The sequence below is a fragment of the Camellia sinensis genome, chromosome 1, assembly GCF_055761805.1.
Source record: "Camellia sinensis isolate YWXY chromosome 1, ASM5576180v1, whole genome shotgun sequence".
Taxonomy (NCBI): domain Eukaryota; kingdom Viridiplantae; phylum Streptophyta; class Magnoliopsida; order Ericales; family Theaceae; genus Camellia; species Camellia sinensis.
Window position 1 is genome coordinate 685,967 of NC_138961.1, and position 144,179 is coordinate 830,145.

Below are 144,179 nucleotides of genomic sequence, written 5' to 3' on the forward strand. Positions count from 1 at the left end.
TGTACAATTGAGCTTCCCTATCCTAAATACAAGACTTAGGTAAGAGAATGCAACTTGATTCTTGCATGGTTTATGTCAAAATTGGAAGTTGAGCCATGAATTAGTTCTAGCATGTTGAAATAGAGCATAATTCATGCATGCATGTTAGTATTGTTGCATTTTGAGGTTGATTACATGGACATTAGTACATGCATGCTCATATTGTTGTTATAGACCATGTTTTCATCTGGTTTTGAAAAGAAATGAGCTCATTTGAACAAGCTTTGGAGCTTTAATTTGGTTTAAAACTCATGCATGACATGTTTGAATGTTGTTCTTGAAGAATGGTTGGAAATTGGATTTGAATTAAACACCCTTGGGCTTTGATTTTCTAAATTGAGTTTTGAAACATGGTATTCTATGTGTTTAAAAGAGTTTTCCAAAAAAATTGGCCCAAGAGGATCGAAGTTTATGCATCTAAGCTTGGTTTTGAACCTGGAGCTCGAATCTGGGATTTCCAGATTTCAGTCGTCTGCTCGAACGGGGAAAGTGCCGCTCGAGCGGGAAAATCGAGCTTCCAGCATCTTGCACTGTTTTACAGTCCGCTCGAGCGGAGTAATGTACGCTCGAGCGGAGACCTTTGTCAGCATGTCCGCTCGAGCGGGGAAACACACGCTCGAGCGGGACCTCTAATTTTCTGAAAATGTTTTTTTGAGCGCATCTTTGTATCCTCATCCCATTCTAGGCATTCTTAGGCCTAGTTTAAGACATCTTAATGAGGATATAGATGTAGAACACACCGAGGCATTAGGGGTTAAGTTATTATCTTTCCCAACTGTGTAGCTTAGTGTGTGTTCGATCTGTTGACTGTGTAGGGTTGACTTCCGAGGAGACGCTCTAGCTTACTATAGCCCAGAACTCTGTGAGTAACATTTGTGTAAAGATATGTTCAAACTGATTATCTCTGAACAATTAAACTGAACTGTTTCTGAACGGTATTGTTAACTGAATGAATGAACGTATGACCTATATTTTGAACTGTATTGTGGCATCCTTAACAACTACTGTTATTGACAACTACTGTTACAGAGATCTCTGTCGGTTCCCATGTTGGAACCACTACTGTTTACTGATATGATGGCCATCATTCACTGTTTGGTCTATTAAGACCCGGTCTATTAAGACCTACTGTACTGTTTAGCTACTGGATGTACCACATATGACTGTTATAATCTGTGAAACTTGGAGCAAAGTGCTGCACGGAACTAAGTGCTACAAAGTGAGCCACCTCTAGAATCTGTGCGAGACACCTCTTGAATCCATAAGAACTGTACTGTTACTGTTACTGTTACTGCTACTGTACTGCTACTGTACTGTTACTGTTACTGCTACTGTACTGCTACTGTACTGTTACTATATTGTTACCGTTACTGCTACTGTACTGACATTGCTACTAGTACTGCTAACGGATGTGCCACGTACGATTACTATGATTTCTAAATGACTGTTACGGCATCAATATGAGCCACAAACTGACTGGCCGATATATTGAATCAATGAACTGTTTAAATATTGAAAAGACATTTATCCTAAACCTCTTTACGTATTATGTTATTCACTGGGCTTTAGCTCACTGCTCATATATATATGTAGGTGTTCAGGCACTGGACCGCTGCTAGGAGCGTCAGGCAAGTTTTTGTTTTGTCAGCCAACCACTGTGCCTCACTGTGAGGTTCTAAGCCGTTCAAGCTTCGGCTTTGGGGTGTTTTAATATTCCCTGTCCGTCCCTGTAACTGTTTTGTTTACTGTATAGACTGTTACTGTACCGTTTAATAGGGATTAGATCCCTGTTCTGAATGATTGTGCATGTATGTGTAGACTGTCACAGCTCATTGGATAATGTTCATTTACTATATTGGCTTCCGCCAGGCCCTGTACTCTGTTTTACTGGTTTACTGTTAGGCAGGCCTTCGGTAATCTCGGATTACTGGCCGGTTACGGTGCTAAACCCATAGGGCCGGGTTTGGGTCGTGACAGAGTGGTATCAGAGCGATATTTAACCACGAGTTATACTGCACACACGTGTCCAAGTGAGCTATAGGATGTCCTAGAAAAGTAATTAGGGCATTGCATGAACATGAGAAGTGTGTGTGGCCATGATTTGAATAAATGTGTTAATGTGTTTAAGTATGCAACTGTCTATGCTTATGATTACCGTATTGTCTATGGTGAAATGAACGCAACCTATATGCATACTTAAAGAAGTAAAGTGGTATAACATGTAATGTGAATGTTAATGCCGAATATGGAGTCTATGTGATTATGGACGTGTGGTAGTAAAGGGTCATGTGACCGTACCTGAGTTGAATTGAAAGCATACACGCGTCTGATATGAAATAAAACGTGAAATCAGTAAGAACCTCTCCTGGATTGATAATCACCCTGTTGTGTGTAAACAAGGGAAAGGGGCGAGGATTGTGAACGAAACTGAATCTTCTGATCTGAGGATTAATAGGCTAGAATGAATGATTGAAGCCTTAATTGAAAATCTGAGATAATAAAGGCAGACATACGTGCCTGCACCAACTGAATATGAACTGATGACACTGATACAGAAACCCAACAAACTGAAACCACCGAAATTTCTGGGAAGTACCGAACCACTGAAAACTGAGGCTTGGGTTCAGAAACTGAGAAAATAGGTGAAGTGTTCTTCGAAAAATACTTTCCCCCAATGCATCCAAGATAGGAAAGTATCTGAGTTTGAACAACTTGAGTAAGGTGATAAGACTGTGGTCGAATACGAGGTAAAATTTACCCCGCTACTTCGATAGGCACCCTACATGTTAGATACTGTCTACCAAAGAATAGAAAAGAATTGAAGGTGGGCGTGACCTAGATGTGTTTGACTGACTTGAAGTGCTAAAACCCAACAAAGCATGTAGATGTCCTGGATAGAGTATTAATGCCTGAGACAACGTAGCAGCATTGAAATATCCAAATCAACATCGTCAACCGAATTAGAAAGAATGAAACGAAAGTAACAGAAAGTGAAAATGACCACTGTGAATGGAAAACCTCGGGCAATAGCCCTGACCAATGATATACCTATCTGTACCGATTGTGGGAAATAACATTGGGGCGTTGCCACCGCCTGTCTGAAACTCGCTTTAGACGTGGACAGGGAGGACACTTGCCTAAATCTTGCCCACGAACTCAACCGAACGACATTGAGTCTAAATCTAGACCCTAGTTCCAGAGAATGCTCGGAACACTGAAATGACTGACGCGGGTATTACCTTAATTATGTGTAATTGCCTATACGAACATTTGTGTGGGAATCGTACATTCCTTAATCCGATAAAGACTGTGAACATACTGACTGAACCAACTGAATTACTGAAATTATGAACCCTATACTATGAGAATTGTCAGGACTTGTGACCAACGAGAGTTTACTGAGTTAGGTCCTTGTATCATATGGCAATAACTGAATGTGAACTATTAAGCATGACCTTTTGAACTGTGCTAGAACTGTTGAACGTGGGAACACCTTATGACTGACTGTAATTCGAGAAATCTGTACAGCTATGATTCGGACTGAACTGTTATATATTGACGGACATCATTAAATGATCAGACCCTTGAACTCGAATTATATACGTGAACTGTTTGTGTGTGGGACTTCTGAAATTAAGAACCCATATTAGCTTGTAAAGATGAACTACTGCGTATGAATTTGCGAATGAATGCTGACATGCTAATTGATTTTAGACTCACACCTATACATATGTTCCCATGCTTGTGATACTATTAGGACTGTCAGGTATGGACTGTGGTTAATGAATCTTTCGAGATTTACTATTTGATGCGAACTATTTACAGCACCGTAACGCCTTATGTTAACAATTACCTATGCTATGAAAACTGTTTGGACTCATGTACATGTTCGCATACCTTTGCTTAAGGATATTACTAGACTGGGTAAACTTATGACTTGCTACCTTAACTATTGTATCTGGGGAAAACTATTTTGTATTGTACATTGAACTTGTGAATCCGTATTGGGAATATTAGTAGACTCTGAAAGTGCACATATATGACTGTACCTTTGCTCGGACTGATTGGTATATAATTTGTTGATAACTTAACCGTTGGGACCATGACTCCAGAATTGTGTGATTGAATAAAGACCCCGACTAATGAACTCTTGACTGTGAATCGTGATTGTGGAAAACTGACATGACTGTTTGAATAGACCTGCGAGCCTATGCTCTAGTGACTGTATGACTGATTTGGAACCCTCGTAGGGCAACTCCCTATTATGTGTCCGAGAATCTCGCGTAATGTATTACTGTATGCCATATGCCTATAAGAAGGATTTATTTGGAAGTTGCTATACTGACTGTGATGTTTACCTCTCGATGTGACTAACTGCATTGCCTGTAAACTTAATGGGAGGAACACGTTGTATATGACTTGTACTGCTTCGATATGAATTATAATGATACCAGACCCTGATGTAAGATTGACAATAAATGGACTCAGACTAATTGCGAAACTACTGACTATGTACTGAAATGACTGGAGTATGAACTTCTGTACCTCATCTGGAAATGATAAGAATGGAACTGCTACCTGATCTGATCTGATAGAACCGCGGGTTGATGGAACCCTTTGTGTAACCAATAGAACTTCTGTTTGATGCTTGTGCTTCGAAGTCTTACTTATTATGATTGGACAGAACTTGCATCTGAAATGACCTAGTCGAACTTTCATCGACTTGAGAAAACTCTTATTGAGAGCTATTACCTGATTTGCTTCCAATATGGGGAAAACTGGGTGCCTGCCATGTGATTAATCACCCGGTATTACCGTATAACTATGAACTTGTTTGATTAGGGAATGATTGTTTTGGCGATTACTGTACTTCAGAACTGATGGGATTTGTTGACAGCAAACTAGTTTTGATTATAAACCTTCACTATCTGGAAGTATATGAAATCAGTATGACTGTTTCCGTATTGATACATAGTATGATCGAATCTGTGAGAACTGAAACTGATGAATAGTATGTGAATGATTACTTCAGAACCCTGCCTACTGTAATGGGAGTAATGTACAAATTCGCCTTATGTTTCCAATAACTCCCAAATGAACTGGACTGACTGTGATGGATTACCGAATTAAGGACAAATTGAACAAAGACCGGATGAATGACTCAGAAGTGAATGAATCGAATCTCTGTAACTTAACGGGGGAAATTACTTATGAAATGAGGCCAGTGCAATCTATAACCCCGATAAGTACTTGATATAAGTAGTGTGATTACCACTACAGTAAAGTTGTGTGCAACTGTATTCATGTTCTGTGTCACGAAATAAGTTTTGTTTTCTGAAATGCTATATGTTGTATACTGATTAAGGGGTCAACCTCTGATATGTATTTGTGACTCTTAATATTATGTGGTATATGTTAGCTGCCCGGTATTGGAGGTTCCTTATGGAACTTATATTTGTCTGCACTCTGTTACCCGTATCGGAGGCCTCGTTACGAGGGCTCAGCTTCTGCTCTGTATCCGAATCTGTTCCTGACTCTAAAACCTGACTAGGTCTAAGACTCCATTATAATTCGGACCCTAATCTCTGTATGCGATTTATGATTCTATTTCTATGCACTGCTAAGATTGAGATTGGGTCATAAAACTGTTATGAATATGATTATGCTCCTGTTAAAGAGTGAAAGCTACTGTTATGTTAGGCGTTATCTCTGTTGCCGTATGTTAACTCGAGTTTAGAGGACTAAACTCTTTATAAGAAGGGGAGACTGTAACAACCCTCACACTGTTTACCGACTAAACACTGTTTACCGACTAATGACTGACTGATTACTGTTAAACTGAATTGATCATGACTGATAATTGAGCTGATTAAAAGTACTGAACTGACTGACTGGAGTCTGGAATTAATTGACTGACCGTATCTGTTTAAATGCATAACCTATCTGTTTGATTGTTTGATTATCTGTTCATGTTTTATGTTTAAACTGCTAATTGAAGGCCTATCGGCGGCCGAATCCAAAATTGATTAGTGTTTTATGATCAACATAATTTATGTAATTTTATGGTATATTCATTGAAAAAGTGATTTGGTTCTAATTTAAAATAAGCTAATTGGCTAAGTTGGACTTATTTACCAAACTAGCCTTGTAGTGGCCCCCTACATCAAACCTTTTGAGGCTTATTACACTTAATGCATTTGATTAAACAACATTTCATCAGCCTTTGTGTTGCCTTAGTCGACCAAAGAAGAGAGTTAGAGAGAGAGAGATTTGTTCTTGTTGATTTAGCTTGAGATCTTGAAGAATTGAAGGAGTTCTGTACAATTGAGCTTCCTTATCCTAAATACAAGACTTAGGTAAGAGAATGCAACTTGATTCTTGCATGGTTTATGTCAAAATTGGAAGTTGAGCCATGAATTAGTTCTAGCATGTTGAAATAGAGCATAATTCATGCATGCATGTTAGTATTGTTGCATTTTGAGGTTGATTACATGGACATTAGTACATGCATGCTCATATTGTTGTTATAGACCATGTTTTCATCTGGTTTTGAAAAGAAATGAGCTCATTTGAACAAGCTTTGGAGCTTTAATTTGGTTTAAAACTCATGCATGACATGCTTGAATGTTGTTCTTGAAGAATGGTTGGAAATTGGGTTTGAATTAAACACCCTTGGGCTTTGATTTTCTAAATTGAGTTTTGAAACATGGTATTCTATGTGTTTAAAAGAGTTTTCCAAAAAAATTGGCCCAAGAGGATCGAAGTTTATGCATCTAAGCTTGGTTTTGAACCTGGAGCTCGAATCTGGGATTTCCAGATTTCAGTCGTCTGCTCGAACGGGGAAAGTGCCGCTCGAGCGGGAAAATCGAGCTCCCAGCATCTTGCACTGTTTTACAGTCCGCTCGAGCGGAGTAATGTACGCTCGAGCGGAGACCTTTGTCAGCATGTCCGCTCGAGCGGGGAAACACACGCTCGAGCGGGACCTCTAATTTTCTGAAAATGTTTTTTTGAGCGCATCTTTGTATCCTCATCCCATTCTAGGCATTCTTAGGCCTAGTTTAAGACATCTTAATGAGGATATAGATGTAGAACACACCGAGGCATTAGGGGTTAAGTTATTATCTTTCCCAACTGTGTAGCTTAGTGTGTGTTCGATCTGTTGACTGTGTAGGGTTGACTTCCGAGGAGACGCTCTAGCTTACTATAGCCCAGAACTCTGTGAGTAACATTTGTGTAAAGATATGTTCAAACTGATTATCTCTGAACAATTAAACTGAACTGTTTCTGAACGGTATTGTTAACTGAATGAATGAACGTATGACCTATATTTTGAACTGTATTGTGGCATCCTTAGCAACTACTGTTATTGACAACTACTGTTACAGAGATCTCTGTCGGTTCCCATGTTGGAACCACTACTGTTTACTGATATGATGGCCATCATTCACTGTTTGGTCTATTAAGACCCGGTCTATTAAGACCTACTGTACTGTTTAGCTACTGGATGTACCACATATGACTGTTATAATCTGTGAAACTTGGAGCAAAGTGCTGCACGGAACTAAGTGCTACAAAGTGAGCCACCTCTAGAATCTGTGCGAGACACCTCTTGAATCCATAAGAACTGTACTGTTACTGTTACTGTTACTGCTACTGTACTGCTACTGTACTGTTACTATATTGTTACCGTTACTGCTACTGTACTGACACTGCTACTAGTACTGCTAACGGATGTGCCACGTACGATTACTATGATTTCTAAATGACTGTTACGGCATCAATATGAGCCACAAACTGACTGGCCGATATATTGAATCAATGAACTGTTTAAATATTGAAAAGACATTCATCCTAAACCTCTTTACGTATTATGTTATTCACTGGGCTTTAGCTCACTGCTCATATATGTATGTAGGTGTTCAGGCACTGGACCGCTGCTAGGAGCGTCAGGCAAGTTTTTGTTTTGTCAGCCAACCACTATGCCTCACTGTGAGGTTCTAAGCCGTTCAAGCTTCGGCTTTGGGGTGTTTTAATATTCCCTGTCCGTCCCTGTAACTGTTTTGTTTACTGTATAGACTGTTACTGTACCGTTTAATAGGGATTAGATCCCTGTTCTGAATGATTGTGCATGTATGTGTAGACTGTCACAGCTCATTGGATATTGTTCATTTACTATATTGGCTTCCGCCAGGCCCTGTACTCTGTTTTACTGGTTTACTGTTAGGCAGGCCTTCGGTAATCTCGGATTACTGGCCGGTTACGGTGCTAAACCCATAGGGCCGGGTTTGGGTCGTGACAGGTAAGTCGGTTTCAATCTAATCCAGGTAAGGAACATTGGCAAGTAGTCAAAAGAATATTCAGGTATTTAATAGGCACTAAAAACTTTAAGTTATGTTTTGGTTTGTGTGATCTAGACATAAAAGGATACACTGACGCGGATTTTGCAGGAGATGTAGATGATAGAAAATCTACTAGTGGTCATGTGTTCTTGTTTGGTGGAACAGCAGTTTCTTGGTTAAGTAAGAAACAGAGTTGTATTGCAAAGTATACTATGGAAGCTGAATACATAGCTTGCAGCGAAGCTGAATACATAGCTTGCAGCACAGCCGTTAGTAATGCGGTCTGGATAAAATGATTTGTTGATAATTTACAATTAGGTATACCTATCAGACCGATCAGTATGTTTTGTGACAACCAGTCTGCCATCTCATTAATAAAAAGTGGAGCAAATAGCTCTAAGAGAAAACATATTGATGTAAGTTACCACTATATTCAGAACATAGTGGAGAGAGGTGAAATAAAAGTCAACTATATACCCTCAGAAGAGATGGTGGCTGACCCTATGACCAAAGGGTTGTCTCTGGAAAAATTCAGAGAACATATAGCTAATATGGGATTGAAAAAAACCTAGCTAGGTGGTTTAGCTACTTATATAATAGCATAGTCGGATGACTCTGGGGACGCCTAGATAACTGATGTTTTGCGACTCTATCTTGCATGGAAACATGTGTTTGGTCAGGTAACAAGATAGAGGAACTGACAAGGTACGGATATCATAATTAGCATGAGATGTAAAGTCCATAATATGCAAAGTGCTAACTAGATGATATTGTCTGCTTGATCAACAAAAAGTTATTGATAAGGTGTGTTAAGGAAAACCTTCAGGAATGGGTCTTAAAGGAAGTACTTAACAATAATTTCAATGCAGGTCGACACATGAAAAATGTGTACGGCTGAAGTCGTCAATGGTGACTGGGTATGGACTATGAACCCATTACTGAAAATTGATGCCGTTTACTTGTTATATAGTGAATTGAAGTCATCTGGAATGTGTTATCAGTGGAAGAACACATTTGTACGGGTGCGGTCAGATTGGAGACAAAAACGTGCGCACGTATGGCCAAGTCACAATCAGACGTCGATCTATGAGGTAATTTCATAGATGAAAGTTGGCATGAGGCAAAATTTTGGTACCAAGGTTAAAAATGCTCAACTCAGGTTTATCATCTTATTATGGTGTGTTCAAGTGGGAGATGATGGAATAAAGAGTGACCACACCATAAATTGGTGTGACTCACTTCACTGAAACTTCTCTCATATGCAGTGTAATAAACCTTCCCGCAAGACATAGAACAATCTGGAAGTAATTTGGTGTTTGAATTTAAACACAAAGAGACACAATGCTTCATAGCATTGTATCTATTCCCATACATCATGATAACTCTTGGCAAAGGTTATCAAAGCACTTATAAATAGTTGGAGATGTAGTTCTTATACTTTACTTCAATCAAAACCCAGAAAACAGTATACATATATAAACATTCCGTTTGCTTCCGGATTGGCTATTTTGTCTTGCGTGATAAACACCCTCACGGGCTAATCGATCATTACTATTGTTCAGTTTATCTTTCAGTATTGAGAGTAAATTATAACCCTAAATAATTTAATTGAATGTACTGAGAAATTAGACGTACTTAATGATTTTTTGAGTGCAAATAGAAACTCCTATCCTGCAATCACAAAATGTCAAAATATTTATAATTTTAATATACTTTTTACATGTTTCAAAACATGTTTATATTAGGGAGATTTGGTGATAGACCCTCGCTGTCTAATTTGTTTTTCAAAGGACAAGAATTATATAGATACTTTCAAAATCCCTTAATATTTTAAAACTTATTTCTTTTACTATACTACCCTCATATCTATTAGCTCTCCTATTAAGCCATCCTCACAGTGTATTGTCAGAGCAAAATTTTATTTTGAATCATAGTAAACTTTACTCTGATTCAAAGTAAAAGTTTACTCTGAAAGTACAATTTTACTTTGAATCAGAGTAAAGTTTACTATGATTCAAAGTAAAATTTTAAATTTTGTACCCTTTCCACTTCCACAAACTGATGACGAACCAGATCTAAGGACTCTGTTGGTGCGCCATTGTTGCCTTTATATCTAAAGCCATCAGATCTGAATCTCTCGCCTTTTAACTTTCTCAAACTCGTTTTCATCGTTTTCCTTCCCAACATGACAACACGAGGAATAGAGTAAAAACATGAGGGTTTGGGCGTAGTGGATCTGAGAAGAGAGAAAGAGATAGAGAGATTTGACGACGCTACAGTGGAGGCGACATCGAGGACGATGGTGAACCGACGGTGAGAACTAACCTTTGGTGGAAAAATCCAACTAGTGATGCACACTCTCTTCTCAACCTCGTCATTGGTGAGAGATCACGAACCGATGATGATAATGATGCAGAAGATTGGGAAGATGGGAGGTTTTGTAGTCATTGCCGGCGGTGGTTGTGGTAGCGGAGGTGAGGTACTCGGCGGAGGATCAACGGCGGCTTCTCGGTCGGGCGATGGGGGAGATTGACTGAGATTAGGAAAAGGAGAGGATATAATAGTCTGATAAAATATTTAAATAATAAGTTTTATTCTTTATACAAGACTTTATAATTATAAGAAGGTTTTGAAAGTATAATTTTTTTCTTGGTCCTTTTAACAATAAAAGGAAGGTAAGAGAGGTTTATAGCCAAATTTTCCTTTATATTATTGTATATACTTTTTAGGGAGATTGACTCATAAATCTTAGATGGATGACTTGTAAACTTTGCAGTCCCAATTGTTTTTTAATAATCTCAGAAGTCTCATTTTGTGGCAACTTACGTTTCTAGCCATAGAGTATGAGATTAAGGTTCATTTATACATTTTGCGTATGTTACGGGGCTGTCACATTTAGAAAAAAGCACTATAGTCTTTTTTGGGCTGTTACATTAGTTTGGCCCACCCACGTCATTTAAGCCACATTTTTGGACCCAAACGTACCCAGTTTACCAAATATTTGGTCCACCTCTATTCGGGTTAGGCAAAACTGTATTGAAGTTCGAAGTTACAGAGGAAACGATCCACATCGGAGTGTTTCATGGGCGATGGTTGAGGGTTACGTACACGGCTAACATCGTTTCTCCGTCATCGGCTAACATCTTTTCTCCGTCATCGGCTGAAATGTGACCACATTCCACTTTAGAGCGAGCAAAATACACCCCCATCGACGCAATTAGTGAACTACATTCAGACTAATTGTGGCAACCTACCTTGATATATTCGATATTATTTGGAACCCAAATTTGCGAGTTTTAGAAATTCCCAAATTTGGTGCACATCCGATTTGGTCTGGAAATCCTTTTGCGATTGTAGATTTGGAAGAGTTTCGTAGTGTGGCGAGCATGTAGGTAAGTCACGTATGCAATATTGAGGCTATCATATTCCCGGATTGGTAGGGGTGTAATTGGTGCGATGTGATTGGCATCAAAACCCACATTGATAAAGGAAATAACCCCCACATCCTACTAAATCAGCGTCCGTTTGAGAAAATACCACAATGGTGATATGGGCTTTTGGCATATGAATTGTGGTTGACACGTTTGGTACCACATGAACATTTGGTTTGCTCAACCAAAACAGTACTTCTTTTGGCAAGGTGCTGCTTTTGGCAATGTACTTCTTTTGGCAATGTGCTGCTATTATGACAAGTATGGTACTATAGTGGTTTGTATTCCATTTTGCGTGAATGATGTGGCAATGTGTGTGGTGTTTTGCAAACTTTTGCGGTTATGTCGTGAAATGTGCTCCTATATGATGTGTCAATATGTCCGTTTAGGTGAATGGCGAGGTTTAATCTTAGTTGTTTTTTGTGTGGTCAGGTTGGTCAGTGAGTGGTAATGTGTGCATACCCATACCCGTCCATTGTCTGGCACAAAAGATTAGCCCCCTCCATCGTCCTTTCCATATCGGAAACGTAGCACTGGGATTTCCATACTTGCCAAAAACATTATCCATAGGAACAAGGATAAAAAAAAGTTACAGAATCCACTCCCAAACACACAAACAGGATCTTGTGGTGAACATTAGCAAAAAAAATAAGACTTCCAAGAGTGTTAAAAATAAGAATAAATTACAAATATAATCCTTAAAATTTGCTTAAAATACAAATTGTCCCCTATATTTTGAAAAATTACAAATAGCCTCCTATTAGAATTTTTTATTTAACAAAATTAACTAAAAAAATGAAATTCATAATTGGTCTCCTATACAATAATAAAATTACCTAAATTATTAATTAAAACATATTTTTAATATCATTAAAAATTATTAATTGACTTGATGATTTATTAATAAAAAGGGCGATTTGTTATGAAATTAAAAATCTCAAGGTGTGGAATATAATTTTCAAAACCACACAGGGCGATTCGTATTTTAATCAAATCTCAAAAGGTATATTTATCATTTATCCTTTCAGTCCAAAACTCCTCCAAATGAGATTTTTCAATAATTTTCCCAACTTTTTTATATATTTCAATATATTTTTTACACATTTTTCAACACTAACGATTGTTTTAGCCTTTTTTATTCTTCAAATGTAATTATTTATTTAAAATCCAAATGATAATAATAATAATAATAATAAAAAATCAATCAATCAATGCAAATACAACGCCAATAACAACAAACAGTTTTTACTTCCTCTTTTTTTTTTTTTTTTCATACAAGAAAAAGAGTTAGATATTAATAACTTACAAACAGAAAAGAAATGGGAAATCCTCATTATACAAAATATTCAAGAACAAATAAAAATTAGAGGCTATTCAGGAAGTCCTCATATCAACTTAAGATAACATGTAATTATCAGTAACACACTTGTTTTAACACCACACACATATCTGTAGAAATTACAGTTCTCTGAAACACAACCAGTCGGACTCCAAAAAAATCTCCTCTATGTTCAAAGAATTAGCGCACTAGATGATCGCTGAAAGTGCAACTACATGAAATCAAGATTGTGACTTCAAGGTGGCACAAAAATGGCATCCTGGCTTTTGTAGGTATTTACATCGAGATGCTCATATAGAGGTCTCAAGAGAGGACCTGTTCAGGTCAACAAGTCTTCACGCCACAACGACCAGCACGTGGGTTTCTACACCAACAGTTTCCTTACTGTATCAAGGACTATGAAAATTTCTTAGGTGATCAACTACATCAGAGGAACAGCTGAGCCGCTGAAAATCAGACCGACGAAGGACATTTGCTTGGATATGGCCAGAGTTGTCTTTATTATCCATATTCATAGTCTTGCCTGAGAAGCTGTGACGCACACGGATTCGGTGACTTCTGGTCTCAGTTGTGCAGCTGCCACGCACTTTGACCACCAATATGACTTCCTTATCTCTGGCATCTTCACACCACCAGTTTCGAGGGACGCCATCGACAAACTCCTCCAGCGTCTGGAAGTCCTCGTGACGAACTGAAATTTCCACAATATGATCTGGTTTGATTATGCCAGCTGCTGGACTGACCTGTTTAGAAGCACAACTAACTGATAAGGCAAATTTAATTTTATATATAGAGATTCCACCTGTTTGGTTTTGTTTTCATTCTGTGGTTGTGGTCCATAATAAAACAAATTCACAGATCTTTGCCTTGACATTGAAGCAATGATGTAAGCTGATCTCAGATTTGGTGTTGAATAAGCAATGAAAATGTTCCAGAGCAAGCTCATATCAGTCAACAAATTTAAATGCATGAAATAAGAGTAACATAGCCTGTCGTGCAAACAGGTTGGCAAAATAATATTGTTGATTTAGAAATTGACTAGGATCAAGGACCAACAATCGGTTCATATAATGATTCGATACTAATTTATATCTAATGATGCACTTGCCAAAAAAATTAATAAAACCTATTTTACCTCCCCATGGTTTGGCCATGGAGCATTTCACCCCCCTTGACATTAAAAAATAGCCAAAAAGCCCTCCTATGGTTATGGCTATTTTGCACTTTACACCTCCCTACATCGTTAGTTCTGTCCAAATTGACAAAAATTGTGCTACATGCGCCTAATTTGAGAATTGACATACATGCTACAATGAAAGAGCATTCATTATCATGTAAAAAGCTGGAAATTACCTCAAGCCATCGAGGAAAGCCAAAAGAACCTCTTGGACGATGATTGGATGCTTGTCCATTCTCCTTGATGGAGGACTGTCCTTCACAAACTATTTCAAATATAGCTTTGTCTTTCACGCATTTATTTGTAATCCGCAAAATGGATGTGTCCTTGTTCTGAAGAATTATGTTGTTTGTACTAACAATAGTTTCTGGAACCTCGCGTAGTTCTTCAAGCATAAACCTGATGTTCTCATTAGATCCAATAATTTCTCCAAACTCTTGTCTCCTTATTGACTCATCTACTCGAGCAATCTCAACGCTAAACACGCAACGGACAGGCTTGTGATCACTGTCTGTCACATCCATGCAAGCCTCATACCTAATAAAAGGACAAGTCATTCCTTGAGAAGGGAGAAAAAAATATAACATATGAAGCAGGGAAACCAGGTATAATAGATAGCAATTGTTACATACCTTCATGCAATGGGAAACCAGGTATAATAGATAGCAATTGTTACAAACATTCATGCAACAATGTTTCATCAGACCCTCATCGAATCACATTCAACCCCCAACCCGACCAGACAAAAGCAAAAAAAAAAAAAAAAAAAAAAAAAAAATGGTGCCCCAAAGCCCCAGGCACATATAATGAACCTCAACAGATATCAAAAACCATCAGATCATCAGACACGTTATTTCTCTAATAAGAAACCACAATTTGCGATCTATATGTAGATGGACGGCTATATTTTCCAGTAAAAGAAACCTGAGGATGAATGACTCACATATGGGAGCATGACCCTATGGCCTTAACAAAGATGGTTGTAGGAGATCATTATTGACTGTAAAAATTGATTTTTATGCTAGGAGTGGGGAGTGGGTACATGTTAGAAATATACATATATGTGTTGGGTTCATGTTTGCACATATGAACCGGTACAGAAACTTACAGTGAAATTGAAGAGACTACAGGACAATCTGAACCACAGGAAGATACTGAAGTTGAGCGGCTATCACGATATAAAATTCTGTCACACCATGCAGGAATGCGTTTCTTTTCACCAGAATCATACCCTAAAAGAAAGAAAGATCGGCAAGATTAGACCCTAAATGAAACAATTTTTTCATCTGATCATAAACTAGTTAGATGAGGTTACAAAAGAATAGACACAAATAAGTTGAAATCGAGTTCAGGAAAAACAAACTGATACAACCAAACTATATTCTCACACAATCTATAGCAAAAGGTACCTGCTAAACCAGCTTGGTGCCTTTCAAATTTGTATGTTGGAGGAAATCTAATTACGGCTTCACGCATTCCTTGAAAGACATTTCCAGCTTTCATTTCTGCTTGCAGTTGATCCCTTTCTCTAAGCCAATCAAAGCATCTTTGAGAAACAAAATCCCTTGCTTCATCATAAGATATACCATCAAGCCGATAGTTGAAGTCACCAAGAAATACAACCATGTCCGCCTGAGATAGCTCAGGTATCCCTTCCACAGAATTGATACCCATGCCCTGCACAAGCATCGAAGCTTTAACTTAAAACAAAATAGAATGAGTTCTCCAACAAGATATCTGCAATACTAATCAAAGTAAAAACATACATTTACACCACAAAGCATTTGAATGGAAGATGAGACTCCAGCTGCAATAAGAAGGACCAATGGCAATCGAGAACGATAAACAAGCCAACATAAATACACTGAACAGGCAAGCAAGCAAGACAAAAACAGGTATGGCACCATACCAGCTGCAGCATTGAAAAGGTTAGATGGCCTACTGAAGATCATTGTTCGATACACATGATCAAAATCAGCATTGCGGCGATTGACAGCTTCCAAGTGTGCAGCAAAGTGACAGTTCACAAAGCACATTATTCGACCATACACTCTCATCCTCAAACCAACAGCTCCCTGGTAGGATGACCTTTAGCCAAATTAATAATATGAATAGAAAAAGATTTAAAAAAACAAAAAAAAAGATGGCACACATTCAAACAGTATTAAGCGCCCTGAAATCATGGAGGTGAACATTTTTATGCCTATAGGGGGGATGGATAGCCAAAACAATCCAACGAATTACCAATTTAAAAATGTGATCAACAGTGGATTATTAAATCAATTAGCCCTTTCTAAAAATAAAAATAAAAAATCAATTAGCCCTTTCTAAAAATAAAAATAAAAAATCAATTAGCCCATTCCAATATATCAATTGAACATTCAATTACAGTAATAAAACAAAGTAGAAAAAGCAACATAACAATATTCATGGAGAACTCTTGGGAGTAACAATCCACGTGAGTAAAAAACTACAGGCCACCCTACCTTGTGAAACAATCTGCTAAACAAGAATTCAAATACAAGACTCGAGTAAGACAACTTAGAACTCAACCTCAGATGCATTTAGTCTAGACATCTTTCTTTCAAGCTCGTAAACTCAAACTCCACTCGCAAGTGGCTGTGACATAGTGCTGGAAATTTGTGTTAATGTATATAATATGATAGTGGTGTTGGTGGCATGTATAGAATATGATAGTGGTAGATAATAAGATAGTGGCATATGATAGTGGTGTTGGTAGCATGTATATAATATGATAGTGGTGTTGGTGGCATGTATAGAATATGATAGTGGTAGATAGTGGTAATATATAATATGTAAGTGGCATATAATGGGTTATAATGATATTTGTAATATCTCCTATATAAAGAGTGTCATTTGGTCTTGTAAGATAAGAAGTTTTGAATATAACAGAAATATATTCCTTCTTCCTCATATTTTCGGAGTTCTTCTTCCTCATATTTTCTAAGTTGGTATCAGAGCAACAAAAAACATAGCAGCCCTAAAACCGTCATAGCCATGTCGGAAGTCACGTCCGAAACCACTTCAACCCCTGCCGCTGTCATTCCGGTGAAAACGTCCAACTCTCACTCTGTCCAAATCACCACCATCCGCCTAAATGGTGATAATTTACTCCGCTGCTCACAATCTGTCCGGATGTATATCCGTGGGCAAGGAAAGATCAGTTACATCACTAGTGACAAGAAGGCTCCTGCTGTTAATGATCCGCTGTTCGATAGTTGGGACGCTGAAAACTCTATGGTTATGACATGGTTGGTCAATTCCATGGAGGAGGATATAAGCTCTAATTACATGTGCTATACTACTGCACAAGAATTGTGGGATAATGTTAGTCAGATGTATTCTGACCTAGGAAATCAATCTCAAGTTTTCGAATTAACTTTGAAGTTGGGAGAGATTCGTCAAGGAGATGATTCCGTCACCAAATATTTCAATTCGTTGAAAAGGTTGGGGCAGGATCTTGACATCTTCAACACATACGAATGGAAATCGGTTGACGACTGCAACCACCACAAGAAAACTGTGGAAGACAGCCGTATTTACAAGTTTCTTGCCGGCCTCAACATTGAGTTCGATGAAGTGCGAGGAAGAATTATTGGCAGACCTCCTCTCCCATCCATTGGCGAAGTATTTGCCGAAGTCAGAAGGGAAGAGAGCCGAAGGAGCGTCATGCTTAAAAAAAAAGGTACTGGTGAATCAATTGAAATTTCTGCTTTAATTAGCGATGCTGCGGCCAACAAGGCTGCAAATTACCAGCGCAGGTTTGATGATAAGCCACGGGTCTGGTGTGATTTTTGCAACAAGCCTCGCCATACACGCGAAACGTGTTGGAAGATCCATGGCAAACTTGTCAACTGGAAAAGCAGCAAACAAGGAGAGAAGAATCGTGGCTTTCCTACCGCTAATGAAACCGATTCAGGTCCCTTCAACAAAGAGCAGATTGATCAACTCTTAAAGCTGATAAAATCCAACTCCTCATCCGGTACTCCTAGTGTTTTGTTGGCACAAACAGGTAGAAATCCTAAAGCCTTCTCTTGCCTAAACTTCTCTCCGTGGATCATAGATTCCGGTGCCTCCGATCACATGACTAGTTTTTCCCATTTATTTAGTACCTATTTCCCTTGTTCTGGTCATGACAAAATCAGAATAGCCGATGGTAGTTTTTCACCTATTGCAGGAAAAGGATTTATTAAACTAACTGAGAAAATTAATCTCAATGCTGTTCTTCACGTCCCCAACTTAGCCTGTAACCTTTTGTCTGTCAGTAAACTATCTAAGGATTCTAATTGTCGTGTTACATTTTTTGAATCCCATTGTGAATTTCAGGACCAGAACTTGGGGATGATGATTGGGCGTGCTAGGATGCTTGAAGGTCTTTACTACTTTGATGAAGTACCTGTTAGTAATAAAAAAGCTCAGAGCTTTAATAGTACTAGTTCAATCTCTGTTCGAGAAAAAATAATGCTATGGCACTATAGGCTAGGACATCCTAGTTTTCTTTATCTGAAACATTTATTTCCAGAATTATTTCAAGGGATTGATTGTTCTTCTTTTCATTGTGAAAGTTGCATTTTTGCAAAATTTCATCGCTCTACTTATTTGCCAAAACCTTACCAGGCTTCCAAACCTTTTTATTTGATTCATAGTGATGTTTGGGGCCCTTCTAAAATCACTACTCTTTCTGGTAAAAGATGGTTTGTTACATTTATTGATGAACATACCCGCTTATGTTGGATTTATTTGATGAATAAAAAATCTGACGTGAAAAATTTATTCACAAATTTTTACAATATGATTGAAAACCAATTTCAAACCAAAATTGGTATTTTACATTCTGATAATGGAACAGAATATTTCAATGAGCAGTTGGGTGAGTTTTTGGAAAAAAAGGAGATTTTTCATCAATCTACATGTCGGGATACCCCTCAACAAAATGGCATTGCAGAACGAAAAAATAAACATCTACTTGAAGTAGCACGTGCTATAATGTTTTACATGCATGTTCCTAAATATTTATGGGGTGAAGCAATTTTAACAGCCTCTTATTTGATAAACAGGATGCCTACAAAGGTGTTAACATACAAAACACCTTTTGATTGTCTCAAAACTTTTTTTCCTGACACGAGGTTGTTTTCTGATTTACCCGCCAAAGTTTTTGGATGTACTGCCTATATTCATGCTCCCAGTCAATTTCGTTCAAAACTTGACCCCCGTGCTATAAAATGTGTTTTTTTGGGTTATTCCTCAAACAAAAAGGGGTATAAGTGTTTCGATCCTCAAACCAAGAAATTTCATGTGAGTATGGATGTGTCATTTGTGGAAACAAAATCCTATTTCCCCAACACTTCTCTTCAGGGGGAGACAAGTGGAGTAGAAGACCGTTTTTGGGATATTTCTATCCCGCTCCCCAATGTCATTTATCCTACACAAACACCACATCTGTCTGATAATGATCACTTAGGAGAACCAAGTTTTATGGTGCCTAGTCAAGAAGATTCTTGTTTAGGGGGAGAAGTACTACAAAATGATCTAAATCCTGAGCTTCAGGTTTATACTAGGAAGCGATTTCATCTGAGGAATAATGACCCGAATGTCCATCCTAATGACCCGAATGTCCACCCGAGTTCTGGCATCGAAATTTTAGGTAATCCTATTCCTTCTATTTCCGACCTTGATGTTCCTATAGCAATTAGGAAAGGTGTCCGAAATTGCATTAAACATCCTATTGCAAATTACCTCTCCTATCAAAGACTGTCTAAAACCCATAGAACTTTCACATCTAGGATTTCACACTTGTTTGTTCCAAGGAATATACAGGAAGCATTGGATGATCCGAATTGGAAATTAGCAGTCATGGAGATGAATGCTTTAAGGAGAAGTGGTACTTGGGAGATAGTTGATCTACCCAAAGACAAGAAAACAGTTGGGTGTAAATGGGTGTTTACGATAAAATGTAACGCAGATGGAAGCGTTGAGAGATACAAGGCGAGACTGGTGGCTAAAGGCTTCACTCAAACTTATGGGATCGACTATCAGGAGACGTTTGCTCCTGTTGGTAAAATAAATTCCATCCGAGTACTGTTATCTCTTGCAGTAAATTCAGATTGGCCTCTACATCAACTTGACATTAAAAATGCATTTCTCAATGGTGATCTTGAAGAGGAGGTGTTCATGAGCCTATCGCCGGGATTTGAGCAGAGACTTGGAAGCGACAGAGTATGCCGATTGAACAAGTCATTATACGGACTCAAACAATCACCAAGAGCGTGGTTTGAACGCTTTGGGAAGGCAGTTATCAGTTGTGGCTTCTCGCAGAGTCAAGCAGATCACACAATATTTTATAAACATTCAAAAAACAGTAAAATTGCAATTTTGATTGTTTATGTTGATGACATCATTTTAACTGGTAATGATGAAGCAGAGTTAGCAGCCCTCAAAGAGAAACTCGCAAAAGAATTTCACATTAAGGATCTGGGAGCCCTCAAGTATTTCCTCGGAATGGAATTTGCAAGATCCAAGGAAGGTATATTCGTTAATCAGAGAAAATATGTTCTTGATCTCCTTGGAGAAACAGGTATGCTTGGTTGTAAGATGGTGGAGACTCCGATCGAGCCTAACTTGAAGTTACAAGCTGCTAAGGCTGAAGAAGTCAAAGAGAGGGAACAATATCAGCGACTTGTAAGGAAATTGATTTACTTGTCTCATACGCGGCCTGATATTGCCTTTGCAGTCAGCATGGTAAGTCAGTTCATGCACTCACCAGGGGCAGAGCACTTTGAGGCCGTTTATAAGATCTTAAGATATTTGAAAGGAACTTCAGGGAGAGGCTTACTGTTCAAGAAACATGGACATCTTCAAGTTGAAGTATACACAGATGCAGACTGGGCAGGAAGTGTTACAGACAGGAGATCAACATCCGGATACTGCTCCTTTGTAGGTGGGAACCTAGTTACATGGCGGAGTAAAAAACAGAATGTGGTAGCTAGAAGTAGTGCAGAAGCAGAGTTCAGAGCTGTTGCCCATGGAATCTGTGAAGTAATGTGGATTAAAAGAATTCTTGAAGAATTAAAGCTTTCTCACCCGACACCTATGAAGGTCTATTGTGACAACAAAGCAGCTATATCTATAGCTCATAATCCAGTTCTACATGATCGCACAAAACATATAGAATTGGATAAACATTTCATCAAGGAGAAAATCAATGCTGGCATAATCTGTATGACCTACCTTCCAACAGGTGAACAATTAGCTGATGTGCTAACGAAGGGACTACACAAGAAGCAATTTGATAAGCTGACTAGCAAACTGGCTATGGAAGATATCTTCAAACCAGCTTGAGGGGGAGTGCTGGAAATTTGTGTTAATGTATATAATATGATAGTGGTGTTGGTGGCATGTATAGAATATGATAGTGGTAGATAATAAGATAGTGGCATATGATAGTGGTGTTGGTGGCATGTATATAATATGATAGTGGTGTTGGTGGCATGTATAGAATATGATAGTGGTAGATAGTGGTAATATATAATATGTAAGGGGCATATAATGGGTTATAATGATGTTTGTAATATCTCCTATATAAGGAGTGTCATTTGGTCTTGTAAGATAAGAAGTTTTGAATATAACAGAAATATATTCCTTCTTCCTCATATTTTCGGAGTTCTTCTTCCTCATATTTTCTAAGTCATAGCTGTCAACCTTCTCTTGTCTAGATATCAGCTCCTTGCGGCTTGTTAGATGTCAAAAAATAACTAATGTATAGTGGATGATCAAAGCGCATTGAAGGATGCGTGGTTTTTAAACACTTAAAAGAAGAGTTTCTGCAAATCAATTTTAATGCACATGGCAAAATAAGTATTCTACGAAATCAATATGAATTAGGTCTCTTAGGTATTTAGAGGGCTTTTGAGAGGTAGGGGCTGCTCTAGTAATATATATATATATGTATTTTCAACTGAAAAACATTAGCCCCTTGTATAGTTTTCCCAAACTAGGTTGTGCACTCACTTCCAAAAGGCTTCGTGTGTGCCTCTCAGGACAGTATTACATGGATTCTTCTATTTTCCCCATAGTACCCATAGCCACCGACTAGGACAAGCGTAAGTGTGTGAGATATGTGCACGACACTTTACCCAATTCAGACACTAGAATCCTCTAATTTTATATAATGATTGAAGGGGGAAAAAAACTCAAATTTGCTAGTTAAAAAATATTTCTTGCCTCTCACATAGATGAGAAATAGAAATTCCATATTCTGTAAATCCTATTTAATTTCCAGCATTTCTAAATAGCTTACATCATCTTATTTAAGAGTGTTATACAATATATAAGTGTTCAAAACATGTCCAATACCCATACCCAACTTTTGAATGCAAATTTTAATATCATATATTTAGGTTCAGGAAGTTTTGACAATTGGATACACACTCACGCCTAATGCTCATACCTGAGTCCATGTAACATACATGCAATCTGCAGACTAAGCACCTCCCCACTCGAGCTCACTTTGAGTAGCTTCTAGAACAGGGCCTCTAGATAAACAAAATTCTAAATCATCGCCACCCTACTTGAGTCAACCAACACCCTGCTCTAGCAGGCTTTGAGCTAGCTTTAAGCCGGACACACTGGTCTCACCTACACTGCTCTGTTTTGTACATTTCTAGTTAAAATATATAGAGACTAGATAGGTCATCCCAGGCCAATTTGACACATTGCCTGACGGCCTTAAGGCCCAACGTAGCCTATTTAGGGCCTTGAATAAAGTAGGCCCAAGAGAACATATTTGGGCTGAGCCCACATTAATTAACATGATGAATAAAATTAAAAATAAATGACAAGTCATTAATATTCTGGAATATTTTATTCATAAATTTTCTAAAGAAGCTAGAGTACAGTGTGAACAGAGCAACCCAGTTGCGTACATTGAACTTGGACATGGAAATACGAAATCATACATATGCTGACGCATACGTATGACATCATCAATGGAAAGAACTTAAAAATCTTCAACAAAACGGACAGCTCTGATCTGTAAACTGGTTTGAAACATCATTCTTAGATCTTCAACTCTGATAAACAAACGGATTTGATGACCTGGAGGCTGTAAACCCCCGATAACTTCACCATGTATGCTGCTAATAGTTCTGTGCAATCCACCAGAAGGATCAGCAACATCATCTGTGTCATGACCCGAACCCGCCCCCATGGGTTAAGGACATAACCGGCCAGTAATCACGAGATTACCTACGACCTCAAACCAAATAAGACATAACTCATCAGAGTAAAGGGGCCAAACGGAAGCAATTTCAACCTTTTGTCCATAGAGCTGTGCTTATATGGCACATCATAACAAACCATACATATATATATATATATGTTAATAACTCACATCAAAATATGTACTAACACAAAGTTCTGTACATATAGGATCATTCAAGTCTAGGTCAGCCAATTAAAACTATATACAAACGTATCCAAAGTCCTCGCCAACATGACAAAATAAAACAAGATAGCAAAAGGGCGAAGACGAGTCTCATGCGTGAGACGCAAGGGCTGACTCTTCAAAACCTTGGTTGTTCTACACAAACTTCACTGGGGCTGGGTTTGGACCTCCCTTGGCTCACCTACGGACACATGAATGAGCGTGAGCAAAAGCCCAGTGAATAATATCAAATAAAGAAGTTATACAAACGGTATTTAGAACAACGTGCTTCAAACGGCCATGGGCCCAATTCGTGTTTCTATCTAGCATATATATATAAATATAGGTCAGGTGACTGCGGTTCCAAACACATCATACGACCTCGGGCCCAATTCATTCGTGTCATACGGCCTCTGGCCCATTCATTTATATCATTCATGTCATACGGCCTCTGGCCCATTTATTCGTATCATTCATGTCAGACTGGCCTTTAGCCCAACCATTCTTCCATCCATATCAAGCTGGCCTTTGGCCCATTCATTCTTTCATTCATGTCAAACTGGCCTTTGGCTCATCCATTCTTTCATTCATGTCAAACTGGCCTTTGGCCCACTCATTCGTGTCAGACTATTTTTCGAGTCAGACTATCATTCGTGTCAGACGGCCTCCGGCCCATTCATTTATAGCAAACGGCCTTAAGCCCAACCATATGGCATAGCAAACATTTGTCCATAATTCAATTCAACAATCTCATAACACTTATAGAGAAATAAGTAATTGGACAAATAACGTACTTGGAAATATCTTTATTAAGCTATTACTCACAGTGATCGGCTAGATGATTTGCCCTGGAGCTCGACCCTACACATTCTATGAACATAATGGGTTACAAACAATTCAATCCGTTCTTAATTCACATAGTCCTCTTTGGGCTTCTTTCTTATTCTTTTAATTCATTCATAAAGCTCAATGCATGCCTAAGAGTACTTAGAAGTGAAAGAGAACGGAAAACGAGACACAGAACACATTTACAAAATTTCAGAAACAGGGTCCCCACTCGAGCGGACCCATTAAGTCTGCAAAAGTACTAGTTGCCTTGTTTTTACGCTCGAGCGTGAACTCGGATGCTCGAGCTGAAGGTTATTCTACATAGCTCTCCCCTCGAGAGTGAATATCCCCGCTCGAGCTGACATCAATGTCTGCAAAATATTCTGGGAGCTCGTATTTTACGCTCGAGCGGCAGTTAACCCACTCGAGCAGACGTCAAGAATTCTAGATTTTCCAGAACTTGTTCTTGAGCTCAAATCCGACCTTCAAAGGTCCAAAACCCACAATTCTGGTTTCAAAACATGCAAATACAATATACATCATGAGTATACAAGCAAGATGAGGTCAATTGCTCAAAATCATGGACCAATTCTTCAAAATAAATCAACATTCCTTTAGTATAATTAAGGCTCATGCATTCAACCCTCATATAAGCTTCATATCTTCCATAATCAAATATGCATGTCAATAATATGGTGCAAATGGTGTTCATTCTCATGAAGCTCAACTAAAACCATGCTTGCATGTATGATTCAACCCACAATCTTTCATAATTCACATGTTACATGCTAGATTATGTAATTTTATAGGAATTCTCTACATGCATGCACACATGCACTTCAATCTCAGCTTAATCAATATGATCTAACTCACCAATTAATCTTCAATTCACAAAACCACAACTCAAACTCATGAATTAAGGGTTAATTACTCACTTAGGAGCTTTAATCTTCCAAGCTTATGCTTAATTCTTTAGTGGGTCTTCAAATCATTCAAGCTTCAAGATCAAACTTCAATTGTTTCCCTCTCTCTCTTTCTAGCCGACCCTCTCTCTCTTTTCTTAGAGTTAAAATCAGCCAAATTGAATAAAAGAGAGGAATTGAGTGAAAGTGGCCCATTTATAAGCTCCTACTCAAACACATTATTTTAATACTAATTAACTGAGCACTATTTCATCAATTTAATCTATTTAATTCGATCCAAATCGATTTTCAATTAAATTTCACCATAGGCTCTAAAAATTATGCCAATCACAATGGCGCAGTCAATTTCGATTTCTGTGGCCGATAGGGCCTTCAATTTAAATTCCAAAGCAGATAATCAAACAGATATTCCTACGGTGAACAGATAGAAATTCAAAACCACATATTTTCACATAAATGGCACACAAAGTCATATTAAACACATAATCACATTCATAATAAGGACCAATTAGCATAATACGGAACAGGGTTATCACAATCTATAACAATGGGCAAACTAAAATGAGTTTTCCTTCTTTCTGGTTGAACATTGTTACCAATAATAACTTCACCAACATGAATAAATCCTCTTCTTTCAATTGGACTTTCCAAATAATTTCCAATAAAACTTAAAGATACGTGTGTCATTAACACGTATTGTCTGCTACCAAAATCGTTTGAAGGATGGACATTAAATTCATAATAATTTGTGTTAATATCAACTGAAGGTATATCAACAAAGAAGGGGAATGTGAATAACTTTTTCATTTTATGATAAAATGAAAAATAATATGGACAATGTAACAAATATATTGTTACACAATTTACAAGTGTACAAATTTTTAAGATGAAAAATTTAATAATTTTCCGGCAACCAAATCGGAGCAATCTTTCAATTTCTTTCAATTCTGATACACCGGAAGCATAATTCCGGTGAGTGATTCAAGGAGGGTGCTTCGAGGCGGGTTGACACATTGCCTGATGGCCTTAAGGCCCAACATAGCCTATTAGGGCCTTGAATAAAGTAGGCCCAATAGAACATATTTGGGCTAAGCCCACATTAATTAACACGATGAACAAAATTAAATAAAATGACAAATCATTAAATTATAATGATTATTTTATTCATGAAGCTTCCAAAGAAGCTAGAGTACAGTGTGAACAGAGCAGCCCAGTTGCGTACATTGAACTTAGACATATAGAGAGAATATCATTAATATGCTGACGCATATTATGATGTAAGCATTACATAAAGAGCATTAACATGTCGAACATGTAACATACATATCAGCTATTAACAGAGACACTTTCTTGATACTCTTCATAACAATAAACAATCGTCCACGATTGTTTAATCGACCTTTCTTTACATATTTATTAATCTTCCGAGGGTCTGTCCCCTGTTACAAAATATAGATCCTTGGATCGCCCCTCCACGTGTTGATGATCCAAGGAAAGATGAAATGACACTCCACTTTAATATCTATATAAGGAGATATTGCTCTATCCCTCTCATTTCATCTGTTGTGCTCTCTCTCCCCTCTTGTTGACATCTCTCTCATTTTTCTGAAATATAATTTCCGGTCAGCGGAAATGGATCACTGGGAAGATCTTCCTTATGATCTTCAAGTTGATATTAAGAGAAAATATTATCACTCTTATGTGAAGGATGCCTTTGAAGAAAAGATGAAAGTTATCAACAATATATGGAAGGAAAAAGATGATATCACTGTTAGCTACTGCGTTATGTCTGAAGTTGCTAAATGTCAGGTTTTGTTTGAAAAACAAAATATTAAGATCCAGATTATTATTGATTGAGAGGGAATGATTTAGTCTGCCCATGAATATGTTTATATTCATTCATGGCACCTGGTTATGGCTCATAGAATATCTTATGAAGATTACAGAGCTGCTCGTTCTGTTGGTGATCTTGCAGAAGGACGTTACTACGTTTACAATGGTGAAGAATGGTGGTGTGTTTCGGATGCTGTCAAGATCCTTGATGAAGATGCTGTGACATTCTTTCTGAATTCTAATGGAGTCTATTGTTTTGATTACGAGACAGTAATAAAAAATGTTAAAGGTTAATCTCATATGTAATGCTTACATCATAATATGCATTAGCATATTAATGATATTCTCCCTATGTCCAAGTTCAATGTACGCAACTGGGTTGCTTAGTTCAATTTGTACTCTAGCTTTTTTAGAAGCTCTATGAATAAAATAAACATTATAATTTAATGACTTGTCATTTTATTTAATTTTATTCATCGTGTTAATTAATGTGGGCTTAGCCCAAATATGTTTTCTTGGGCCTACTTTATTCAAGGCCCTAATAGGCTATGTTGGGCCTTAAGGCCGTTAGACAATGTGTCATCTTTGCGCTTGGGGTTATGTTATCCCAGCCCAAAAAATAAGAATAAAATCTTTACCACATGTACACGTAGACCTATACACCTGAGCTAGACACCTAGCACACATTTTGTCAACAGAATGCCAATGCACTATATCCTGTAACACCCCCAAACTGGTTTTATGAGAAAATATGTATCAAACTATGTGTCAAGGTATCTGCATATGATCTTGATCAAAAAAAAAAAAAAGGTATCTGCATATGATTGTTCACATGCACACATACAAGGCAAACCATCTATGATACAAGTAAAAGGAAGGTAGCAAATTAACAGTAGTCGTTGCTGTTACAATACTTCAAAACAGAACCAGAATTCTTACATTTGCACCTTCTTTTAAGGAGATAAAGCAAAATTAGTTTCCTACATTGGTAGAATACTTTGCCATTTTACCCAGAACATCATTCATAAAGCATAACGGTCATTTAGCATGGCTTGTGTAAAGATATAAACAATCCCCTAGAACACTAAAATAGCAAGGATGCCAAGCATTAGAATGCCTATACAATATCATACTATACCATCATGACATAATGACCAAAAGAGAATCTCCTACGCAATTCTTTTGCTTTTTCATTTTTCTTTTTTCCCAGGAGGGGGTGGGGTTAAGCCTGTAGCATCAGGTTACATGTACTTATGTTATACAAGACAAACATTCAGAATAGACAAAGGCAATCATACCTTATTACCAATTGCACGCCCAAAACCACAAGGAACTGCTGCAACATCAACATCTCCAACATGGCCTCTAATATTGTTTCTGACCCTGAAACATAATTCTTTAAGAATCAAATCTCAGACACTCAACCGAAATAAATTTGATCAATGTGGGCATCCCATACAGTATCATCAGCTTTACTTTTTTCTTTTTTTATTATATAAGTTTTTTTAATTTTATTTTAAGTAATCATACTAAGAAATGCATCTACAGGGGATGCAGCTCTTGTACAAAATAGTCAATGGCCATCAAAGCCCTAAGCCTCAGCAACCATACAAAACCAAAACGAAAGGCCTATACATTTGAAAACTCAAAAGAATGCCTATACACTCCTTACTTCTCAAAGAGTATCAACAAAATCTACAAGTTGACCAATGTTAGGGAACACCCTCTCCAAAGTCCAACTTAGCACTTCAATATATACAATGGCTCCTCAACTCCTCCAAACATCCTCCTTGAACATTTTTTTAAAATAAAATCAAGCAATCAACTTGGTTAATATGGAGAAACTATTATTATCACAAAAAAGATAGAAAAAAAGGATTCGGAAGTATAATAAGGGAAAAAATTGAGGTCAAACAACTTACCCAGAAAACACCCTTATCTTAGATGATTATGAAGATTATGATAAAATAAACTCAAGGTAGAGGGTCAACTGAACCCCCAGGGAATTAGTTAACAGCTTTATTCCCAAATTATATTAGCAGAGAGAGAACCAGAACCAAGATCCTCATAATAATACTCACCAAACAGCAATAAGCAAGCCTGCTAGCTGCCTGGAACCAACACGTTCAAAAGTTGACCCCTCATCCAAAGTTTTCCCTACCATATCCAGCCACCACTGTCCAGCAGAACTCCCCTCAAGACCTACCTGGATTATTAAAATAAATGAAAAATAAATAAATTGATGTACAGAGAAATAAGTAATCCACCAAAATAATAATAAATAAAAAAAAAGATGGAATAAATTATGGAAATCTAGGATTTATATTAATTTGATTCCAAATAACAAACAGGCAACGATAATTGCCAAGAAAGAGCATGGTCACATGAACAAAGAGTATTTTCTTTTGTTATTTTTAAATTTCCATAATAGCCTTTGGATATAAGGACCACGTTGATACATCCTACAATCGTTCCCAACCTTCTATTTTTCCTCACCTAGTGCTTATTTTCCAAGTATAATGATTTTTGGTTGCAGAAAAAGTTAATTATTATGATAAAAAAATTTCAACGTTTTCTATATATTATTAGAGAAGAAATGAAGAGATTTCTTGACGGCAATTTTAGGAGACATGTCCATTAAAATTATGACACGACGATTGGTCCTATGGTCATGATGACTATTTGTAAAATGACATGATATTTAGTCCTAAAGTTGTGTTTTTCACATGTACCAATAAAAGGTTGGTGTGAAAGTGAAGTCTATTTAAAAAAAGGGAGGTGATGGTTAAGAGCTAAGAAGCGTGGACACAGATACGATGCAGACACGGACACGGACACGGACACGGCGATTTCAAAAAAATGAGGGCACGGACATGGAGGGGACATGGTAATAAAATATCTTTCATAAATTTTTATTTGCTATTTGAATTAATATTACATCCACAAACAATCAATATTAACAAAAACTAACTCGATACGTCGACGAACAATCCAAGAAAGAGATCAATGATATTCTTGTTAGGATAAAGCGACGGAGACGTAATGTTCTCGGTGGAGTAGGGAAGTGGCCCTCGCCGGCAAATTCTATTCTTAAGGGGCCCCTCTTTTGCACTCGAAGAGATTAAAGAGGATCGGATTGGGCGTCGCCGGTTATCAATTGTGGAGCGAGGGCAAGGTCTTCGAAGGGCAATCATCCTTGCGGGTTTTGAAGTAGTTTGGTTTGTCGCGAGGCTCCAAAAGGCTTCACGAGATGTCGGTCAGTTGGCCTATCTAGGAAGACTTATTGGGGGCTGTCGGACGGTGGCAGTATGGGTCCGAGGGGAAGAGAATGGTGGGTTGTCGATGCAAATTGTGGCCACAACAGGAAGCAAAAGGGAGCAAATTTTCCTCCCAGATTCCAATTTTGGGGATGGGTGGGAGGGGCTTGCACTGGTTATTTAAGGCTTTGGCTTTAGGGATGGTTGGGCTAAGGCTAGAAGGGTGTTGAAGCGTGAGGTGGTAACAGAGGGAGTGCCCCTAACAAGACTGGTCGACTCTTAGTCAAATGAGCGTAATGACGTGGTGGTTACAGGGGGAGGAGAAGGGGTTTGGCTTCGGTTACTTGATAGGGCCTTGGTGGGAAGGGTGAGAGAGAAAGGTGAGGAGGGGCTAGGGATTTCTTCTATCACCGACTGGGTGCACCGCTGGTGGAGAGCATCGGGGAATGTGGAGGTGTCGAGTGTTGGAGGCTAATACTTCTTGTTCGTCTTCCCCTCGAGGCGAGAAGCAGCGTCGGTGCTGCGACGAAAGTGGACTCTTGCTAGGCGTGATCTTGTTTTGGAATGGTGGTCACCTACTGTTTTCTGTGCCCGACAATAGGCGATGACGTCGGCAAATGGTCAATGGATTCAAGTTCTGGGCTTACCTATTCATCTTCGTGGGCTAGTGACGTATCGAGCCATTGGGAACAGGTGTGGCGGTTTTTGGAGGTGGATGAGACGATGGATCTCCTGGGTTGTGTTCGTTTGAAGGTTCGAGGGTTGTCAAAAGGGCTCCCCACACGGATTTCAGTCTCGTGGGGCTCTTGGCGATTTTCATTGCCTGTCTGGTTAGAGATAGGACTGGTGGTGGAATCTACTTCCCGGACGGCAGTAACGTGGCGTGGGAGTGCGACAACAAAGGACGGCGCAGATTTGGCGCAGCATGATCGATGAATTTGGTAAAGATTTGGGGATCGTCCTACTGTGCAGAGATTTGGGTCCAAGAAATGGGGAAATCCACGTGCTGCATATCAGGGGAAAAGCTCAGCATTTGAAAGGAAGGCCCAGGGAAGTCGGACTTTGGGCTTGGGCCCAGTGGAACATAATGCTATGGTCCAAGCTGAGTCTTTCGAGAGTCAAGTGGGGGAGGGGGCTCAGTTGGGCCTAACTTTGATAAACCCCAAGGATCATTTGGTCCCATTGGCAGTTTCTGAGGTTGGGTTGCATCATGGGCTTAATGGGGCAAGTTCTCATCTAACGGGTTAGGTGATAGATCCCCTAGTGCGACGGATCTTCGAGGTTCTGCATCACGATGTGGGGTTGGGTTCATCGGCTATGGATCAGCTTGCTTGCGTGTCGGGTGAAGTATCAATGAGGAAGTCAGATGTCGTCGGCAACAATGTTTTAAAAACCGGACCGGTGAGTGAACTGGAAAAATGATCGAGTGGACGGGTCACTGGTTCAATCGTCGGGTTGAATTGGAATCGAACCGTGACATCATAAATATATTAAAATTATATTTAAATAAAAATATAAGTAATAAAATTATAAATAAAAAATTTCAATAATCTTAAATATTTCTCTTAATACTTTTTTTATTAAAAAATATAAAAATATATTTAAAAATATTATTAATTTTAATTTTGGAAGAAGAAATCAAATATTCAATATTCCTTCCATATGATTTTAATTCAAATAATTTGATTGAAAGAAGAACAAAAATTTTGGAGGTATATCAAAATTTTAAGTTTCCCTCCAATAAATTTGATTGAATCCCACATAGATTTCTTGAGTTTTTTTGGAAGAATTTTTTTCTTATAAATAGATAGAAGCTTTCACAATAATTTCAAGCTCTCAATGGGATTCCTCACAAGAGGAGACCCTTGAAAGAGAGTTTCCAATTAAATTTTTATTATATATATATAATATATAATATATAATATACATATATATATAACATAAGAAAGAAAGAAAGAAAGGAAAGAAAGAATAAAAAAAGAAAAAAAAAAACAAAAAATTCGTTTTATCAACTCGGTGAACCGGAACCGGGTCGACCGGTTCGGCGGTTCAACTGTCGGTTTTTCCGGTTCTTTCAAAAAAGGCCGGTTTTCCACTATGACCGGTTTAGTGGGTGTATTCGGACCGGAACTCCGACCGGTCGGCAGTTCAACCGGTTGAACCGGCTGGTTCGGTCCGATTTTTAAAACCATGGGTGGCAAGGCCTGGGTCTGGATCTGGATCATCGGAGATGTTAGGTACCTTGAACGCAGTTTTAGGGGTTGCGAAGTAGCTGGAGCAGGTGGTATCGACTTCGGGTCTTTAGCTAGTGGTGCGCCATGAGTTAAATAGTGATGCACCGAAATCTAGGTATCCTCTGGAGGCCGACAGCTGAAGCTTTCGGTCTGAATCTTCATCCTTTGAAGACGAGGAAGTGCCATCTGGATGGAAGCAACGTGGTGGGTTGTCGTGGGTTGATGGGGCTGCTTTTGATACTGAGGAAGGATTGACTCACTTGTTGCCGATGGTGGTACAGCCACTAGGTGTAGAGGTTGGCACACAGGGTCTTTACAAGTCTGAATTTGAAGTTGTCTCACAATGGTGCAGAGCTGGAAAGGAATGGGGTACTTTCGACTGAGGAAGTTTCGGATTGGGTGTTGGAACGAATCAGTGAGGTTAGTCGGTTATTGGGCCTGTCTTTCAAAGGGCATGAGAAGGAAGTGCTGCGTTCATTCTCAATGGTGAAGGAATCGTGACAGAAAAGGACTCCTAGTAAGAAAGGGGTCAAACCAACAGAAACCAGTCGGAAAGGGAACCGGGAGCTTAAGAATCTTGCATGTTCCATTAATTATGAACACGGAGGGTCAAAGGTGGGATATGAATCTCAGAGAACTCGTAGGGGACTACTTATGTTGAAATGAGACTAAAAATTCTTTCTTGGAATGTGAGTAGTTTGAATGATAGGGACAAAAGGATGGCAGTGAAAGCAGTTTTGCGTAGTGCAAAAGCTGATGTGGTATACTTACAAGAGACAAAGATGGAAGTGTTAGGGGAGGTGGTGGTGCGCGATATTTGGGGAGGACGGTTTGTGGAGTGGTTCCACTTGCTAGCTACCGGTATAACAGGAGGGATACTTTTTTGTTGGGATTCCAAGGTAATTTTGAAGGAGGAAAAGGCGGTGGGCAGTTTCTCTATGTCTTGTCTGTTTCGATGTGTGGAGGATCAGTTTCAATGGGTGTTTACTGGGGTGTATGGTCCGATGCAGAATGTCGACCAAGGCGAGTTCTTGGTTGAGTTCGAAAATGTGGCTTTTCGTTGGTCAGAGCCTTGGTGCATGGGGGGTGATTTTAATATGGTGCAGTGGTCGGCAAAAAGGGTGGGGAGCACTAGGGGGTTGCGATGGATGCGGTCTGTTTGTTCCTTTGTTGATGAGATGCAGTTGATTGATTTGCCTCTTCAAGGAGGGAGTTTCACTTGGTCGACTGGGCAGAGTCTGTCGCGGATTGATCGATTTTTGATTTCTGGAGGTTGGAAGGAGCATTTTTCGGATGTTGCTTAGATTCGACTACCTTGCCGAGTGTCGGATCATTGGCCCATTTTACTTGACAGTGGTGGGGTTCGGAGGGGCTGCACTCGGATGGTTTCTTGGAGAGGGTCCGAGGATGGTGGACTAGATACATGGTCATAGGTTCACCTAGTTGTTTGTTGGCTTAAAAATTGAAACTGCTTAAAAGGGATCTGAAAGGATGGAATAAGGAGGTGTTTGGTCGTTTAGAGGGCCAAAAGGCAAAGGTGGTGTCTTTACTCTAGTCCTTGGATGAGATAGAGGTTAATGGGGGCTTGTCGCCTGATGACGTTACAAGCAAGGAGGCAGCCAGACAGGATTATGTTTGTATCTCTCGTATGGAGGAGGTGTGCTTCAGGCAGAAATCCCGGTGTTTGTGGCTAAAAGATGGGGATCGGAATACAAAGTTCTTCCATAGGATGGTGAACGCACATTGTCGGGTGAATCAGATTAACAGGTTGCGGGTGGAGGGTCAAGATCTAGACACAGAAGAGGAGATTGAGGAAGGGATTGTGGCTTTTTATCAACATTTGTTTCGGCAGCAAACAGGGAAGTGGCGGCTAGGGATGGCAGGGGTTCAGTTTGATATGATTTCAGAGGAGGATAGGGCGGCTTTGGAGCGCCCTGTTACGGAGGAAGGGGTGTTTGGGGCTTTACAGGCGATGTGTGGGGATAAGGCGCCAGGTCCGGATGGCTTTACTATGGCATTTTTTCAGCATTGTTGGAGCTTGGTTGAGACGGATGTGATGGCAACTTTGGAGGCTTTCTTTGTATCGAGCCAGTTTGAGAAAAGTTTTAATGCGACTTTCTTGGCTTTGATTCCTAAGAAAGGGGGGGGCAAAGGATATTTGGGATTTTAGGCCTATTAGTCTACTTGGAAGTGTGTATAAGCTTTCAGCTAAAGTCTTCGCAAATAGGCTTCGATGGGTTTTGCAGGCAGTGATGTCTGAGTCCCAAAATGCTTTTGTGGGGGGTTACTAGATTCTGGATGCAGTGTTGGTGGCAAATGAGTTTGGATTCTCAGATTTGACAGTGAAAAGGCTTATAATAATGTTCGGTGGGAGTTTCTTCTATATGTTTTGGAGTGTATGGGTTTTGGAAAGACTTGGTGTCCGTGGATTCAGTTTTGCATTTCTACTGTGCAGATGTCTGTTCAGGTAAATGGTAGAGGCCTTTGTCAAGGGGATCCTCTGTCTCCATTAATGTTTATTTTAGTGATGGCGGCATTGAGTAGATTGGTGGATAGGGCTGTTCTTGAGGGTTTATGCCGTTTGGAGCGACTAACGCACCTGCAGCATTTATGGACCTTATGAACCGGATTTTCAAGACTTATCTTGATGAATTTGTTGTGGTCTTTATCGATGATATTTTGATATATTCAAAGAATAGATTTGAACACGAAACAACATCTGAGAACTGTCTTGCAAACACTTAGAGAAAAAAAATTATTTGCTAAACTTACGAAATGTGAATTTTGGTTGGATGAAGTCGATTTCTTACGGCACGTCATCAACAGAGATGGAATTTCAGTAGACCCACAGAAAATTGAGACAATTGTAAACTGGCCTACACCAACAAATGTGACAGAAGTCTGTATTTTCATGCGCTTAGCCGGGTACTACAGAAGGTTTGTCAAGAATTTCTCAAAAATAGATGTACCTCTTACCCAACTAACACGCAAGGGACAACCATTTGAATGGAATGACGAAAGAGAATCTGCTTTTCATGAACTGAAAATGAGACTTACTTGCCATTGGCCGAATTTGCATATAATAACAGTTTCCACTCTAGCATTGGTATGGCACCATATGAAGCTTTTATGGCCGAAAATGTAGATCTCCGATATGTTGTACTGAAGTTGGGGATAGGGTCTTGCTTGGGCCTGAGCTTATGCAAACAACTACTGATAAAATCAGAATTATTCAGCAAAGGCTTAAGACAGCTCAGAGTCGACAGAAGAGTTATGCAGATGTTAGAGGAAGACCCCTGGAGTATGAGGTTGGTGATCATGTGTTCATCCGCATGAATCCGATGAAAGACCAACTAAGATTTGGTAAAAAGGGTAAACTATCATCCCGCTACATTGGGCCGTTTCAAATTCTAGAGAGACTTGGTCCAGTTGCTTATAGAATTGCTTTATCGCCAAGAATGGAACAAATGCATGATGTGTTTCACGTGTCAATGTTGAGGGGCTACCTCCGAGATCCGTTCCACGTGATTGACTATCACTGAATAGCACTTCATGAAAATATGGAGTACGGGGAATGGCCAGAATGAATTATTGACCGACAAATAAAGCAGCTGAGGAATAAATCCATTCCAATGGTGAAGGTGGAATGGAAAGAACATTATGGTAAGGATGCCACGTGGGAAAAAGAAGAAGAAATGCGGCAGCACTATCCACATTTGTTTCCAACGGAAGGTAACATAAGTTTGGGGGACCAAACTTCCTAAAAGGGGGAAGAATGTGACAACCTTGCTCTGTGTTATGTTAATTAATCTTAATTATGCTTATAATTATGAGCTTGATACGATTTTGAGTGCTAATTATATGATTATTGGTGTTTGTGAATTTATATCTGTTCACCATAGGAAAATCTGTTTAATTTTCTACTATAAAAATTAAATTGAAGGCCGTAGAGGTGACAGAAACCAAAATTGGTCGTATTATTTTGATTAGCATAATTTTTAGAGCCTATGGTGAAATTTAATTGAAAATTGATTTAGATCAAAATAATTAGATTCAATATGATTGAATTAAAGCACAATTACTTAGCCTTAATCAATTTGATTAGGCAAGCCTATATATTGGCCTATATACACTCAAGTTCCTTCCTTTGAACTCATTTGGCTGAGATTACACTCTAGAGAGAGAGAGTGAGCTGATTTTAGAGAGAGAGACAACACAATTTGAAGAATTTAGCTCAAGCTTGGAGAATTGAGGAGAATTAATTCAAGGCTTAATTATATTTAGGAGAATTGGAGCTTTTAGGTGAGCTACCAACCCTTAATTCATGAGTTTAAACTTGTAATTATGTAAATTCCAAGAGAGTTAGTAATCAAGTACAAGATTTGAATAGTGTTTGATGAAATTGAAATTAATATTTCCATGCATGTGAAGAATTACCGTGAATGTGCATGATCATGAAGAATTGAGCACCAAAATTCACATGCTTGCATGATTTTGTTAAACTTATGATTTTGATCATCATTTGCATCGCTTGATATGGAATTAGAGTCTATATTTTACGTGCATGTGTCATCCTTGAAGATATGAAGCTTGGTAGCTTGTGTTATGAAGTTGTCAAGAAGAATGTGAAATGATTTGGGATTTGAACTATGGTTTTGGACAAATTCGACTCAATTTACCCATGTTCTCATGTTGTATAAAGATTTCCATGTTTTTGTATCAAAAATGTGAGTTTTGAGCCTTTGGAATTAAGTTATGAACATCAAACAGAGTTCTGGAAAACCCAGAATTTGACTTTTCCGCTCGAGCGAGGAAAGTGTCGCTCGAGTGTGAAAGTCGAGCTCCCAGAAGTTTTACAAAATCTTACAGATCGCTCGAGCGACCAAAGTGGTGCTCGAGCGAGGACCCTTTTTACTTAGTCTTCCGCTCGAGCGAACGTCGAGCGGGAAATTCACGCAACCAGTACTTTTGCAGACCGCTCGAGGGACGGAAGTTATGCTCGAGTGACCACCCTTATTTTTGAATCTCCGCTCGAGCAAAGGAAGCTACGCTCGAGCGGAGAGCCCTGTTTTAGAAATTTTGAAAAGTCATTTTATGATTCATTTTCCGTTCTTTTTGATTTCTAAGCACTCTTAGGCATGCATTGGACATTCTAAGTGAATTAAAGAGTATGAAAGAAGCCTAAGAACATTATACAAATTAAAGAACGGAATGAATTGAATTATGACCTAATGTGTTATGAATTATGTATGGTCAAGTGCAAGGACGAATCAAGCATCGGAACGCAGTGAGTAATATCTTTAAAAGATATTTTTATGTATACATTGTTTTCTAAATGTTACCTACGTGGTAAATTCCTGACTATGAATTTGTACTATGAATGAGTATCATATTCGCTTGATTCGTAACAAAGTATGTGAAGTGATTGATATATGAACATGAAATGGGCCTAAGGCCGTTTGGTATATTTGACGAGGACATAGATTGGGCCCAAGGCCGTTTGGTATATTTGACGAGGACACGGATTGGGCCCAAGGCCGTTTGGAATGCTTAACAAGATAGACTAAAGGTCATCTTATATGCAAATTGGACCAAAGGTCGTTTCGAATAAAGAATTGATTGGACCAAAGGTCGTTTTGAATATAAATATGGATATGATCACGATCATATGCACATAATTGTGAATATAAGAATGGTGGACCCAAGGTCGTTTAGCAATGTGATATGCAGGGCCAGTGGTCCTTGGTACATGGATCCATTAGACCTAAAGTCGGTGAGTATTGGACCCGAGGTCGTTTTGTATAGATGGACCCAAGGTCGTTTTGTTTTATATATGAGTTGGACTTGAGGTCGTTTTGCATATGGATGTGATGTATTGGACCCGAAATCGTTTTGCTTTATTATGATTTATAAATCTGATGTGAATGAGAATAGTGGTTCAAATGTTTACATTATAAGTATGACTCGTTTATGAACGAAACTCATTCATTAACCTCTTTACTCTGGTATTATTCACTAGGCATTAGCTCACTTTTTATTTATATGTATGTAGGTGACCAGCGGGACGTCCAACCCCAGCCCCAGTGAACGTTGAGAAACCAAGTTTTGTGAGGACAACCAAGGTCGCCTCATGCAGAGGCCTTACTTTTGTTTTACTTTTGTTTTTGTTCTTTTATGGTCAGGTATGACCAACGTTGTGTATAACCTTGGAACTTGGTGTTGAAACTGTAAAATGATCATGGATATATGTAGTACATACGTAACGTAAATATTGCATGGTGTGAGTTATTTCATGTATATGAGAAAATTTTTGATTAAACCACGTATGCACAACTCGTTGGGCAATTCTTGTATGTGATGCTTCCGTAATTTGGCCCCCTATTATTAAATATGGTTGGATTTCTAGCTGAGGGCACAGGTAATCTCATGATCACTGGTCGATTATGACTCTAATCCATAGGGGCAGATTCAGGTCATGACAATAAGAGTCTTATAATATCTAGTTTTAGGTTTAGTATAATGCAAAGAGTTCTAGTTAAATTCTATTAACTTTATCAAAGTTAGGGATATTTGGTAATTTCAAAATTTTCTGAACATAGGCTGTATGGGTTGCCCATGGATCATCTTACTGGTATAGGTCAAGTTATTTAACTGCTCTTTATTTATGGGTCTTGTTTGGTCTTAAATAGGTTTTAGAAGTCAAAAAACTAGTTTCCTGTTTAGGAATCTAAGTACTAGGTGGTGTAGGAATTTTCCAAAGTCTATATAAAGCACTAATGCCTCTAATTCAATAGAGGAAAATGTCTTAGAGAATTTTCTGAAGCTTCTAAAGCTCTTCTATGTATTGTGTGATGCCATCCTAACCCTAGGTGTGATGCCCAAGGATTCTTAGAGTGATTCCTATAATTTTCTTCTCTCTTTTCTTTCTTCGTTTTAATTTTCTGCATCTTAGCCTTTAACATCACCAAACCAGACTTAAACCATCCTTTCCGTCCATTAACACAAACTTTTAATTACTTCTCTCAGCCCTCAGTCCTTGAAACATAAGGAAACCTTATTTTACTGCTCATGGGTACAATTCACAGTGCATTAACATACCCAAAACAGTCCCACAAATCCTGTCTTCTCATTCTCAAAATCCTACCCTTTTTTGATTGAAACATATAATCCCTAAAAGCCTCTATAATGCTACCATCTTTTACCCAGAAACATCAGTTAAAATCAACCTCACAGGCTTAGTTTTCAGCTGCCTTATATCAATTTTGAGTTCTCTGCCAAGAGGGGAGTAATTCCTACTCGTCCTACATCACATACTCTAATGATTACTAGAAATTCAAATAGGTGCAGTGCAAATACATAACTCTTACAAAAGGCACTTGAAGCCTACTAATATTGCCACAATACAGGCCATTAAAATACTTTAAATAAGTAAAAGTACTCTCTTGAAAATTGAAGTGCTCTCTCTCTAAGAAATTGAAACACTAAGAATTGAAGCAGTCTCTTCAAAAGTTAAGCATTCTCTTTCTTGTTGCAATCAACACTATTGTTTTTACTTCAAGACCTTGCAAGCATTCTACTTGTGGCAAAAGAAAGGATGTTCATTTTAACCAAGGGCTTCCTCGATCAGTCCTGACCGACCAGTCTCCACTGCAACATTTGACTTCACAATTGGTCACAACAAAATGAGTGATCAACTTCCTCAATTGACCCCCAACGGTTGAACGTCTCCTCCACTAGTCGCTGCCGATTAGTCAAACGACCCTTCAGCACTGCACAATATTTACCAATCAAACAAGCAATTAAGACATAACCCATTAGGAGCAGATCTCTAACCCTTGTTCCAAAATGTTGATCCACGCTACGAGCAAGGCCTAGATCTCTGCTTAGGATCATTAAAGGACCTATGGCTTGAAGGCTAGAACCATGGGATCGTCATGGTCACTAGGCCCACCCCCTGGAGGTGGCCCCACCTTAACCAATCTCAGAAATAGTGGCTCTGACCAATATGTGATATCTCAAACAATGTACCACATCTACCTCTGTAGACTTATGATAAAATCTCCAATGCTTATCATATCTATCTACCCACTGCAGCCCCCCTGATACATCCCCCAAGGTCTGAACAAGGGCACAGTGGACAGTTGGCAACCTTCTGATTGTCGAACCGATGGATCTATGCCACCTGTCCAGAGGTGACCTGTCCTCCATGATTTTACCCTTCTATAAAAGGGGACCTCCCCCATGCATGCAAACACAAGCTGTTAGGAATTAACTCTTCCTAACCGAGAGCGGTGAGACACGAAATAACAAACAAGAAAGATAAAATGAATTGAAGAAATCACACATACCTAAGAACAAAAGAATTTACATGGTTTACCCTAGAATAGGGCTACGTCCACAGTTGTTGCGGTTTTCACTATGATTAGAAAACAATACAATACAAAAGATGCCCCCCTTCATCTATTTATAAGTGTTGAATGTACAGATGAGAAGGACAAGAAGAAGTTGCAGAACTGAGAGAGAGAGGGAGAAACAGCTATTGTATATTATTGATTCAAAAACATTGGGTTTCCCCTTTACACACAACTATTTATACTAATAAGAATAAGACATAAAGACCAAACTACCCCTAACACCTAACACTTCCCCTCAAGTTGGTCCAAAGATGTCTCTCATGCCCAATTTGCAACAAATAAGGTGAAAGACTTTACTACTGAGACCCTTAGTAAAAACATCCGCCAGTTGATCGTCGGACTTAACAAAAGGCATATATATCACACCCTTATTCAACTTCTTCTTAATGAAATGTCTGTCAATCTCAATATGCTTAGTTCGGTCATGTTGAACAAGATTGTGTGCAATACTAATAGCAGTCTTCTTGTCGCAATACAAAGTCATGGGATCACTGCAATCAAGCCTTATATCACTCAACAATGATTGAAGCCACATTAATTCACATGTTCTATGTGCTATCGCCCTGTATTTAGCTTCAACACTAGATCTGGATACTATCACCTGCTTCTTACTATGCCATGTGACTAGATTAACCCTACAAAAGCATTGTAACCGGAGGTAGAGCGTTTATCATCTATAGAGCCTGCCCAATCTGCATCTATGAACGCTTCCAACCTCAAGTGACCATGATTAAAGAACAAAATTCCTTTTTCAGGAGCAGATTTAAGGTATCTCAAAATGCGATAGACTGCATCCAAATGAGTTACATGAGGATTATGCATAAATTGACTCACTATCCTAACTACATAGGCAATATCTGGATGAGTATGAGATAAATATATCAGTCTTTCCACAAGTCTTTGGTACCTTTCTTTCTCCACAAGCTCACCAACCCCACTACAAAGACGATAATTGGTCTCAATCGGTGAATCAGCTAGTCTGCAGCCTAACATGCCCGTTTCCTCAAAAAGATCTAGAATGTACTTCCTTTGAGAAATGAAGGTGCCTTTATCAAATCTAACAACGTTAATCCCAAGAAAATATCTCAATGGCCCAAGGCCTTTTATCTCAAACTCCTTGGCTAACTGCATCTTAAGATGGGTCACCGCCTCCTCATCATTACTTGTCACAACTATGTCATCTACATATACAATAAGCACTGTTACCTTATGTACATTGCGTTTGACAAACAAGGTGTGATCTGCATTACTTTGTTGATACCCAAATCCCTGCATTGCCATTAGGAATCTACCAAACTAAGCTCTTTACAACGCCTTCTTCAATCTACGAACCTTTCCAACTGTAGACTGAGATGAGAATCCTAGAGGTACATCCATATATACCTCCTCCAAATCCCCTATGAAGAAAAGCATTCTTTACATCTAGTTGTTGCCCCAAATTAGCAACACACGAAAGAATAGCTCGAATGGAATTCATCTTTGCTACCGAGGCAAAAGTTTCTTGATAGTCTATTCTATATGTCTCGGTAAATCCCTTGGCCACTAGTCTTGCTTTGTACCGTTCAATTGTCCCATCTGCGTTGTGCTTAATGGTGAACACCCACTTACACCCGACTAGTTTTTTCCCATTAGGAAGAGATACCAACTCGCATGTGTTATTTTTACTCAAAGCTTACATTGCTTCTACCATAGCTACCTTCCACTTAGGATCATTGATGGCTTCTTTCCAACCCTGCGAAATACACACAGAAGAAAGAGACGAAACAAAAGCACGATATGTAGAAGACAACAAATTATATGACACAAATTTAGAAATAGGGTGTTGAGTACACGCTCTAACCCCCTTTCTGAGAGCAATATGAAGACTCAAATTATCAACAACAGGACTATCAACAACAGGTGTAGAGTCAGTGGAAATTGGGTATGGAACTGGCATAAGAGATGATAATTGACTTGGTGACACAAAGAGAAGTCTGCTCTTTCTGACGCTGTGAATAAGTCTTAAGATTAGCTCTGTCCAAACGACCACCGATATCTGACTCCTCATCAACAGAACTCTTAGGCTCTTCCTCACCACAAATAACAGCCCGCTGATTAGGAAGGAAAAAAGACAACTCATACTGATATGATGTCGTCTCATCCGCAATCTCATCTATACCACTCTCCCCCTGAGGAGATAGCGGAGGACAAAGAAAAAACGATTCAGATTCACAGAAGGTGACATCCATACTAACATACAGCTTATGAGTGTGAGGGTCATAGCATTTGCAGCCCTTCTAAGTAGCAGAATAACTAAGAAAGACACACCGGACAGCCTTAGGATCAAGCTTCCCACGAGTACGAGATTGAAGATGAACAAAATAGACACTACCAAAAACCCAAAGTGGAAGGGAAAAAGTGAGATATGTCACAAGAAGAAGCTCAAGAGGAATTTGGAAGTGAAGGACACTAGAGGGCATACGGTTAATAAGGAAAGCCGCAGTAAGAACAGCATCCCCCTAAAAAGACTTAGGAACATTTATGGTAAACAAGAGAGAGCGAGCAACCTCAAGGAGGCGGCCATTCTTGTGTTTAGCAACTCTATTCTATTCAGGAGTGCCAACACAACTAGTCTGATAAAGAATGCCATGCTCCTCGAGGTATTCTCTGAAAGCTCCATTAACATATTTAGTTCTATTATCACTCTAAAGAATTTTGATAGTAGTATTGAAGAGATTGAATACCATTTTATGAAAACTTTTGAAGCACGAGAAAACTTCATTTTTAGTGCGAAGTAAATGAATCCAAGTCACACGGGAATGACAATCAATAAATGTGACAAACCACCAATAACTAGAGATAGAAACCACAGGGGAAGGACCCATACATCGGGTATGAATAAGTATAAAAGGAAAAGTACTTCGTTTACTAATTGAAGGATAACGAGTACGTTTATGCTTAGCAAGCTCACAAGCATCACAAACAAAGTTATTCCTAGGACAATCTCGAACTAATGAAGGAAAAAGTTTCTCTAAATTATTAAAGGAAGGATGCCCCAAACGGCGATGCCACTGATGAAGAAGATGAAGGGAGGAGCCAGAAGTGCATTGAAGAGCTTGAGAGGATAAAGTTGATGCAGGAGGAATGGCATCCAAAAAGTACAGTCCACCTTGTGCTCTACCATTGCCAATCATTTTCCTCGTAGCCAGTTCCTGAAAGACACAATGAGTCGAAAAAAAGGTTGCAGAGCAATTGAGAGCAGTAGTAAGGTTACTAACAGAAAGTAAGTTAGTGGAAAAATTAGGAACATGAAGAACAGATGAAAGCGAAAGTAAAGAGATGCAATGAACATAACCCTTGCCGGAGATAGAAGATTAAGTGCCATCAGCCACTCTAATCTCGCCCAAAACTAGGTGAATAAGAATGGAAAAAAACTAGAAGTACTCGTCATGTGATTGGTAGCACCGGAATCAATGATCCAAGGAGACGACGGAGAGGTACTAAGTGCACTAGTAGAAATACTTGTGTGGCAAAGTTGAAAGAGGCAGAAGAGGAAAGAGCTAAGGTAGATGAAAAATTAAATCGAGCCATCAAATATCTGAGAGTGTGAAGCTCATCCTGAGAAATAGAACCAGCATCATCCGAGGCACTATCAGTAGTCTCAAAAACATGTGCTTGAGGACGAACACCACGACCACAACCTCGAGTAAGCCAACCATGCAACTTCTAACAGTATTCTTTATCATGTTTATCTTTCCCACAATAATCACACTTCAACCAGTCTTGATCAACCAATGGACTCTTACTACCACCCTGAAGCTAACAAGGCAGAGTATCACGTGACTTGGGGGTGACAACCATCGCTGACCGATCCTAAACAGGGACATACACCATAGCACTATGACGACTCTCCTCCTGCTGAACCAGTGCATAAGCCTTACGCAATGTGGGAAACGGAGAGTGACCCAACACCTAAACCTGTATCTGATCATATTCCAAATTCAGGCCAGGAAGAAAGTCATACACCCGCTCCTTCTCCACGGCCTGCTGAAACATAGTGGCATCCGTGGAGCTAACTGGTTGGAAACTCTGGTAGTAATCTAGCTCCTGCCATAAACCACTCAACTCAGCATAGTAGACTGCCAGAGAGCGATCCTTCTGATACAAGCCCCTAATCTTTTTTCTCAATTCATAGGCCTGTGCATCATTACCCTGTTGAGAATACATCTGAGATGCAGCTATCCAGATCTTGTGAGCGGTATCTATCAAGAGAAAAGTCCTACTAATGGTAGGTTCCATAGAATTGATCAGCCAAGTCATTACTAAAGCATTCTCAGAAATCCATTGAGCAGATAAAGCACTATCCTTAGTAGGTTGCTTAGTACTACCGGTAATTTAGCAAGTCAAAAGCCGGGCGGCAATAGCAAGACTGGAGGAGCAGGACCAAACCAAGTAATTGGTGCCATTAAGCTTGACCGAACTAATTTGGAGAGAAGGACTATCACTAAGAGTCATACCACGATTCAAGCCACTCTCCTCCTTGTCCTTAGAGTATTGACCCTCGCTTTTAGCCATGAGATAAGAGAAAGATGGTGCAGAAACACAAGTAGGATATCAAACAAGTCTTGAAAACACCTAACCAGCACAACAAAGCACCTTCTAAGGTTGAAACAGTGCAAAATAATCCCAGAATAAAGTAACCAGATCAACTAGGAGCCCAAACACTGAAGTAGATCATCCAAAACTCAGGAAAAAGTCAAGGCAGGCCAAAATACATCAAAACAGGGACAGCAAACCCCTCTAGAGGGTCAGTCGGCTCCCCAGGATGTGAGGGTAAGGGAAAAAAATCAATCAAAAAGGGTTCAAATAGTGACTTTCAAAAAATACCTAGTTTTGACGAAAAATCAAAAAAATTGGAAAACACAATCAATAATAACAAAAAAATCAAAAGGAGATTATAGGATGTATACCCATTAATTTTCAAGCATATTGTAAATTCTTTTTTTTTTTTTTCTTTTTTTTTTTTATGAGAACGTACTAGGATACAAGAACGAGGGAAGGAGAGGAACAATCTTTAAGGAGGAAGATATTACTCTGATACCACGCTGAATGTATAGATGAGAAGGAGAAGAAGAAGTTGCAGAACCGAGAGAGAGAGAGAGAGGGAGAAACAGCTATTGTATATTATTGATTAAAAAACATATGGTTTCCCCCTTATACAACTATTTATACTAATAAGAATAAGACATAAAGACCAAACTACCCCTACCACTTAACAATAAGCATAGAATTGGTGTAATACGGAAGCAACGGAAAATTACCAAAGTACCAAAAAAAATACAAGCTAGGGGGCAAACCCTCCATTGGACCTAGGGCTTAGTGAACAATACTTATCAGGCTCCACAAGACCCAACACAAGCAAGCTTCGTCTCTCCTTTGGCAAGCTTAGCAGCATTCTCCAATACCACCCTCTCCCTATCCAAGGCTGTCTTGTCTCTCTTCTCCTCCACCTCTAGTGGTCCCTCGCCAGGTTGCCTATCATCTTAGATCCACCTCAGGTGATCCCTCTGTCCATAGTTGGAAACCATTTGCACACCAATTTGAATAGAATTGATGGCAGCAAATTACATATATATAAAAAAATAAATAAAAACTCACATTGTAGCGCACCTCCAAATCCACTAAAATTGTTTTCTTTATACCTTCAAAATCCTTTTTCTTTTTTTTACTGTTTTGCTCATTTGTTGAAAAGCCCCATGCTCACATCTGTGTCTAAATCAACACGTAGATGAACTGTAGTCATAGTGTGCGCCACAAACCATAGGAAATGAGAAGATGAATAGTAAACAGATGATGAATCCTAGAACAGTTATCCTATTCTCCTAGCAAAATATTTACAGAACTGGGTTTTATCACCAGAATGTCCTGAAGGAGATGAAAAGATTGGAAAACAAAGAACATGAGTTTATGTTGTAAGAAGAGACATGATTGCTAAGGTTTTAAATCAGGATATGGCCTTAGACATAGCCACCTGGAGAGGGATTGATGTAAGGCAACTACAAGCAAGCAGCTTGGGTTGAGGTATTCTTGTGCTCATCAAATTTTGTAAGACTTCTTAATTCCTTAGGAAAACAAATATGGAAGGCAGAGCACTAATGCATGAAGAGCAGGGGAAAGACCCAAAAAAAAGAAGAAAAAAAGGGGGGGGAGGGGATTGTAAGTTTAGAAGAAAAGAGATTAGGGTATGATTGTGATATCATTCTCTTTTATATTAATGAAGATTAATTACAATAGAATAATTACAATAGAATAATAACCCAACTAATAATATATTATTCTAACACTCCTCCTTAAGCTGGTGTGAAGATATCTCTCATGCCCAGCTTGCCTACAATGTTATGCAATGACTTACTCTCACCCTTGGTGAGGATGTCAGCGAGTTGTTCACTAGACTGCACAAATGGAGCAAGTATTGTGCCATTAGTGAGTTTTTCCTTAATAAAATGGCAATCAATCTCAATATGTTTTGACCTGTCATGTTAAACCAGATTGTGAGTGATGTTGAAGGCAGCCTTATTATCACAGTATAATCGCATGGAGTCTGTCTGATCAATACGTAGATCACTCAACAATAACTTGATCCATAAGAGCTCACACACCCTTTGTGTCATAGCTTTAAACTCAACTTCTGCCCTTGACCTGGTAACCACATTCTATTTCTTACTCCTCCAAGTGACTAAGTTGCCTCTAACAAAGGTGCAATACCCCAAAGTCGAACTCCTATCAGTTATTGATCCAGCCCAGTCAGCATTTGCATAGGCTTTCACACGAAGATGATCATGCTTTGAAAAATAAAGACCCTTACCACGAGTAGACTTCAAGTACCTCAAAATTCTTATGACAGTCTCGAAGTAAATCTGATGAGGAGCATGCATAAACTTGCTAACCACACTGACAGAAACATCAATATCAAGACGGGAGTCAGATAGGTAGATGTGCTTACCCACTAAACGCTGATAGCTCCCCTTATCAACAGTTGCTCCTCCTTCATCATTCCCCAATTTCTGATTGGGTTCCAGTGGAGTGTCATCAATAGGTCAAGCACATACTTCCTCTATGAGATAAATATCCCATCCTTTAAGCGAGCAACTTCAATTCCCAGAAAATACTTCCAGCTCCCCAAGTCTTTGATTTCAAACTCACTTACTAAATATTTCTTCAACAGAGGTATTTTCTCACTATCATCACCTGTAAGAACTATGTCATCCACATAAACAATGATCGTTGTAGTCTTACCATGTGAGGAATGTTTCACAAAAAAAGTGTGATCTACCTGACTCTGTTCGAAGTCATATTTAAGCATAACCTGAGTGAATCTCTCAAACCAAGCCCTTGGCGACTATTTGAGACCATAGAATGACTTCCAAAGCCGCCATACTTTACCCTTTGTTTGATGATCCTCAAAATCAGGAGGAATGTCCATATATACCTCATCTTCGAGGTCACCATGAAGAAAGGTATTCTTTACATCAAACTGATGAAGTGGCCAATCTAGATTAGCTGCTAGAAAGAGTACTCTGACTACATTCATCTTAGCCACGGGTGCAAAGTTCTCCTGATAGTCAACGCCATATGTCTGAGTGAACCCTTTTGCCACAAATCTAGCCTTGTAACGCTCAATAGAACCATCCACTTTGTGTTTCACAGTATACACCCATTTGCATTCCACAGGTCATTTGCCCTTAGGTAACTCAGTCAATGCCCAAGTGTCATTCTTCCTAAGTGCTTTCATTTCCTCAATCATGGCAAGTTTCCACTCAGAGGTAGCAAGCACATCCTGAAAATGATTAGGAATGCCAACAGAAGAAATACTTGACACAAAAGCTCTATATAAGGACGACAAATGAGAGTAGGACACAAAATTTGAGACAAGATGTTGAGTATAAGATCTTACACTCTTTCTCTTGGCAATAGGAACATCAAGATCAATAGGAGTATCAAGATCAGTGGACTTAAGAGATTCAAAGTTACCTGAACTCTCATAAGAAGCAAGGGATAGCAGTGGGTGAGCAGAAGTAGTCTCTTGTATTCAATTAACTTTCTGTCTGTTTTTGTCCCTGACATAAACTTGCCCTTCCCTATCCTTGGTGACATTAGGTTCTGTAGTCCCAGTAAGAGGTGGTGGTACAAGAACAACTAGTTCCACCATAGAAATCACAAGAATAACTTCATAGGCTGAGGCCATCTCTATGGGTATAGTAATGCAGAGCGGTCAGTAGAGACAGGTAACATCATAGCAGACCGACGACTCTTCTCATTCTGTACAGAGGCAAATGCCTTCTTAAGTGAAGGAAGAGTGTCCATACCTAGAACTCGACTCCGAACCGGATCATACTCCACATTAAGACTTGCCAGAAACTAGAAGGCCCGTTCCTATGCAATGAATTCCTATATCCGACTGAATCAGTAGTATAAATAAGCTAATAGTCCTGCAGGTGATCAAGGCAAGTCCAGCCGTTGGTGAGGAAGGTGAAGTACTAGAGAACAGTTTACTCCCCCTGAACAGAGCTCTCAATAGAGCGGCACAACTAAATGCCTATGAGAAACTCCCTTTGCGAGAATAGGTGGCAGCCACAGCATCCCAAATATCCTGGGCAGTTTCCATAGACAAGTAGCCCTCACCAATGTCTGGTACCATCAAATGAATAAGCCAACTCATGATCAAAGAGTTGGTAATCTCCCATTGGTCATAACCCGGGTCAGTGGTACTGGGTCCTTGTATCCTGCCATCAACATACCCTATCTTCCCTTTGCTATTCAAAAACATAGTCAAACTTTGCGACCACGCTAGATAGTTCTAACCATTAAATAGAGAGGTGGTGATTTTAAAACTAGGGTTGGGGTTATCAGTCATAGTAGTAGGTATAATGGAACTCTCACTATGAGGTGTCTAAGACGTAGCAGACCACTGGTAGAATCTACCATGGATACTGGACGACCAAACCCGCAACAAAGCTAGTGCCAATCACAAACCCGGAACGTAGAGGAATACAAGCACAAAAGTAACTAGAAAAACATAAAGAATTAAGAATATAGTTTTCTTTTTTTTAGGTCAAATGTGTTTAAAAGATATTTAAGAAACAAACATTACAGATGGAAGACGAAGTCCAACAGAGGTTGTTGACAAAAGTAGAGGGCCAAGGAGGCCAGAAGGACTGCCGATGAGCGAAGAAGGCCAGAGGGACTGCCGATAGGGCCCCAGAAGGCCAGAGGGACTGCCAACAGACCCCTAGAAGAGTCGCGAGACGGCCGTCCAAGCCTAATAGGCTGTTAGGGAGCCCAGGAGAAGAGCCGAAGACCTGGGCAAGGGGGTCGGAGCTTTGGATCGATTGTAGGTGGCTGGGTGAGGAGCTGATTGGACTGTCAGAGCTTTGGGTCAACTGTAGGTGGCTAGGTGAGGTGCCGACTGGATTGTGGAAGAGAAAGGACTGTAACAATAAGGATAACCTTTGGTCTAACCCACCACCACGAAATGGATTGGATCTAATATCACAAAGCATGGCCCCACTGAATTGGGGAAATGAAGCATTAGTGCTCTCATTTCCACCTCTATACATACTGCTAGTGCCCAAATAGCCAAGAACATCCTCAACACACTTATCAAATCTGTAATCAGAGTGTCCATGTCATCATATGCCTGTGGTATATGTTTCCAAGTGAAATGCTTAATTTTCAGTTAAAAATTGGTTTGCTCTGATATATTAATTTCAACTTTACATACAATCTAGTATGTCAAAGATACGCAGATGTCATTAATGAATGTGTTCACACAAATCGCACTTCCAACTACATAGGAATGCTTGTGATGCATGAAAAAAAAAAATTCATTCCCCTGGAAAGTTTCATTTAATGATATTTAAACTTAAAAAAAGCTTCTCAGGCCAACATTATGTCTATAGAGTCAGCTATTTATCAAAAAAATGATGTCAGCAAATATACATGGCTTAGAAACTATGAAGATATCTTACAGTTTCTTTTGCTGCAGACATTGCTAGGAAACCAGCACCCATTTCGACTTCCTGCAATCCAACAACAACAATGCCAACATCTGCAGCTGCAGAACCTAACCAGGAAATAAGTGAATCATGAGAGACTCTTCCTTGTCCAACATTCCAAGTACCGGCCAATATTTTCAGATTTTCAATCCTAGTATATAGAAATTCTTTGCCAGCTAATTCTGAACGTAATATGCTATCAAGAGGTCCTGGAGATGTGACGTTCCATCCACGTATACCACCATGGTTAGCCAAGGTGAAAACGTAACCAGCCCCAACAGCCATATCTATTACAGGACTGTCGTGAGCTACCCAGTCTCCAAGTAAATTGCCATCGAGATCCAATATGTTGACGGTGCCACTCACATAACCTACCCATATTCGAGACCCAAATGTACTTAAGCATTGAACAGCAACAGAATGGTACTGAAATTCTTGCAAACGATTTCCATTTCCATCCCACTGCACAAGCATTCCATTTGAACACCCAATCCAAATCATTCCATCAATTGTTGTGATTAGTGCTTCAGTTCTCCGATTATCATCTCCAAATGCTCCCTTGACAGCAACTCGACGAACAGCATCAGCAGCTCCCATTATAGCATTACGTGAGCGCTGAAAGAAACTGAAAGAACTTTGTGGTCGCTTCATTTTCACATCATCTTCCATTGTGGGATCCTGTACTAATGATATATTCTCAATCTGACCATCTATGTTGAACACTTTCAGTAACTCTCTAGTACGAGAATCCCTGCAGGAATAAAAACTCTTACACTGATTCAAACACATGTATGATATATAAGGATCAGCATAGGAAGATAGTAACAAATAACAACGAAAGTATTTAAAATTGCAGATGCTAGAAAGCATACACAAAAGGAGGACATCTAAGAATAAACATAAGCCTAATAAACAAAGTGGATTATATGGGAGGAACCATTTGTGCAACAAGAACACTGATGGCTCTATGAATCATATTTATAAATGCTTCAAAATAACACAGTTTATGCATAAATGATAAAATTGAAGATTATATGCATTTCAATTACGTGGAATACAATAATGACATTCCATTGCCATATCCATACATGCGTCTAGGCACGCAAGTACATAGGCAACCATAATGGTATGCATTTATGTGAACTGGAAGAGTATAAATTCCCTAAAAAAAGAAATTACAATTCCATGCAGAACTTCAAATAGAATGTGAAAAATATATAAAAACTGCACACATCGAACTACGACTGGTTGTTTCCCTGGCCCAAAAAGCTGTCATCCGTAGAAGGGTAATCAAAACGATTCTGAAGAAGCTTTGGTTACTACATGAATAATTAGATAACCATATGTTGGGATCATTGGATTGCACTCAAATCAATATATCTAAATCCATACATGTAACCTGATGAAAGGAAATGAAGACTGTGCAAGGAACTTTGATGTTTTTCCTACCCTGCAATTCAACTTGCAAAAATGGTGAAGGCAGAAGAGTATATGATGTCTCAAACACTAAAATAGATAAACAATAACTTTTTCATGAACATGCACCTAATTTATGATCAAATTTGCAAGCACTCGGAACAAACAACACCAAAAAATTATGCTAACATTCCTAAAAATGCTGCAAGCTGGTTTTGAAACCAAAAGAACATATTCCATGACATTAAGTAGTAGTCACAACATCAGTAGCAGTTACAACATCAACAATAGTAGTTACAACAACAACAACAAATGTTGCCCTGACAAAAATCGAAGTCATAACATCAGGAGTTACAACAGTACCAGTAGTTACAACTTGGAAGTGGTTACAACTTACAAAAAAAAATCAACTATCAATAAAGCAAGGTTGGAATCGTTATCTTTTGTGGATTTAACTACTATAACTGTTCATAACCCATGAACCATTCCAACAGCATGAAAAATCAACTTACATCTTCATAGAAAATTTCTAAAGCAAACATAATATCCAAGAAACTAAACACTTGATGCAACAATTCTTTATAATTAAATTTCAACTGAAAATTATCCACAGTGAAGACTTACCACAATGCAAATGAAAGATATCCTGCACACCACACTTTGGCTCCAGCATTATCAGACAACATATACTTAACATCTGAAGTAAAAATATTACAGGCACCATTCATAGTGACTTGGCTCCTAAGGTCAATATATGATCTCTCCACTATTAGTGCAGCCATGTGCCTTTCTTCCACTGTTAGAGAAAGAGATTTTTCAGTGGACTCCCATGGCCAAATCTTGATCACACCCCCCTCAGAACCCGACCATAGATCCCCTGGACCAAAGTGAAGGTCAGAAAAGGGTAAAAACATAATCTGCATGCATAAAAGTTCCATTAGGATGTTTCCCTTGTGTTTCACTAAATCATATTAACAGTAGCACACCACTATCAAATTTAGAAATGAAGAAATCCAGTTTAGATTTGCAACATATCCTAGGAAAATAGAACCAACAATAATTTACAATAAAAATAAGTTATAGGCTTTAATCTAAGTAACCGCCAAGGGTAGCAAAGAAGACAAGCAAATTAGATTACTTCTGTTTGAAGACAAAGAATTCCCATAGGAAGAGATTTAGGGAAAAAATCATCTCCTTGTTTTACTTCAAGCATTATGCTGTCCTTGTAATGAATTTGACCGCTTGGATCAACAGCAGGCTACCCAACCTTTTTGATGGATGTTCTTTTGGGTGCCCAAGCCATTTAGGAATTGGAATTATATGTAGGGTTGAATAGACAACATATATTTTGTTCTCCAATTTGGTGGGGTAGGGCTTTGTCTGATGCTGAAGTCAGAGCTGTTCTATAAGGTCCTTGAAGCTTTGACTTCATAGCTCCGTCATTGCTTGAGAGAAGGCAATTCATAGGTAATGGTTGGTCTGATGAAGCTCAATCTCTGGATCAGTTCTCAACTTTAAAGGTTTGGTGACATTAGATGGAATCTAGATTGGCCAATGAAAATGCAGACTTGGCCAAGAATGGGGAGGGGCTTGCTCAGTTGTACCTATGATAGATAACTAACTAATTAGTTTTTAAGAAAACTCCTTAAGGAAGTAATTAGTTTTTAATTACTTTACATTAGCAGTTAGCCATCATCCCTCTCCTCTCTCTTTCTGTCCTTTTATCATTAATTACTATAATTTCTTGTTGAATAAATGCTTATACACATCTTTTACTCTCGTTATGCTACTTGATTTCAACCTTTCTAGCATGCGTAATTGATAAGTGCTTGAATGTTTACATTTAAGCCCCCTAAAGTGCATTTGTTAAGTTTTCAAGTCTAATTACTTGATGTATTCTAATGCATTTTTACTTTTTGTAGGTGTTTGAGCTCATGATGCTAAAATGCTATTAATTTGGAGATTTTGAAAGCTTGATGGAATATGCTTTGAAGTCCAATGAAGTCAAGGAATGAAGTGTTGAAAGTTGAAAAAGAGTAAACAAATCTCCCTATTGTGCTCGAGTACAAAATCTAAGTGTTTGAGCACTTAAGTTGTTGAGGAGAAAAAGAATTTGCGTCTATGTGCTCGAGCACAGAAACGATATGCTCAAGCACAACCTATTACAAATTTTATTATTTTTAGGGTTGTTTTTAGCACATACATAAGGGAAGCTAGTAGCATTTTTTGAAAGGGGGATTTGGGGCCTCGAGTATTGAGGAGGCACAAAAGAGAAGAAAGAGGGAAATCCAAAGAGCTTTCCATGAAGATTCAACCAAAGCTTTGGCTCCCTCTACCATGAGCAACTAGACTCTCCATCGTAGGGTTTGACATGGACTAGTATAGCAAATAGAGATATGAATCTCTTTAATTTGACTAACGAAATGGCCTTGGGTGGAGAAGCAGGATTCATGCAGCTGATCCCATTTGATAGGACTTAAGACTTGGTTTGGTTTGGTTTGGTTATGATTGTATAACATTTATAGATTTTTGTTAAATTTATTATGTTATTTTATTTTATATTGAGGGTATTATTGTTATAGTAACATTAATGTTTCTAATATAAATATGTGTTGGGTGAGGGTTTTTCATTATGACCTAATAACCTATTCTCTATATTATCTGCTCTTCTCTTCTCTCTCTCTCTTTTCTCTCCAACCCTAAACCTAATTTCTTTAACTTTATACTTTTAACTTGGTATCAGAGCACTTCGATCTTATAATAATTTGTTTGGTTAAAGTTAGAAATTTTCACAAAGTGACCTAGACATCAGTATCTGTACGAACGCCAGGACCAGGCAGACACATGATTTGATACGTCTCCTCCTCCTAGTAATTTTGGTGATTTTTGTGAAATTTTTTGGGGGCTATTTGATGCCTAGCTTGATTTTTTGAAGTATTTTCAAAATATATTAGTGGTATTTTGCAATATGCTTCTGGAAGCTTTCCTTGTGATCTTTCTTCATTGTAATCTATCCTATGGGTGCCGACTAGTCCATTCTCTGAGATTTTTTTGACGATTTGAGGCTTTTGGATGTGTTTTTTCAACCTGCTGCTATGTCGTTATAGTTGTGGGTGGTTCACCCATTTGATTTTTTGCTTCTCTCAGCCTCTGTGGGTGCCGATTGGACCTTAGAAGGTCTTTTTAGACGTTGTTTTGAGGTTTTGTGGTCCTTTAAATCTTTGTTTGAAGCTCTCCATTTGTGGTTGTCACTATTTTTGCTTCAGTTCCTCTTATTTGCTCTTATGGCTGAAGAAAAACACCCTACAATCCTTAAGGATGATGACTTACCTAAATAAGTCTCCATTATTTGGTTTGGACACATGCTGTGAAAGTGTTTCTTCATGGTAAAAGGAAACACAAATACCTCTCCAATCTTCCTCCTCCTGCTGAAAACAAGGCTTATGATGATTGGTTAAGTGAGGATTCAGTTGTGATGGGATGGCTCTAGCATAGTTTGGAACCCCATGTTGCCACTACCGTTGAGTTTTGTGAGACTTCTAAGCAGATTTGGGACTCTCTTGCCATCTTTTTCTCATCAGGGTAATGTTTCCCATGTATATGAGTCGTATGAGAGGATATTTGCCACTAAGCAGTCTAGTCAACCATTGTCTAAATATTACAGCACCCTTAAGAATATGTGGGATCAACTCTTGCAACATCGTCCCTTTACTACTGATGTAGCACAACAGAAGCGTTATGGGGAAGAGTTTATGATTGTCTCATCACTTCCTAGCTTGGTTTTTGATTTGCGGGGTTTTAAGGATCAAATACTTGCAAGTGAGACCTTGCTTACCGCTACTAATGCCTACTCCTGCTTATTACGTTCATCCCTTAGCCAAAGCACTTGTACCTCCACAGCTTCTGCTTCTGCTTTGCTTTGGTTTCTAGTAATGGTGGTCGTGGTCTTTCTCGTGGTGTTTTTCGCGGTGGATCTAGTAATCGTGGCTCTAATAGTTCTCGTGGCACTCTGTCTCGTGGTGGAGGTTCTTACAATGCTCCTCAAGGGGGTGGTTCTCATGGTGGTGGTGGTTTCTCCTCTCGTGGTGATAGGAAATGTGATCATTGTGGTTCCACTAGCCATACTGAACCTTGGTACTGGAAGAAGTATGGAAAACCCGATTATGTACATCTGGTTGTAGATGAAGTTCCTTCTCAGCAGATACCTTCTTCTCAATGGGCTTCTTCGTCTGATTCACGTGATGCACTCACTACTCATATTAGCGAGCTGACTGAGCTTGTTCATTCCTTTCGTGCTGCTCTCCCTACATCCTCTACTACTACCTTGGCTAGTTTAGGTAATATTGCATATCTGGCCACCTCTCCTCAACCTGGTTCCTAGATTCTAGTGCTAGTTCTCATATGTCTGGTAATCCGTCTCTTTTCATTGGTTTACACTTTGTTACACATAATATTGTTCTTGTTGATAGGTCTTCTTGACCTGTTAGTGGGAAGAGTAGTCTTCATCCTACTGAGTCTTTTTCTCTACCCTCTAGTCTTTATGTTCCTAATTTTCCCTTTAATTTGCTCTCTGTTAGTCAATTGACTAAGGTTTTACATTATTCCATAACTTTTTCTCCTACCTCTTGTGTCTTGCAAGATGTCTAGACCAAGAAGATGATTAGTTTGGGGCATGAGAAGGACAACTTATACTATTTGGATCCTAATTGCTCTCCTCCCAGCACTTCCTCCGCATTAAGTGTTACTATCTCTCCTCTTCAATGGCATTTTGGCTTGGGTCATCCTTATTTGGCCAAGCTTAAGTTAGCCATATCTGGATTAAGTCATGCATCAAAGCTTGAGTGTGAAACTTGTCAGTTTGGGAAACATCATCGTAGTTCTTTTCCTAGTCGTGAGTCCACATCTTTTGATGAAGTCCACACAGACATATGGAGACCTTCTTGTACTCCCACTGTTAATGATTTTTTTTATTTTGTTATTTTCGTTGATGATTTTTCTCGAATGACATGGCTGTTTTTAATAAAACAGAGGTCTGATTTACCTCGAGTTATTTTGCGATTCTATAATGAAATTGTTACTCAGTTTGGAAACATATTAAAGTTTTTCATTTTGATAATGCTTTAGAATACATGCAATCCATTGTCACCTCCTTTTGTGTTGATCATGGTATTATTCATCAGACAAGTTGTGCTCACTCCTCTCAACAAAATGGTGTGGTGGAGAGGAAACATCGTCATTTATGGATGTTGCTCGTACTTTGTTGTTTAACATGTATGTTCCCAAACAGTTTTGGAGTGATGCAGTTCTCACTGCTTGCTCCCTTATCAATCGTATGCCCTCTGTGGTCTTGCATAATCAGTCCCTTTTTCCATTTTATACCATACCCGTTTCCCTTTTCCCTTGTCTCCTCGTATTTTTGGTTGTTTTGCCTTTATTCATGACCTAGATCCTAGTCAGGATAAGTTATCTGCTCAGGCTCATAAATGTGTTTTTTTAGGGTACTCTCACACCCAAAAAGGGTACCGGCGTTATCATCCTGAGTCTTTTTGTTATTTTGTAGTGTTGATGTCACCTTCTTTGAGTCCACCCCTACTATTCTTCCTCTGGTGCGCAGTTCTCATCGGACCTCATCTCTTGTCGTGAGGGGGCGCTCTCTTGCCCTGCTCCTACTCTTCCGTTGCCCCTGACATCATCCACCTCTTCTCCTTCTTCCTCTTCTCCCCCAGTCGCTCTTTCTCCACCTCCCTCGTCTCCTTTACAGGTGTATCGGCAATGTCAAACTCAACATGTTGTTTCTTATGGCCTGACTGATTCATCTTCTTTGCAAGAGGTCCCTGCTCCTCCTCCGCCACCATCCTCTGATGATCTGCCTATTGCCTTGCGCCGAGGTAAACGCACTTGTACCCAACATCCTATTCAAAATGTTCTCTTATTCTCGAGTTTCTCCTTACTTACATTCCTTTGTTTGTAGTTTGTCTTCCATTTCCATTCTATCTTCTTATCAGCAGCCTTATCTATGTCTGGATGGAAACTTGCTATGGATGAGGAATGAGTGCACTTCACACTAATTAGACTTGGGAGCTTGTGCCTCTCCCATCTGGGAAGCCTACGATTAGTTGTCGCTGGATTTACAATGTTAAGTATCTTCCTGATAGTCTTGTTGAGCGCCTTAAGGCTCGTTTCGTTGCCAAAAGGTACACACAAACTTGTGGTGTTGATTACTTAGAGACTTTTTTGCTTGTGGCCCGTCTTAATTCTATTTGGATCCTTCTTTCTGTTGTTGTTAGTCGTTCTTGGCTCCTTTACTAGCTTGATATAAAAAATGCCTTTCTGCATGGGGATCTACAAGAGGAAGTCTATATGGATCAACCCCCTAGCTATGTTGTTCCTGGTAGTGAGCATCTTGTTTGTCGGTTGCGGAAGGGTCTATATGGTCTCAAACAATCTCTTCATGCTTGGTTTGATCGCTTTAGTACAGCTGATTTAGCCTATGGTTTTTAGCGTTCTACCTATGATCACTCCATATTTGTCCGCCATTCTTTTGTTAGCATTATTGTCTTGATTGTTTATGTAGATGACATTATCCTCTTTGGTAGTAACTCTTTTGGGATTGTTGATTTAAAGCACTATTTAAGTCAGCACTTTCACACTAAGGATTTGGGTCATCTTCCTTATTTTCTTGGCATTGAGGCTGCTCGCTCTTCCCAGGATATTTTCCTCTCCCAACGAAAGTATGTCCTTCATCTTCTCTCCGAGACCGGTCTCTTAGGTGCTCGTACGGTTGATACCCCTATGGATTCTTCTGTTAAGCTAGACAGTGAGCATAGGGACTTTTTTCTCATGTTGGCCCCTACCGTCGCTTGGTTGGGAAGTTAATTTATCTTACTGTTACTCGTCCTGATATCACTTATGCTGTGGGGTTTGGTTAGTCAGTTTATGCATGGCCCTTGCCATCCTCACTTTGATGTTGTATGTCATATTTACATTATCTGAAGGATGCACCAAGTCGTGGTCTACTTTATCGCCCTTCTACATCCTCGACTATCACCAATTGGACTGGTAGTCATATTGACCGTCATACTAATTCTGACTATTGTACCTTTGTTGGTGATAACCTAGTTGCTTGGCGGAGGAAGAAGCAGAATGCTGTGGCACATTCCAGTGCCGAGACTGAGTACCGTGCTATAACACATATAGCTTCTGAGATGTTATAGGTTCGCTCCCTTCTCCATGATTTTGGTGTTTCCGTTGCCACTCCTATGCCCATGTGTTATGATAATCATGCTACTATTTGCATTGCTAACAATCCTGTGTTCCATGACTGCACCAAACACATTGAAGTTGACTGTCATTTCATTCGCGATTTGTTACTACGGAAACAGTTGACAACTCCTTATGTTCGCACTGACGACCAATTAGGTGACATCCTCACCAAGCCTTTACCTCGTGTTTCGTTTCTTCAGTTGTCTACCAAGCTGGGCACGTTTGACCTCTCTGCTCTAGCTTGAGGGATCATGTTAGATTTATTATGTTATTTTATATTGAGGGCATTATTGTTATAGTAACATTAATGTTTCTAATATAAATGAAGACAGCTATTGGTACCTACCTAAATCCTTTGGACCCCCATTTCTTTAAGCCCTCGCCCTAAACCCTCAATTTCAATAAGATTTCTTTAAGTACTTCACTTAATACCAAATTTATCCTTATTCATAATATTATCACACCCAAGGGCACATCCACCTAATTTTGCAACCATCTCTCCTCCTTTTGATGACCATTCATCTCCCGTTGAAAAGAACGTCAACGGTCATTGCATCAATAAACACCATTGCCTTAGTGAAGAATATTGCATCGACGGTCCATCATTGAAATTCTCGTCAACTCTTAACAAAAGGAGGAATCGACTTGACGGTCTCCAAAGAATACCATCAGAAAACTCGTCAAAAATTCCTGTCTACCACTGCAGAAAACTCGTCGAGAATTCCTCTAAGGTAAAATCCTCACGAAACACACAATCTAGTGTTGAAGATACAAAAAATCAAACCGTTCGGCACACTAGTACCAACTATCTGCATTATTGTTCGGAACCAATATATTGAACTAAATGTTTGTGTTCAGTACTGTGTTACCGAACATAATATTAATAGTCAGCAAATCAATACCAAACAACTCGAACAAAACTACAACGATTGAAAACAACTGAGAATGTTAATGCAAGACACATAAGCTTAACAGTGGAACGCCAACCTCATCAAAATTGTTGACATCGTCCTCCATTGCTCTACAAAGTGAAATAACTAATGAAGAGTAATACATTGGACTTGAAAAAAGCTTTCTAGTTCAAGGTTTATGGTTTAGAAGGGTTTATGATGGTGATGAAGAGGAGACATTCAGGGTTTAAGATGGTTATGAAGAATAACAGGTTTAGGGTTTATATTGGTTGGTTATGAAGAGTAACAGGTTTAGGGTTTAGAAAGGTGGAATACATATAGCTGGGGGTGGGGGTGGGTGTACAATATTGTAGAGTGTGTTAGTTCTTATTTGGTAGGTGAGTGTTCCTTTAAATGATGTATTTTAATGTAATTTTATTTCAGGGTATAATTGTAATAAAAAAAAAATTAGAAATTGAAGAGTCCAAAGAATTTAGGTAGGTACTAATAGTAGCACTCATATAAATATGTGTTGGGGGAGGGTTTTTCATTATGACCCAATAACCTATTCTCTATGTTATCTGTTCTTCTCTTCTCTCTCTCTTTTCTCTCCAACCCTAACCCTAACCCTAATTTCTTGAACTTTATACTTTTAACTATTTTCAATACAAGTTCTTTTTTCTAATTCGTATGTATTTAATTTCTATGATTTTAAATACATAGTTATACACGGTATTTCTCTACATATATTAAAATTGTCGTGTGAGTCATACGTAAGGAAGACAAAGCATGCCAATGACCGTAGTTTAGCGTAGATGCTTTGTGCCAACCGATGATGATTTATGCTAGTGATTTGACTGTATAAATATTCTTGAAAATGTTATTGGGGCTTATAGTCACAATACATCATTATCATCATAATAGTGATTTTTCATAAAGTGAATCAATAAACCCTAGTTAGGAGATTGGTGGTGAATCCAACAACCTTAAGCTTATCACTTCCATATTTCAATTTTATACTGCTTTTATTTATTTTTAGTTTTTAATTAATTTAGTTATCACCATATGAACAATCTTTGTTGAATTCATTTAGGAATTATTCTGAAAATAATGCACACTTAGCCTCTTTATCCCCGTTGGAACGATACCTGGTCTTAACTGCCATTCTAAAGAGTAATAGCTTCTACTTGGTTTTTAATATTTATTTTTGGTGTGAGAAACAACCCATCAAATTTTGTGTGTAACTCCATTTGCTTTAAGTCAAAATTGATTCATGTTTATTATCATAAATTCATGTTCAGTAGTTCACTTATTTTACATAGTGGAAAATCCAATACAAAAGGCCCAATTCAACCAGCATTAGTACATTACATTCCAATAGTCAAAAATAGAAAAAATAAAACAGCAACCAGAACGTTGTTGTTATTATTATTTTGATAAGTAAAAGGTAATTGCTGGCCAGCTCCCACCGCTTCACCCTCTAAACCTCAGCCTCATTCCGATCTTCATAATTTATGGAGCACTCAATTCTTCTTAATTCCGTCTCCTTCCAAGAGGAAGACATTCCTTCTCTCTGATTCTTCCCAACCATTAGAGCATATTGCCACAATCTTTTGTCAGTTTCCTCAGGTAACTTCTCTGCTTCTGCCTCAGAAACAAGATATGAAACCCCAACAAACTGCTAACACTTTTCATGTTCTGCTTGTTCCATTCTGACCACTTGATGGCGAACATGGAAGGGAGAAAAATGGCAACTCTAGAATTTCACTTGGAGCACATTTAGGACATCATAGATATAAGTTTTGAAATAATTTTGAATATTTATTTGTAATTATTTTAATTTAGTATGCTTTTGGACAATTTTTATGTCATTGTAGTAGGTCTTAGTAGTTAGGATTACTATGGTAATTAAAATTCCTATTCAGCTAAAAGATTAAAATCCTAATTTCTCACCCCACCTACTCCTTCCCCAACACCATTGGTGCCACTTCACTACCATCCCTCCCCTCCTTCCACCACTCACTGCTGTTTGTATGCTAATGAAGCTACTTAACTTTGAGACCTTAGCTTGTAAATCATACATTTATATAATATTTTTTGTTTGGCAAGTGATGCTATCTTTTATTTTGTGAGGAAGATGTGTGTGGAATGGTACTCACGTTTGTGGAATCATACATTTACATATTCAATGATTATCAAATACGAAGATCAACATACGAATCTACAGTGGTTCGACTACTTACGTATAAGCACTTGTGTTGAAGGTTTGAAGCCACACTCGCTCAAAATCATGAAATACTCCACAGAGAAATCTCTTGATCTACAACTGTGTTGAAGGTTTGAAGTCACTCACTTTTTTTTTTTATCAACAACAAAGGACTTTATTGATAAATCAAAAAAAGGAAACGAGGATGAGGCTTCCTCGTACAAAAAGACAATGAGAGTACAAAGAGCAAAACCCTAGAAAGATAATCTCAAGCAAAAGCCTACATATCTCACACTGCCAACCAATCTCTATCTAACAAAAAAAGTGGGACTCCATTAAATAGAGAATTCCCCAAACCCAAAAAGAAGTTAAGTGACATTATCCTACAAACAATCCAACTCCTGGAACTTATCTTCAAACAAACTCGCATTTCTTTCCATCCATAAAACCCAAAAAATTGCAAAGACAACACAAGACCATAGCATTTTGGCTCTCTTCGACCCTTTGAATGTGCGAAAGTCAACTAGGAGGCATGTGCGCACTCCTTTTTTAGGCTACCCATATAACATTCCCCCAAAAAAACAATCTGTGCCATAAATTCAAAGCAACTAGACAATGCAAAAATAAATGATCCACGGATTCTCCATTCTTACGACACATAATGCACCATTGAGGATTTAGAAAGCGATTAGGTCTGTTTCTGCAATGTATCATTTGTCAAAATGCCTTTATGAACCAAGGCCCACATGAACACCTTCACCTTTAGAGCAGCACAAGCCTTCCAAATTCTTTTGCAAAAAGAAAATTGAGGAACATGAGGATTATCAATGATTTTATCAAAAAAAGACTTACAAGAAAATATCCCGAATGAATAAAGAACCCAAACCCTCTTGTCCTTCAAAAGAGGAGCCAAAGAAAAACGATCAATTCTGGACAACAAAGAAGTCAACAATGAAGCCTCCCTATCATTAAGATTCCTAGAAAAATCAAAATTTCAAAAAACTGGAGCCACAAGTGGACAAGCTATGGAAGCAATAGAAGAATTATGAGATCAAGCCACTCTATGGAGATGTGAAAAATCAGAAGCAAAAGAAGATTGACTTATCTAAACATCCTCCCAAAATCGAACAAGTTCCCCATTACCCACCCTTACAGAAAGATGACGATAGATTTGAGAAATTAATTTCCAAGGAACACAACAGTTACCCCTTAGAACCACCCATAAATCTCTGCCATTGTCTTGAGTCCCACACTTGCTTCTAATAATCAAATGCCATAATGAATCACTCTCAAGTGAAAATCTCCATAACCCCTTGCCAAGAAAGTCCATGTTCCTAGTCAAAATGTTACCGATAGCCAAACCTCCCTTCTCCTTAGGTAATGAAACTAAATCCCAATTCACCAGGTGATCCTTCTTCCTCTCATCTTTTCCCTCCCAAAGAAAATTTCTCATCAACTTTGCTAGTGACCTTGCCACCTTAACTGGAATCTTGAATAAAGATGAGAAATAAATAGGAATATCACTCAAAACAGTCTTAAGCAAAGTGTATCTACCCCTGCGTGACAACAAAGCCTTACTCCACCCTTCCAATCTCTTGCCAATCTTCTCCATAACTGGATTCTAAAAAGCTTCACTTCTAGGATTACCTCCCAATGAAAGACCCAAATACTTAAATGGAAGTAACTTTATACCACATCTTAAAAGTGTCACCCTATTCTAAAGCTAATCTTGCTGCATATTAATGCACACCACACTACTTTTCTCTAAATTAACCTTAAGCCTTGAGATTACCCCAAAAAGTCTCAAAATGGAAAAAAGATTAACTATCTGACTTTCACCCCTAAAGAAAAAAAATATGATATCATCCACATATTGTAAATGTGTCACACTAACTCTATCCCTCCCCACCTCCAATCCAGCAAAAAGACCTTCTTTAGCTCTATCAACTATCTTTCCCAATACGTCAGCCACCAAAGTAAAAAGAAAATGAGATAGTGGGTCCTCTTGTCGTAACCCTCGTGAAGTCCTAAAACAATCCCCTAGTTTATCATTAACTAAAACTGACATATTGCAAGTCAACAAACATCCCCTAATCCAAGATCTCCACCACCCACCATAACCCTTCTTGTCCATTACAAAATCCAAAAATTGCCAATCCACATGATCATATGTCTTCTCAAAATTCACAATAAAAATAAGTCCCTCCTTCCCTAGGCTTCTATATTCCTCCACTACTTTATTTGCCACTAAGGTTACATCTAAGATTTGTCTTCCTTTCACAAAAGCCTCTTGCGCCATAGACACAGTCTCCCCCAAAGAAATCCTTAGTCGTTTTGATAAAACCTTCCCTAAAATTTTATAAAGTGATGTGACCAAATTGATGGCCTAAAATCTCAAATTCTTACAACATTCACTTTCTTAGGAATTAAACAAATGAATACAAAAAGGAGTTAGATTCACTCTTATTTCGTGATTGTGAAGTTGTTGGCATGACAAAGCTATTATGGGCCTATATTGGTCGACCAACCTACGTAGTCTAGTCACCAATTGAACCGAAAATAATCTAGGCCGACAACCACCTATGTTGGTCGATCAAGCTAACCAACATAGCCTGTCTTCTTGGTCCTAGCCTCATTGAGATTCGTCCTTCTCCTTCATTTCAGTGAAGCTTGTCCTTTAACTTCTCCCATGAATCTTTCAGCTTTCCTGGGACTCCAAGCTTGCCAATGTGCATCCAACGTCAGTGATATAGGTTCCTACTTAAAGTTGCAGTACTGAAAATGCCATCGTATGCTAATCCTAGCACTAACGCTGCTCATTTATGACAGTCCTAAGTACTTATCCATTAAGTAATCTCCTTAGCTCCCTGGCTATCAAGTACATAAATGCTTGGGAAGGCATACATTGGATTCTGGCTTTTTCTTGTAAAGTAATACATCATAACTAGGAACAAAAGAATTAAACAAGATCCATTTTATGTCTTATTTCTTGTATTTTTCATTTTTGTCTTTTTAGCTCTTTTTTAAGCAACTTCTTTTATTCTTGTTTCCTTTATTTTTTTTTAGGGGGGAGAGGGGCTATGAGTTATGAGCCTGTTGCCACAAATGAATGAAGAATTAAATGTTTTAACAAATCACTAATTCTTCAAATGGCTTAGTAAGATAAAACTAGCATAAGCTACCAAATGAATATATATTTTCTTGGAAAATGTCATTCTAATCAATACATATTCAAGGAACAGCACGAAATAAAAATATCCCACCTTGCACATCAATGAACTGTAGTTGCTGTAGGATTACAGACAATTGAAATGCATATAACTACAAAAAAAATGAATTCTGCATAGCAAGACACATATTTAGATACATTCACGAGTGCGTTTTTGTTCATATTAATGCATGTCAACCATATGATATCTACTGTTGTGTTTTGCCAGTACTTAAGCAGAACATAACCGAAGTGAAGGCGGTAGTAACCGTGGAGAAGCAGAAGCATGTTCACTGCTTAATAAGGAATTTTAAGGAAAGGATGCCAAAAATCATAAAATTTAAAGAATATTACCATAGGAAGTCATAATAATGGATAGAACAGGGGTGCGATGAGCCTGCCATGAAAGAGTCTCCCTGAAAGAAGTGGCGTCTAGTGGCTGGTCCATCTTCCAGGACCTAATTCGACCATCCCTGTGCCCACTCCACACCACTCTATTCGCAGCATCCGTAATCAGGCAGATGGTTGGGGAAGTGTGGTAGGATTCATAAAAAGGGGCGGACTCCTCATCTCCACTGGGGGGAGTCATTCCAAATCCAAATCCAATTCCAATGGGATCATAGAGTTGCGATAAATTCCAGAACCTGACTCCGGAATCGGAGCCAGCCCACAATTGAGTGTCTGTAGAGTGTAGAGTCCTGAGAAAGCAGCCAATTTGGGGGGTCTCCCTGAGCCTGAGGGGGTGAGGCCTCAACTCGAGGCTGGGGGGTCGGCCTGGATGGACTGCTGCTCGAAGTGGAAGCTTGAAGATTCCAGTTCCTCCGCCGCTAGCCACGAACTCCGGCAGAGATCGAATTTCTGAGTTGTTAGGATCATTATGATTTTTATCGTCTGGGGAGGATAGTTTGCGGTCCAAGAACTGAATCATGTAATCAAGGCGCTTGCCGGCACTCTGGACGGTGACATTCTCAAGACCACAGCCGCCGCCGCTGCCGGTAGAGTAGAAGTCATCGTCGTCGTCGGATGAGGAGGAGCCATAGAATCGATCGAATATCTTAAGAGGGGTGCGAGTAGCAGTGTTATTGTTAGGAGGAGGATCCTCCCCCTCGTCCAGGCTGAATCCCTTCAGTTGGATGTATGGTTGTTGTTCCTCTTTGTCGTCGTCGTTTTCTTCTTCATGGAGGTTTGCTGAGACTCCCAATTTGGCATCAATAGGACGAGGGGGAGGGGAGCTCAGCGACGCGAAAAAGTCTCCGTCATCGTCTTCGATCCGCCTTGCCATGTTCGAGAGAATCTAGAGAGAAGAGAGAGAGGATATAGACTGTAGTATAGAGAGAGAATTGGGGGGAGGAAGAGGAAGAGAAACCGGGCGGGCTGGTCGTGTTCGGATTGTGGGAATTCAGACAGAGAGTCAGCTTCTAAATCTTTTGTGTTTGACCTTTTTTATATTTTTTGTTGTAATTTTGTTCCTCCCAGTTTTATCCGAAGGGGTGTGGCAAGGTCATGAGGCAGATTCCACTCTCCCAGGCCAGTCAACTGGGCCACAGTACATGTATAGAACGCATCTTTTAGGCTGAGACAGATGGTATCCAGCGTTGGGGGTGTTTGGTGAGTAAAAAAATAGCCTAGTTTAGGTTAAAATTCACAAAAAGATAAAATAGGTTAAAATAGTTAATAAGATAAAATATTACTTCAAACTCATAATCATTTCATTTTTTCTCTCACAAATATCATATCCAACCATAAAAAAATCCAATCATCTTTCCAAACACAAAAATTTTAGCCTACTAAAATAGCCAAAAACTAAAATAGCCTATTAAAATAGCAACTTCCCAAACGAAGCCATTAGAAGTGGGAGTTCGAATTTCATCTGGATATATAATTGAGTGGAGTATGAGTTTGAATTCCGTCTGTATAAATGATTGAATAGTCTTATTATGTAGCACTATTTAAGGTGATTTCATGTCATCTCTCTACAATTAGACATGTTTTGTATATATAGTTGAGTGGCTTTGTTATGTAGTATCATTTACAGAAAAATCTCAAGTCAATCTTATGTGATTAGACCTATTATGCCAAATTTATACTTTCTCATTTTTGAATGACTAATGCGAGGTGTATTCTTACATATTTTGTATAGGCTAATCACAACTTAACATGTGACATGTAAAGAATAATTTGAGGAGTTAATGCAAGTCTCTAATCAGCGACAGATACGTGACAGTTCATATTGGTAATGATGGGTCTACGTAGCATGGAAGCAATTAGAAGATTCGAGGTGACATGGCCCAAGGGTCACTCACAATTCAAAGTCAAATTCAAGAGGGAAGCCCAACTGTAAGGAAGGTGTAGTAGAAGCAGATTGTTCAAGGCCATAACCAATGATTGTGGAGGGGCATTTCGACGGTTAGAAGTCCACTTCAACAGTTATCATTGGAGAGTATAAATAGAAGAGGAGGCTAACAGAAGAAGGCCCAGACTCAGATCCAGAAACCAGTTATTTACTTCATATTTTCTTTCTAGTTCTTTATATTTCCAGCTCTTCAATTCTTGTACTGCGCTTCAGTTCCGATGAGTAGTTTCAAGTAGTTTGTTGCGGTGAATCTCTTCGTGACTGGGTCATTTCATTGTAAGTTCTTGTTTATTCAATGAAATTCAGTTTCTAAACTGCTTTTGTACTTGTCATTACTTATAAGTTTCTCTTAAGCAAGCCACTAGTAAAAGTTCTCTTCATTGAGGCTGAAAAAATTTCAACACAATCATCTGATAATTGGTTAACAATTAAAATTATGTAAGGACTTATTGATCTTTACTGACACGCTTAAAATTATATAATTAATCTTCGAAAGTCAAAAAAGCCAACATATATTTTTGGCACGCCCAGTGAGACCTTAAAAATGGCTAGATGTAGAGTAAGAGGAGAAAATGAATGCCTGAAAGAGGGTGTGGAAGGATAATGCAATATCACATCCTAACCCAGAGGATAATGCATTATCACATCCTATGGACGCACCTGTCTCATCAGATCCTCCACAAATGGTCGAACAAACCAACACTTTAGAATATGCAACACATGTCCAACATACTAGATAGGGCTATGAAACTAGACCTTCAATTGTTCCTTCTACCCAACCAATGAATCCATTGGGAGGTTTAGTAGATGCTATGAGACAACAACTAATGTATACAATGGAAATATGGGCCACATCCTTTTTGGATCAAATGAACTCTTATCAATTATCGTACGACAGGCTGAAAAAAACATGAATTGTCTTCAGCATAGATTGACTCGAGATAAACAGCCTATGCAAAATAATAGACAAACTAATGGTCAGACTAGTAATCAAAATCATGAGAGGTCATCACCCATGCCTCAGTCATGGTATGAAGCTCCTTCGAGACCGTTGGTAAATCAAAATGTACCATTACCTACTAGTGAAACCATACAAATTGGTGAATCTTGGCCAACACAAAAGAATGGCATGAGGATGTTTTCAAATCCCATGTTTGAAACCATACCTGGCACACGGGGATTCACTAATCCTGTATTTGAATTTACACTCGGGGGATTGGAAGGGCTTTGTAACGACCCCAAAATGCGTATAAGGAATTATTTTTATTTACCTATGGGTTAATGTGCTTCAATTTAATTATATCTGTTCGAATTGAAGAATTATCTGTTGAGTTACGACTTTAAAACTGGAATTGACGACCTTTATGGGTTTAGAAATCGGAATTGAGTACATAGATATGTTAATGGGAATTTTTAGAGCTATTTGGGAAAATTAATTGGAAATTTATTTCGTCAGATTCGTTAAGGTATGTTTGGGTGGTTAACTTTGCACTGCAAATTGAAGGCCTTAGAGGCTTCAGAAACTAGAACGGAGTTCATATTTATGATCAGCATAATTTTTAGAGTCATCTGAGAAGTTTAATTGAAATTTGATTTTATGCGATTCGTAAAGGCATGTTTGGCCCTCCCTACTTGTGGAGAGCTTTTATATATATATATATATATGTCATATGAGTTGTTGAACTCATAAAGTGGAGTCCAAAAATATCTAAGGGAGGGGGGAGAGAACCGTGAGTGAGAGAAGAGAGACAAAGCTTCTCTAAGAGAGAACTCAACATCCATGAGAGTTTGAAGCTAAATGGAAGAGATTAAAGAGAGAGGAAGAAGATCATCCATGGAAGCTTGGGAAATTGAAGAAAGCTAAGAGAAAGACAAAGATTGAACAGAGGTATGGAAGTCTACCTTAAATTCTTATGTTTAATGCATTACTTTCATGAAGGTAGAGTGATATTGGAAGATTTGAAACCCATTTGAGTTAGGGTTCTACGTATGTATTTAATTGAACTCAATTTAAGAAGTGAGACCTTGGGTTCTATGATTTTGGTTACGATTGGAACTCAACCTTATAAATACCATATGAATGAACCCTAGATTGTCCATAGAATAAGGTTATGTAAAGATCAAGTGTGTTGTGAGTTACAATTTGGGAACTTGCAAATTATGAAAGATAAAGCATTGATCTTGAACTTGAGGCAAAGATGATTTGTTTAAAATGGAATTACACTTGAATGATGATAGTTTATCTTGTTGTGGGACAATTTTACTTGTTTTTGGGTGATTTGAGTTGGAAACCAAGCTTAGAAATGGAAAGAGCAAGATTCAGAGCAAACAACATTTTCGGACAGCAAAACTGACCCAGAGCCACACATGCGGCAGAGCTTCCAGCACGTGCGGCAGTCCATTTTCAGATTCTTCTAAAAAAGCACGTGATCCCGCACGTGCAGCAATTCTCGCATGTGCGGCCCTGTTTCCCGCAGGTGTGGGAGAGCTCTGTTCAGCCAACTTCGAATAAGCATATCTCTTGCATCCGAACTCCGTTTTGAGTGATTTTTGAGCCTAAATTCAAGCCCTGAAAGTCTAGTTTCCAATGGTGGTGGTCTCACTCCCACATTTTCAGTACACAAATAGTTATTCCCAAATCAGTGACGATTGTTCACTTTCTGTCTACCAGTTTTATACCATTTCTCCTTCTAAACCATTTTCCTTTCGACTCCTCCTATTTTCCTAGACACGGATTATCAACTATTGAGGACTAATGAGTTTAGAACCACCATGACTAATTGATTAAAGAACAAAAAAGAGATTGATTATATCCTTATATTATGCTATGTGCATTGTGTTGTAGGTCAAGACGAGGACATCGTCCCATTGCTACAGAAGCCCATCACTGTGAGTAATAATAGTGTAACGATATGTTTTATTTACTTCTTGTGGTTATGACTATTATATCGTGGCTTGTAAATAGCATATACTATGGATATTATGCTTTAGTTGAATTAATGGACATGATTGAACGATGGCATTGATATGGGCCTAAGGCTGTTCTGTATTACATGTGGACCCAAGGCCGTTCTGTATTATATGTGGGCCTAAGGCCGTTCTGTATTACATGTGGGCCCGAGGCCGTTCTGTATTATATGTGGACCCGAGGCCGTTCTGTATCATATGTGGGCCCAAGGCTGTTCAATATTACATGTGGGCCTGAGGCCGTTCCGGAATACAATCATGGATAGGACCTACGTATGGTTTAATATATGTATATTATATTCCTCAAGGTTATGCTCATTCACTTCACCTTCTTACATTGGTATTATTCACTGAGCCTTGCTCACTCTATTTTATGTATCTTATGTAGGTGAACCATCGGGGATTGACACTAGAATTGTATTGAGATCTACCTGTCTGCCAAATCACCTGGGGTACGCCTTCGTGTTGAGGCCTTAATTTTGATTACCGGGAGTTATGAAATTTACGGAGTCTTATATAAAAGTGTGTGTGAAATCTGTATAATTCTGTGATTATTGTAAATGTGGGGACGTAATTAAAGAATTACATTATTCTAAATTTTCATGTATGCGCAAGCTCAATGGGCATTTTATCTATGTTGATATTGCTTCTGCTTAAGGCCTCGTATTTGGATAAATATTGTTTTAAAATTCTATTTTGAGACCTAAGTACAGGCCGATCATGGGCCAAACTTGAGGGGCGAGTTTGGGTCGTGACAGGTTTCCTACGGTTGGAAGAGAAACAACACATGTTTCTCCTTCTGTAGCACCTTTCGCATGACAGGTTCCGAGAGGTCAGCTATGCCTTCAATAATAACCAATACAACAAGGACAACCACTCATGAATGTACCCATATATGGACCAAGAGGTCCTTAGGCACATGGAGTTCCTCCAAACCCTATGTTTGTTCCTCTAGTAGTGGTCCAACCAGCACAAAACATGGTTCCTAAGGATCAAATTGCTGATATTGTTAGAGGGATATGTGAACCTATGGCTTGGGGGGTCCAGACTCCCGTATACAGAAAATCTTACCCAGAATGGGTGGATAGGGTACATGAATACCCAATGGAATTTAGAATACCAGATTTTGCCCTTTTTTATGGAAATGGAAACCAGTCAATGGTGGAACACATTGCTAGGTTTACAGGCCAGTATGATGAGTTCGCCAATAATGATTACATGAAACTGAGACTTTTTCCAAACTCTCTAATTGGGGCAGCCTTCGTATAGTATATAAACCTTGCACCTTGCTTTATCCAAACTTGGCAACAAATGGAGGATGTATTTCACGTCCAATTTTTCCAAACAGAACCTAAGGTTTCTATGGCAGACTTGGCAATATTGAGCCAAAGGCCTGACGAGAAGGCTATTCAGTTTATTGCCAGATTCAGAAGGGCACAAAACAAATGTAGGGTCATACTACCTGAGCCTGAATTTGTAAGATTGGCCCAAAATGGGTTGGAATTTAGGCTTCGAAAGAAGTTTGATACAACTGAGTTTCGAGACTTCGTCGAATTGACCTATAAAGTTTCTAGAATGAAACATTATTTAAAAAAAAAAGGATCGAAGCAGTGCATCCTATAAGACCTATTATAAGGACCCTAACTAATTAATGCAGCAGAGATCATAGGAAAAAAACCTATGACTTGTGAAACATTAATTCAGAAAAACACTACAATCGACCAACTGTTTAAAAAAGAAAGACCTTCATAGAAAATATTTTTTTGACATAACAAAAGAAGATGACATTTTTGATAATTTGCTTGTAGCACATTTCTTAAAGTTACCAAAGGGAGTTAAGATCCTCACTCCTGAAGGACTTCAAGGAAAATTGTACTGTAAATGGCACAATTCTTGGTTTTACTCAACTAAAAACTACATTATTTTTTAAGATAGGATCCAAGAACAAATTTGGAAGGGAAGGCTGAAGTTTCCAACCAAAACTGAAAAGGCCATGGGAATTGACACTAACCCATTTCTAGAGATTAGAGAGGCAACACTAATGTTGGCATACCAGATTTCCAGAACCTCTCTTTGAAAGAATTAGAAGAAGTCAATGTGCAGATACATGTTGCTAGCCAGGCTGCCTTCAAGAAGGACACAAGAAATTCACCAGCCAGTAGACAAAGATTTGTAGGCCAGAGGGATGGCTCCAGTGAAGAAACATTGGATAATGACTCCTTGAAGCAGTTGTAATGCAGAGGATGTGTCCCAAATGCAAGTTGAGTTACAAATGGCTAATGGGATTCCCAATTGATGGGAAACAGTGTTACAAAGATGTGTAGAAAGATCGAAAGCCAACCAGCACCTACAACAGAAAGCCATATTCGACTGTTCCTAGACAACATTCATCCTCGATCGGCTCACCAAACACTAGGATGCAATCAAAGGGTAAGAGGCCTCTACATGAAACCAGACCACCTAACTACGACAAGGTGGACAACCAACCTGAGAGAATGCCTAAATTTGGTGCAAGACATGGGACCAGGACTAATGATTAGCCCTCGAAGACTGCTTCGAAGACAGGGACAACAAACCCAGCAACTAGAGTAGTGGGCTCATGGGTCCCTGGGGTTCCAGAGTGGTTTGTCACGCAGAACAAACCTAAGATGATGCCTACCCAGAGAAAGACTTTTAGAGATAAGGGGAGGATGATCAAACCTCCTTTAGTGGCTCCAAATAATTAGGTGCTGCTCAGAGACCCAAAGACAAGAGAACCAGATATGATTCTTGTAATCTCTAAGTCCCAAAAGAGGAAGATCCAGTGAAGATAAACCCAGTATCAAAGGGATCTAAAAGAGAATGGAGAGACTACTGCCTTGGTACAGTTAAAAGGCCAGATAGAAGAAGGAGAAGGTTCGAAGTCTGGTCTGAAAATCAAAAGGAGTGCCAACAGAGAACAATTAGACAAAGTTCATGTAGAACTAAGAGCCAAAGAGAAATCCAATCTAGCAGGCCTCGAAAAGGCCTTAATGGAAAGTGATGATGAGATAGATGAAGAGATTGAATTAGGCCAAGATAAGGTATTGGCTGAAGATGAAATGTTCGAAGCTTTCATGGCTGAATAAACCTTCATGGTTGATAAGCTAGCAAAGGTAGATCATTAACAAACTGCTTCAAAGGAACCTACTAGCATTGAGGTGCCAGAATGCAGTATGAAGTATGCCTTCCAAGCATTAGAGAAAACCAATATAAACAGAGAGTAAACACAGCCAGTAGTATAGTTTGGCTCATTCCTTTCAATGCCAGTTAATATGGCTTATGTGCTGCCTCAGGAGTTCCAAGCTGAGGAGGAGAACCAAGAAGGACGAAAGAATTATCCCATTCTAGTTTCTAATAAGGATTCACAAACCAGCATGGTTCATGAAGAATCTGAGGTAGCTATGCCCAGGGAAACTGATGAGGAGAGTGAGGAGGTGAACATTAATCTCTCATACCCTTTTGAGTGCCTTACAATATCCATGACACAACATGTTAAGCCCCTGTACATTAAGGCTTATTTTGATGGGATACAAATGAATAGAGTGTTAGTGGATAATGGGGCAGTAGTGAACCTGCTTCCAAGGTCATCCTTGAAGAAGTTGGGGTAGAGAACCCCTAGGTTGATCCCAACACGCACAACCATTACTGGTTTTGCTGGAGACAAGCAGATGAGTCAAGGCATTTTACCTATCAACTTGAGTGTGGAAACCAGAGACTGTATGATAACATTCTTTGTTATAGACAACAATGCCAAGTATAATGCTTTGCTTGGCAAGGATTGGATCCACACAAACAAATGTGTGCCTTCTTCTTTACATCAGAAGATAATGATAGCATTATGCAATGTGGAAACAGAGGAGATCAATGCAGATCCACAACCCTTTATTGCTTGTGTAGATTTTGCAGAGGCCAAGCTATTAACTAAACGGGTGGTACCACTCAGTGGGCTGAGGAAGTCTGATGTAATAGTCGAAGTGACAGTTGATGAGGAAGTAGTACACCTGAAGCATCTATTACATGAGAGTGCTGCTAAGGAGTTCATCACCAAGAATGACAACGATGCCTGGTTGTAGACAAAAAGATCTAGACCAAGAATTGGCTTTAATCAAATTTTCAACATTGGACATAGAGTTAATAATCCAGAACGTGCAGGAAAAAGAGAGAAGCCATGATGATTGGTTGCAGTCAGGAGCAACAAAAGGCCAGACCTTTGGCTCTTGGTAAGTACTGTGCATTGGATATTGAAATAAAAGTCCAATAAATACAAGAAGAAAAGGCTTTGTGGACAGATTTTATCTATGAAGAAGAGAGTAGGGATATTGAACCAGAAAGGATAGAGGTAGAACCAAATGAAAATGTTTCTTGGAAGATAGAAGAAGTCAATGGGGAAGCATTAGTGAGTGCCCAAGTGCAAGATCCCTTGGAAGAAGTTAACCTAGGTGAAAGTTTAGCACAACAACCTACCTACATCAGTGCTTGGTTGAATCCTATTGATAGGAACCAGTCGTTGGTTGTCTTAAAACAATATAAGGATTGTCTTGCTTGGTCATATAATGAATTACCTAGGTTGGACAGATCATTAGTGAAACATAGGCTCCCAATGAAGCCTAATTTCAAGCCACACAAATAGAAACCAAGACGGATAAGCCCTGAAGTGGTTCAAAAAGTGAAAGAGGAGATTGTTAGGATCTTTAAAGCAGGCTTCATTAAAATAGCTAGGTATGTTAAATGGTTGTCTAATATTGTGCCTGTGGTAAAAAAAAATGGCAAAATGAAGGTATGCATCGATTTTAGAAACTTGAATTTAGCAACTTTAAAAGATGAATACCTCATGCCTATAGTTGATTTATTGGTGGATAGTTCAGCAGGACATAAGATTTTGTCTATGATGGATGGGTATTCTGGTTACAACCAGATCTGCATAGTAGAGGATGATGTCCACAAGACAGTTTTTAGGTGCCCTAGAAACATTGGCACCTTCAAATGGGTTAAGATGCCATTTGGATTGAAGAATGCTAGAGCAACATATCAGAGGGCTATGAACACTATTTTCCATGATCTCATTGGAGGATACTTAGAATGCTACATTGATGATATTGTTGTGAAATCTCAATCTATGGAAGAACATCTGGTTTACTTGACAGCAGCCTTCGAAAGAATAAGAGAATTCAAGCTAAAACTCAATTCTCTCAAATGTGTTTTTTGTGTATCAGCTGGAAACTTCTTGGAATATGTAGTACGCAAGAAGGGAATACAGTTTGATCAGAACAAAGCCAATGCCATCATTGAGGCCAAATCTCCATCAAGTAAGAAAAAATTGCAGAAATTTCTTGGTTAGGTTAATTTCCTCTGAAGGTTTATTTCTAACACTGCAGGTAAACTAAAGTATTTTCTTCTTTGTTAAAGTTCAAAAGTGAAAAAGAATTTGTGTGGACAGCTAAGCACCAAGCTGCTTTCAAAAGAATCAAAGCCTACTTGGCCAAGCCTCTAGTGTTGATGCTACCAAAGAGAGATAAACCCTTAAAGTTATACATTATTGCAGCAAAAGATTCAGTGAGAGTTTTTTTTAGCTCAGGACAATGACGAAGGTAAGGAACAAGCAGTTTATTACCTTAGTAGGTTTTTAAATTCTTGTGAATGTAAATACTCAGCTGTAGAAAAGCTGTGTTTAGCACTATACTTTGCAACAATGAAATTAAGATATTATCTTTTGCCTATTGTTGTCGTGGTAATTGCAACCACAAATTTGGTTAAATACTTGTTATCTAGACCTATGCTAAGATGAAGAATTGGTAAATTGATATTATATAGCGATCCCGGTTTTCCCTCCATTGGTTATTGTATTCCGGACTCGGTTCCGTGGATGTTTGTTGTTGTATATGTTGTATTTCCATCCTTTAATTCTTTGCATTTGAGTTTTGGGATATGTTGAGCAGGTTTATAACAGGTTGGGTATGTTTTGAAACAAATTGTTGCTGCCCAGTTTTTGGTGTCTTCGCTTGAGCGAGGCTTTTTTCGTTCGAGCGACCTCTGTGTTTTAGTTCCTTCGCTCGAGCCAAGGTTCCTTCACTCGAGCGAGATTTGAGTGGTGTGTCTGTTGGCTCGAGCAAGCATTCTTGCGCTCGAGCGTGCGTCTGCGTCTAATTTTGGACCTGAAGGTTATGTTTCTTGGCTCGAGCGAGCGAGGACTATGTTTTGGGTTTCTTCGCTCGAGCGAGCATTCTTGTGCTCGAGCGTGCTTCTGGGTTGCAGACCTGAAGCTTCGTGTTGTTGGCTCGAGCGACGCTTTCTGCGCTCGAGCGAGGTTTCTTTGTGTCTGGTCGCTCGAGCGACCGCTTCTTCGTTCGAGCGAGGCTCGATTATATCAGATCGCAGCAGCAGTCTTCACTCTCACTTTTTGATTTCCTTTTCTTCTCAAACCCTAGATCGACTATCTCTCTCTCTACAATACACCTTCTCTCTACAAATACCCTTGGTTCTTGGGTGTGTCTACCCTAGTCCCTTTGTAAAAAGTGTGGAGCTTGGTGTGGGCTACTTTTTGATCCGAAAAACATTGGGTTTGGAGCATCTTGAGTTTTCTTCATCTTCTCCATTGAGTCTCTTTATTTGAGGTAGGGATACCCTACTCCTTCTTATGAGTTTTGACATAGATTTTAGTCATTTTGTATAAATGGTGGATTATGGGAATTTTGGGAAAGTTAGGGTTTGTTTTGAAGTTATAAAAAGGGGGTTTTCAATTGTTAAACTCCATGTGTATGTGAGATCTTGGAAAATGGGATTATTGTTGTTAAGTTAATGAAATTGAGCCTTAGGGTTGATATTTGAAAAATGGGGAAAATGCCCTAATAAATGTGATAAATTAATTTGAATAATTAATTTGGGGAAATATGAAATTGAGTTGAAAATCATGAAATTGGGAAATTATGAGATTGAATGGTGTAGTTGGATTGATTAATCACTCACCTATGAAAATGTTGATAATTTATCTCTTTGATGAATTTATTATCTGTTTAGAGATAATTGCTCTGGGCTATCGGTGGAGGATAGTCTTGATTGTTGTAGACACTGTATGTTGATTAGGGAAAACTGAAACTAATCAAATGGTTAAGTCATTGAATATGACGGTTGAATTAACACATTGAATATGTGCTTGAATTGATCATTGTATATGATAGAGTGTTTAAATACATTGCATATGTATCTTGTTTGGGAGGAGACAGGGGATGCACTCCATGATTTGGGAGGAGATAGGGGATGTACTCTCAAACTTGTTTGGGAGAAGATAGAGGATGGACTCCATTGATAACTAAGTTGGCCGGAGTGTCCAGGGTGAAAGTCCTGAAATCCTAATTACGTTTGCATAACGTAGATAATCGAAGTAATGAAAGTGTTTTAATATGAGTTGTAGTCATTTGAATTGTGGATAATGGAAGCGTTTTAATATGAGTTGTAGTCTCATTTAACTATTTGGCTAGATAATGAGCCATGTTTATGAATTTAAATTGGATAAGTAAAGTAAGGTGAAATGAAACACGGGTGTATTTGTCATGGAACTGGGATGTGTTGTAAATTGGTTTACAAGTGTTAACCATTTATCGAATGCTAATGTTTTAGTTATTTCTCATACTTGGTTTAGTATATCTCTACTGGGCTTTGACTCACCCTTTATGAGACATCATTTTCAGGTACAGATGGTATGCCACCTCCAAGGATGTAGCTTGGGAGGCTTAGAGGCTGAAAGATCTTTTTGTTGTTATCTTTTTGTGTTACATGTAAATCAAACCAAAGACTTATTTTGTATAAAGAGTTAGGACTCTTCTTTTGTTGAACCCAAGTGTTGACTTGGAAAGTTGTAAGCCCGTAGGGCATTTACTTTTGTTGTCAATATGTAATACTTTTGTACTTAATACTCTGATAGATAGAAATATGCTTTATTCTCTTATGTCTATGGACGTCATGAATGTTGGGTTTATATGTATTATTTTGAGGGCGTTACAACATGGTATCAGAGCGTACCAGGTTTGAATACTTTGGGTACGTGGGAAGTGGTTAGTACCACAATGGGTTTGTCTCGCTTGTTAGAGGCTTAGATGTAATGTCATGTACTTATGTGATAACATGTTTATGTGACTATATGGGTATGGGATTTAGTTTCTAGGATGTTGATTGGATCCTTGGGTTTCTAGGAGTCCTGTTCGAAAAGCACTTGATCAATGCTGTTTCTAACTGGAACTCTAGCAACGCCTCGGGACTGTCATTATCTGGAAATGAAATTCGTAAGTGCTTATGTGAGTATGTGCTTATGTGGAATGAATTATTGTTGTCCAGTGTATTAGGACGCGAGTGAAATAGCTTCGGCATATTTGTGAATATGCTAATGTTCTTCGTTACCTTTATTAGGATGTCAGGACGAGGATGTGGTGGTAAGCGTGGTAGGCCTAGGAGGCAGGAGATGCTTATACCAGATGAGATTCCGGTGCAGCAAGAGGGTGTTGGCTAGGCCAAAATGGCCGAGCTAGTGGGTCAGCAGGCCATGGACTGAGGGAATCCATGGACATTCTCAGAGCTGAGAATCAAGTCCAGGCCCATGTTGCTGAGACAGGGCCTTCTTTTTTGAAAAGGGAGTTTTTCCGGTCTATTCCAGATGAGTTTTTAGGGGATCCCAAAGAGCCACTTAAGGCTGATGAGTGGCTTGAGTAGATGACAAAGACGTTTGAGATGCTTGGCATTGAAGACGGAGGCTTGAGGGTGACCTTGGCGTCCTTCCAGCTGAAGGGGGATACAGGTCAGTGGTGGAAGTTTACACGCGGGCGTATTAGAGCGACTTGGGAGGCTTTTGTAGATGCTTTCCAGGAAACGTTTTTGCCTCCCATTGTTAGGGAGAAGTTGAGCGATCAATTCTGTCAGCTCAAGCAGTTAAATACATCAGTGGCTGAGTTTGAGGCTGCATTTACCAGTCTATCGAGGTTCGCACTGGAGTTGGTGGCGTCTGAGGAACGCCATTGCCTTGAGTTTAAGAAGAAATTGAGGACCGGACTCTAATTTCGAGTGGTCGGGTCCATGACCAGGGAGTATGGGCGCCTTGTGCAGGCCGCAACCTATGTTGAGACTATCATGCAGGCTGAGGAGGAGAGGATGAGGGACTCCAAGAGGAGTCAGGAAGGTTAGGGGGATGGTAGAAGGCAGAGGGGTTCTAACCCTCAGCAGTCCCATGGTGCATTTGCGAGATCTACCTTTCCAGTTCTGAGTTCAGGCTCTGGGAGAGGCAGTCAGGGAGACCTTACTTGTTACAAATGTGGTCAGCAGGGCCACAAGTCTCCAGCTTGCCCACAGAGGGGAGGAGGGCAGAGAGCAACTTCATCTTCGGCTCGTCCTCAGAGCCAGAGTCAGGGCAGAGGTCAGCCGCTCTCTTGTTACTAGTGTGGTCAGGCGGGGCACCTAAAAAGGTTTTGCCCACAGTTGAGTGGCACATTTGGTGCATCTGGTTTGAGGCAGACATAGGGCCATCAGCCAGCTCAGTCAGTTCAGGCCTCGAGGGCCAACCAGGGAGCCTCTTCGGCTCAGTCTGTGCAGCAGTCTTATGCTCCAAGAGGTGAGCAGGTAGATCAGAGACCTTCTGGGCATATGTATGCTGTTACCGCGCAGGATCTTGTACCGGCTCCATCTGTTATGAGAAGTACCTTTTTGTTTTGCAACTCGGTTGCTAATGTGTTGATTGATATTGGTGCATCCCATTTCTTTATATCTGCTGCATTTGCATCTGTTTTGGGGTTGGAGTTGGCACAGTTAGCATCTCATATTTGTGTTGTATCACCTGTTAGGGGTGAATTGATTTTGAAGCAAGGATGTAGAGGGTGTGATATCGAGGTTGCCGATCGCCAGCTTCCATTTTCTTTTATAGTTATGGCTATGTCGGGTTTTGATGTGATATTGGGTATGGATTGGTTATCGTCATACCAGGCTGTTATTGATTGCTACCGCCAGAGGGTCACTGTATGTACCTTGAGTGGGGATTGTTTTCATTTCTTGGGAGATCGGTTTGGTAGAGTTTTACTACCAGTGTATGATCCGCGAGGGCGGAGTGAGCTTAGTTGCCTTCTCGCTAGCTGTATAAGTAGTGAGTGTGATGAGACCCAGGCTGCATGGCCAAGAGTGGTTTGTGAGTATTCGGATGTTTTTCCCGAGAATCTTGTTAGTTTACCACCTCATCAAGAGATCAAGTTCTCTATTGACTTAATGCCTGGCACGACACCGATTTCTATGGCACCGTATCGTTTTGCCCCAGCCGAGTTGAGTGAGTTGAAGATTCAACTCCAAGAGTTGCTAGATAAGGGCTTTATCTACCCTAGTACTTCGCCGTAGGGAGCACCGACCCTCTTTGCTAAAAAGAAAGATGGGACTTTGAGACTTTATATCAATTACTGAAAGTTGAATCGGCTACGGTTAAGAACAAATACCCTATGCCTCGTATAGATGATCTGTTTGAGCAGTTAAAAGGGTCCTGTTGTTTCTCTAAGATAGACTTGAGATCGGGTTACCGTCAGTTGAGGGTCAGGGAGGAGGATATCCCGAAGACAACATTCCGTACACGGTATGGCCATTATGAGTTTCTGGTGATGCCTTTTGGGCTCACCAATGCACCGGCAGTGTTTATGGACTTGATGAACCGAATATTCCGAGAGTTCTTAGATCGTTTTGTGGTCGTCTTCGTAGACGACATTCTGATTTAATCACCTTCTGAAGAGGAGCACGAGGAACACTTGAGAGTGGTGCTTGAGTTGCTTAGAGCCCATAAGCTGTATGCCAAGTTTGGGAAGTGTGAGTTCTGGCTAAGAGAAGTTAAGTTCTTAGGCCATGTAGTCTCTGGGGAAGGGGTGTCCGTTGATGCATCCAAGATAGAGGCAGTGCAAGATTGGGCACAACCTAAGAGTGTTTGTGAGATCCGCAGTTTTCTGGGATTGGCCGGGTATTATCGTCGGTTTGTGAAAGATTTCTCCAGGCTAGTTTTGCCTTTGACTAGGTTGACGCGGAAAGGGGTGAAGTTTGTATGGAGTGAGATTTGTGAAAAGTCGTTCCAGGAACATAAGGTTAGACTTACCACCGCTCCAGTTTTGATTATTTCGGAGAGGGGTTTAGGTTGTGCAGTATATTGTGATGCTTCACGAGAGGGTTTGGGTTATGTGTTGATGCAAGAGGGGAAAGTGGTAGCCTATGGCTCACGTCAGTTGAAAACACATGAGAGAAACTACCCTACATATGACCTACAGTTAGCAGCTGTGATTTTTTCCTTGAAGATTTGGAGGCACTACCTTTATAGTGAGAGATTCGAGGTGTTCTCGGATCATAAGAGTTTGAAGTATCTGTTTACACAGAAAGACTTGAACTTGAGGCAGAGGAGGTGGATAGAGTTTATTGTGGATTATGACTTCGAGTTGCATTACCATCCGGGGAAGGCCAATGTTGTGGCCGATGCCCTTACTAGGAAATCCATCAGTGATGTAGCTTGTATAGCCATTTGGGAGTGGGAAATGTTGGGTGCACTTGGCAAGTTTGATTTGCTTCTGGGTGAATATGTTGAGTCTGCGGCCTTGTTTTCTGTAGTTGTGCAGCCTACACTTGTGAATCAAGTGTTAGAGGCACAGAGAAATGATCTTGAGGTAGAATCCCTCCGGGAGAAGATCTCCAGTGGGAAGGTTGAGAAGGGTTTGACTATGTATCCCAACCTGAGTGTGAGGTACCGAGATCGTTTGTTTGTGCCGGAGTCTTGCCGAGAGGAAGTACTCCGAGAGTTCCACCATTCACGCCTTGCGGTGCATCCGGGAGGCACTAAGATGTATCGTGATTTGAGTTGCCAGTTTTGGTGGGGAGGGATGAAGAAAGATGTGGCAGTTTTTGTATCTAAGTGCCTTATTTGTCAGCAAGTGAAGGCCGAGCATCAGAGGCCAGCAGGTTTGTTACAATCCTTGCCTATAGCCGTGTGGAAGTGGGAGCATGTCACGATGGACTTCGTTGTAGGTCTTCCGAGGACTCAACGGAGTAGTGATGCTATTTGGGTGGTCGTAGACCTGTTTACTTAGTCGGCGCACTTTATCCCTATGCGCGTGAGAGATTCGGTACATCACCTTGCCGACTTGTATATTCGGGACATAGTGAGGTTGCACGGAGTCCTAGTGTCGATCGTCTCAGATAGAGATCCACGTTTTACTGCTAGGTTATGGCAGAGTTTGTAGAGTGCCTTGGGCACTAGATTGACCTTTAGCACGACTTATCATCCTCAGACTGATGGGCAGTTCGAGCGTACTATTCAGATCCTTGAGGATATGCTTCGAAGCTATGTCCTCAACTTTAGTGGGTCGTGGGAGAGGCACTTGCCCTTAGTGGAGTTTGCCTACAACAACAGTTTCCAATTGAGTATTGGTATGGCACCATTCGAGGCCTTATATGGCCAACCGTGTAGGTCTCCAGTGTGTTGGGCCGAGGTGGGTGATGCACCTTTGTTGGGCCCGGAGTTGGTGCGAGAAACGACAAAGAAAGTTAAGCTTATCCGTAAGAGGCTAGTTACAGCCCAGAGTCACCAAAAGAGTTATGCCGACCGTCGGAGGAGGCCTTTGGCATTTGAGACAGGTGATCACGTCTTTCTAAAAATATCACCTAGGCGGGGTTTAATAAGGTTTGGGAAGAGTGGGAAGTTGTCCCCTCGGTTTATTGGCTCTTTTGAGATCCTTGAGAGGATTGGCGAGGTTGCCTACCGTTTAGCTTTGCGACCGCAGTTGTCCGGAGTGCATGACGTGTTTCATGTTAGTATGCTTCAGAAATACGAGCCGGATCCATCACATGTATTGGATTGGACCGACTTAGAGGTTGATGAGGATGCCTCGTATGAGGAGAGACCGATGAGGGTCTTGGATAGTCGAGAACAAGTCTTGTGAGACAAGACGATTCCCTTGGTAAAAGTACTGTAGAAACATCACGGGGTGAAGGAAGCCACTTAGGAACGCGAGTTGGAGGTCCGTGAGAAATATCCAGACTTATTTATTAATGTTTAATCATGTATTGGAAACTTTGTTTTGTTGATAAACTCTAAGAACATTGTATATGTTTTAGTTTATGGAAATATTGTAATGGTTGAGTACGCCTTGAAAATAAAAGTTTAATTTAACATTGCATATGTTGAATGTGTTGTAGAAAAGCAAATATATCATTAACATTGAATATGTTATGGAATTGTGAAGCATGTGTATTGGGAATTGTTGAATTTTGAAGAAATGCATGTTGATAGTGCATGTTGTAACATATATTGTAAATTGCCTCTTGATAGGAGATGGGATGACCGGTAATGGGTCAGGATGTGGAATGTTGAATTGTAATATTGTTGAGAGTTGAAAAATCACAATTTTGAAACTTATAACTAATTTCGGGGACGAAATTCCTTAAGGGGGGAGGTTATAGCAATCCCGATTTTCCCTTCATTGGTTATTGTATTCCGGACTCGGTTCCGTGGATGTCTATTGTTGTATATGTTGTATTTCCGTCCTTTAATTCTTTGCATTTGAGTTTTGGGATATGTTGAGCAGGTTTGTAACAGGTTGGGTGTGTTTTGAAACAAATTGTTGCTGCCCAGTTTTTGGTGTCTTCGCTCGAGCGAGGCTTTTGACGCTCGAGCGAGCTCTGTGTTTTAGTTCCTTCGCTCGAGCCAAGGTTCCTTCACTCGAGCGAGATTTGAGTGGTGTGTCTGTTGGCTCGAGCGAGCATTCTTGCGCTCGAGTGTGCGTCTGCGTCTAATTTTGGACTTGAAGGTTGTGTTTCTTGGCTTGAGCGAGCGAGGACTATGTTTTGGGTTTCTTCGCTCAAGCGAGCATTCTTGCGCTCGAGAGACCTGAGGCTTCGTGTTATTGGCTCGAGTGACGCTTTCTGTGCTCAAGCGAGGTTTCTTTGTGTCTGGTCGCTCGAGCGACCACTTCTTCGCTCGAGCGAGGCGCGATTATTTCAGATCGCAGCGACAGTCTTCTCTCTCATTTTTTGTTTTCCTTTTCTTCTCAAACCCTAGATCGGCTGTCTCTCTCTCTACAATACACCTTCTCTCTACAAATACCCTTGGTTTTTGGGTGTGTCTACCCTAGTCCCTTTGTAAAAAGTGTGGAGCTTGGTGTGGGCTACTTTTTGATGCGAAAAACATTGGGTTTAGAGCATCTTGAGTTTTCTTCATCTTCTCCATTGAGTCTCTTCATTTGAGGTAGGGATACCTTACTTCTTCTTATGAGTTTTGACATAGATTTTAGTCATTTTGTATAAATGGTGGATTATGGGAATTTTGGGAAAGTTAGGGTTTGTTTTGAAGTTATAAAAAGGGGGTTTTCAATTGTTAAACTCCATGTTTATGTGAGATCTTGGAAAATGGAATTATTGTTGTTAAGTTGATGAAATTGAGCCTTAGGGTTGATATTTGCAAAAGAGGGAAAATGCCCTAATTAATGTGATAAATTAATTTGAAGAATTAATTTGGGGAAATATGAAATTGAGTTGAAAATCATGAAATTGGGAAATTATGAGATTGAATGGTGTAGTTGGATTGATTAACCACTCACCTATGAAAATGTTGATAATTTATCTCTTTGATGAATTTATTATCTGTTTAGAGATAACTGCTTTGGGCTATCGGTGGAGGATAGTCTTGATTGTTGTAGACACTGTATGTTGATTAGGGAAAACTGAAACTAATCAGATGGTTAAGTCATTGAATATGACGGTTGAATTAACACATTGAATATGTGCTTGGATTGGTCATTGTATATGATAGAGTGTTTAAATACATTGCATATGTATCTTGTTTGGGAGGAGATTGGGGATGTACTCCATGGTTTGGGAGGAGATAGGGGATGTACTCTCAAACCTGTTTGGGAGAAGATAGAGGATGGACTCCATTGATAACTAAGTTGGCCGGAGTGTCCAGGGTGAAAGTTCTAAAATCCTAATTACGTTTGCATAACGTAGATAATCGAAGTAATGGAAGTGTTTTAATATGAGTTGTAGTCTCATTTAACTATTTGGCTAGATAATGAGCCATGTTTATGAATTTAAATTGGATAAGTAAAGTAAGGTGAAATGAAACACGGGTGTATTTGTCATGGAACTGGGATGTGTTTTAAATTAGTTTACAAGTGTTAACCATTTATCAAATGCTGATGTTTTAGTTATTTCTAATACTTGGTTTAGTATATCTCTACTGGGCTTTGGCTCACCCTTTATGGGACATCATTTTCAGGTACAGATGGTATGCCACCTCCAAGGATGTAGCTTGGGAGGCTTAGAGGCTGAAAGATCTTTTTGTTGTTATCTTTTTGTATTACATGTAAATCAAGTCAAGGGCTTATTTTGTATAAAAAGTTATGACTCTTCTTTTGTTGAACCCAAGTGTTGACTTGAAAAGTTGTAAGCCCGTAGGGCATTTACTTTTGTTGTCAACATGTAATACTTTTGTATTTAATACTCTGATAAATAGAAATATGCTTTATTCTCTTATGTCTATGGACGTCATGAATGTTGGGTTTATATGTATTATTTTGAGGGCGTTACATATTAGTTTTATCATAGTTTTATCTAGAATATATTCCCCAAAAGGCAGTAAAAGGACAGGTCTTGGCTAATTTTTTGGCAGACCATTTATGTCAAATAGAAAGCCAAGAGATAATGGATCTTTGTATGGTTTGTGAGAACTCATATTTAATTATTCTTAAAAGAAAATAAATAAATTAATTAATTAATTTTACCTATAATCTATTTAAAATATATATCTATATAATAAAGCAGGATGATTTTTGAATTTGTCCTACACACATTTGTCCTACTAGGATATTTGGACGGCTCAAATCTATTCAAACTATAAAACAACGGCTGAGATATTTTTTTCAAAAAATATCCCACATGTACATTTTCTATTTTCCTACTTATTTCTCTTACTTTTTCCTTTTCTCACCCATCCTTCTATGATCCCACCTTCTTCTGTCTTTTCTTTTTAAATTTTTTTTTTATTTTCTCCCATTTTTTTCCCCTCTATTTGTTTATTTTTTTTTTATTTTCTCCATTTTGTTCACTTATTTTTATTCATATTATATGAAAAAATCTGCGATTCTAGAATTAGGAGCCAGATTTTATTTTGTATAGTGGAGATTAAATTAATGAATTTTATAGTCCACAAATTAAGTGAACTTGAATAATTAATTATTGTTTTTAAATATATTGAATACCTGATAGATTTCATAAATTTAGACCTCATATAATCTTCAATATCTATATAATAAAGCAGGATGGTTTTTGAATTTGTTTTATACACATTTGTCCTACTAGGACAACTCAGATCTATTCTAATTATAAAATAACGGCTGAGGTATATTTTTTAAAAAATATCCTACATGTAGACTTTCGATTTTTCCGCTTCTCTCTCTTACTTTTTTTCTTTTCTCACCCATTTTCCCATGATCCCATAATCCCACATTCCTCCATCTCTTTCTTTTTTTTCTTTTTTTTTTTAATTTTCTCCCATTTTTATTTTTCTCTCTATTTGTTGATTTTTTTATTTTCTCCATTTTGTTCATTTATTTTTATTCATATTATATGGAAAAGTCTGCGATTCCAGAATTAAGAGACAGATTTTACTATGTGCAGTGGAGATTAAATTAATGAATTTTATAGTCTACAAATTAAATGAATTTGAACAATTAATTGTTGTATTTAAATATATTAAATACCTGATAGATTTCATAAATTTAGGCCTCATATAATCTTCAATACCTATATAATAAAGCAGGATGGTTTTTGAATCTTTAACATATTTTTGTCCAACTAGGACATTTAAATCTCTCAGATCTGTTCAAATTAAAAAACAATGGCCGAGATATATTTTTCAAAAAATGTACTACATGTACATTTTCCACTTTCTCGCTTCTCTCTCTTACTTTTTCCTTTTCTTACCCATCCTTCCATGATCCCATGATCCCACATTCCTCCCTCTTTTCTTTTTATTTTTTTATTTTCTCCCGTTTTTTATTGTAATCTTTATTTGTTTATTTTTTTTATTTTCTCATTTTTGTTCAATATATTTTACACATATTTTCATACAATGTATGTATGCCCATAAAACACTAGGACATTACGGGCATCTATACAATTTCCATATAATTATATAAGTAAAAGCAATATTGTATGTATGCCCCTGAAAATTTTATGTATGTCAGACACATCTATCTATCTAGTTATATATTATATAAGCAAAAGTAAGTTTTCGTGAGAAGTTTTGTGAGAACTCCAAAATTTTATAATGAATTTTTGATTTTATCAAATTAAAAAATAAATTTAAATAGTGTTAGGATTACAATTATATTCTAATCCTAACATTATTTACACCGTGCCTTCAGGCACGGACATACACTAGTTAATGTATAAGTTAGTTTTAAATTAACCCAATTCAATCACTAACAAAGACTTTATTAAGAATAATAATTTTGTAGATGTTCAATATTTATTGTTTATAAATTATTTTAATAAGGGTTCAACATGATAATTATCTTTGCTAAATAACTTAGTTAAAAACCTTAGTGTGTTAATTTTAATAAACCCAAAAAATAAACAAATAAATTAAATAAGATAAAACAATATATATATATATTGTGGGGATATATTTTTTGAGTACCAACACGTGGCCAAGGTGACGCCGACGTGTCAGCCGAGGTGCCACGTGTCCTGGTCATGACGCCGAGGTGATCTCGGTTAGACCGAGATTATCTCTGAAGATATCAGAATCCGAGATAAGCGGATAAGGTACAAGAATCCTAGAATGAGGAAGGACTTTAGCATGGATAAAGAAAACACTCTTAGGGAGTTTATCTTTATCTCTTAGAGAGTCCAGGATAAACACTGAGCAGAAGTCTATTGGAGCTAGGCTTCTAGAGGGACTATGATTGAGTTAACTATAAAAGAAAGGCACCCCCGATGGGTCTAAGGTACGCAATTTATATTCTGAACAGTGAGTTTAGCACTATTGATTATCTTTGAGAGATATACTGACTTGATCATCGGAGTGCCCCCGGGTGAACGAACCACCGTCGGAATCTTCTCTTTCTGTTGCAGGTCAGACAGGTGCCATTTATTCTGCCAGTGCTCTCCAGCTGAATACTGAGTTGGCAGTGTGGTCGAAAAATCACTCACACAATTTGGCGCCGTCTGTGGGAAAGAAAGGAGAATAGATGGCCAGCGACGGACAGAAGGATAAGGTTGGGGACGAAATCCCTGCTGGGAGTGAAAAACACGTTGACCCAAACGTGGAGGAAGATGGTCGCAATGAGGAGACTCAGAACCAGAATCACGGCGAGAAAGACGTCGGCCAGAATGGCGACGTGCCAAAGAAACCAGATTGAAGCGGATACTACAACGAGGACGACCTCCAAGTATGGAAGGCTAGATGCCTGCGGAGGGACGAAGAGGTGAAAGAGATGGCAAATAAGTTGGCAGACCTGCAATCGGTCGTCAATTTTATGATGCAAAATAATGTCATGCAACCACCATTCCTGCTACAGGACACGCCGATTCCAGCGGCCAATGCCCAGAAGGGAGGGCATAAACCAATCCCAATAGCCCCTCAGCACACCAGAAGCGAAAAACACTCTCACCGGCCTTCCAGGGAGGTTGGGTGAGGAGAGTCGAGGAGAGAAGAGTCACGAAGGACACATCGCACTAAAGAAGCAGACCCCAGAGAACATCGGCATGTTTAAGGGCAGAAGTTATGCTTCGATACAACTCATGGAGAAAGGTCGAAGAGGGCTCACAATGAAGCTGAGAGCAGTGCACCTAAAAGACTGAAATCAGGAGATAGTCGAACTCCTGGGCGGACAAAGGAGGACTTGAGAGATTACCTTAAGAGGAAGCAACAAAATGCCGATGCCGAGGTAACCTTCCCTGATAAGCTGAGAACACCATTCTCAGTGGAGCTAGACAAATTTGAGGCTCCAAAGAGATTCAGTATGCTGAGGTTTCAAATATACGACGGTAAGTCGGACCCCAACTTTCACGTTGGATTGTACCTAAATTCGATGGCATTATATAGTGGGAACGAGTTGTTGCTCTGCAAAGTGTTCCCCTCGTCTTTTGGGGAGATTGCATTAGATTGGTTCCACAAACTGCCGAAGGAAAGTGTGAAGACCTGAGAAGGCTTGGCCGAGATATTCGTGGCCAGGTTCGTGACAAACAAACTACAACCATTGAGGGTGGACGCGTTGATGGCTCTAAGAATCAGTAAGGATAAAGGCCTTAGGGCCTACGCAAAAAGATACTATGAGGTGTTCAACCGAATACCTGAATGCAACCAAGAGGTGTCGGTCGTGTCTTTTAAGAATGGCCTGAAAGATGATTGCGCTCTACAAAAGTTATTGGCAAAGACATTGCCAAAAAGCATGGAAGAGCTCATGGCTAGAATTAAGAAGTATGCCAGAGCTAAGGAAGATACGTCGGGGACAAAGGAGACAAAATAAGAAAAAAGAAACAGCTCGCCGAAGCAAGGCTGAGGTAACAATGGATCCAGCAAGCAAGAGGTAGGACTGGGGGCTACACAGGCAGTTACAACTGTGTTCCGAATCCCGATTCACAAAGTCCTGGACAAAATTCGGAGCCAACCCTATTTTAGAGCACCAGCGAGGGCACTAGGAGAGTTTATGGGAATAAACCTTGGCAGACATTGTGCTTACCATAATGAAGATGGGTACATGACTCAAGGTTGTGGAGCCCTGAAAACACACTTAGAAGACCTGGTGAGGCAAGGCCATCTGAGAGACCTTGTCGATGAGGCCAGGACAAGAGAAGAACAAGCAAGACTGCCTCAGGCACCAGCAGCCCCGCCTCCCCCAGCACAACAACCTCAGGCAGGAGGACCTCGGGTAATTAATGTAATTCACTCAAAGGTCAACGAGAACGAAATTAGGGGGGAGACTCAGAAGGTAAAGCACTTGCAGCATGTCTACCAAGTTGGGGAGAAGAGACATGGGGCAGAGGAGTGCCAGGACCAGTAGTATCCTTTACGGAAGCCGACCTTGAGCTGGTGCAACATCCATATAACGATGCCTTGGTAGTATCTCTCCAGGTTGGGGAATGCCAAGTGAAGCGCATCTTGATTGACCAAAGCAGTTCTTGTGACATTATGTATGTCAGGTGTTACAAAGAGCTTGGCCTTCACCCAGACTATATGGAGCAATCCAACGGCCTAATGGTCGGGTTTAATGTAACGCTGACATGGCCACTGGGAGCAGTAAGCTTAGATGTGCAGGCTGGCACGAAGAAGATAAAAACGGAGTTCACCATAATCGACACGCCCTTCCCTTACAATATCATCTTGGGAAGGCCGTGGTTGCATGTGATGGGGGCTGTTCCCTCAACATTGCATCAACTATTGCGGTTTCCAGCAGAACATGGGATATAGGAGATCAGAGGAGATCAGCTGCAGGCAAAGAATTGCTCCATGGCAGCAATGAAATCCACCTGCAGCATACGAGAACCAGAGAACGCAAAGATCGAAGACGAGGACGTGGAAGTCCTAGAGGATATCGGCAAAGAGCCAGCCGAGAAAAGTGAAGAAGCACTAAAGAAAATCCTCGTCTAGGAGGGGGATGAAGAACGCTTCTTTCTTTTCGGTTCGGGCTTAGCTGAAGAAGAGGAAAAAAAAAAAGAAAGTTGGGGGCGTTCCTGAGAGCAAATATTGAGGTGTTTGCCGAAGTAAATAAATATAGTTTTGCTCTTTTGTCATTTGCTAAAGTAAATAAATAAAGTTTTAGTGTGATTTATTCGTTTATACACTTGTGACTGATAAAGATACATAACGTTATTTCTAGAATACATGTAAAATGAGAACCCAAGTGGAACTTAGGTTCACATTAGGGGGCAGAGAGTTGGAAAGCGGTTCTAACACTTGTTGAAACTTGAGAAAAGTTTATAAGTTGAAGTTAAACCGAGCTTATGTTTAACACTTGTTGAAACTTGAGAAAAGTTTACAAGTTGAAGTTAAACCGGGATTATGTTTAACACTTGTTGAAACTTAAAAAGTTTACAAGTTGAAGTTAAACCGAGATTATGTTTAACACTTGTTGAAATTTGAGAAAAGTTTACAAGTTGAAGTTAAACCGAGATTATGTTTAACAGTTGTTGAAACTTAAAAAGTTTACAAGTTGAAGTTAAACTGAGATTATGTTTAACACTTGTTGAAACTTGAGAAAAGTTTACAAGTTGAAGTTAAACCGAGGTTATGTTTTAACACTTGTTGAAACTTAAAAAGTTTACAAGTTGAAGTTAAACCGAGATTATGTTTAACACTTGTTGAAACTTAAAAAGTTTACAAGTTGAAGTTAAACCAAGATTATGTTTAACACTTGTTGAAACTTGAAAAAAGTTTACAAGTTGAAGTTAAACCGAGATTATGTTTAACACTTGTTGAAACTTAAAAAGTTTACAAGTTGAAGTTAAACCGAGATTATGTTTAACACTTGTTGAAACTTGAGAAAAGTTTACAAGTTGAAGTTAAACCGAGATTATGTTTAACACTTGTTGAAACTTAAAAAGTTTACAAGTTGAAGTTAAACCGAGATTATGTTTAACACTTGTTGAAACTTGAGAAAAGTTTACAAGTTGAAGTTAAACCGAGATTATGTTTAACACTTGTTGAAACTTAAAAAGTTTACAAGTTGAAGTTAAACCGAGATTATATTTAACAGTTGTTGAAACTTAAAAAGTTTACAAGTTGAAGTTAAACCGAGATTATGTTTAACACTTGTTGAAACTTGAGAAAAGTTTACAAGTTGAAGTTAAACTGAGATTATGTTTAACACTTGTTGAAACTTAAAAAGTTTACAAGTTGAAGTTAAACCGAGATTATGTTTAACACTTGTTGAAACTTGAGAAAAGTTTACAAGTTGAAGTTAAACTGAGATTATGTTTAACGCTTGCTGAAACCTAGAAAGTTTACAAGTTGAAGTTAGACTAAGGTTAAACACTTGTTGAAATTTTATGAAAAATTTACAAGCTGAAACCAAGGTTATGCTTAGAAAGGTACTTGGGTACTTGCCGAGGTAAATCATCAGTTTGTATAACCGAGGTGTGTCACCCCGAGAAGGTTGCACAAAGATTAAAGTATTTATTCAAGATATGCAAAATAGTCTAAGTATGGAATCATACAAGGATAGTAAAGAGAAGGCAAACATACAAACGTTCAAAACAAAAAAGTTGTATTTATAAGAAGGCACTTCGGCCATATGAAGAACTTACACTGTTTCAAAAGAAAGACAAAAGTACAGAGCACAGAAGAAAGAGAAAAACATAAAATTAAGATTCTTCAGCACCATTAGCAGGCTGGGTTTGGACTTCGGAGGACTGCTGAGAAGACATCTCGGCAGCCTTCTCAGCCGCAAGCTCGGTGTCAATTTCTTGAAGGGTTAGATCGAGGCTCTTGTCGGCAAGGGGCACGTCCGATGACGCCTTCTCAGGAGTGGCATCCTTGGGGACTTCCTCACCCTCCTCATCTTGAGTCAAGTCCAGGACTTGCTCGTTCAGAGAAGGGGACTTGGTCCCGGCAGCCTCCTTTGATTTCCTCACCAAGGTCTCCTCCTTGGACTCAGATTCATCGTCGGATTGAGTTAGAGTTGGAGGGAACGGAAGAGGAATGACGTCGGCATTCCTGAGGGGCGAGTCCTCGGGGACTTCAAGCTTTTTTAGAAGAGATATCCAACCCAGGGTGAAACCCTTGTTGCATGCCTGCTTCACTTGCTTTTCATAGTCAGCCGTGACATCGGCCACCCCCTCGTTGTACCCCTTCTGATCGGCCTTCTTCAGCTCAGCGTCTTTGGTGGCTAAGGCATCCTGAAGTTCTTTTTGGGCTTGGGCCATCTTTTCCTTAAACTCTTTCCTCTGGGCCTTAAGAATCTTGTTAATGGCCTCAGCAGCACTTGCTTTTTCATCGGCATCGTCCTTAGCTTTGATGGCAGCCTCGGCCTAGTCTTCCAACTTCTTCATTTTGATTATAAGCTTTTGTTGGCCTTTTGCAGACTGGCAACTTCTCTTTTCCTATCGGCCAGTTCTTTTCGGTTCTTAAAGGATTGTATTGAGAAGGAATGAGCATGTTGGATGACCTGAAAGTGAACAAAACAAAACTTATTAGAAAATTTTCTAAGTACAAGAAAGAAAGAAAAATGACCAAATAAAGACACTCACTTGGACAGAGCGCTGGGGCATCAGAACATAGTTTTCATATTCGCTCAGCTCGGCGTTCCGGTCGAGATCGCCAGGAAGGAGCAGAGCGGTACTAAGGGCAACGCCGACGTTTATGTCATCGGCACTATCGCTAGCCCTAATTGGCTTATCCTCCAGTGTGATTTGGGGGGCCCAGGGGGCATCGTGCTTCAGAGACCCCAAGGTGGTTGTATCGGATGACCTCAGCCTCTTTGATCGGGTAGATTTGGATGGTTGGCCCTCGGCAGGCCTCTTTTCGGTGGCAGAATGGGACTTGTCGCTCTCAGCCAATTTGAAAATTGGCAAGGTATCCTCAGTATCAACCTGAGTCACCTTTGCCTTCGGCTGGGCCTTCTTAATTCTTTTTTGCTTTTGCCTTGGCTGAGGCTGGATTTGTGCTGGCTGAACGTCAACGTCGGTAGGGATGCTGGCTAAGAGGTCTTTGGCAACTGCTTTTTGGCGGCCCATTTCAGCAGCAAAAATTGTTCGGGGTCGTCGACAACGCTGGGATATTGGGATCAGATATGGAGCCGAAGTTGATGGCTGATCTGCTAGGTCAGAAGTTGATCCTTGATCTGGCCGAGATGTGGAGGCAGCTTGAGGAGTTGTAGCGGAAGGCGGAGTAAGGCTTTTCTTATTCTTCTTGGGGACGTCGAGAAGAGCTGACTTGTAGGTAGAAATGAAATTGAGTAGAAGAGGGCCTTCTGTTTGTGAACTGGCAGATCCAATAACTTCTTCAAGTTTTTACTGAGAAAGAAAGACTGGCGGAAGCCCTTTGGTGGCTTAGGAAGAGCTGTAGGAAAAACAAACATTAGAGTGAACAAAGTATTGAAGACTTTAAAACAAACAAGTTAGTATGAACATAGGGTTCTTACCATTGCCCTCTACAAAAACTGATCGAAGAAGAGGGTAGAGATGAAGGTCCTTGTTTGAAGCGAACTCCCAGTTCCCCGAGGTAATGAAATAGTCATCCCCAGCTCCCTTGTTGGAGTCATGGAGGTCGACAACAATTTTGTACTCTGTGGACCTTGGCTTAAGGTAGTAAACATAGCCTGTATCTTTTTTAAGGCCACACATGGTGTAGCAATATTGGATATCGACTAAGGTAATCCTAGCATCTTCTTGTTTGGCTAAGGCTATTATGCCATTTATGACTCGATAGGAGTTGATGGCAAGCTGCATTGGGTTCAACTTATAATAGTGAATGATCTTACGAAAAAGGATATTAAGTGGGAGCCGAAGTCCACACACGATGAAAGCTACAACAGGGAGGGGCATGGAATCGGCTGTGGGCATGATAGAGTCATCCTCCCCAGCCAACCTCAGATGGACGTCGGCAGGGATGTCAAACTCACACCTAAAGTGATCTAACTTGGTCGGGGTGTCTACCCTATGTTTCCACATACCCATGCTATCGGCTTAACTAGGAGAAACTGGGTTTCAGAAAGAAGGTGTTTTAAAAAGGGTTATTGGGACCTCGGCAAAAACCTAAAAATTTATGGGGTAAGAAATTGTGGTGATCGTTTCGGTTTTTCCTAAGAAAAGTGGATTCTACAAACAAACCCCAAACTTAAATCTATGGAAACGAAGATTGAAGGCACGAATCTGGAAAATAGAAAAACAAGAATGCGCTTCAGAATCAAGAACAAAGATGGACTATCAAGAACAAAGTAAGTACAAAGGGTATAAGGCCAAGAACAGTGGCAAGAATGCAGGAAAATTGTGAGCAGTACGTGTATTCAAGACATGGGCAAGGGCAAAGTCGTGAAATAAACACATTCAGATATATGATTCGCAAATCGAATGTTTGAATAAAGCAGAAATGGCAACGAGTAATGGAAAGCATCAAGAACTAAAATTAGGAGAAATAGTAAAGTCACCAAAGAAAAGAAGCCGGTATTGAGTTTGCCGAAGTCTGACGAACGGTAGCTGCGAAAAAGATTAGTAAGAACCTCGCCGGAGAAGGTGGACGAAGCAGGTTGCAGGGCTTTGGAAGCTTGAACAATGGAAGATTTGGAAGGAAAAAACTAGAGAGAGAGAGAGCTTCAGAAACAATGTAAAGTGAAGAGACAGAAGAAGAAAAAGTTTTGTTAAAACTTGAAACGACGGCAAAAAGAAAACAATTAATGCGCCTAAAATGGTGTATGCGTCAGACGGCGCATACAGGTGCGAGACGAATTACAAGCGCGTACGGAGAATGATCAAGTAAAAAGAAGACGCGTGGCTGAAACGGTTGAGTTATTTTGCATGACAGCTCATACGCGTGAAGGAGATCTTGGAATCTTTAAACCTTAAAGAGACATGTTGGCCTATATGATGATCTCGGCTGAGAGACTTTAAACCGATGAATTGATAGGAAGTTTTGGTATAGGTTCCATCACCTCAGAATGCCGAGACAATAGAACCTAGGGGGCAGTTGTGGGGATATATTTTCTGAGTACCAATACGTGGCCAAGGTGATGCCGGCGTGTCAGCCGAGATGCCACGTGTCCTGGTCATGACGCCGAGGTGATCTCGGTTAGACCGAGGTTATCTCCGAAGATATCAGAATCCGAGATAAGTAGATAAGGCACAAGAGTCCTAGAATGAGGAAGGACTTTAGCATGGATAAGGATAACATTCTTAGGGAGTTTATCTTTATCTCTTGGAGAGTCCAGGATAAACACTGAGCAAAAGTCCATTAAAGGTAGGCTTCTAGGGGGACTAGGATTGAGTTAACTATAAAAGAAAGGCACCCCTGAGGGGTCTAAGGTACGCAATTTATATTCTGAATAGTGAGTTTAGCACTATTGATTATCTTTGACAGATATACTGACTTGATCGTCGGAGTGCCCCCGGGTGGACGAACCACCGCCGGAATCTTCTCTTTCTGTTGTAGGTCAGACAAGTGCCATCTATTCTGCCAGTGCTCTCCAGCTGAATACTGAGTTGGCAGTGTGGTCGAAAAATCACTCACACAAATATATATAGAAGATTTCGGTAGATTACCCAACACTTGGTTTACATGTATGTTAAGTAGAGTATAGCTCCTCATTGCAAACTTTGGAATTTGAAGATTTGATAGGACTCTCCTCATTGCAAACTTTGGAATTTGAAGATTTGATAGGACTCTCCTCATTGCAAACTTTGGAATTTGAAGATTTGATAGGACTCCACAAAATGATTAGAAAAGAAAAGGAGAGGGAGGGAGAGAGAGAGAGAGAGAGAGGGCTTAGCTGTTTCATCTCTATATATACATATGTATGTTTGCTCCTCTGGATGAGTGAGGAGAAAAGAAGGAAAAAGAATTTAGCTAAGTAGTAGGAGAAAAAGAAGAGGGGGAGGTCAAGGAAGCTAAATTTCTACCATTTCATCATCTTATTTCAATCCTACAACTAAGTAAGAAAACCCTCTCAGCCCTCTCATTTTTTTTAAGTGTTGAAATTTTCAGATTATATTCATAGGGTAAAATGACTAAACTTGTAGATAAAATTTTATTTATAATTGTATGTAAATTTATTATTTGTATATCAAATATTTAGAGATATTGGTAGTCTTAAAATCAAGATAATATTGTGAAATTTGAACTTGCATGTGTAGTTTATGCCATTTAAAAGATTATGGAAGATTTTACTTGGCCTTTAAATTTGCTAGAAAGTTTTACGAATTTTTAGACAATTTTATACTCAAAATTTGGAGATTATTTCTTCTACAAAGTTCTTGAGAATGATATCTAGTTCATTCACGAATTTTTGCAACAATTATTGAGTTTTGTACAAATTTATACAAATTTTTAACTAAATTTGGAACTGTAAGACAAATTTTACTCTATGTTGGAAAAGTCATTTAAAATTCTATATTAAACCAAATCTGGTAATTTCTAAATAAAAATTTAAATTTGAGAAGTCGAGTTTCATAATAAATTTTTAGTTTATGGAATTGAGTTATAAATTTAAGTATGGAATTAATTTAGGAAAATGTGATAAATCTGTGTCATGAACTTTCTTGGAATTTTTCAGAATTGTTTATAATTTATTTTTGGAAAATGCTTTCTGAAAAATGACCATAACATGTTTATTGAGTGTTCTGTTGATTTATATAAATTTTAGAGTCGTGTAAGTAATTTATTTATAATTTTAATTACGAACTATATACTCTGAAATTTCTAGGCAGGTTTAAGATCATTACTTCAATTATTTATTTGGATGAAAATTAATTGTTGTGTTGGTCTAATTCATTAAATATTGTAAATTAGTAATCCATGTATGGGTGTATTCTGGTTTATTTAATATTGTACTAGTTTAATCTTGTAAATTAAAAATCCATGCATGTATGTGATTATGATTTATTTATTTTTATATCCAAATTATTATTTCATACCATGATTTAAATTAATTGTTTATTTAAATTTTGTACATTGATTTATTATTGTGTGACCTGTGTAATATTTTATGTTTGAAATTTTAATGAGTTGGCATATCATTATTGGTGACTAAAATTTGAATTATTGTGAATTCGACAAATAAATAAACATGAAATTGAACCGATGATACATTAAAATTTAAAAGTGATGGGGTGAGCCCGGTTTAGAAACTCGTGCAAGTGCGTTGCAAACCCTAACATGGCACGGGAAGATATTTCGGCTCTTATCGGTGTAGGCGATATAAGGTTAGTGGTGCAGGTGTCACAACATAGACCGTTTCCTTAGGACAGACCGTGATGTCACAATTCGGGTATGTAACCCTGGTGCGTGGGCATCATTGGTAGTTACAGCAAGTAACAATATTTGACCAAAGGGGAGTCAGAATTGCCCGTGGCCATTGCTTAGTGGTTGAGTGGAAATAGTGCTCCGCGGGGAGTTACTTAAACTTATCTAATGAACTAAATCTCTGTGAATTTAAAAGAAAAGTTGGCATTTTCCTTAGGATGAAATACTGCTTCTGCTTGTCATTGTTCTTATTATCTATTGTTATTAATTCAACTGATAGCATTCCTGTTGTGATTACTAAATGTTGCTTGTTATTCTTGTTACTACATAGTATCCATTAATTGTGAGTATTATTATCGGGTTGGGTATTTGCGGGTTGTAGTATCTTGTTGAGCTCGTCGTTCATTGGCATTCCCGTTGCCCTGGCATTTATGCCAGGTACCCAAAAAACTGAAGGAAACACCAAGGCCTTGCAAGGTGATATCCAACCTTGGTTAGCTTGAAGAGTGCCCAAGTTCCATGAACTTTTTTTTTTTTGTTCTAAGTTTTCAAGATTTTTTTTTTAGTTTTCTTTTATATTTGTGTTTTTTTTTTTTGGGTACTAAGACTAAGTTTTAAGATTTTAGTAGAGCTGTAATTAAAGAACCTTTAATTTATGGGTTGTAATTAGTGGATGCTGGTAATATTGGTGGCAACGTTAATAAGGAGTTCTTAATTAAGAAAATTGGTTTTTAAGTTTTAAATCTTATTATGATGTCCTTAAAATTTGGGGCGCCACATGGTTAATGTTGAGCTGTGGCAAATGTAATTCGATGGATCAAAAACCAATGGTCTAGTTAGGATTGGTGTTGTGATTAAGTCACCACAAGGGATAGAAACCACACATGGTTTCAGAATTGATGAAGCTACATATTCGAACAACCAAGCTAAGTATAAAGCTTTGGTAATAGAACTTGAGATACTTATTGGATTACAGACTCACGCAGTTAATATATTTCGAGATTCTTAATTGGTAATCAACTAAGTAAAAGGAATTTTTAAATGTCAGAGTGTAAGTATGTTACCATATTATGTTGTTGCATTGCATTTGGAGACATCCAAGTAGACATAAGTCAAGCGACATATTAAAAGTTAAAGCCACCTTTGGCTAAAAGGGGTATCATGGTAGAAGTTAACTAGAATAACTTTGAAGAGCATGATTGGAGACATCTAATCATCCAATATTTAACTGGTCCTTCTTTTAAGGTCATCAAAAAAATTAAATTGTAGTCAATGCAATTTATAGTATATGGGAATGCTCTTTACAAAAGGGGGACAGATGGGCTGTTATTAGAACGTCTAGAGCCAAAAGAGGCACTGACTGCTTTGGCTGAGGTACATGAAGGCATTTGTGGTGTCATGACCCAAACCCACCCCTATAGGTTTAGTGTCGTAACCGGCCAGTAATCCGTAGATTACCTACGGCTTCAAAGACAAACTTTCAAAATATTTAATTTTATCAGGGCTTGAAGAGGAAGCAAAACAAAAATGATTATGTCCATCGAGCTGTGCGTACATGATCAACTGCAATGATTAAAACATTCTTAACACACTTTTATATATACATGTACGAAGACATATTTTATATCATATCTCACACACTACGTAAAGGACTTCTAACCAAGTACAAAAATTATCCCAAGCTTGACAAAACAAAACAGAACAAAGCCTCTACATAGAGGCACTCTTGGGTGGCTTAACAAAGAGGCGAACTCCTGGGCAAATTCTAATGTTGATCCTCCAATTGCTCACCTACACCTACATATATATAAATAAATAGTGAGCTAACGCCCAGCGAATAATACAAAAGTAAAGAGGTTATATGAATGAGATCCGTAATTAAGTAAATCACATTAATACATATTACATGTAAATCAAAATTAGAACGATCTCAAGTCCAATCTATCATACTCAAGGCATATCAGAGGGGCAAAACGACCTCGGGTCAAAGTTCTCATTCATACAGAAAAACCTCAGGTCTAAAATACTCATTCATACAGAACGACCTTGGGTCCGAAATACTTGTCCAATGATATTACAGAACAGCCTCGGGCCCAATCATAATACAGAACGACCTCAGGTCTATCATTTCTATATTCTTATCTATGCGCATGTTTATACTGAACGACCTCAGGTCCATCATTTCCATATTCATATCTATGTTCATATTTATACTCGTGATCATCATCACATTCGTATTTAACGGCCTTAGGCCTATTTCGTGCCCTTGACACACATATCAGATGGTCTTAGGCCCTTTTCATATCCTTACAGAAGGACCTTTGGTTCATGTAATCAAATATTCAGAACGACCTTTAGGCCCATTTCATATTCATTCAGAACGACCTCCGGTCCATTTAGATGATTTCATACTTATCAATTTCATTATAGTCTTACACAATTAGACGAATAGAATGCTCATTCATAATTCGAATTCACAAGTCCACAACACTTACACATGAGCAGTATTTAAAAATAGCATATATGAACATATCTTTACTAAAGTATTACTCACAGTGTTCAGATGTCTGGCTCACCCTTGTAGTTGACCCTACACAATTCATAATTCAGATAGAAATCGGGTCACAATATAATTCATTCCATTCTTAATTTGTTTAATTCTCTTAGGCTTCTTTCTTACTCTTTTAATTCATTTATAATGCTTAATATATGCCTAAGAGTGCTTAGAAATAAAAGAGAACGAAAATCAGAGCATGCAACAGCTTTTAAAACCTTTTTGAAATAGGGTTCCTCGCTGTAGACACTCAATGAATTTAAAATCCAATTAGAATCTCAAGATACAAAAGCATATCTTAGCGCACAGAAGGTGATGCCTAAGTTGATGAATGAGATCATGGAGGCCCAGAAGCACGATCAAGAGGTAGCCTATATCAAGGGACGTCTGGAATCAGGAGAACCAATGCTCGATTGGGTAATTCACCCCGATGGGAGTTTAAGATACCAAGGTAGATTGTTTGTACCAAGTGACGAGTTACTTAGAGAAAAGGTACTCAAGGAATGTCATCATTCTGCATTTGTAGTACATCCCGGAGGGACTAAAATGTACCAAGATTTGAAGAGGCAGTATTGGTGGAATGGAATGAAGAAGGAGGTGGCTAAATTTGTAGCAAAATGTCTAACATGCCAACAAGTGAAGGCAGAACATCAAAAACCAGGAGAAATGTTGCAATCTCTACCAATAGCCGAATGGAAGTGGGAGTATGTGGCGATGGACTTTGTGACAGGATTGCCTAAGACACCTAGAAGGCGCGATACTATATGGGTAATAGTGGATCGCCTCACCAAGTCAGCACATTTCTTATCTTATAAGATAACCGACACTTTAGAGTCTATATGCAGGCTCTACGTTGGGGAGATCATTCGACTACATGGAATTTCGATATCTATTTTGTCAGATCATGATCCATGGTTCACCTCTCGATTTTGGGGGAGTTTGCAGGAAGCCCTTGGTATTGAGTTATGTTTTAGTACCGCCTTTCACCCGCAAACAGATGGACAATCTGAACGCACCATCCAGACACTCGAAGATATGTTGAGAGCTTGCACAATGGATTTTCAAGGAAGTTGGGAATGACATCTACCTTTAATTGAATTCTCTTATAACAACAGTTTTCAAGCTAGCATTGGTATGGCGCCTTTTGAAGCATTATATGGACGACCTTGTAAATCGCCGATTTGTTGGACTGAAGTGGGTGATGCAAATCTGATAGGACCCGGACTTGTTCTAGAAACTACTGAGAAGGTCAAATTGATCCGACAACGGTTAAAGACTGCTCAAGACCGTCAAAAGAATTATGCAGACAGGAGGAGAAGGCCATTGATGTTTGAAATAGGCAGTCACGTGTTCCTAAAGGTGCAACCTAGACGTGGAGTCGTACGTTTTAGAAGAAAGGAGAAGCTATCACCACGATATATTGGGCCTTTTGAGGTACTGGAAAGGGTGGGCGAAGTGGCATACAGACTAGCTCTACCCCCGCAGTTAACAGGGATACACAACGTCTTCCATGTATCTATGTTGAGAAAATAAATCGCCGACCTGTCACACGTCCTCAAATGGGAAGAAATTAGTCTTGACAAAGATGTTACATTTAAAGAAGGACCGGTAGCAATACAAGATAGTTGAGAGAAGATCCTTAGAGGCACAACGGTTTACTTGGTAAAAGTGCTATGGCGTTATCGAGGAATTGAGGAATCTACTTGGGAACGCCAGGATTGGGTGAAGGCAAACTACCCTGAACTTTTTGAAGGCAGTATGTAGTTGAATTTCGGGGACAAAATTGTTTTAAGGGAGATAGGTTGTGAAGCCCCTGAAAAATGTATTCTCTTTAAAAACCCTTATGTTTGAATTATTTCCTTAAAGCCCCTCAGTTTCTTGAATTTTTTCGAATCTTGTCGGTTAACATTTTTTTTTTATCGAAACAGGAATATCCTAGCCGAATTAGGTTCCTTAGCCTAATTTAATTTAATTCTACATAAGTAAGATTCCAATACATAAGTTTAATTCCAAGCCCTCACTTCTTTTATTAATTTCAAGAATTGCCCCAAAACTAATACATGTACTCTTATACTATAGGTACCATCAAATCAATTTGAGATATATATATACACATTGGGAAATGTGTCCATAGTACCTATATTGAATAAAAAAAAAATTCCCCATCTCCCTTTCTCATGGCCGGCCAACCTAGGAGAATGTGAGGGGCCTATTTTCAAGAATTGTAATTATGATATTCTAGAAACCCTAGCACCTAGTACCCCTAAATCTAGGGTTGTGTTCCCAACACTAGTTTCATTCCAACTAGAGGCCAACTAGATATTGCCTAATCACATGATTAAGTTCCCTAATCACTTCCTATTCCATTAGACTCCAAGTAAATCCAAACTTTTCAATCCAATTCCAACTAGTGGGCCTTTATGTCTTTTTACACCAAAATTGCCTATAAATACAACCACCCCCCTAGCATGGCATACACAAACAACACACACTCACATACATTTGGCCTAGAGGAGAGAAAGGAGAGCAAGAGAGAAGTCTTGAGAGGGAGAGGAAGGAAGAGGAGAGCAATCTTGTTCAAGCCTAGCAAGTAAGCCACAACATAACCCTCTCTTTCATTTTCCTTTTTCAAATACATGCTCTTAAGGGTTCTAAACATTGTTTTTAGATGTGTTATTAATGATTTCCTTGTGTTAAAAATGATAAGAGTTGAACCATGATTCTACCTCTCTTGTAGTTTCCCTCATTTCGGTACAAAACTATCTTTTTCATACCAATCTCTCAAACTTTCCAAAGGCACACCTTCAAGCAAATTTTCTGAGTTTAATATATGTTATTTAGCATGTTTTCATCACAAAATAAATGAAAATTTTCCCTTAGTGGATCTCTTTTCTCACAAATCTTCTTGTTTTGGGTATTGTGCCTTAAGAATCTGTTTTCACAGCCAACTTTCAAAATTTCTATAAAAATGTAGAAAATTATTCTGGACCTCTATTTTATGTCAAAATCTTCCTTAAGGAGTTATCTTTCAACTAAAATTGCTTTTATTGAAAAACGGTGAGCGGTTTGTAATAAAATCAAATTTTCGTAACGGTCGACGAATCTGGATAGCGCTGGAGTGTTTCTTAAATAACTAAAAATCTAGAAAAGCTATCCCATTTCCGAAATATGTTCTGGAAAATAGATTAAATGCTCTACTAGCCATAGGAAGGCCGAGTCCGGTAAAAATTTAAAATAGCCCTTTTCATTATAATCCTTAAGTGATATTGAATCTGGAAATTCTGTTGTGCATGGGTGTTTTATGCTCTTGTGTTCATTAAAATGCTTATTAGCATATGATCCTATCTTGGCATGATATTGTATGTGTTATGGTTATGTTCTTTATCTTCTTCATCTTATGATGCATGCTTATGTGGATATTATTATCTTGTTAAGTTGATCTAACCTTGATTTAAAACATTTAACTCCATGGAAAACTTAATTGGGATGGTATTGGGTTTTTGATCACTTGAGTAATGAAAAGATGATAATATGTGATGTATGGATTGTTGGGATGCGTTCCCTATTTGGAATTTAAAATCTTGCGCAAGTGGTTTTCGGAACCCTTGAACGGAGCGGTTGTATTCGGACCCTATGTGGTTTGGTGTGAGGAGGGATTGGGTAAGGCCCATTATTACCGTCTCTTTTGAGGCCCTACGGTTGGCGCTGCGCGGTACATAACCATTGGTAGGCATCCGAGGTAAGGTCTGCAACAAAGCAACAAAAGAGGGGGCATACCGAATAATCCGCGTCCGATTCTTGTGGTTGGGAGGACGAAATCTCTTTGGGAGATTTCTAGTTTACTAACATCTAACCTTGTAACCCTTTATTTATTTAGTTGAGTATCATGCTTTACTACTTGCTGTCATATTGTGATTATGTATTGGATTGGGGAAAAAGGGACGTGGTGTGTGTGCGTTTATTGGGCATTCAAAGCTCACGGCGTATCATGCCAGGTGCCGAAGAGGAGCTTATAGCTGGAGACGACGAGCCTGAAACCTTCAAAGACTTTTGGCTATCTTAGAAAAGTTAGAAATTTCCCTTTTGATATTTTGTAAGACTCATATGAAGATTTAAATTTTCTTTTGGGATGTAATGTAATGGAACAAGTTTTTGAAATTAAGGATAATCGTGGTTATTATGTACTTATATTCTATATATATATGTATACACCTTATCGTTGCTTATGAGACCTTGTGTCAATACCTTTTAAGATCTGTCAAAAGGGTAGTGTGCTGCCTAAGAAAGTCGGACTTAGAAGGGAGGCTAATTTGACTCCTCCGGCGATCTAAGATCTTGCTTGGTTATTGATCATAGGACTCATTAGTGACTCTCCCTTGACTGCAACCAATAGTGTAGACTCGGGGCGTCACACTTCATATCAAGCCCAATTCCAAACTCGCAATATCAAAAACATGAGTTAAACTTTCACAATATAACCTCAAAACTTGGGTTCATACATGGCTTGTCTAAAACACACAAACTCTTAATTAATCAAGAAAATATGATCAATTTTAAATCATTTACATCAAAAATCCTTTAATTTACAAATTAAGCTCATCGTTCATAAACCCATAAATTTCCAAAGCTTAATTCTTATTTCATCAAAACATGAAATCAATTATTAGAAATCCATGATGCATGTACAATTAGAGTATTAAAACTTGTAGAATTTGTCAATGCATGTAGAAATTAGACTCAATTCATGCATGATATTCCAAAATCAAACTCAAAATAATTAATTTCTAAATTAAATTTCATAAATTTGAACCTAACTCCATTGCATGGTTCAAATCTTCAATACATCATTGTTGCATGTAATTTATAAAATACAATTCAATAATAATTCTCAAAATTAAACTCAAACTTAACAAATTTAAATAATCAAAACTCATTTTCTTCAACCTAATTTGATTTTACATGCAAAACCCAATCTCTATCCATTTATATAATTGATCTACAAATCTTCATTTTTAATCCTCTCAAAATCCATCTTGAATCAATTTATGTCTATGTGGGGATGTGGTTTGGAAATACTCTTTTGATCCTGGAGAACGCTCGTGATCCTCTTCTGGTCACCTGAAAAAGAATAAACACTCTGGTCGGGAGTGTCGGAATTAGCACTCCGACGGACAAGTTAGAATCCACACTCAAGAATGCTTGTATTCTAAGTTAAGCACAACAATTCTCACCTGCCTTTCTTAATTTGTTGTTCCTTTATTTATACTTGTTTCCTGGGCCTTGTGGCCAGGCCCACTTGTCACTCATGATCCTCTTATTTACTCGGCTCCATAGTTCAGTATCTATTCGGCTTATCTATTATATTCGGCATCCTTATCGTGTAGGATAGAGCTGTGTAAAATCTGTCTTCTATAGTATGCTTCTGATTATTCCAATTATCCGGCTCCCAAATTGCCCCCCAAACACCTCGCTAGCATCAGTTAGTCAGCGTGTTTCGCTAGAAGTCAAAAATTCGGCAGTTAATCTTCTTCCCAATGCGTGTCAGAATGCGTACGTGTTTTTTTGGTCACTGTGACGCTTTCCCGCCCCATTCATGCTTCTCTCGCATTTATTACGATTTGAAACTTAAGTCCCTTCGAAAACATACTTTTTCGAATATTTGAACCTCCTGGACTGCCAGTCGGTATCTCTTCTTTGACGCGTTTTCTGCAACTTCTATCCGTTCTCTCCTTGTCTCCTTTGCCTTTCGTAAGTTTTCTTCTCTTCTCCTTGCAATCCTATTTTTCGCTTTTATTTTTGATTTAGAATATCTTTGAGTCCTTACTAGAATGGCTAAGCATTTGAAAGACCTCCTTTCCGAGGGTCGACTTTCTGGGTTCCAAAGACATTTTTCTATCCTTGAGGATGTCCATCTTTCACTGGTAACGGACAATACCCTTGATATGGAGAGGGACGACCAAAACACAATCGTTTTCCCTCTCCTGTCTATTGCGGAGGGCGGAGTTCGCTTTCCCCTACACCCATTTCTCAGGGCCGTCCTCCGCTATTAGAGTTTGATTCCTTCATAACCGAATGTGAATTTTTTCCGAATTGTAATGGGAATCGTAGAGTTGAACTGGAATCTCAGGATCAACCTTGGCATTCCAGCAATTCGGCACTGTTATGCTTTAGCCAAATCCTCCGGTCGGCTCGGGCGTTACGTTCTCAGGGCCAAGGACACCGACCATCACTTGGTAACGATGTTTGCCAGCTCTGGCAAACAAGTTGACTATGTAATGGTCAATGTCCGAGGCAACTAGGAGTTCGGCGAAAGCGAAGATCGCCTAGACCCTATTCCCAGATGAAGGGGTGAACTAGGTCGTCGTATAACTCCTTGTTTGTTGATCTTTCTTTTATGCGGCTTTTTCTCCAAACCTTAACCTTTGTTCTTGGAGGCAATAAGTTGAAGAGGATTTTTACCTTGGCTGACGACGCAGTCCTTGCAGAAATTAAAACTGCACTAAAGTACTTTGGTCGTCCAAACGTACAAAGGCAAGGGAGGGCTGCCCATACTCTCCTGCGGTACGAGCCTACCTACACTACATTTTCAGCCGCGGACGACATCCCAATCCCAACCGGCGAGCAACACCTTACGGCTCTTGTCTTCCCCAGTTTCAAGATTCTTAGGCAAATAGGTCTCGAAGCTTCTGATTCGGAGCAAGGCTTAGAGCCGGTTGTCAAGGTAGATGCCGAATTAACGAGGGTGTTCGCCGCCGAGGTCGAAGAGGTCGACGAAGCTCTGAATTCAGCGTTTGAGGCAGCCGGTCTTAACCAGCCTAACTCACCATCCACTTCGAGTCGGGCGAAGTTTTCCTTCGGAGATATTTTTACAAACTTGGGAGACCTTCCCGGCACTTTTTCAGAAGGCATGGCTGGGGAGAATCTCACGCAGATGGCGAGAAAGAGAAATGCCGAGCGAATGGCCGCTTGAAAGAAAGCCGAGGCCACTCATTTTGAGCCTGCCCCGGTTGAATCTTTACAACTGGAGAAGAAACGGCGCAAGTAGTTGTGGCCGAGACGGAGGGGGTTGAACAGCAAGTTACGGAAGAACGGGTGGTTTCAGAAGAGCGGGGCGAAAAACGTTCCGCCGAGGGAGAGGCTGGCTCGAAAGATAGCCCTGCTGACAAACAGCCTCGCTTAGTTTAATTTCAATTTATCCGAACAAGTAAATCGATTCATGAAGCGGCTCTCAGGCCGAATAGATTGATGAATCTGCCCTTGCCCCAGCTGGTTCATGAATTTCAAACGCCGAATCACACAATATTGATGAGTTGATTCATGAAGCGGCTGCGACACACAGGCCGAATAGATTGATGAATCTGCCCTTGCCCCAGCTGGTTCATGAATTTCAAACGCCAAATAACACAATATTGATGAGTCGATTCATAAAGCGGCTGCGGCTCTTAGGCCGAATAGATTGATGAATCTGCCCTTGCCCCAGCTGGTTCATGAATTTCAAACGCCGAATCACACAATATTGATGAGTCGATTCATGAAGCAACTGCGGCATTCAGGTTGAATAGATTGATGAATCTGCCCTTGCCCCAGCTGGTTCATGAATTTCAAATGCCGAATCACACAATATTGATGAGTCAATTCATGAAGCGGCTGCGGCACTCAGGCCGAATAGATTGATGAATCTGCCCTTGCCCCCGCTGGTTCATGAATTTCAAACGCCGAATCACACAATATTGATAAGTCGATTCGTAAAGCGGCTGTGGCACTCAAGTCGAATAGATTGATAAATCTACCTTTTCCTTAGCTGCTTCATGAATTTGCCCTTGCGGAAGTTAAGACTGCCTAAATCATTATTTGATGGGGGTACGACTCGGTTGGCTTCGGGCTGTTGAGGTTTCGATATTAGTGAGATTGCCTTGGAGGCGCTGCCCTTGTAGGGAATCAATGAATGAAGGTCCTATTTAAGTGCTCAGTGAGCAACTCAGTCCAGGTCGTTGACGAAGGATAAACAAGCGCGAATGTCGAATAGACTCTTCTTTAACAGCAAAAGGGAAGCGAGGATGCTAGTTGAGCTGGGAGGAGACATGAATTGAAGTCTCGGGAGGTAGGATTTGAAGGGATCGGGAGAGACGTCAATCTCTTTGTCATCAAAGTAGGTCGCCCAGGAGGGACAAGAAGCCACAGGGCAAATCCCCGCAACTCCATTCTGGAAGGGAGCCCGGTGAGAACCCATGCCCATTGAGTTTTGCAGTCTTCGTGGGGAATAGGCCCATGACAGATGCGGACTTGATCATTCGAGATTCAAGTGTGGCAGTCGAATTTGCTCGATAGATTTTTCCTCTCGAGGTCCAGCAGTCGATGGGAGGTCGACAGGACTTCGAAGTGTTTCGTGAAGGCATTCACAGTGCAGTGAAGGGCCTCTATACCGCCTACAAAATCGGCATGCATCTCCGTGCTTCCCGTCGAGAAATAGAGAAGAGGGACGAACGCATCCGAAGTTTGGAGGCTCGCGTAGAAGCGGCTGAGCGTGAGCTAAGGAAGATCGAGGTCGTTCAGGCACAACCTGTCGGACAGGCTAACCCAATCGTCGAAGAAAGGGTCACCCAGCGGCTTATCAGTACCGCGCTCGCTGATCGCGATACGACGAGCATGTTCGCGATGGAATCCGCAAAGGGGAGGGCCTATGAAAAAGGCTTCCACGATGGCCGGAAAGTAGGGATACAGAAGACCAAGAAAAAGCTCGTTGAGGAAGTTTGTCGATGCGAAAATCGTGGATTTAAGCATGGTTGGATTAAGGCACTTCAGGCCGACGAAGCTCTTCGAGCAGTAGGGGTCGATTCGGCATTGCCACTATACCAACGTAACCATTTTCCATTTTCCGCCTTTGAAGTCGAACAGAGTGAGGATGAGGGCGACGCCGTATAAAAAATATTCAATGTAACGTTCGAACACAGATCGCGTTCATAATTATGTAATTTTTGCCTGATTGAATAAAACGTTCTATTTTAAATGTTTCATTGTAATTTTCATTCAGCACACACGTGTTTTCATGCATTTCATTGTATAAACATTGACCGACTCGAATCAACTAGGCGTTTTAATTCTGAACGGTTATATGCCGGCTTGTCATGAGCATTCTTCACTAAATATATTTTTGGCGTGTCACGCAAGGTCAATTGCGCCGATGAGGTTCTGAATTCGGAGGCTTAACCGGCCCAAAGGTGTTGTGCACTAGGGGCTCCGAATCCGAAGACAGACTGTCATGACCCAAACCCGCCCCTTTAGGTTTAGCATCGTAACCGACCAGTAATCCTTAGATTACCGAACGCCTCTAAACAGATTAACAAAATTAAGGGGCTAGCGGAAGCTAATACATAAATATAGTTGTCCAATGAGCTGTGTTGACTTATATGAAACGGAATATTTAAAAACTTTATATACATAATCAAAAGTCATTCATACATTATACCCACACACATTAAAGTATCTTAAGTATAGCCAACAGAACAACCGAGTCGTATATAGACAGAAACAACATAACTTAAACACTTGAGACACTCTAGGAACCTCCACGTGAGGCACAATGGTTGGCTGACAACAGAACATAGATCCAAACAAAAGTCTTCAGGCTCGATCTCCAGAATGCCCACTTATACATATATATACACACAGTGAGCTAAAGCCCAGTGAATAACATCAATGTAAAGAGGTTAGTAAACGAAATCCGAACATGTCATAAGCATAAAACAGATCATAGCATAATCATTCTCGTATCATAACATAATAATGGTACATCCCATAGAACACATCACATAACGTCTTCCGACTAGAGTAATCGGTTCCGGATATCGATTAAATACATATCAGCACAATGAAGTGGCTAACGAGATCTTGTAATCACATGAATGTCATGGACCTGCATTAACATGCCGTCCCCCATGACTTGGGACTATCTATGGATGCCATAATAGATTTCAAACATGGAACATTTGTTCACGAAAACAGATATCATTTCAGAAATGGTAACTTATCATAGTTCAGTTGAAACATAATTCATATGAACGTATCTTTACAATAACGTTACTCACAGTGATTCTCGCAAACAGTCAATCAATCTCCAGACGTTGACCTATAGACACAAAAGCACATAACACAAACATATCTTATCATTACACATTCAGGTGGCCATTACGGCTTAGCTTTCATTACAATAGCTCATATTCTTTCTTATCACATTTCTTAAAACACACTCTTATAAACTCTTAACTTAGTACATTCTTTCTCTTAGTGTGTTTCTAATCCATAACCTCATTACCATGGCTTAATTAAGGCTTAGGAATGCCTAAGATGCAATGAGGATGCCAAAATGGTTTGGAAAACACTTAGTCAAATTTTCTGAAAATGAGGTCCCCGCTCGAGCGTAGATTTCCTCGCTCGAGCAAACATGCAAAATGCGGGTGGTCGGTCGAGTGCGGATTCCTTCCCTCGAGCGATCTGCAAAGATATGAAACTTCTGGGAGCTTGCAATTCACGCTCAAATGGACTTTAGGTCGCTCGAGTGGAAGTGCACACACAAAGAGTGGTCGCTCGAGCGTGAATTCCTACGCTCGAGCGTGGATGCAAATTCTGGAATTTCCAGATTGCACCTCCAAGCTCAAAATTCGAATCTCAATCTTCAAAACACATCTCTTGGGCCCCAAAGCTTGAGATAACATAGAAAACTTGTAAAACATGATGAATTAAGGATTATTTCATAAAATCATGGCCCAAGAGTTTGCCAAAAGCTTACAATTTCAACTTAAACTTTAAGAATGTTCATGAACACAACATGCATGGATTTTCTTGATCTTGAGCTTCTCAAAACATGATCAAATACCACAAAACAACTTGAAACTTGAAGATTTCCCATAATTAAGATGAATATCAAACATGCATGAGAAAATTCTTGGGAATCATGCTCAATTTGTAAAAAAATAGACATGCATGCAAAACTTTCAAACTCTTCTCTTCCAAACTCATGAAACTAGCAAATTGAGTTCATAAACTCCATGCATGAGGGAAATCCTTTTCAAAACATGAACTTAAGTGAAGGAACATGATATTTCAAACATGGATGATATGAATCATGTTCAAAATGATGAAATTAAACTAAACTAAGCATGCATGTATGAATTAACTCTTGTAGACACCCCATTTTTGACCGTCCTCAAGACTTGGGCGTCATCGTTTGAACACTCGGTGATTATCCTTGTTTGTGTTCGTCTTGAGTTCCCGGAGGTCTCGACTACGCGTCTTGCCTCAGGACCTCTCGACTTGACTGTTTTGTGTTCGGTTTTGCACCAAACACTTGTGTTTTTGCTTTGGAGAGCAGGGAATGGCTTATTGGCCGTCCCCACACTCCACCGGCCGTGGCTTGAGGCCACCGGCTGTGTTTTGTTTCCACCGGCCAAATGTTTGGCCGGCCGGCACTATAGGTGGTCGACCGGCCATCTATTTTGGCCAAATTGCATTTTTGGCTGGCCAACCACTGTTTATCTGCTTTTGCAGATATTTTCATGCCAGCTGTGATAGCTGGCATACACTCTGCTCCCCTCCATACACGTGTATGAAGGGATTTCCCTCTTATCTAGCTTGCTTTGGAAGCTTTACAAGATTGGATTGTCTATAAGAGGGAACCTCTCCTCCCTCCTCCAGGTTAGAAAAATATTTCCAGAGAGACCTCTGATATTAGGGTTAGGGTTTGTATCTATTCTATCTCTATATCTCTCTCTTTCTTTGCCTTGTGTGTGTTTTAGTCTTACTATTGCACACAAACACCTAGTCTTACACCTTTTCTTGGTTACTGAGGGGCCAGAGGTCTGTTCTTGGTGTTCTTGGGTGGTTTTGAGCTCAAAGAAGCAGCTGGTCCACCATTTGTGAAGAGGGTCTTCAAGGGTAACATTCTTACTTTTTTTACCCCATTTTTGCATAGCTTTTTCGACTACCTTGCAACTGTTTTTAGACTCAGTGTATAACATATAAAAGTTTTTTTTTTGCCTACTCTAAATAGTTGGTTAAGAGTTTTTTTGAGCTTTGAGGTTGTTTGACCCCTCTTAAGCCTTGTTAGGCTCCATTTTTGTGCATTTTGGGTGAGCTCCGGGGCCATTGTGTTTGGGCCTTGTAGACACCCCATTTTTGACCGACCTTAAGACTCAGATGTCACTGATTGAGCGCTTGGTGATGTTGCATAATGTGCTCGTTCAGAAGTTTCAGAGTTGCGGCCGTGAGCCCTGCCTCCGGACTTCCGAACCCTCTTCTGTGCCTTGTCTCGGTTTGCGAACCAGACTCGGTTTTCTTTGTTTCTTTTCCTGAGGGGAGGGAGAGGTCCAGTAGACCATCTCTCAGTGGCCGTGGGCTGCATTTTGTGGCCGTAGGCCATTTTGCCCATTTCGGAGTCCGGTTTTCGGTTTTTCGGGACCGTTGGCCGTGTGCCTCAGTTCGGGACCGCCTAACCACCTCCGTTTGTTCTAATTTTTGACATACATCTTATTTAATCCCTTTTGAGGGACACTGGGGTCTGAGAAACCCACTTCGTGGCCGAACGCCACTTTCGATGCTTAACAGCCCATTTTCAGGACCTCGAACTGCGCGTTTTGGTCCCCGAGCATTCGTTTTGCAACGGTTTTCGTTCATTTTTGGCAGGTACCTCTGTTTTATCACGAGAGAGGTCACTGAAGGGTGGGAGGCCAGCAATTGTTGCAGCAACCAGTTATACATCCTCCGACGCCCTCCGGCGCCCGTTTTTCGCACTTCCGGGCTAATGTTGAACACCTTGGGCCCATTTTCTTGAACTTTGAACCACATATTTGTGATGTACACACATGGGAGGACCCTAAAAAATGGTGGCCGACCATTAATGTTACTTGACCCTTTTGACCCCCTCTTTCCGGGCTAATGTTGAACCCCTTGGACCCTTTTTCTCGAACTTTGAACCACATATTTGTGATGTACACACATGAGAGGACCCTAAAAGTTGGTGGCCGGCCAGTAATTCCACCTGACCCTTTTGAACCCCTCTTTCCGAGCTAATGTTGAACCCCTTGGACCCACTTTCTTGGACTTTTAACCACAGGGTTGTGTTGTATACAGATAGGAGGACACCATCGGTTAGTGGCCGGCCACTAAATCTGATTGACCCTTTTGACCCCTAGCCGGCCGGCTAGGGGGTGTAGCCGGCCGGCCACCTGCAGCAAAAGTAATAGGCCGGCCGAGCTCCTTGCACTATGCACTTTACAGCTGTGGAGCTTTATCCCCCAGAAAATATCAATATCCGGGGGATATTTTGTGGGGGAAAGTTGCTCTCCTTTTCCCCCACCTTTACACCCCCTTTTTGGCCCTTATAACCAGCTAGTGGCTTCACTTGTAGGGGTTAGAAAAATTGCTCTTCAAGCTTCCATACACAAAGCCATCTTTATCCCTCTCATTTCCTTGAAAATTCAAGTCCCTAATCACCATTTCTTCTACACCACCAAGCTCTACCACCACCACCTCATTTCTAGCAACAAGGAAGGCTTCTCAAAGGCTAAAGGAGCTGCAAATTGATCCAAGAAGCAACAAAAGCTTTGATCTTCAAGGGTGAGTAACACTTCTCATCTTTTGACCCTTTTTCTTGATCCATTTGTAAGCCCCACATGATTTTTGTTTCAAGCTCCGGCCCTAACTGAAAAGGGCCCTCTTTTGAGCTCATCTTTACTTTTCATTAAGAGCTCAACCCTGTTTGAGCCCTCCATGATGCACTTGCTTCATTGATCCTCTTATATGTCATAATCTTGCATGCTATTTTTGGCCCATGAGTAATCTGTTTTTGAGCATGTTGTAAACTGATATTAGGCTTTTTTTGAGCCCCTCTTCAACATTGAAGAAGGGCTCAACACCATTTGGGACTTCCATGTTGTACTTACCTTTTTACTCCTCTTTTGGTCACATTTTTGCATGCAATGGCAGCCTACCATGATTTTGTTTTTGGCCATTTTACAGTTCTGAAAAAGTGCTTATTTTGGTCCATTCTTCATATTTCATTTAGGTCCTTTCATGGTTTGGGACCTCCATATGCCACTTCATGTTATATCTCTCTTTTATTCCCCATTCTTGCATGTTTAGTTAACCTATCATGCTTTTGTTTTTGGCCATTTTACAGTTCTGGAAATAGTCCTATTTTGGCCCATTCTACATGTTTTATTAAGGGTCTTTGGCTGTTTGGTGAATATTTTGCATACCTCATGTTATAGCCACTTTTAAGCCTCATTTTGCATCACATTTCTATCATGTTTGTATACTGATTTTGGGGCTGCCATATACTGTAAATATTCATATTTTTGGTCCCTCTTCAATGTTGTAGAAGGAAATTTTTCAGTTTGGGTTTTGCTTATATCACTTGCTTCATTACCCCTCTCTTGGCCCCTATTCTTGCATGCTATTTTTACCATACCTATGCTTGCTGTTTGGCCATGTTTATAACTGTGAAAGTGCCTTTTTTGGGACTTTCTAGCTTCTGTCTTTGCATTGCATGTCCATATTGTGCATGTTTGGCATAGCTATAGGCCATTTCGGGTGCCTAAATTCGCATTTCGGGACAATTCCTTGCATTTAGTGTCATTTCGCCTCATTTCGGGACTGTTTTCCCCCATATTTTAGTGCTGAAATTCTATTACCATGTTTGCATATCATTTCCCATGTCATTACATCGCATTCTATCATTGCCTCGGTTTGCGTGCCCGTGTGCACGCATTTCGAGGCACTTCATTTTCATCATTCGACATCCTATGTGAGTGTGGTTGAGGCTCACTCATGTTGGTATAAGCCCATATTTCATTTTCATAGCATTTACATCGCATTCTATCATTGCCTCGGTTTGCGTGCCCGTGTGCACGCATTTCGAGGCACTTCATTTTCATCATTCGGCATCCTATGTGAGTGTGGCTGAGGCTCACTCATGTTGGTATAAGCCCATATTTCATTTTCATATCATTTACATCGCATTCTATCATTGTCTCGATTTGCGTGCCCGTGTGCATTCATTTCGAGGCACTCCATTTTCATTCATCGGCATCCTATGTGAGTGTGGCTGAGGCTCACTCATGTTGGTATAAGCCCATATTTCATTTTCATATCATTTACATCGCATTCTATCATTGCCTCGGTTTGCGTGTCCGTGTGCACGCATTTCGAGGCACTTCATTTTCATCATTCGGCATCCTATGTCAGTGTGGCTGAGGCTCACTCATGTTGGTATAAGCCCATATTTCATTTTCATATCATTTACATCGCATTCTATCATTGCCTCGGTTTGCGTGCCAGTGTGCACGCATTTCGAGGCACTTCATTTTCATCATTCGGCATCCTATGTGAGTGTGGCTGAGGCTCACTCATGTTGGTATAAGCCCATATTTCATTTTCATATCATTTACATCGCATTCTATCATTGCCTCGGTTTGCGTGCCCGTATGCACGCATTTCGAGGCACTTCATTTTCATCATTCGGCATCCTATGTGAGTGTGGCTGAGGCTCACTCATGTTGGTATAAGCCCATATTTCATTTTTATATCATTTACATCGCATTCTATCATTGCCTCGGTTTGTGTGCCCGTGTGCACGCATTTCGAGGCACTCCATTTTCATTCATCGGCATCCTATGTGAGTGTGGCTGAGGCTCACTCATGTTCGTATAAGCCCATATTTCATTTTCATATCATTTACATCGCATTCTTCCATCACCTCGGTTTGCGTGCCCGTGTGCACGTATTTCGAGGCACTCCATTTTCATCCACGCATTTCGAGGTACTTCATTTTTATCCGCCGACATCCTATGTGAGTGTGGCTGAGGCTCACTCATGTTGGTATAAGCCCACATCATCATTTCATGCCATTCGCATTGTGTATGCCATCGCCTCGGTTTGCGTGCCCGTGTGCACGCATTTTGAGGCACCTCTTTTTTCATTCATCGGCATCCTATGTGAGTGTGGCTGAGGCTCACTCATGTTGGTATAAGTCCATATCATGTTTTCATGTCATTACATCGCATTCCGCCATCGCCTCGATTTGCGTGCCCGTGTGCACGCATTTCGAGGCACTTCATTTTTCAGCCACCGGCTTCTTATGTGAGTGTGGCTGAGGCTCTCTCATGTTAGTATAAGTCCATATTACTTTCTCCATGCCATTTTAGACACTTGCATTGCATTCTGTCATTTTCTCGATTTGCGTGCCGGTGTGCACGCACTTCGAGGCATCTCACTTTCATAGCATGGTGTATGTTAGGATTGTATCTTAGTCGCATTTCATGCATGTCATGCATATTGCATCATGTTCGGAATAGGAGTTAGCCCGGGCACGGGAAACGAGGTGCGTTTCGTACTTCGAGTGACGGAATGTGTCTCAATTCCCCAGTCACCGACACTCCGGATTATCCATGATGGAGTTAGGTTTTAGCTGTAGTTTCATGTGCATTCATCCTATATTGAGTTGTGCATTTCGACTCCTCGGCCATCATGCCTTGGTATGCGTGATTGGTGGCACGAGGATCGAGACATACATACATTTGTGAAAATACATTGCTATGCCCCTTTTCTGCTCTCTGTTGCAGCAAAATCAGGAATCAGCAACTTTTCGGGACTTGGCACGCTTTTCAAGAATAACAGGTGTAAACAGAGGCTAATTGGGGCATTCCGGTGGATTTCTGCGCAAGACAACCCGGACATGCATCATCCATCAGAAGCAAGGCAGTCCCTGGCTTGCATGCCAGTTTTATTTATTTTCTTAGTTAATTTGTTAATTAATTAGGATTTTGTAATATTTTGGACTGTAATATTCTTTTATTCGGGACTGTATATTTATTCGGACCCTCTGCGCGAGGGCACAACTGTAATAAGTGTGCGTGAGTGTGATGTATGTCTTCCAACCCCACGTCTTTCTCCCTTTTATTTATCCGCTTATGATGGTTAGATTAGGGCATATTTAAATTAGCATACAGTATGACAGCATGTTTGCATTCATTCATCTGTATTGCATGCACCGGGCTCGGCGCATCATACTAACTGCATTGTACTTTCAATTTCAAAGTTGAATACATGATAGTTGTAACATTTCATATGCCATCTTAGAATAGCCAAGCCTGCTATAATTGCATTTTGCATGTGTTGCATTAGGCATTTCTATATAGTTAGGATCATGCATGATTTCTAATGAATTCCTATTTTGGCTTGGAGTACTCGGTAAGCTTTATGCTTTAGCATCCTTGCATGCGTGTGAGTGACTGCCATGAATAGCATGCTTACCATGAGGCTATGTGCTTATCTGATATAACTGCCTGAATGCCTGTGGGTGAAGGTTGAGTTACTTAAATTGGAATAAATCATCAAATGTTTTAAAGCCTACTTGCGGGTAGCAAACCATTTTCAAAAACAAACATGAAATGTTTCGTTCCAATTCAGGCGACCCGGTCTATATTTGTATGCTGTGCGCATCACATAGTAACCTAGGCTAATAAACCGGAATAAGAACTCACAATGTTTTCAAAAATTGATATCATGGTTAGTAGAGGCCGGCCTATGACCAGGCGAGCGGGGGTGCTCACGAAGTGACCTTCCCTAATCGTACCCAAGTTCCCGAGCCGAGGCAACTTTGGTGATGACGGACACGTGGCCTTTCGGCACCGAGTCAGGGTTTCCTAAATTTCCCAAAATAAAATATTTAGGTGGCGACTCTGTATCTGGCAAAGCAGTCCATGTTTGGTACTTCTTTCGAAAAATCTGTTTTTTCTTAAAACGATTTGCCGGATTTGGACTCTTTGGTTCAGACTTAGAACCGTGACTAACGAAAGTCGAGTCCGAGCTGTAGCGAGGTCCCCCCGCGGGCTTGTCTACAGTTTCTGGCGACTCTGCTGGGGATTTGGAGAACTTGACTCGAACTCGTGATATCTTTTTTTGACTACGCTTGTGTGTTTCTTTGCATTGCATTTGCATTGGTGCGCCTAGGACACCGTGTTTGCCATCTGCTATTCCTGAACGGTTTGCCGGAGGCTTGTCTTGTCAAGGCATGACCATAAGGCTGACCGGTTGTGGGCTCTGCCAGTATGGGAACACAAACCCCGGTTTTACCGGGGCACCCTCTTTGACCATTCGACCTAGTGCATATTCGGATCCATAGTGACCATTCCAAATTAGGACAGGTTGCTTACCCGTTTATAGGTTGTTTGAAACCGCTGCGTGCGTAGTGAAACCCTAGCTCCTGACAAAATAGGACAGGGAAACCCTCCCCCAACATAGGGGTGTTTTGGCCCTCACTTATCTGTTATGTGCTTTAGAGTGCGTCTCTACAGGAATGCATGTATCAGTATATGAGTTTGGGTATCAAGCCTGCGGGCATCAGTTCAGTATTGACAGTATCAGGCCTGCGGGCATCAGATTAGTATATGAGTTTGAGTATCAGGCCTGCGGGTATCAGTTCAGTATTGTCAACATCAGGCCTGCGGGCATCAGTTCAGTATTATGGGTATCAGGCCTGCGGGCATCAGCCAGTATTTGAGAATTAGTTATCTGCGGATATCAGATTCTGTTTTAGGGGACAGTGACACAGGGATAATAATCAGTGTTTGAGGACAGTGTGTTATTCAGCTTATTGACTGTGTGTTGATTATGCCCGACTGTGTGTCATGCATTTTATTTTAAGCTGTTATGCTGTCCGTTTATCTGTTTATTTATTTCCATTTCGCTTTATTTATCTTTTGCTAGGTCAGTTTTAGCACAATTGCTTCCAACCCAGCAGGCATTCCCCAAGCACTTTGGACACGAGGTCGTCGACTCCATCGATCTGAGGATCTAATCGACGGACAGCCAGTGTTCCATTCTCTACCTCCTGTTACCAGAAGGAGGCAGAAAAAGCGCAGTGTATCTTAACAGAGAGCACCAGAACAGTGGTTTCCCCCATCAGTGGACAGTCAGATTGAGATCCCCATTGAGACAGATCTGCCAGTAGTTCAGATAGATCAAAACAGTATGACGGCACCAACAGGAGTTGAGGAAATGATGCGCCAAATGCAGGAAACCATGCGGGCCATGCAGCAGGATGCCGTTCGCCGAGATGAACTCGCTAAGCAGCAGGCCGAAATTATGACCCAGCAAGCTGAGCTGATTACCAGACTGCAACAACAGAATACAGCATCTGCTTCACACCAAATTCCTCCTCCGGCAGGGGCCCCATTACCTGAGCAGACACCTGCTGTTCAGAACGCTCCTCCAAACACCCAGAATACTGTGCCGACTATCCAAAATCTGCAAGAGGACACAAATCTTCCAACGGGGCCAGCTCCGCCCCCGCTTCCACCACAACTGTCCAAGGTCCATACACCCAATCACCCGGACTCTCCATTCGAGGTCGAGGTTGATCATACGGCTCTGAAATTGAGCAAACTGGAGAAGCTCTTCAAGAAATCCCAAGGGGTCAAGGCTATGCCGGATATCGAAGATGGATATACCGAGGAGGCCGTAACACTCCCCGATAGGTTCAAAATGCCACAAATCGACCGCTTTGACGGGACCGACGACCCCATGGTCCATATCCGACTGTTTGCAGACATCTTGCGGCCAATGGGCCTAACACGACCACAGAAGCTTTTATTATTCGGCCGAACCCTGTCGGGTGTGGCCTCTCATTGCTACGCAAAGTTACAAGATGAAGTGAAGAAGAATTGGGATGAAATGGCTGAGGCCTTTGTCGCGCAATATTCATACAACACTCAGATCGAGATCACAACCCGTGATCTCGAAACGACAAGGCAAGAGCCCAAGGAAACTTTCTCGGACTTTGTGATCCGATGGAGGGCAAAGGCGTCAATGATGACTTTAAGGCCCACTGACAAAGATCAAATCCGGATGATTGTGTGCAATCTCCACCCAAAGTTGATGCAGAGAATGATTGTAGTCCCCTTCCCTACTTTCGCAGATTTACATGAGATGGGGGTGCAAATTGAAGATGCAATGAAACAAGGTCTGTTTGACCACGACAGAGAACAACCGAGGAGGACGTTCAACCGTAACAACAATGCGGGCCCGAGTGGCGCTGCAAATACGAGAGCCTCGGAAGTTAGTATGGTCACCACCACTCCCCCTCCCCCTCCAAGGCCCATGACTGCCACACCCTTCTCCGGCGCGTCCGGAAGCAACACACAAACCAACAGATTCCAACCACGAGGCCAAAGAACCTTTACCCCACTATATATGCCCCTGACCAAAGTTCTGGGAATATTGATCAGAAAAAATCATTTAAAACCCCTGGAGCCAAAGCCATTACCAAATCCACTCCCCCCCTCTTATGACCCAGCAAAATACTGTGCGTATCACCAATAACATGGTCACGACACCGACCGTTGTTACAGATTGCGTCATGAGATCCAAGATCTTATTGACAAACAGGTGATCGCGCCTCCTGATAAACCCAATGTCACAACCAACCCTCTCCCACCACATAACCAACCTCCCCCTCCCAAAAGAATTAATTTTATCCAGACTGGGGTCGCATCTTACGATCCTAGCATCTATATTACGCCCACCCACCTACCCAAGCCGGAGGTGCTCCTTCCTGATTGCACTGACTTCTTGTGCATGGTGGACATCTCTAAAACCCAACCAGAACCGCTGGTGGTGACCGTCGAAGACAGGGCAGGGCAGATTTTGGGAGAGAATGAGATTGTTGAATCTGAGACTGGACAGAGTTTTACTAGGGGAGCCTATGATCCAAGCAAGTACATCCTATCAACGAGCCGAATTGGGCTAAGTGTAGAATTGCCAGAGACATGAGAGCTATGCATGATCCGGGGGGATGGATCTGGGCTATGGGCAGATGATCTGACAACCGTAGAGGAGGACTTTGCCAACTTGCAATTTCTCGATGACCAGGAACTGGGGGATGCGTCAATCAACTGGTATGATTATGAGGGATCAGCAGAGGCCACTGGATGGCTCGAGGATCAACCAGATGCAGTGGGGGAAGCCCAACCAGAACAGAGCCCGGCAGGGGCGGAAGTATCAGTTGTGGCCGGAATGGCCGAAAGTCAAGTTGTATCGCTGGAGAGCGCCGGTGCTAAGAATTCCGCTCGAGACATGGGCATTATGGATACGAGAAATGTTGAACAAACAGCTGTACTGATGCAGCTGGAACGAGAAAAGTTTGAGGAGGCTGAGAGAATTAGAAAAGCTAAAAGCCCTGAGGGGACTGAAAGTGCTGCGTGCACGAAGATAGAGAATGCTGCGAGCATGTTGACAGGGAGCACTGCAAGTGCAACTAAACCGGAGCCAGACAGGTGTCTGTTGGCTGCCGATGGAATGTGGTGGGAAGACGATGACTTATATCTTGCCCACAGGGATGAAGACTGGGGAAATAATCAACCGGATGACACTTGGTACCTCGATGAGGTTGACCATATGACAAGAAGTGGGCGGTACTTCAAACCCCCACACCTGGACCAACCCGAGGCATCCGGGAAGGATAGAGAAGTGGAGAAACAGAAGGAGAAGCAGATTGAAGATGAAGCTGTGTTGAAACAGTTAAAAAAGATACAAGCAGACATCTCCATTTGGGGACTGCTAATGGCATCACGAGTACACAGAGAAGCTGTCCTATTTGCTATGGACAAGTCCAAACTCTCCATAGACACCACGCCTGAACAGCTGGTTGGGCTGGTTTTTCCGGGAGGAGGTTCCCCGGCATTAACCTTTTCGGACAAGGAGCTACCGCCTGAGGGCACAAGTCATAACAAACCTCTCTATATCTCTGTGGAATGTAGAGATAAGTGGATACCGGTGGTACTTGTTGATACCGGGTCTGCAATTAATGTCTGCCCAACCAGAACGGCATATGCAATCGGGTTAAAACCCGCGGACTTCGTCCCAACTACCCAAGTGATCAGAGCATACGACAATACCAGCAGAGAAGTGATGGGGACAGTTAAAATTCAAACCAAGGTTGGTCCAGGACAACACAACATTGAATTTCATATCTTGGATGTTCCCGCAACCTTTAACCTACTTTTGGGGCGACCGTGGTTGCACCAGGTCAAAGCAGTCTCTTCCACTCTACATCAGATGCTAAAGTACCCTCACGGGAAAGGGGTAGCGATCGTTTTTGGGAATTCATCAATCCATCCGCCGCTGGAGGTGTCCACACCTGTCTTGGAGATCGAGCACGGCACGGAGGATGTGTTTTTGTCGGGGTTCACTTTGGCGGAGGCCCGAATTGTACAGAATGTCATGGCTGTGAATGAAGGTATGTACGTTAGTGCTCAATCTATCTACCTCATGAACAAGCTAAAACATACTCCCGGGATGGGATTAGGGAGAAGCGGCCGGAAGGGCGTCTCAGCGTTGGCCGAAGTGCCACACAACCCTCACGCCTTTGGACTGGGTTATCTGCCTACCAAAGAAGACTGGGTGAGAAAAGGAAAAGAAATGGCCGGAAGGGCCAGGGCAAAGAAGGCCGGGAAGCCATTTGAATTAATGCACAGGCCCATCTGGGGTACCCTAAACGGACGCTTCGTCCGGGAGGGGGAAGATTTTCCGTTCTGCGGCTTCCCGGAGCCATGGCTAAACGCGGAGGGGACGCGCGTGCCTGGTTTTGAAATCTTCTTCGACATACAATTATCTGGGGATGACGTTGCCGAAGCGCAGACAGACCCACCAACTGAGGTTGAGCAATGTGAAGCAGTGGATCCTGAGGGCACAGAGCTTGAAATGGGGGTAGCACTGGCGAGTCTGCTATCAGATCCTCCGATCGGCCAAGAGTGCTTGGGGGATAACTCTCCAGTTTCTGTGATTGGAGATGAAATAGCTGCGGGCTTTCCAGCGCCGATCTTGGATGCATCTATCGCACATTCTCTCATCTGGCAATATGAAGAAGGCTTTTTATCTAGCAGCTCCGGGTCAGATAGTGAGCCGGAATCTAATTCTACCGAATCTTATGCGTCAGAATCAGATTCCAGCTCGACTGAGTCTGAGTCCGGTATTCCTGGGGGTGATAACCCGGATGCCACAATCCTGTCTAGGTCGTCATTTTCATTTTCTTTTGAGTCTGTTGTAACAGAGGAATCTGACGGCTTGGAAATATTTAATGAGAATGATGTGGATGTGGTTTCTGAGTATTTTTCTGTGCCTTTGATTTATTGCTTAAATCAGGATTTTCAAAATTTTGATAAAAACGACGAGGAAGAAATTCCTCCGGTTTTACAACGATTAATTGATCAAGAGCAGGAAAGATTTGTTAAACCTTTAATGGATGAAATCACTACTGTGAATGTTGGTACTGAGAAGGACCCGCGGCTGGTCCAGATCGGGTCCACGTTGTCTTCAGAGGAGCGCGAGCGCTTAGTCGCTTTATTAAAAGATTTCAAAGATGTTTTCGCGTGGTCCTACGAAGACATGCCTGGAATCGATCCTGAGATTGTACAGCACCGGATCCCTCTTGATCCCGAGGCCCGCCCTGTCAAACAGAAACTCAGAAGGATTCGCCCGGATTGGGCTCTCAAAATTAAAGAAGAGGTCACCAAGCAAATTGACGCAGGGTTCCTGCTGGTATCTGAATATCCAACTTGGTTAGCCAACATTGTTCCGGTGCCAAAGAAGGATGGCAGAATTCGAGTCTGTGTAGAGTTCAGAGATTTGAACAGGGCCAGTCCGAAGGACGACTTCTCCTTGCCGCACATTGATGAATTGGTGGATTTTACGGCAGGACACGCCTTGCTTTCGTTTATGAATGGTTTCTCAGGCTATAATCAGATAGTAATGGCACCCGAAGATCGGGAGAAGACTGCGTTCACTACCCCGTGGGGGACATATTGTTATAGAGTGATGCCATTCGGGTTGAAAAATGATGGAGCTACGTATCAACGGGCAGCAACTACAATATTGCATGATATGATCCATAAAGAGGTCGAGGTGTATGTGGACGACATGATTGTCAAGTCCAAAGATAGAGAGGGCCACTACACCGCCTTACAAAAATTCTTTCAAAGGATCAAAGAGTTTCGGCTGCGACTGAATCCCCAGAAATGCACGTTTGGTGTTACAGCAGGGAAGATGCTAGGGTTTCTGATTACACAAAGGGGCATCGAGGTCGACCCTTCCAAAATCAAGGCCATCTTAGAAATGCCACCACCAAGGACTGAAAAGGAGGTGCGAGGCTTTCTGGGTAAAATGCAATTCATAAGACGGTTTATTTCTAAATTAACCTTGACTTGTGAACCACTTTTTGGTCTCCTGAAGAAAGAAAAGAAATTCCAATGGGACGGCCGATGTCAAGCAGCTTTTGAGCAGATCAAAGAGTATCTACAGAACCCACCCGTGTTGTCACCACCAGAGCCGGGGAGACCGTTGATATTGTACCTTTCGGTAACTGAGACTACCATGGGCTGCATGCTCGCGCAGGAGTCAGAAGACAAAGTGGAAAGGGCCATATACTATCTGAGCAAAAAGATGCTGGATTACGAAACCCGCTATACACCGCTGGAGAAGGCTTGTTTGGCCTTGGTATGGGCAACCAAGAAGCTGCGGCACTACCTATTAGCCCACTCTGTATTGTTGGTTTCGCGTTTGGATCCCATCAAATATCTTTTCGAGAAACCAGCACTTACGGGTAGGCTAGCTCGTTGGCTGCTGTTGCTCTCCGAATTTGATTTGAAGTATGTAACGCGCAAGTCAGTAAAAGGGAGAGCGGTAGCGGAATTCCTTACCGACCACCCGGTTGAGGGGGATGAAGCGGTTGAGTATCTATTCCCAGATGAAGCCATTCTGCACGTCAAAGATGAAACTTGGACGATGTACTTTGACGGAGTGTCAAACCAGTATGGGTATGGGATAGGGGTGTTGCTGATAGTGCCTGACGATTCCCGTATCCCTTTAGCATTCAAGCTCCAGTTCAAAGTCTCGAACAATGAGGCAGAGTATGAGGCATGTATTGCCGGCCTGGAAGCAACCCTAGAATTAGGGGCAAGACGGTTGGACGTCATTGGGGACTCGAACCTTGTTGTGTCTCAAGCAAAAGGAGATTGGAAAGTCAAGGAGGAAAGGATGATAATCTACCACCAAACCTTGGATTTGTTAATTCCTCGGTTTGAGAAGCTAAATTTCACCCACCTCGTAAGAGAGAACAACAGGTTTGCAGATTCATTAGCAACTCTATCTTCTATGATAGACATCCCGTCCGGAGTCCGAATGCGTCCAGTCATTATTGATCAAAAGTTTACGCCAGCATACGAGTCGATTTCTGCCATAGATGAGGTTCAAGACGGCAACCCCTGGTATTACGACATCTGGAACTTCTTGGAAAAGGAGACATATCCACTAGGGGCAAATGCCAAGGATAAGAGGGCCATCAGAAGGATGGCTGCTCAGTTTATCATCTGCGGGGGTAAGTTGTACAAAAGGGGTCATCTGGGGATGCATAAGCTCTGTGTAGAAGCTGAAAAGTCGAAACGCCTGATGGAAGCCATCCATGGGGGGGAGTGCGGTGCACACATGAATGGAGTAATGCTGGCCAGAAAGATCCTCAGACAGGGCTACTACTGGTCAACCATGGAGGAGGATTGTATTAGTTTTGTTCGGCGATGCCACAAGTGTCAAATCCATGCAAATCGCATGAACATCCCGCCGTCAAAGCTTTACAACATGACTTCACCATGGCCTTTTTCGGTCTGGGGAATTGATGTGATCGGAGCTGTTACCCCGAAGGGGTCAAACGGGCATGAGTTTATCCTAGTAGCGATAGATTATTTCACAAAGTGGGTCGAGGCCCAATCATACGCGGTGTTGAAGGCGTCGCACGTCGCAAAGTTCATTAGAAACAACATCATCTGTCGCTACGGGGTGCCAAACGAGATAATTTCAGATAATGGTTCCCATTTCAAGAAAGAAGTGATAGACTTGTTGGAGAAATACAATGTGGCTTTCCATAAGTCATCTATATACCGACCGCAGACCAACGGAGCGGTTGAGGCCGCCAACAAGAATATCAAGCATATACTGCAGAAGATGGTGGGAACCTATCGGGATTGGCCAGACAAGCTTCCATTTGCTCTGTGGGGCTACAGGACTTCAATCAGAACTTCTACTGGAGCAACTCCATATTCATTGGTCTATGGAATGGAGGCTGTTCTACCCATTGAGATTGAGGTTCCGTCGTTACGAGTATTGGCTGAATGCCAGATAGCCGAAGCAGATTGGCAGCAAAGCAGATTCGAAGAACTCATGCTCTTTGATGAAAGAAGACTGAAATCACTGTACCACATCCAAGGCTATCAACGCAGAATTGCCCGGGCTTTCAACAAGAAGGTTAAGTCCAGGAATCTGAAAGAAGGAGATTTGGTACTCAAAGACAACCGAGCTCCCATCCACGACCCAAGGGGCAAGTTCAAACCCAATTGGACTGGTCCTTACATTATCAAAGCTATCTGGTCAGGTGGAGCTGTGGTTCTGATGGATCTAGATGGCTTGGAGTTCTCACAACCGATCAATATGGACAAGTTGAAGAAATACTATCCTTGAGAGGCTCGCTAGGCCGAAAACCCGAAAGGGCGACCTAGGCAAAAGTCAGAGCACAAAAAATTAGAAAATATAAAAACTGAGCTCGCAAGGTTGAAAACCCGCAAAGGGCGGCCTTGGCAAAAGTTAGAGCGCAAAAGGAGAGTGAAAATACTCGAGTGAATCTGGGCCTGAACTACGTAAGGCTTGATTCCCATCTTTGGGATACGTAGGCAGCTTCACATCGAAGTTCAGCCATAAACTTTTCCCCGATCAACTCTGTCCATTTCGATCATCTCAGTCATCTTTATCCATCAGCATTTATCGCGATCTCCGGTACAGTGCTGTTCAAACTAGGGGCAACTTTCCGTTGCCGCGACGGTGCAAAGTTACTTAGACTAGGGGCAACTTTCCGTTGCTATGAAGTGCCGCATTGTTCTTCAGACTAGGGGCAACTTTCCAGTTGCAGGGATCTGGGGTTGTGCATCTCAGTGACAGATCTTCAGCGTGCCCAGTTCTGATCCACATCGAAAATAGTTTTGAAAAGTTTTAATAAAAGTTGACTTTGTTCAAATCAATCTTTTTACGACTAAGACCATTTTTGGACCAAAAGCGGAAAATTTTCAGTACCACAACCTTCAATTTCACTGATTTCAAAATAGAGTTCTCCTGCTCTTGCATTACAATCGAGGTTGCTTTTTTAGTACATTCATAACGAAAACTTGAAAATGCTAAATAAGCAATAAATTTGGGGCATAGTTGAATCAAGTATCTCTGCGTCCCCTCCCAGAGCTGGACGAAGCATCTGATGCCAAGCTAGGCCCAACCTGTGCCTCCTCATTGAGCCAATCCAAGCACTCATCGGACAGAGTGCAACTGAAAGTGGAAGCAGGGGCCAGGAGCTCTCTAGTCCTCCATGCTGTGGCATATCGGGCAAGCTGTGCACCCCGGATCGGGAAAGCGGCTGGGTACTCAATCCCCTCCGGTGGGCAGATCTGATCATGACCAAACTGACGCAGAAACCGGAACGGAAAATAGAATACGCAGTGGGTTAGACCAATCAATTGGATCCCAATCAGCCGGGACATACTATAGCTCATTGCCGGGAGGTTGAGCCAAGGACAACGCCAAGCAATGCCGTCTGCGGACAAGTTGCATATCCAATCGAACCACCACCTTTCGTCAAGAGCATTGACTAGGCGCTGCCGAAAGAAGTAGCCTCGAGCTGAATAGGCTGGGCAAGAGTCCACAACCTGCAACTTATCTATTAACCATACCTAGGGAAGGGATGGAAAATGAGAGAATAAAGAACAGAGAGATGTACGATGAGAGAAAAGTAAGACAAGGGTTTTGTGAGAAAAACCGAGCCTGAGGGTCGAGTGATGTGAGCAAATATATATGTGAGGTCGGGTGGGAAACATTACCTACAGCAGCAGTGGACTCCCGGCGAACCTAGTCGCCTCCCGGCGATAGACAGAATCTAAGCCCATCAGTGTCTCGGCCAAGGTCATGGCAATACAGCTCTTCCCTTCTCTCAAGCCTTGGGCGACTTCAATCAGGCGAATGCTAGCCCCGCCGAAGCCCGAGGAAAGCAGAAAGTGAGACAACAAACATAAGCAGAGGGCGTGTTGCCGGAAACCCTGCCAATAATGGTTGCTGCGGTCACCGGCGTCAGAAAAACGATGGATCAAGCCGAGGATGTCCAGTTCCCCACTGCAGATCAGAGATCGAGCGTCATGCACCGTAAGCCCACACATCCGCCCTAAAGCCTGAGCATGGCCAAAACGGAGCTGGGGCAAGATCACTTCAGAGCATTCAAACTCCATCAAAACCTAAAAATCTTCGAAAGTGGGTCTCTTGGCCGCCAAAACTAAAAACATGCGTCACTGGATTCCAGAACCTTGCCGCGGCATGGAGAAAAGGGAGCTGTAGCGGAGTACGGCTCAGCGTGAATAGTGCATTCAAGCCGAAACCCCGGAAATTCAGCTTTTTCGAGCCATCTAGAGAAGAGATCCAAGATGTGACATTTTCTGCGAGAAATGCCTCCATCTTTGTCTAAAACTAAGATGAAATGAATGTTCCCGAAGTTGAGGCTTTTATAGAAGGAAAAACACTATTCACGGGGACACATGTCAAAAACCAGGTGGCTGCAGGACTGAGTGGCCGGCCGGCCACCTTTTCTGGCTGGCCAGCCATTTACTTTTTACAAAACTGGCCGGCCAGCTGTCTCTCTCCACAAAAATGGCCGGCCGGCTCCCAAAGGTGGCCGGCAATGCTGCAGTATATCCCCTTGGCCCTATTTTACCCTTTGAGGAAAGTTTCAAGCATTCCCATGCAACGGGAGAGTCAAAGGCCTTCATTTCGGATGCGTTCCGGTGCCCAGATCGTTCAGAAGTACACTCTGTTGTTGCCAAGTTTTGTTTATCAAGTTGTTGTTTTGATTATCGAGTTGTTGTTTTGCTTATCGAGTTGTTTGTCGAGCGGACGTGTTTCGTGTTTTTGAGTCATTGCGCTCTGTTTAAGCAATCTTTGTTTAAATCTTGTTTATTTGCGTTGTCAACGTTGTTGCATTTTGTTTATCAAGTTGTAAACTTGCTAAAGGTTCTGTTATATCTTAGTAGGTTGAGTTGCTTAGTTTGTTGCGTCGGTTCACTACCTGACTTGGTGATTACACAATGTGCACTCCCATTCAAATTCATTCTTTTCTTGTGCGAAATAAAATGATGCGATACGATGCTAAAAGTTTAAAATACAAACACCTTTTCAAAAGCTATTTCATTCCATCATGCTTTACAACAAACAAAGGTACAAGTTTTACAAAAAATAAAACTGCCTAACAATGTGCAAAGTGCTACAAACTACTAGCAAAAAGAAAAATAAAGCAGGAAACAACAGCATCAAAGTCCTCGGGAACGGGAACGAGAAGCACTCCTCATCCTCTTCTGCGGGACAACCTCTGCACCATCATCATCATCTGGGTCAGAGCTGTCATCCTCAGGATCCCCCTCAGCCTCACCTCTGTTCCCCGAACCAAAACCGGAGCCCCCCTCCTCAGCAGATGTCTCTGACTGACGATCGGTAGCCTCCTCCTCCTCCTCCTCATCAGGCTCCACCTCTACAACGTGAGCCCTGCGTCTACGAACAGGCCCTCCTCGAGCTCCTCGAAAAGGCCTAGATGGCCCGGCTCCTCGGGAAGGCCGGGATGGCCACGCCCCCTGAAAAGGCCCGGGTGACCCAACTCCCTGAAAAGGCCCAGATGGCCCAGCTCCCCAAGGAGGCCCAGGTGGCCTGGCCTGCGGCTGACCGGACCATGAAGGCATCTGAAAACAAAGAGTTCAATTCAAATACATCAGTCCAAATATATACATCAGATGCAGATACAAGCAAAGGCTACGTGAAGTGGGTGCATGTAAATGCAGTGTCCAAGTGGGGTGTGTGTCAGATGTGCTCTACATAAGTAGTCTATCGATGTAGTAGAAATCAGCATGTCATCAGAAGTATGATAAATGCCAGAAAACTGAAGGGTACCTGAATGCCCGCGACAGACAATTGTGCCTCCCTACGCAGGACCATGCCCTCGAGTGTGGCCACCAGTCCAACCACCTCCTCCATGTACCCTCGCGGTGGCTGCAAATATGAGCTCATAGTCATCAGTGAACAAAAAATGTCTAAACATCTGAATGATGAATGAAAAACAGTGGAACATACCAGCGGTGAGTCAGGATCAATGGCGTATCGATCACTGGGCATCGGAGGCTCTAGTGGGATCGGGGTCGGAGAGATAGCTCCATACTGCCACGCCATCAACTCAGTCGGCATATCTGGCCATCCAGGATGAGGATAAGTCGACAGAACCGGAGGAACCGGTCTACTCCCACCTCTAGATGTACCAGCCCTGCTAGTAGAAGGGGCGTCTGCAGCCCGAGCCCGAGCCTGGCCCGAAGATGACATACCGGCAGGCCTCATCATCGGGATACGAGCTCCCGTCAATGGAGGCATCAAATATATGTGACGGTAAGTGGCGTAGTCCCCCTCCTCAACATATAATAAAGCATCGCTACCCAGCATAGCGCCGACTACCTCCGAGTAAGAGAGCCTGTCAGCAGTCCGCATACTGACTGGGGGCACTGCGGGAGGATCCTGAGAAAGATACCCCCATACCTGGCGCAGAAAGCGTTCCCCCAGGAACCATGCCCTGCCAACCGGCCCTTCAAGCAGGACCCTATACTGGGAGATGTCCGACCCTCCGGTATATTGAAGTCGGAGACCATCACCCAGAGACGCCCAAGGCTGCCATGAGATCTGGGATGATAAGTGCATAAACCAATCAGAAATCGAGAATATACAGAGCAAATCAAAGATGAAAATGAAAGGAACTGAAAGTTCTGAAGTACCTCTGAATGTCGCACAGTGTCAAAGTACTGTCGCAGGTAAAGGAGGGTCTCTTGAGGTCTCGGCCGGTGCGGGCCCTCGAACACCAGTGAGTATGGGGTCATGGGAACCCCTGCCACCTCCAATTCTAGGGCCAATGCTGGGAAGTATACATAGACCCATAGCTGAGAAAAGCAGTGCAGAATGTAAGTACGAAATGCTGAGAGCAAAATACAGACTGTAAAAGTGCGCTGTGAGTGCAATGTACAAATAATGAAAAGCAGAAATGTAAATCAAAAGGACAGAAAAGTACCTCCCAGGCTCTCCAATAGCCGCCAAGTAAATCGCCCCGCCCGCGGGAGGTCGCGCTCATATAAAAGTAAAGGGTAGCCAGGCCGGCACCACCCCAGTCATATCGATGGACCTGTGATAGGTCAACCAGAGCGCTCAGCAGATATAACCCAACTGTGTTCCCTCTATCGGCGAACAGGGTAGTCCCGAAGAGGAACATAAGGAAACCACGGGCATACTGCTCTGTCTCCCCGGGAGTCTCAGGCACCATCTCCGCCCGCTGGAAGTGGGAAGAGAACCAAGTGTATCGGACTCTCCCAGAAACCCTATCAACAGGCGGGCGAGCCCCCAATAGATACATCCAAGCGGCCTCCCACTCGCCCATATCCTCATCATAAGGGATGGACCAACCTCCTATGTCTAAGCCAGTCAACACAGCGAAGTCTAGAGGCGTCATGGTCATGTCCCCGGTAGCAGAGAAATGAAAGGAGTTGGTGGTGTCCCACCATCTCTCTACCAAGGCTGCCATCAGTGTCCTCCTAGCAGGACAACGTGACAACCCGACGCAGAAGGGCCCGAATCCTGCCAAATCTACCAAGTCTCGGACACCCTCCGGGAGCTCAGCGTACCAGTCCCGCGCGATGGTGGAACCATACCCCCGCACACTGCGGGAACCAACCTGCATTCAGAATGAATACATGTGTCAATAATGAAATGAATGGGCTGTGTGCCAATGAAATGAATGGGCTGTGTGCCAATGAGATGAATGGGCTGTGTGCCAATGAGATGAATGGGTTGTGTGCCAATGAGATGAATGGGCTGTGTGCCAATGAGATGAAATGGGCTGTATGCCGATGAAGCGAAATAAGCTACATGCAAATTTAATCTGGGCTGCGTGTTCAGAAAGTTTGAAGTTTGGGCTGTGTATTCAACTTTCTATCAGTGTGCGCTGCGTGTTCACTATTTAATCTGGGCTGCGTGTTCAGAAAATTTGAAGTTTGGGCTGCGTGTTCAACTTTCTATCAGTGTGGGCTGCGTGTTCACTATTTAATCTGGGCTGCGTGTTCAGAAAATTTGAAGTTTGGGCTGCGTGTTCAACTTTCTATCAGTGTGGGCTGCGTGTTCACTATTTAATCTGGGCTGCGTGTTCAGAAAATTTGAAGTTTGGGCTGCGTGTTCAACTTTCTATCAGTGTGGGCTGCGTGTTCACTATTTAATCTGGGCTGCGTGTTCAGAAAATTTGAAGTTTGGGCTGCGTGTTCAACTTTCTATCAGTGTGGGCTGCGTGTTCACTATTTAATTTGGGCTGCGTGTTCAACTTTCTATCAGTGTGGGCTGCGTGTTCACTATTTAATCTGGGCTGCGTGTTCAGGAAAATTTGAAGTTTGGGCTGCGTGTTCAAATTTCAACTAGCGTGGGCTGCGTGTTCACTACTCTAATCTGGGCTGCGTGTTCAGAAAATTTAAAGTTTGGGCTGCGTGTTCAAATTTCAACTAGCGTGGGCTGCGTGTTCACTACTCTAATCTGGGCTGCGTGTTCAGAAAATTTAAAGTTTGGGCTGCGTGTTCAACTTTCTATCAGTGTGGGCTGCGTGTTCACTATTTAATCTGGGCTGCGTGTTCAGAAAATTTGAAGTTTGGGCTGCGTGTTCAAATTTCAACTAGCGTGGGCTGCGTGTTCACTATTTTAATCTGGGCTGCGTGTTCAGAAAATTTAAAGTTTGGGCTGCGTGTTCAACTTTCTATCAGTGTGGGCTGCGTGTTCACTATTTTAATCTGGGCTGCGTGTTCAGAAAATTTAAAGTTTGGGCTGCGTGTTCAAATTTCAACTAGCGTGGGCTGCGTGTTCACTACTCTAATCTGGGCTGCGTGTTCAGAAAATTTAAAGTTTGGGCTGCGTGTTCAAATTTCAACTAGTGTGGGCTGCGTGTTCAGAAAATTTAAAGTGTGGGCTGTGTGTTCACTTTTGAATTCGGGCTGTGTGTTCGACAAATCAGTGTTTGAGCCGTGTGTTCGCCTCTTACTAATGTGTATTGTGTGTTCGCAATTAATTAATGAGCCGAGTGTTCAGAAATTCGAGTGTTGAAACTACATGTTCAGGATGCAAGCAAAGTACTATGTCATAAGCTAAACTGCATGTTCAAGCATGGCAAAGGTGCGAAATGTACGAAAAATACAGAAAATGAAGTAAATACCTCTCGGGCCTCATGAGAGAGGTGATGCTCCGGCTCTCGGAGAAGCAGATCCCCGGGTGCTCGCTCGTCAAAGCTAGTAAAGTGACGGAAGACAGCACGAGGGAGGACATGTGCTGGCGGACGGTACCTCCCAGGAATAAAAGGTCGGGTCCTCGGGGGTAGAGTTATGGGATCGAAATCATCTCCGGCACCTGGAAAACCTCCGCCGTGGGGAGAATTACCCGCCATTTTCAGAAGATTTGCAAAGGGAGCAAAAATGAGCAAAATGAGCCAAAATTGGAAAAAGTCAACAAAAGTCAACTCTCGGGAAATAAAAAAAAGTCAACAAAAGTCAACTCCCGAGAAAATCTTCCAAATATTGAGACAAACTTACCTCAAGTGGCGAAAGTGCGAAAAGAAGCTCCGAAACCGAAATCTAATCGCTTCAGAGTGCTTGAAACTGAATATTTTTGCGAAAACAATTTGCGCGGGGTGTTGGAAAACGCGTGTGGAACTCAGATCTAGAGAAGAAAGTGGTATAGGAGGCAAGAAAGGAAGGGATCTCGGCTGCCTTATATAGGCTCAAGGTCTTGGTTGAAGAAGCATAAAGAAATGGGGTGAAAAGACCAAACTACCCTCGGATTTGGGCACATGGCCGGCCGGCCCTCTTTTCTAGCCGGCCAGCCATTTCCTTTTTGGAAAACTGGCCGGCCAGCTATTTGCTTTATGGAAAACCGGTTGGCCACCTCCCCTTGGGAAGATAAACGGCCGGCCATGTCCCCCACATGCCCACCTAGCTCTCTGCAAATTTTGAGGAAGATCGGAGTTCCCGGGACCTGAAAAAGTTCAAGAAAAGTACACTTCTGGTCGCGAAATTGCTCCGTCGGAACTTCGACTTCGAGATCTGACATGTGTCTCATCATCATTCATCGAAATCAAAGTGTATCCTTTTTGAACGAGTTGTAGCCTTTCAGGGAAGCGAATCGGAGGCCGTGATCAAGTCGCCTTCGCCGAAACACGCGTTTTCGTACTCGTTGTTTCATGACAAACGGACACCCTAATTCATGCTCGTTTCGCACTATCATGCACATAACTTGCATTCCCATGAGCATACCTGCATTAACATACACATTTCTTGATATTGGCATACCTCTATGTTTGAGCATACGTTGTCATGCATGTTCCACTCTTGCATTGCGATGCATACACTCACCGGCACCGCGTGTGTCAAACTTCCAGAATCACATTGGATATATAGCATATTGTACTTGTTGCAATTTCTCTCTTTTGCAGGCACGATATTGTATGTACGGTTCAATTGAGGCTGGTGCGACCAGACGAATCGCGCAGGTATCGTATCTTCTCCGTGTGAGATGTGGCGGGGATTGAATAATCCTCCGCATTCTTAACTGCATGAAATGTAGTTGTTGCTTTGCATTCTTGCTTAAAACTGTTGCATCTATTTGCGAATACCTGCTTCATTACAGCTTGCTGCATTTGCATGATCATTGGGTTACCTCCGGCTCTTTGCATTATCATTTGCATTTTGCCCCCTGCCTGCGGGCATGCCTAAGGGCACATCTTTGTTTATCTTGCCTATTTGTCTAAGTCTTCGGCCTTGTCAAAAATGGGTCGTCTCTGGACTTTGACATTCACTCCCGTCACTTGTGACTTTCGAGTTCTGTCAAAGAGGGGCAACTGTAGACACCCCATTTTTGACCGACCTTAAGATTCAGATGTCACTGATTGAGCGCTTGGTGATGTTGCATAATGTGCTCGTTCAGAAGTTTCAGAGTTGCGGCCGTGAGCCCTGCCTCCGGACTTCCGAACCCTCTTCTGTGCCTTGTCTCGGTTTGCGAACCAGACTCAGTTTTCTCTGTTTCTTTTCCTGAGGGGAGGGAGAGGTCCAGTAGACCATCTCTCAGTGGCCGTGGGCTGCATTTTGTGGCCGTAGGCCATTTTGCCCATTTCGGAGTCCGGTTTCCGGTTTTTCGGGACCGTTGGCCGTGTGCCTCTGTTCGGGACCGCCTAACCACCTCCGTTTGTTCTAATTTTTGACATACATCTTATTTAATCCCTTTTGAGGGACACTGGGGTCTGAGAAACCCACTTCGTGGCCGAACGCCACTTTCGGTGCTTAACAGCCCATTTTCGGGACCTCGAACTGCGCGTTTTGGTCCCCGAGCATTCGTTTTGCAACGGTTTTCGTTCATTTTTTGCAGGTACCTCTGTTTTATCACTAGAGAGGTCACTGAAGGGTGGGAGGCCAGAAATTGTTGCAGCAACCAGTTATACATTCTCCGACGCCCTCCGGCGCCCGTTTTTCGCACTTCCGGGCTAATGTTGAACACCTTGGGCCCATTTTCTTGAACATTGAACCACATATTTGTGATGTACACACATGGGAGGACCCTAAAAAATGGTGGCCGGCCATTAATGTTACTTGACCCTTTTGACCCCCTCCTTCCGGGCTAATGTTGAACCCCTTGGACCCTTTTTCTCGAACTTTGAACCACATATTTGTGATGTACACACATGAGAGGACCCTAAAAGTTGGTGGCCGGCCAGTAATTCCACCTGACCCTTTTGAACCCCTCTTTCCGAGCTAATGTTGAACCCCTTGGACCCACTTTCTTGGACTTTTAACCACAGGGTTGTGTTGTATACAGATAGGAGGACACCATCAGTTAGTGGCCGGCCACTAAATCTGATTGACCCTTTTGACCCCTAGCCGGCCGGCTAGGGGGTGTGGCCGGCCGGCCACCTGCAGCAAAAGTAATAGGCCGGCCGAGCTCCTTGCACTGTGCACTTTACAGCTGTGGAGCTTTATCCCCCAGAAAATATCAATATCCGGGGGATATTTTGTGGGGGAAAGTTGCTCTCCTTTTCCCCCACCTTTACACCCCCTTTTTGGCCCTTATAACCAGCTGGTGGCTTCACTTGTAGGGGTTAGAAAAATTGCTCTTCAAGCTTCCATACACAAAGCCATCTTTATCCCTCTCATTTCCTTGAAAATTCCTACGTCCCTAATCACCATTTCTTCTACACCACCAAGCTCTACCACCACCACCTCATTTCCAGCAACAAGGAAGGCTTCTCAAAGGCTAAAGGAGCTGCAAATTGATCCAAGAAGCAACAAAAGCTTTGATCTTCAAGGGTGAGTAACACTTCTCCTCTTTTGACCCTTTTTCTTGATCCATTTGTAAGCCCCACATGCTTTTTGTTTCAAGCTCCGGCCCTAACTGAAAAGGGCCCTCTTTTGAGCTCATCTTTACTTTTCATTAAGGGCTCAACCCTGTTTGAGCCCTCCATGATGCACTTGCTTCATTGATCCTCTTATATGTCATAATCTTGCATGCTATTTTTGGCCCATGAGTAATCTGTTTTTGAGCATATTGTAAACTGATATTAGGCTTTTTTTGAGCCCCTCTTCAACATTGAAGAAGGGCTCAACACCATTTGGGACTTCCATGTTGTACTTACCTTTTTACTCCTCTTTTGGTCCCATTTTTGCATGCAATGGAAGCCTACCATGCTTTTGTTTTTGGCCATTTTACAGTTCTGAAAAAGTGCTTATTTTGGTCCATTCTTCATATTTCATTTAGGTCCTTTCATGGTTTGGGACCTCCATATGCTACTTCATGTTATATCTCTCTTTTATTCCCCATTCTTGCATGTTTAGTTAACCTATCATGCTTTTGTTTTTGGCCATTTTATAGTTCTGGAAATAGTCCTATTTTGGCCCATTCTACATGTTTTATTAAGGGTCTTTGGCTGTTTGGTGAATATTTTGCATACCTCATGTTATAGCCACTTTTGAGCCTCATTTTGCATCACATTTCTATCATGTTTGTATACTGATTTTGGGGCTGCCATATACTGTAAATATTCATATTTTTGGTCCCTCTTCAATGTTGTAGAAGGAAATTTTTCAGTTTGGGTTTTGCTTATATCACTTGCTTCATTACCCCTCTCTTGGCCCCTATTCTTGCATGCTATTTTTACCATACCTATGCTTGCTGTTTGGCCATGTTTATAACTGTGAAAGTGCCTTTTTTGGGACTGTCTAGCTTCTGTCTTTGCATTGCATGTCCATATTGTGCATGTTTGGCATAGCTATAGGCCATTTCGGGTGCCTAAATTCGCATTTCGGGACAATTCCTTGCATTTAGTGTCATTTCGCCTCATTTCGGGACTGTTTTCCCCCATATTTTAGTGCTGAAATTCTATTACCATGTTTGCATATCATTTCCCATGTCATTACATCGCATTCTATCATTGCCTCGGTTTGCGTGCCCGTGTGCACGCATTTCGAGGCACTTCATTTTCATCATTCGGCATCCTATGTGAGTGTGGCTGAGGCTCACTCATGTTGGTATAAGCCCATATTTCATTTTCATAGCATTTACATCGCATTCTATCATTGCCTCGATTTGCGTGCCCGTGTGCACGCATTTCGAGGCACTTCATTTTCATCATTCGGCATCCTATGTGAGTGTGGCTGAGGCTCACTCATGTTGGTATAAGCCCATATTTCATTTTCATATCATTTACATCGCATTCTATCATTGCCTCGGTTTGCGTGCCTGTGTGCACGCATTTCGAGACACTTCATTTTCATCATTCGGCATCCTATGTGAGTGTGGCTGAGGCTCACTCATGTTGGTATAAGCCCATATTTCATTTTCATATCATTTACATCGCATTCTATCATTGCCTCGGTTTGCGTGCCCGTGTGCACGCATTTCGAGGCACTCCATTTTCATTCATCGGCATCCTATGTGAGTGTGGCTGAGGCTCACTCATGTTGGTATAAGCCCATATTTCATTTTCATATCATTTACATCGCATTCTTCCATCGCCTCGATTTGCGTGCCCGTGTGCACGCATTTCGAGGTACTCCATTTTCATCCACGCATTTCGAGGTACTTCATTTTTATCCGCCGACATCCTATGTGAGTGTGGCTGAGGCTCACTCATGTTGGTATAAGCCCACATCATCATTTCATGTCATTCGCATTGTGTATGCCATCGCCTCGGTTTGCGTGCCCGTGTGCACGCATTTCGAGGCACCTCTTTTTTCATTCATCGGCATCCTATGTGAGTGTGGCTGAGGCTCACTCATGTTGGTATAAGTCCATATCATGTTTTCATGTCATTACATCGCATTCCGCCATCGCCTCGGTTTGCGTGCCCGTGTGCACGCATTTCGAGGCACTTCATTTTTCAGCCACCGGCTTCTTATGTGAGTGTGGCTGAGGCTCTCTCATGTTAGTATAAGTCCATATTACTTTCTCCATGCCATTTTAGACACTTGCATTGCATTCTGTCATTTTCTCGATTTGCGTGCCGGTGTGCACGCACTTCGAGGCATCTCACTGTCATAGCATGGTGTATGTTAGGATTGTATCTTAGTCGCATTTCATGCATGTCATGCATATTGCATCATGTTCGGAATAGGAGTTAGCCCGGGCACGGGAAACGAGGTGCGTTTCGTACTTCGAGTGACGGAACGTGTCTTAATTCCCCAGTCACCGACACTCCGGATTATCCATGATGGAGTTAGGTTTTAGCTGTAGTTTCATGTGCATTCATCCTATATTGAGTTGTGCATTTCGACTCCTCGGCCATCATGCCTTGGTATGTATGATTGGTGGCACGAGGACCGAGACATGCATACATTTGTGAAAATACATTGCTATGCCCCTTTCCTGCTCTCTGTTGCAGCAAAATCAGGAATCAGCAACTTTCGGGGACTTGGCACGCTTTTCAAGAATAACAGGTGTAAACAGAGGCTAATTGAGGCATTCCGGTGGATTTCCGCGCAAGACAACCCGGACATGCATCATCCATCAGAAGCAAGGCAGTCCCTGGCTTGCATGCCAGTTTTATTTATTTTCTTAGTTAATTTGTTAATTAATTAGGATTTTGTAATATTTTGTACTGTAATATTCTTTTATTCGGGACTGTATATTTATTCGGACCCTCTGCGCGAGGGCACAACTGTAATAAGTGTGCGTGAGTGTGATGTATGTCTTCCAACCCCACGTCTTTCTCCCTTTTATTTATCCGCTTATGATGGTTAGATTAGGGCATATTTAAATTAGCATACAGTATGACAGCATGTTTGCATTCATTCATCTGTATTGCATGCACCGGGCTCGGCGCATCATACTAACTGCATTGTACTTTCAATTTCAAAGTTGAATACATGATAGTTGTAACATTTCATATGCCATCTTAGAATAGCCGAGCCTGCTATAATTGCATTTTGCATGTGTTGCATTAGGCATTTCTGTATAGTTAGGATCATGCATGATTTCTAATGAATTCCTATTTTGGCTTGGAGTACTCGGTAAGCTTTATGCTTTAGCATCCTTGCATGCGTGTGAGTGACTGCCATGAATAGCATGCTTACCATGAGGCTATGTGCTTATCTGATATAACTGCCTGAATGCCTGTGGGTGAAGGTTGGGTTACTTAAATTGGAATAAATCATCAAATGTTTTAAAGCCTACTTGCTGGTAGCAAACCATTTTCAAAAACAAACATGAAATGTTTCGTTCCAATTCAGGCGACCCGGTCTATATTTGTATGCTGTGCGCATCACATAGTAACCTAGGCTAATAAACCGGAATAAGAACTCACAATGTTTTCAAAAATTAATATCATGGTTAGTAGAGGCCGGCCTATGACCGGGCGAGCGGGGGTGCTCACGAAGTGACCTTCCCTAATCGTACCCAAGTTCCCGAGCCGAGGCAACTTTGGTGATGATGGACACGTGGCCTTTCGGCACCGAGTCAGGGTTTCCTAAATTTCCCAAAATAAAATATTTAGGTGGCGACTCTGTATCTGGCAAAGCAGTCCATGTTTGGCACTTCTTTCGAAAAATCTGTTTTTTCTTAAAACGATTTGCCGGATTTGGACTCTTTGGTTCAGACTTAGAACCGTGACTAACGAAAGTCGAGTCCGAGCTGTAGCGAGGTCCCCCCGCGGGCTTGTCTACAGGCCTCCTCACCACTGAAATCTTGAGGGATTTCAGTGGTGAGGATGGTGCCTTGAGGTCCTAAGAAGGAGAGGGCCACCCCCTCTCCTTGTTGTCCTTGAAAATGGTCATTTTTGTCTCTTGAGGGAGCATCTAGTTTAGGTTCATGTTAATCATGCCTTAACTGATTTTTGTGCTTATATTGCCATGATATAGCATTGTGTTAAGTTGGTTTAGACACACCATGCATGCTTTGTATACATGTCTTGTAATGCCATGTTTTAGCCTTAATATGCTTTAGGTTTTTGACCCTTGTTCTAGCATGTTTTTGGCCAAGCTTTGTGTAGACACCCCATTTTTGACCATTCTCAAGACTTGGACGTCACCGCTTGAACACTCAGTGATCATCCATGTTTGTGTTCGTCTTGAGTTCCCGGAGGCCTCGGCTACGCGCCTTGCCTCAGGATCTCTCAACTCGACCGTTTTGTGTCTGGTTTTGCACCAAACACTTGTGTTTTTGCTTTGGAGGGCAGGGAATGGCTTTTGGGACATCCCCACACTCCACTGGCCATGGCTTGAGGCCACCGGCTGTGTTATGTTGCCATCGGCCAAATGTGATGGCCGGTCGGCCAATTTGACTGCCGGTCGGCCACTTTGATGGCCGGCCGGCCAAATGTGGTTTTCAACAGATATTTCTGTAGACAGCTGGCAGCTGTCATTCTAGGCCATACCCCAGCCCATGCCTGGACGTGGGACTTCTGAGGGGGCTGCAGATTGATATATCTATATCAATCAAGCTCTCTAAAAAAAGAAGAGAGATACAAGAGGAAGAGGAGGAGATATACAACCTAAGGAGCAAAAAATCTCCCTCTCTCTCTACATTTTTCTGCCTCTCTCTCTAAGGTTTAGGGCTTGTTTGTGCTCAAAAGTGCATTTTCTTTGCACTTTTGCATACAAACACCTAGTTCTCTACTCCCTTTATTGAGCTGAGGTCCTTGAAGGTGATTTTTGGGGTGATTTGAAGCCTTTTCTTGGTCCAAAAGTTGCTGATTTGCTGTTGTGCTACAAGGGTAAGACTTTTGTCCCTTTTTTACCCCTTCTTTGCAAAGCTTTTTAGCCTATCTTGCATCTATTTTTGAGCTTAGCATATAACATAGAAAAGTCTTGTTTTTGAGTGCTCTAAATAGTTTGTTAAGGATGTTTTAAGCTTTGGGATTGTTTGACCCCTCTTAAGACTTGTTTGGCCTTTGTTTTGTGCCATTTCGGTTGAGCTCCGGGACCATTGTGTTTGGGCCTCCTCACCACTGAAATCTTGAGGGATTTTAGAGGTGAGGATGGTGCCTTGAGGTCCTAGGAAGGAGAGGGCCACCCCCCTCTCCTTGTTGTCCTTGAAAAGGGCCATTTTTGCCTCTTTAGTGGGCATCATGTTTAGGTTCATGTTGGCCATGCCTTGACTGATATTTATGCTTATTATGTCATAATATAGCATTGTTGTATGTTGGTTTTGGTACACCATGCTTGCTTAGCATACATGCCTTGTAATGCCGTGTTTAGGTCTTAACATGCTTTAGGTTTTGGTCCTTATTCTAGCATGATTTTGGCCAAGCTTTATGAAGCTTTCGTGTTTGTTTTAGCATGCTTAAGCTTTGTTTTTGGTTGTTTTGGTCGATCATCACATGCTTAGTATAGCCACCTTGCATTTTGGCTTGTTAG

General features: G+C 40.8%; 2 protein-coding genes across 5 annotated transcripts; both read right to left on the minus strand.

Moving 5' to 3' along the window:
- Nucleotides 1–13,038: 13,038 nt before the first annotated feature.
- LOC114300430 (type II inositol polyphosphate 5-phosphatase 15-like) lies at nt 13,039–67,864 on the minus strand. Of its 4 annotated transcripts, none has more exons than XM_082870016.1 (11): nt 66,628–67,864; nt 53,331–53,623; nt 51,264–52,041; nt 29,433–29,557; nt 28,650–28,734; nt 16,235–16,400; nt 16,092–16,132; nt 15,735–16,002; nt 15,434–15,557; nt 14,502–14,862; nt 13,039–13,891 (listed from the first exon to the last, which is right to left on the minus strand). In XM_082870016.1, the coding sequence occupies exons 1-11, from the start codon at nt 66,628–66,630 to the stop codon at nt 13,538–13,540; spliced, it is 2,598 nt and encodes an 865-aa protein (XP_082726142.1). In that variant the 5' UTR covers nt 66,631–67,864; the 3' UTR covers nt 13,039–13,537. The 4 variants fall into 4 exon arrangements, with proteins under 4 accessions (XP_082726142.1, XP_028101108.2, XP_082726123.1 ...); XM_028245307.2 differs by having other exon boundaries at nt 53,331–53,583; nt 66,628–67,858; XM_082869997.1 differs by having other exon boundaries at nt 16,092–16,400; nt 53,331–53,583; nt 66,628–67,858.
- Nucleotides 67,865–131,401: 63,537 nt separating this feature from the next.
- LOC145789467 (uncharacterized) lies at nt 131,402–132,499 on the minus strand. Its single transcript, XM_082866126.1, has 3 exons — nt 132,355–132,499; nt 132,175–132,273; nt 131,402–131,966 (listed from the first exon to the last, which is right to left on the minus strand). Exons 1-3 carry the CDS (start codon nt 132,463–132,465, stop codon nt 131,544–131,546), a joined length of 633 nt encoding a protein of 210 aa, XP_082722252.1. The 5' UTR covers nt 132,466–132,499; the 3' UTR covers nt 131,402–131,543.
- Nucleotides 132,500–144,179: the final 11,680 nt, after the last annotated feature.

Coding starts and splice junctions, on each gene's coding strand:
- LOC114300430 (XM_082869997.1), bottom strand. CDS start 67,555: ATGGCAAGGCGGATCGAAGACGATGACGGAGACTTTTTCGCGTCGCTG. Junction 52,042..53,330: donor TATCTTTCATTTGCATTGTG/GTAAGTCTTCAC, acceptor TTATTCCTGCAG/GGATTCTCGTACTAGAGAGT. Junction 29,558..51,263: donor TGTCTGCAGCAAAAGAAACT/GTAAGATATCTT, acceptor TTAATAATCCAG/GTAGGTCTTGAGGGGAGTTC.
- LOC145789467 (XM_082866126.1), bottom strand. CDS start 132,465: ATGCCGACTGAGTTGATGGCGTGGCAGTATGGAGCTATCTCTCCGACC. Junction 132,274..132,354: donor TTGATCCTGACTCACCGCTG/GTATGTTCCACT, acceptor TCATATTTGCAG/CCACCGCGAGGGTACATGGA. Junction 131,967..132,174: donor TGTCTGTCGCGGGCATTCAG/GTACCCTTCAGT, acceptor CTTTGTTTTCAG/ATGCCTTCATGGTCCGGTCA.